At 49.2% G+C, this 137,819-nt stretch overlaps 7 protein-coding genes, 1 long non-coding RNA gene and 1 other non-coding gene across 20 annotated transcripts; 6 read left to right on the top strand and 3 right to left on the bottom strand.

Annotated features, from left to right (window-relative positions):
- Positions 1–35,909: 35,909 nt before the first annotated feature.
- On the top strand, positions 35,910–41,319 carry RPL11 (ribosomal protein L11). 3 transcript variants are annotated; one of them, XM_036448505.2, is made up of 6 exons: positions 35,913–36,058; positions 36,806–36,956; positions 37,771–37,877; positions 39,564–39,695; positions 40,686–40,796; positions 41,241–41,319. In XM_036448505.2, exons 1-6 carry the CDS (start codon positions 36,053–36,055, stop codon positions 41,268–41,270), a joined length of 537 nt encoding a protein of 178 aa, XP_036304398.1. In that variant the 5' UTR covers positions 35,913–36,052; the 3' UTR covers positions 41,271–41,319. The 3 variants fall into 3 exon arrangements, with proteins under 3 accessions (XP_036304400.1, XP_036304398.1, XP_036304399.1); XM_036448506.2 differs by having other exon boundaries at positions 36,007–36,058; positions 36,809–36,956; XM_036448507.2 differs by lacking the exon at positions 41,241–41,319 and having other exon boundaries at positions 35,910–36,058; positions 40,558–40,766.
- An 18,184-nt stretch (positions 41,320–59,503) lies between these two features.
- ELOA (elongin A) lies at positions 59,504–76,803 on the top strand. Of its 3 annotated transcripts, XR_004989703.2 has the most exons (12): positions 59,504–59,695; positions 65,918–65,974; positions 66,727–66,833; positions 67,498–68,674; positions 69,027–69,141; positions 69,850–70,002; positions 70,108–70,205; positions 70,995–71,175; positions 71,462–71,573; positions 73,135–73,313; positions 74,564–74,863; positions 75,686–76,803. XR_004989703.2 is itself a non-coding variant. In XM_036448503.2 (11 exons), the coding sequence occupies exons 1-11, from the start codon at positions 59,621–59,623 to the stop codon at positions 74,623–74,625; spliced, it is 2,316 nt and encodes a 771-aa protein (XP_036304396.1). In that variant the 5' UTR covers positions 59,504–59,620; the 3' UTR covers positions 74,626–74,953. The 3 variants fall into 3 exon arrangements, 2 of the variants coding, with proteins under 2 accessions (XP_036304396.1, XP_036304395.1); XM_036448503.2 differs by lacking the exon at positions 75,686–76,803 and having other exon boundaries at positions 74,564–74,953; XM_036448502.2 differs by lacking the exons at positions 65,918–65,974; positions 75,686–76,803 and having other exon boundaries at positions 59,509–59,695; positions 74,564–74,953.
- Positions 62,445–62,577, top strand: LOC118725190. The gene has a single exon (XR_004989916.1). It is a non-coding gene; the product is annotated as a small nucleolar RNA U109 (small nucleolar RNA).
- Positions 76,804–84,103: 7,300 nt separating the features above from the next.
- Positions 84,104–90,416, top strand: PITHD1 (PITH domain containing 1). The gene is made up of 6 exons (XM_036448504.2): positions 84,104–84,411; positions 85,045–85,088; positions 85,449–85,526; positions 87,684–87,788; positions 88,772–88,880; positions 89,477–90,416. Exons 1-6 carry the CDS (start codon positions 84,214–84,216, stop codon positions 89,576–89,578), a joined length of 636 nt encoding a protein of 211 aa, XP_036304397.1. The 5' UTR covers positions 84,104–84,213; the 3' UTR covers positions 89,579–90,416.
- A 2,661-nt stretch (positions 90,417–93,077) lies between these two features.
- Positions 93,078–97,417, top strand: LYPLA2 (lysophospholipase 2). Of its 2 annotated transcripts, XM_036445451.2 has the most exons (10): positions 93,079–93,235; positions 94,563–94,665; positions 94,920–94,951; positions 95,084–95,149; positions 95,643–95,690; positions 95,770–95,840; positions 95,972–96,045; positions 96,119–96,220; positions 96,322–96,495; positions 96,587–97,417. In XM_036445451.2, exons 2-10 carry the CDS (start codon positions 94,588–94,590, stop codon positions 96,635–96,637), a joined length of 696 nt encoding a protein of 231 aa, XP_036301344.1. In that variant the 5' UTR covers positions 93,079–93,235; positions 94,563–94,587; the 3' UTR covers positions 96,638–97,417. The 2 variants fall into 2 exon arrangements, with proteins under 2 accessions (XP_036301346.1, XP_036301344.1); XM_036445453.2 differs by lacking the exon at positions 94,920–94,951 and having other exon boundaries at positions 93,078–93,235.
- A 310-nt stretch (positions 97,418–97,727) lies between these two features.
- Positions 97,728–101,501, bottom strand: GALE (UDP-galactose-4-epimerase). Of its 3 annotated transcripts, none has more exons than XM_036445444.2 (11): positions 101,395–101,501; positions 100,053–100,182; positions 99,806–99,921; positions 99,597–99,710; positions 99,174–99,350; positions 98,808–98,921; positions 98,645–98,711; positions 98,463–98,548; positions 98,278–98,355; positions 97,945–98,059; positions 97,728–97,804 (listed from the first exon to the last, which is right to left on the bottom strand). In XM_036445444.2, the coding sequence occupies exons 2-11, from the start codon at positions 100,171–100,173 to the stop codon at positions 97,746–97,748; spliced, it is 1,047 nt and encodes a 348-aa protein (XP_036301337.1). In that variant the 5' UTR covers positions 100,174–100,182; positions 101,395–101,501; the 3' UTR covers positions 97,728–97,745. The 3 variants fall into 3 exon arrangements, with proteins under 3 accessions (XP_036301337.1, XP_036301338.1, XP_036301339.1); XM_036445445.2 differs by having other exon boundaries at positions 100,053–100,178; positions 101,389–101,494; XM_036445446.2 differs by lacking the exon at positions 101,395–101,501 and adding an exon at positions 101,108–101,321 and having other exon boundaries at positions 100,053–100,178.
- A 143-nt stretch (positions 101,502–101,644) lies between these two features.
- On the top strand, positions 101,645–103,073 carry LOC123652750. Its single transcript, XR_006742238.1, has 2 exons — positions 101,645–102,072; positions 102,527–103,073. It is a non-coding gene; the product is annotated as an uncharacterized LOC123652750 (long non-coding RNA).
- On the bottom strand, positions 102,859–117,469 carry HMGCL (3-hydroxy-3-methylglutaryl-CoA lyase). 4 transcript variants are annotated; one of them, XM_036445448.2, is made up of 9 exons: positions 117,346–117,469; positions 115,369–115,452; positions 113,720–113,827; positions 112,989–113,084; positions 111,124–111,272; positions 107,804–107,867; positions 106,284–106,472; positions 104,923–105,048; positions 102,859–103,474 (listed from the first exon to the last, which is right to left on the bottom strand). In XM_036445448.2, the coding sequence occupies exons 1-9, from the start codon at positions 117,406–117,408 to the stop codon at positions 103,373–103,375; spliced, it is 981 nt and encodes a 326-aa protein (XP_036301341.1). In that variant the 5' UTR covers positions 117,409–117,469; the 3' UTR covers positions 102,859–103,372. The 4 variants fall into 4 exon arrangements, with proteins under 4 accessions (XP_036301341.1, XP_045440984.1, XP_045440985.1 ...); XM_045585028.1 differs by having other exon boundaries at positions 117,268–117,420; XM_045585029.1 differs by lacking the exon at positions 117,346–117,469 and adding an exon at positions 117,230–117,301.
- A 3,392-nt stretch (positions 117,470–120,861) lies between these two features.
- FUCA1 (alpha-L-fucosidase 1) lies at positions 120,862–136,466 on the bottom strand. Of its 2 annotated transcripts, XM_036445880.2 has the most exons (8): positions 136,029–136,465; positions 131,616–131,750; positions 129,061–129,198; positions 126,302–126,407; positions 124,642–124,842; positions 123,055–123,242; positions 121,913–122,012; positions 120,862–121,624 (listed from the first exon to the last, which is right to left on the bottom strand). In XM_036445880.2, exons 1-8 carry the CDS (start codon positions 136,412–136,414, stop codon positions 121,484–121,486), a joined length of 1,395 nt encoding a protein of 464 aa, XP_036301773.1. In that variant the 5' UTR covers positions 136,415–136,465; the 3' UTR covers positions 120,862–121,483. The 2 variants fall into 2 exon arrangements, with proteins under 2 accessions (XP_036301773.1, XP_036301774.1); XM_036445881.2 differs by lacking the exon at positions 131,616–131,750 and having other exon boundaries at positions 136,029–136,466.
- Positions 136,467–137,819: the final 1,353 nt, after the last annotated feature.

Below are 137,819 nucleotides of genomic sequence, written 5' to 3'. Positions count from 1 at the left end.
ACATTTCACTTCTGTCCACGGAGGCCCATGCTCATCACCACTTTAATGGCGGCCACCTCTCCAGGACACACATGTCCGTGTCACTCCCCTGCTCAGACTTTGTCCAGAGCAGCCTGGCGCCTGGGCTCTGACTGCTCCCAGGCCACCCGCTCAGCACCTGCCCGCCCCACCCAGCGCCAACACACCCTCTCTGTTCCGGCCTTTCCTCTGGTTGCTCACGCCACATCCTGCCCCTGACACCTGCTCCCTCTTCCCTTTCCTCGGTGGAGCAGTTAAGAGCAGGCTGCCTGGTTTCCTAGCATCTAGCAGTGAGACCTGGGGCAAGGTCTGACCTCAATGCCTCAACCGCCTCCACTAAGACGAGAACACTAGCAGTCGCTACTCTCAGAGTGGAAAGATGTGAAAGCCTGCCCGGCCGGTGTTGCTCAGGGGTTAGGTGTCGACCTACGAACCAGGAGGGTCATGGTCGGATTCTCGGTCAGGGCACGTGTCCGGCTTGCTGGCCGGGTCCACAGGGTGGGGCATTCAGGAGGCAGCCGATCCATGACTCCCTCTCCATCATGGATGTTTCTATCTCTCTCTCCTTCTCCCTTCCTCTCTGAAATCAATAAAAATATTTCTTTAAGAAGATGCGAATGGCATGAAAGGGCAAAGCTTGTGGTGAGCACACAGCAGAGTGGCTACTGTCACCTGCCTGGTGCTTGGCGTGCTGCCCTGGGGAGAGCCTCCCGGTCTCCTGTCCGTCTCTGCATGTCTGTTTAAGCAGACTGTGCGCCTCTGCGGGCAGGGGGGAGGCCGCCCAGCATCCCTGCATTTGGGCACACGGCCGGTGCCCAGTGCATGCTTATTGGATGGCAGGGGCCACGGTGGGCTGGGGGGCAGAGCCTGGGGACGGCTTCCGTAGGACGCTCTGCCCATCCTCCTGGAAGTGAAAGTCTCACCGCCGGTTCTGAGAGCAGAAGAAAGAAAGTGAGAGCCAGAGAGAAAAGGCACAGCCTGAAACCCTGCTCCAGCACCCTTGACCTTGCCCCCCAAACCCCAGCACATCCTGCCCCCCCATGGTACCCCTCCACAGGCTGTCACCCACGCACCCCTAGCCCGTCCCCGGCCGGCAGCTTCCTCTGACACACATTTTCCATCGCCGGGCGGGGCAGAGCAGGGTACAGGTGAAAACAATCGCCGAGGTCTCCTTCCCAGGCTCCTTCCCCCAACTCCCCCCCCCAAACTCCCCCCCCATGTGACTCCTGTCCCTGCGGAGTCTCTCGGCCCACAGCTCCTGACCTCAGTGGCACAGAATCCGTAAGGCGCTACGGGGAGGTGAATGTCCCCTGGTGTCTCAGGTCGGGCGCAGGGTGGGAAGTCAGGCTGCTGCCTCTGCTGCATGAGAGCTGTGTGACTCGGAGCAAGTCCCTTCCCCTCTCTGAGCCTCTTTGCCCATCTGTAAGAAGCAGCAGTGATTGAGTCCCCTGGGTTGTTGTGGGCATTAAATGGGACAGCGGAGAGAGCGTGAATGAGTCCTATCAACCCGATTCTCTGCGGGGACAGGGCAGCAGCCCGCTGGCAGCAGAGAAGGTCCCTTCTCCAGGCCCGGCCCCGGGCCAGGCTTTGAGGAGTTGCAAGAGCTTAGACTCCCATGTTGCTGAGTGTGTGTGTGTGTGTGCGTGATGGGAGGGGTTGGGGGGTTGGGCCCTAGACTGTACTGGAAAGAACACCAGAAGGCACTGGGGTCAGGGATCTGGGCTGGGGACCCCTCACCCTCTACGTGACGTTGGCATGTCCTTTCTCCTCTCTAGATTTCTGTTTCCCCAACAATAAGGGAACGGACTCAGATGCTCCAAGTCTGCGAGCTCCGACATCCCAGACGCTGCTGTGCCAACAGAAGGCAAGGCCCGGTAAGGCTGCTGCAAACTTCTGAGTTGGCACCGTTTTAAGCCCCCCCCCCCCCCCGAGAACCTGGGCGGGGGACGGGGGGTGTGAAATCCTGGCTCGAGGCCAGTCCTTCATTTCCTCCCACCGGCTTCTGCTGGTCCTCCTGTGGCGCTGCCCAGCCCGCATCACTGCCCATCGCACCAGCCAGGCTTCCTCCTTCCGGCTTCACCGGCCCCTGTTCCTCTTTCAAAACCAGCTCAGGTGCTCCCTCCCCGAGCGGCCTCCCCTGGCACTCCGGGCGCAGCTGGGCGTCTGCTCCCTGGAGCTCCCGGCGCCTCCCAGGACCTCCATCCCCCCACCCCCTCCCTGCTCAGGCTGCGTGACCGGCGCCCTCCAGGTTTGGGGGAAGATCTGACTCTTCCTCGTTGTTGCCCAGGATTAGGTGCAGAGTTGGTGGGAGCAGAGGGGTGGGTGAGAGGATGTGGAGAAAGTGAGTCCATGGCTGAAGAAGGAGCAAAGGAGAGAGGGGTGCATGGATGGATATGCCATGGACGGTCGGATGGATGATTCTGTGAGTGGATGGGTACGTGATGAGTAGTAAATAGGTCAGGAATACTCGGCTACTGATCATTATTTTCAGCATCACACAACCTCCCTGGAGTCAGGCTCTGGTTTCTCCTCCGAAGCATGGATGTGGGTCTGAGAATTCTCTCCTATGACTCTCTCCACATGAGAGCAGGGGGTTGGGGGGTAGAAGGATGTAAGCTCCCATCAGAATATCTTAACTTTGTGCTCCCATTTTAATTTCCAAGCATCAGGGTGAGCGATGGCAACTAACTCACTGTGACCTCTACGAACTCCGCCAGGCAGGTTGGGGGAGGAGGGTACTTTGGGATAAAGCAGTGCGTGGGCTAGGAAGCAATTGCCGACTGTGGCCTTGGCACAGATGCCAAGCTGGCTTCTCAGTGTGCCTAGGCTGGTTGCCACCCTCCCCCTCCCCATCAGGACTGTGTCTTCCGCCATCAACAAGCTCCAGCCTACCAGCCAGCCAGCCTCAGTCTCTTCTGCCACCATGCCCCCACGCCATGTGGATGGGGTAAGATCCCATTTTGGAGGGTTGTGAGCCTCCCCAAGTCTGTCCCGTAGAATCAGCTGAGGTAGAGCCATAACTGGTTTGGCTCAGTGGATAGAGCGTCGGGCTGTGGACTGAAGGGTCCCAGGTTCGATTCCAGTCAAGGGCATGTACCTTGGTTTCAGGCACACCCCAGTGTGGGGTATGCAGGAGGCAGCTGATCGATATTTCTTTCTCATCAATGTTTTTAACTCTCTAACCCTCTCATTTCCTCTCTGTAAAAAAAAAATCAAAATACATCTTTAAAAAAAAATCAGCCGAAACCGGTTTGGCTCAATGGATAGAGCGTCGGCTTGGGGACTGAAGGGACCGGGGTTCGATTCCGGTCAAGGGCATGTACCTTGGTTGCGGGCACATCCCCAGTGGGGGGTGTGCAAGAGGCAGCTGATTGATGACTCTCTCTCATTGATGTTTTTAGCTCTCTATCTCTCTCCCTTCCTCTCTGTACAAAAACAATAAAATATATATTTTTTTAAAAATCAGCTGAAGCAGAAACATGACAGGATTGGGGGTGAGAAGGCCTCAGTTGAAGTTCTGACTCCTCAGCCCTGTTTAGCTGCTTCTCTCTGGGGAGGGAGGGTCTGCTTGAGGCAGGGCAGGGCAGGGCAGCAGGAAGAGACAGGCTCTGGAGCTCAGAGATGCGGGTTCAAATTCCGCCCCACCCAGAGCCATCGCAGCCTCGGACCAGGGCCTTAACTCCTCAGAGTCTCTGCTTCCTCGTCTGTAAAAGGGGAGAAACGGCACCAACAAGCTCCCAGGGCTGGTGTGAGGGTCCCAGGAGATGCTCGCTCAGCCCCTAACCCATAGGTGGCTCCTGAGCCCTGAAACGCAGCCGGGCTGACCTGAGATGGCCTTAAGGATGAAACATACACCAGGATGAGAAGACTTAGAAAAATACATAACAACTCTCAAGAACGTTTATATCCGTTTTAGTTGATAATATGATACGTTGGTAACATTTTTGGGATGCTGATCCACAGTCCTTCTGTGCAGCCTGCCCAGCTCTCCTGCGTGTGACGGTGCCTCGTCGGCCTTGCCACAGGCTTCGCACACATCTCTGCCACGGCTCTGGCAAGCGCGCTGGTTGTCCCTTTAGGTCAGCGTTTCCCAAACGTGTACTCCTTCTATAATTTTCGTAACGCTGAGTACCCCTCGTACTCATGAGAACGTAGAATTAGGCGCAGCTAAGCACGGTGCAGTGCATATCCCCACCAAACTCCGGTGCAACACGTACCCCCACCAAACTCTTCCCGTACCCCTGGGGGGACGCGTACCACACTTTGGGAAACATTGCTGTAGGTGTTTCTCTCCCCAACTAGCCCGTGAGCTCCTTGAAGTCAGGGACTCTGCTTTGGTCATCTCTGCTCCCCACTCCCTGGCACCCAGCAGACACTCAGCAGAAGGCACTCGGTGGGTAAATCCCTGCCTGTAAAAGCAGTGTGATCTCTATGATTCCACCACACCTGAGGCCCCGGGGAGGACAGCAGAACACAATACGGCCGGGGCTCTGGCAGGAAACAGATGGTACGCTCGAGTTGAGTGATGTGAAGAGAGTTTCAGCAAGAGATTATTAACAAAGACACGGGCAGGATTTAGAGAAACCGGGAAGGAGGGTGCCGGCGAGGGGAGCTGTCACCACGCTAAGCGTGAAAGGTGAGGAGGGAGAGGTTACCCGGATCCAGGCCCAGAGTTCTATGCGTGGTTCTATGCAAGAGCTGCAGCTTTGGGTGAAGGATACAGCCAACCTGGGACAACCCTGTAGGAATGAGCTTGGGAAATGAGCACCCAGGCCCCATTCTCCACCTGCCCTCGGTGCTCCTGGCCCCCGGCCCCACCCATCCAGGAGCCAAAGGGCAAAGGAGACCATTGATCCCATTCAGAAAGGTCGCCTACCAGGGCACAGAACAGGATGCAGAAGGGCAGATGGGGAGTTCGGGAGGGGCAAACAGAGACATAAATCATCACTAGAGAAGACACCCTCCCCCTAGGATCTTTGAGGGGCCCTAGACATCCTGATAAAGTACAAGAAATGGTCACAGATAACTAAGCTGTTTTCCGGCTTCATGGAGTATAAGCAACTTGCCCAAGATCACACGACAGGAAATGGCACAGCCAGGCCTGGAACATATAGGTCAGCCCCAAAACTCAGGTTCCGGCCGCCTCTTGGAGGCTGCACGCCAGGTACTATGCTAAGCCCTTTATCTGCATGATCTCTAATCCAACAGAACTCTGCACACGTGTATCCTTTTCCTATCTCAGAGAGGTCAAGTGATTTCTCCGGAACCACACAGCTCCTGGGAGGTGGGGCTGGGGGGAGGGAGGCAGAGTGGGAGAGTCTGCCATTCAATGGGGCAGGTATCTGGCAGAGTGCACAGTGGCCGCCTCAGGGATTTTTTTTTAGCCCCAATGGGTGGAGTCACCTCTCACCAGGTGCCTCCTGGAGTCCCTACCCAGCTGCAACCACGAGTTAGATTTTCTGGGCAGGGCAGGGCCCTCAGCATCCTCTAGGCTGGCGCTCGCCTGTGACTCTCAAACTAATAATAATTACAGCAGTGGCAGGCATGGCTTCCTGAGCATCTGGTATAGTGATTCGCGTTGTCACTAAGTCTGACCACAGCTCTCCCGTAGGGCTGTACAGGACCTCTGGGCAGCATGAGGAGCTGCTCACTCTGCAGATCAAGAACCAAGGCTGAGTTCTGGCTGATTTGGCTCAGTGGACAGACTGAAGAGTCCTGGGTTTGAGTCCGGTCAAGGGCACATACCTTCGTTGCAAGTTCCTCTGCCCTGCATGCAGGAGGCAACCAGTTGATGTGTCTCTCTCACATCGATGTTTCTCTCTGGCTCCTTCTCCCTCTCCCCTCCACTCTCTCTAAAAGATCAATGGAGAAATATCCTCAGGTGAGGGTCAACAAAACAAACAACAAACAAACAAAGAACCGAGGCTGAGAAGGGTCTCAGCAAATCAGCCCCTGCACAGCCAGGCCTGCCCCGGGGCAGGGTAGGCGGCTAGGGCACTGCCTCTGGACCCAGACAGGCTGGCTTCGCCCTGGCTCCAACCAGACTTGTTCACCTTGGGCAAGTCACTTTTCTGTCTTAGCTTCCTCACTGCAAAACCAGGGTGGCTGTACTATCTACTTGCTTTGGTTGTGGTAAGGATAAAACGAGTTATACATAAAGCGCTAGGACAGAACAAGGGTAATTCAACCTCCGAGTCCTCTGAGCCTTCCGACCACAGCCATGAAGTCTCTAACAACTGTTCCTGCGTGATCCCAGCTTTCCTAGTAACTGGCCAGAGAGCTGCCCTCCCCCCCTCCCCACTCCCGGCCTCCCCTCCCCTCTGCCCCCCCATCACCACTTCACAGACAAGGAGAAAAGGAGGTCCAGAGAGCAGTAAGGACCTGGCCAGGTCCCCACACCTGAGAGGCAGCGCCAGGACGGACCCTGCCAAGTCGAAGCTGCTAATTCCCTCTCTCCCAGCCACAGGAAGCGGCAGCTCGTTGGGATTATTGGTATTGTTGTCCAAAACAATACTGGAGACAGTCACAATACCACAATCACGAAGGGGGCTTATTTCCATGGGCTCCGATCCTCCGGCTGCCCACGGGGCGGGGGCTGGGCTTTGAGAAGAGGCTCCTCGAGGCAGGAGGAACAAACAAGCAGTGAAAACCTCGCAGCTGGGCCCCAGGTGCCGGGAGAGAGAGTGGGGCAGGAAGCGGGCAGGCCATTTCTTTCTTTCCTCTTCTTTCTTATTTGTTTGAGAAGCAACTTTACTTTCTAAATCGGTCATTGTCACCCGTTGGCCCCCGCCCCACCTGGGCCAGGGCCTCTGATGACAGGGGTGCAAGAGGAAGCGCCGGGGAGCAGAGGGACGCGGATTCTAGGTGTGGCAGGTCCCTAGGCCCAGCTGGACATGGCGGAGGGGGGGGGGGGTGTCTCTTCCTTGGCAGGGGCCTCATGAGCCACGTTCAGGTGACCAGGGCCCGAGTCCCCCGGGTTTAGGGGCCAGGGGCTTAAGTGGGGGCAGAGCTATGTGACTTCCAAGCTCTGTGACCTCATCTCTCTGAGCCTCTGTTTTCTCACCTGTAAAATGGAACGGGTGGTGGTGAAGATTAAACATAAATAAATAACACAATGAACGTAAGGCATGTAGCACACTTACAACCCTTGGCATCTATACTAGCTGGAGATTGACTTAAGAAGCCAGCATTTATCGGGCACTTACAATATGCCAGGCACTTTGAAAGCATTCTACACGAATGCATGCATCTGATCAGTACGATAGCCCCCTCCCCTCTCCCCTCTCCCCTTTCTCTTCTCCTCTATTCCCTCTACCCTCTCCCACAGATGAGAAATCTGAGGCCAGTGCATTGCTCACACAAGGGTGGGTCCGGGTTCTGCACGACGCCAGCAGAGCTTATACAATATTGGGAGGCCCCTTTAAGAAAAATAATATAAAGTTATAAATACAAACTGAGCTGCACAGCCATGCAAGGAGGAACCCAAGGCTTTAACCTTCACACTCTCTCTCTAAGCTCACAATCACCTTCCTAGCAAGTGGCAGAGCCCAAGTGGCCAGCTACAGCGTCCACAGGGTTATAAAAGCAGAACTGTCGGGCAGTGAGGCAGTCCCTGCAAAATGCCATACGGGGTGCCCGTCAGGGGCCACCCTTCCACTGTGCTTGCCATGTGCCACACTCTTCTGATTGAAGGCCCCCCCAACAGCCCAAGAGCCCTATCACCGTTCACATTTCACCCACGAGGAAACTGAAGCTCAGAGAGGAGCCGTGACTTACCTGAGGACACAGAGCTAAGACTCGACAGAGCAGGATTCAAACCCTGGACTTCAGCAGCTAAACGTTTCACCACTACCCTAACGGGACCTGCCTCATCACCAGGGCTCAGTGTCTCTGGCCATCGCCCCTCACCTCCCTGGGCAGGTCCATCATCTCTGACCTGACAGCAGCGTGGGCTGTGGGACTAGGCACCCTGGCTCTGGAGTCAGAGATGCCTGCGTGCTAATCCTCTCCCTGCTGCTTCCTTGTTGTAGTCCCCAAGGCAGACATCTCACATCTCCAAGCCTCTGCTTTCTCATCTGTAAAACAGGATTGTATCATGTACAGGGTGACCCTGATGTCTGGATGCCTTGCTTATTATTTTACATGTTTTGCAATGAGTGTGCCATCAATAAGCCCTTGGTTATGTATGTACACGTGTCTCTGTTGCCAGACCTCGCGGCTGCCCTGGATAGCACCTCACAGGGAGAGTCGGAGGGCCAGAGGAAAAGAAAGGCGAAGTGCCTGGTCCACACTAACTGTTCGGGCCCGTGAGGCTGCTATCCTGGAGGTGCAGTGAGAGGTCACGGGTGAGACGTAGACTTGGGAATGGAGGAAAAGCCCAGGCCCACGCGTCAGATGGAGGTCTACCGCCAGCTTGCAGGGTGGCCTTGAACTAGTCACTCACCTTTTCTGGGCTCCATTTCTCTATTTGCAAGTTGCATGCAGTCTCGAAGGTCCTTGGGATATTGAATTTTTGTGTAAGAGCACAGGAGTGTCTTCTGGGACCCTACGGGCTGCTCCCTGGAGGCTCTCCCCTCCTCTCAGGGTGCTCTCTGAGGCTGCCGCCCTGGAGACAGGGAGGAGAATTGCAGGGAACTCTCACCTCTCCTCTGCTCCAGCAGCGCCAGAGGGCCTGAGCTAATCTCAGCTTCTTAGTCTGTAAAATGGGATGGAGATAACAGACTTCCTTATCCCGTAGAACAGATAAGGACACAGATTCCCGGATTCCCGGAGGCCAGGACTCGCTGGAGGTGGTGGAAGTTATAGCTCCCATCTTGTCCTTATCCTGCTGTTCCTGTCACAGCCTCCCACTGGCTTCCCCGGTTTGGAAACCCTGGCTCCTTCTCCCCTTCCTTCCCAGAGGGCTGGGTCAATTATCCTCTTCTCTCCGCCTGGCATCCTGTTTCTCCTCTCTTCTCCACCTGGCAAGCTCATCCCGTGGAGCCAGGTCCCTAGGCCAGCCCTGGGGCCCCCAGTTACAGGTGTGGTGACTCTGAGTAGGCCACCTGTCCTCTCGGGACCCCCATTCCTTCATCCATGTAACATGTGGAAATGCGCAGCACACCAGCCCTTGCCCCACGATGGGCGTGCACAGATGTCAGCTTTTTGTGTCTTCATCAGTTCTCACCTCAAACGTTGCCTTCCCAGTGGGTTGCCCTGTTACCTCCACAGAGACCAAGTGTGTGTGGGCTCCCACAGCCCAGCCCCCATGGCATGTATTGCTTGTGTTGTAACTATCTGCCATCTTCTCTGTATCCCACACCTTGCAAACTCTTGTGTTCTCATCTTCACATCGGTTGTGGAGACTGGTATACAGCAGGCGCTCAAAGATTGTTCAATGAATGAATGAATGAATGAATTGCTGCTCTAGTAGTGAATTGGTTAGCTCTACTTCCTGCCCTATCAGGCATCAGGATTCTGGATGCTATTACTAGGACCACCGCTACTATTTCTTCCACCAGCACTGTAAGTAGCTCCCATTTATTGAGCATTTACTATGTGCCACGGGCACTGGAGTAGGCATTTCTTGGTTACATCATATTCACATCTCTGTCATCCTCTGGGGTGGTTGTTCTGTTAGGATCCTCGCTTCACAGAGAAGGAAACAGGCCCTTCTGGGGTAAGTGGGAGAATCTGTACTGGCCCAGCCCGGGCTCATTGCCTCTCTCCCCCAGGGAGGGGGGTGGCTGGACCCAGAGCAGCAGAAGCCTGTCACTGCTTCCAGAATTCCCCTCCGCCAATTCTCTCCTTGGAGAACTTCTCTCCTCCTCTGAAGACCTGGCTCCTCCCAGAACCTCCCTCAGCCTCCTCAGCCTCCTTCCCCAGCCCTTCACTGCTGCTGTTCCCAGGGTTCTGCCCTCACGTCTCCTAAGGAATCACATGAGTGATGGATTTCATGTTGTCTGTCTGACGTATCCTTCTATCCGCTTCCATTGCTTGTCTGCGGTGGGGTGTGCATCAGAAGGCCCCGCCCCTGGGGAAGGGCAAGTGGACCGATCACAGCGCCCCGTTCTCCCTGCCATAATGACCTGGTTAGGCCTGGGCATGTGGACAGAGGCGGGGTCATTCAGGGCCCGCCCAGAGACTGGGATGGAGCCCATGCGGACCCGGCTTTCTCCTCCTGAAGTGTGAGCTGATGGTGTGTAAATATGTGAGCACCTTTGCTGGGACTGAGAGGGCCTGCCTGCCGTGGGAGAGAGGGAGGCCCATTCTTCAAGCAAAGCAGAAGCAAACAGAACTGACTGAGGGGGGCTGTGGGGAGATAGCCCAGGACAATACTGGGGACCCGGATCCAGCAATGCCTGAAGTTGACTCACCCTTGAAACCAAGATAAAGGAGCCACTCGATTCTTATTTGCTCTTTCCCTTTTTATTTTTCATTTCCAGCCAGTTTGAATTGGAGTTTTTGTCATTACAACCAAAGATTCCCAACTCACACAATGTCCCCTCTCTCTGGCTTCTCCCTGGATACTGTTGGGTCTTATCTACAGGATCCTCTGAAATGCAGTGGCTAAATCTAGTTCCATCCCTTTAGGACACATGTGTCAAACACAAGGCCCGCGGGCCAAATCCGTCCCGCCAGGCCTTGCAATGTGGCCCGCACCGCGCTGTCATCACTGCACTCCGCTGCGTTTCCATCACAATGACAGTTTATGACTGTTCAGTAAACCATTCAGCCCGAGATTTAGGCTGGATTTTAGATTTTGGCCCCTTCTCTGATTGAGTTCGACACCCCTACTTTAGTACAAAGAGGCCCCGGAAAGAAATCCTAATTACAGTCCTTTGCATGCACTTAAAGATTACAAATGTTTCTGGTTTTTTCCCTCATGTGGTCTTTACGGTCTCCCGCGGTGGATTGTCAGGGGACGAGTTATCAACCCCATTTTACAGAAGGAAAAGCAAAGGACTTTAGAGGCAATCACACCTCCCTGAACAAACCCCCCCCCCCCTGGGCAAGCCCCCAACTCCCAGCCCCTCAGGCTTTTCTGACCCAAGCCTTCCCGGAGCTCCCCATTTCCCGGATGGAGGGATGGAGTGGAGAGCCAAGGAAGAGCAGAGAACCCCGGGAAGTGCGAGAAGGCGGGCTTCTGACGGCCCAAGTGCGGACCCCAGGGAAGCCACTGCTCTGAGTGGACGTGTCCTACTAAGAGCTCACATTCCTGTCTTACAAAGGCACCCCTGAGACACAAGCAGCTGAGACCGGCTCTCTCAGCAGGTTCCCCCTGGCCCTTGGAATTGGTAAGCCCTTGAGAGCCACCCCCCCACCCCCACCCCTCCATCACCAGCCTGACTCCCTCCCATTCTGCACTGAGGCTTGGGAATCATTGGCGGAGCCAGGACATGGGCACTAGGTCATCTGGGGAAGCAAGCTGGGAGCCAGGGGGCTCGGCTTGGGTGGGAAGAGGGGCCTCGGCAGGGCCACGAGTGGGCGTCTGCGCGCAACCAGCCCCCACCCCCCGCCCATTCCGCGGGCGGGCGGAGCCCTGCTCCCTGCAGGGAGCCGCCAGGTGCGCTGGGCCGGCAGCCCCGGTGCGCCCTCGGAGCGTGGGCGAGGGACCCAGACAGGCGGAGCCCCACGCCCATCCTCGCCCCACCCGCCCTCCCTCCCGTGGCTGGTGGCAGGTGAGTGGGTGTCGAGGAACCGCCATGCAGCGGAGAAAACAGGACGCCGCAGAAATCAGATTACTCACCTGCAGCTGCGAGCACCCAGGGCTAATAAAAGCTGAGCTTCCTGTTGTGACTTTATTGCTACCCTCTGCCTCCCGGCCCCGGGCGCTCCCAGCTGCAGCCAGCGCCCCAACTGATCGCCAGAAGCCAGGGGCTTTGGGGGCCCAGGACCTGAGAGTCCACCGGGAGTGCAGCACAGCACCGGTGGGAGCTGCCCCGGGGCGGCCCTCCATCACCTGCATGGGGATCCCTCACCTAGGGTGCTGGCTGCCACACTAGGTCCCCAGGCACTGCCAGGCACTGCCGGGCACCCGCTGCATCCGAATCTGCAGGCTGGGTCCTGACTGCCACCTGCAGCTGGAGATGGAGCCCATCCCCAGTAAGGCCATGTAAGTCCCTGACCTCAGGGCCTCAGCTTGCCCACCTGTTCAGTGGGGGTGAATATTTCTTGGGACTTAAACGAGGCTCAGAGGATATAACACATTTAGCACGGTTCTCGCCGGGTGCTCCTGGAGTTCACAGACCAAACCAGGAACAGATATGGACAAATAGGACACGTAAGACCTAGGAGGTAGGCAGAGTGGATGGGGCCTCGGGGGACCGCGGAGGGGCCACGAATTACTCTGGGGACATGGAGACAAGCCCTTCACCAGGCAGCTTCACGGAAGCCCAGTGCCCAGCACGCCCGGAAAATGGCCCCACCCAGAGCACAGGCCACCGGCGAAGGCCAGGATGGAGGTGCTCTGCCTCTGTGGGGCGGGCCACACCCTCCTGCGCCAAGCTGCCCCCTCCCTCCGCCTCAGGGAGACCTCATATTCCTATCTCCTCTCCCCCGCCCCCAATAGATCCTTTTCGGCCACCCCAGCCCCTTGTCCTCCTGCCCCTGGCCACAGGCCTTGTGGTCTGCTGCACACCCTCCTGGGCAACCTCAGCCGCTCCCAGCTCCGGTCTGCAAACTGAGCTTTGCCCTGAGCTCCCGCTGTGCAAACGGAGCACCTCCTAGACACCCACTTATTAACCCGCAAGCACCCCAGCTCAGCTCGCCCAGCTCGGAGCCCATCAGCTCGCCCAGCTCGGAGCCTAGCTTCCCTAGATCGCTCCTCCAACTGCATCTCCTTCTGGGTTCCCTGTCTCTGGGCATCACACCCAGATGTTGTCCCAGGTGGTTCTGCTCCTTTGCCCCCACATTCAGCCTCCCATGCCAATCCATTTTATCTCTGGGATCTGTCCCCTTCTCTCCAGTCCTCCTGTCCCTGTGGACTCCAGATCCCTAATTGAGGACTGCATGATCTCTCACCTAGATTATTATTATTTTTAATTTTTTTTTTTTATTGATTTCAGAAAAGAAGGGAGAGACAGAGAAACATCAGTGATGGGAGAGAATCATTGATCAGCTGCCTCCTACACACCTCCTACTGGGAATCCAGCCTGCAATCCGGGCATGTGTCCTTCACCGGAATCAAACCCAGTACCTTTCAGTCCTCAGGCCGACACTCTACCCACTGAGCCAAACCAGCTAGGGTTCACCTAGGTTATTATAATGCCTTCCTGGCTCTAGCCACGTTAGCCAGGTCTCTTTCTGAGACACCAGTCCTATCCCTATCTTGCTCCAAACCTTCATTGACCGTGGAGCCTTCAGTTTACAATCCGAACTTCGGCATCCAGTCCTCCTCCATGCAAACTCCCCTGGGCAGAGTGACACCCGCTCCCCACCCTGCCTCCTCAGCACGGAGCACCAGCAGGGACAGTCACTGAGCTCATGCTAAGGGCTCCATATCATGGCAAGCCAGTGTCTGTTCAGCTTTATCTCAGCCTCGTGGCTTTCCCGTTTCTGATAGACAGATGAGAAAACGGAGGAAGAGGGAGGTAGGGTAACTCTCCCAAGGTCACACAGCTAGCAAGTAGCAGAATTGGGATTCGAACCCAGGTCTCCCTAGCTCCAAAGCTGGTGCTCTTCACTGCTCTGACCTTGAGCCACCTCCTCCCAACTGGATAGTGTTCTCAATTCTCGTATCTTCTCCGTCATATGGTGGGTGCTTGCTGAATGAAGAATCAACTCTACTCACACTCCCATTTGACTCTTACAACAACCCTGGGAACTACAGAAGTTTTATTTTGTATTATGTAATATATATATTTTTAATATATGTTTATTGATTTCCGAGAGGAAGAGAGAGGGAGGGGGAGGAGATAGAAACATCAATGATGAGAGAGAATCATTGATTTACTGCCTCCTGCACTCCCCCTACTGGAGATCAAGCCGGCAAACCCCGGCATGTGCCCTTGACTGAGATCAAACCTGGGACCCTTCATTCCACAGGCCAATGCTCTATCCACTGAGCCAAACAGGCGAGCAATTATTATGTAATATTTGGTGAATACAAAAAATGTAGGATGAATGTCTTGTTTATGAAATAAACATCCATCAACCCACTGCCCAGCTTAGGAGCCTGAACTCCACCAGCCCTGTTGGAACCCCTGTGTGCCTTCTACTTCTGTTCCTTGCCTCACTCCAGAGGCCACACAATCCTGAATTTGTGGTCCCCACTGTATCGCTTTGGAAAAAAATACTGTCACCACGTGGGAATGAATCCTATACAACATATTGTTTTGTTTGCTTTGAGACCTTCACATAAATAGTATAATGCATATGCATTCCTCACTGGTCTGACTTTTTTTTTTTTAAGTATTGCTATGTTTTTTAATACATACACAATTTTGCTTTTTAACTGTCACTCATTTTTTTCAGCTGTCTAGTATTCCATTGTCTAAATAGACCGCTACTTTCTCCTTTCTCCGGTCAGTGGGGATGAAGGTGTTTCCTAGTGTTTTGCCATGATCATTCTCCTACTATGTCTCTCAGTGCACATACTTACACACACACTCACACACACACACACACGACTTTCTCTAAGCTAATCAAAATAAGACAGTGTCTGATATTAATTTTTTCTCCCAAAGTTGCGCTAGGTCTTATTTTCAGGGAATGTCTTATTTTCGGGGAAACACGGTATACACCTATTGTGGGCCATCAAGTCTGCTCGCGTTTAGCTTCACAAGTGCGGCCGATTGCTTTCCTACCTGCTTGTACCCCTGCACGCTCTCCCCTTCCTCTGCCACCGTGTGCAAGAGTTCCGGTTGCTCCACATCCTCACCAGCATTCAGTGTGATCAGACTTCTCCCTCAGTCTTCATTTGCATTCCCCTAATGAGTTGGAGCATCTTTTCATTTGTTTATTTTGCATTCTGGTTTCTTTTTCAGTGAATTTCCTGTTCAAGACTTTTGCCCACTTTTTTTTTTTTTTTTTTTTTTTTTAAGGTTTTTAATTATTTCTTATTGCTTTGTAAGTATTCTCAGGGAAGTTTTTGGTTTCTTAATAGAGTGAGCATCTGAGAGCCAGGTTCACAGGAGACAAAGCTGGGTCCCAAACCCACATCTATCTGATTCTAGGATCCTTTACACCAACCCCTTTGCCTCTCATTCATTCATTCACCCATTCCTCAAATGTATTGGAAAGGGAGTAGAGAATTACGGTTAAGGCCTGGCCAGCGTGACTCCGTGGTTGAGCATTGACCTATGGGCCAGGAGTTCACGGTTCGATCCCCAGTCAGGGCACATGCCCAGGTTGTGGGCTCGATCCCCAGTGTGGGTTGTGCAGAAGGCAGCCAATTGATGATTCTCTCTCATCATTTATGTTTCTATTTCTCTCTCCTTATCCCTTCCTCTTTAAAATTAATAAAAATATATATTAAAAGCGAGTGTAGACTCTGACCCTCACCAGTCTGGCTCAGTGGATAGTGTTGGCCTGCGGACCGAAGGGTCCCCGGTTTGATTCCGGTCAAGGGCACGTACCTTGGTTGCAGGCTCCTTCCTGACCCAAGCCCTGGTCAGGGTGCATGCAAGAGGCAACCTATCGATATGTTTCTCTCACATCAGTGTTTCTCTCTCGCTCCCTCTCTCTCCCACTCTCCCTAAAAGTCAATGAAAAAACTTCCCCGGGTGAGGATTAACAACAACAACAACAACAACAACAAAAGAGTGTAGACCCTGGAGCTCCTCCCGCCCCCCACCTGGATTTTAAGCTCTTCTCACTCACCAGCTAAAACTGTGGGTAAATTTCTAGCAAATTGTACGTTAGTTTCCTTACCTCTCCTACAGCTTAACGTGTACAGAGTGAATGAATTAATTCATAGAAAAGCAAGTAGGACTTTATCCAACACAGTCAGCGCTGAACAAATAGTTCATTATACCAGCAGGGGACTTGTTCTGGGGACCTGGGGGTGAAAAGACAGACAAGGACGTTGCCCTCAGGGAGCTCACTGTCCAGTGGAAGAAGTGGACACAAAACAAGTAAATAAATAAATAAAATAATGTGGCTCGCGATCAGGGCAAGGAAGAAAACCAAATGGTGTACCAAAACTGGTTTGGCTCAGTGGATAGAGCGTCAGCCTTTGGACTGAAAGGTCCCTGGTTCGATTCCGGTCAGGGGCACATACCTTGGTTGTGGGCACATCCCCAGTAGGGAGTGTGCAGGAGGCAGCTGATCGATGTTTCTCTCTCATCGATGTTTCTAACTCTCCCTTCCTCTCTGTAAAAAATCAATAATATATTTAAAAAAGAAAACCAAATGGTGACATGACAGACTGACCAGGCGCTGACTCAGTTGGTGGTCATGGGGGAAAGCCCTCTGAAGGCGGTGACATTTAGGCTGAGGTGTGGAGGCTGAGAAAGAGCCACTCAGGCAAAGAGCAGGGGAGAGTAGCCCACTGGAGTAAAGGACATGTGCAAAGGCCCTGGGGCAGGAAGGGCGGGGTGAATCCAAGAGACACCTATCCTATCCCTGTGCAAGGAGAGCAGCCTGGCTGGAGCCAAGTGAGCAAGGAGGCGAGAGGCAGGAGGGGATGGTGCGGGAGCCACCGGGTGAAGAGTCTGAGGTTGCAGCTGAGGGCAGTGAGTGAGAGGGTTTGGACCGTAGAGTGCTGTGGTCTGGGTTATGTTTTTAAAAGGTCACTTCAACTGCCCTGAGAGGCCCAACTATCTATGAATTCATTTAAATACTTCTCATCACTACTAGTATTTTTAGTCAGTACCCCTTCTGTGCAAAGCAAAACTTCCCTTTATGGATCTTAAATGTACTGCTTTTGAGTTTCAAGGGGCGCCCCTTCCCGCCTCAGACCTGAGGGTTATCAGCCCCATGGGAGGTCTCTGGTCAGTGTTTTTTTTTTTAATATAATTTTATTGATTTTTCACAGAGAGGAAGGGAGAGGGACAGAGAGCTAGAAACATCGATGAGAGAGAAACGTCGACCAGCCGCCTCCTGCACACCCCCCACAGGGCGTGTGCTCACATCTGGTCAGTGTTTTTACCAAGGGCGAGAGGAGGGTCTCCCAGGATGCACCTTACCTGCTCTGTGATGTTTTGCCACCTGTAAAGTTAAAATGACCAGAATAACCTTGACCGTTTTTGGCTCAGTGGACAGAGCGTCAGCCTGCGGACTAAAGGGTCCCGAGTTTGATTCCGGTCAAGGGCATGTACCTTGGTTGCGGGCACATCCCCGGTGGGGAGTGTGCAGGAGGCAGCTGATCGATGTTTCTCTCTCATTGATGTTTCTTTTTTTTTCTTCATTTTTTTTTTATTAAGGTATTATATGTGTACATATCTTACCATTGGCCACCCCTCTCCCCACTCCCATATCACTGATGTTTCTAACTTTCCCTCTCCCTTCCTCTCTGTAAAAAATCAATAAAAAATATTTACAAAATAAAAATTAAAAAAATAAAATGACCAGAGTAGCCACCTCAGAGAGCCTGTGAGGATAAAAGGAGATGAAGCTTGACAACAGGGAGTGACCGCACAGGCTCGCTGCCATTGTGATGGTGATGGTGGTGATGATGGTGATGATGGTAATGACGATGATGATGGGATGATGATGGTGGGGAGGACAGGCTTGTGCTGTGTGATCTTGGGTGAGTCACTGGACCTCTCCAGCCTGAGCTGAGAAATAAAGACGTAAAGTAAGCCTGTAAAATAAGGCTGTTGGGCCCGATGACCCGTGGGACTGCCCAGCTCTGATATCCTGGGATTCTCTGATTTAGACTCTCTCTTCCTCCTTCCCACCTATCCAGGTCACTCGCTTTCCTGAAATGTTGTTGGTCCCGGACTACACAAGAGGAGACACGGAGGAGCAAGGTAGAGGCCTGAGCTTCCGGCTGTGACGTTTACAGCGGGGTCCTCGTCCGAGTGCATTGAACTAACACACGTGAGCACAGGAGGAGAGAAGAGAGCGCTGTGCATGAGTCACTGCTGCAGTCACACTCCCACCAGTCCCGTGAGCTCTCCACCTTAATGGGGACGTGATATCATGTGACCTACCACAGCCCCACCCCCCCCAACACACTGGTCCCAGCAGAGTGTGGGCTCTTTCCATGCCCAGCGTGACTCAGGGATTCCAAGGTTTTTACACTGCATGCCTCTAAATACAATACAGCTATCGTAACAACACCAGGGAGAGGACCTGCCGTAGTCACGGCCAGCTGATGGGTAACCCCGCTTCCTGCTTCAGTGGGAAAACAGAAGCAAAGGGAGGAAACTGCCCCGAATTCCCACTTCACCCCACTCACCTGCCACATCTGTGCCGGGTTCTCTGCCTCCTCCCCCTGGTTTACTGCCAAGACCACGCCCTGCCTTTGGCGCTGCCCTGGGTCCCCTGGCTACTCCAGGCCATCATCCAGCGTCCCCTTTCCGTCCGCAGCACTGGGCTTCCTCCCCTCTGGTCCATTCCCGTTGGCGCAGTCATGTGCAGCTCATCCCGTCTTAAACATACCACACACCATGTGGTCAAGGACACTTTTCTTTGCTTCCCTTACGCCAAAACTTGCCCAAGAGCTTTCCTGATAATCTTTTTTTTTTAAATTAATATGTTTGTATTGATTTCTGAGAGGAAAGGAGGAGAGAGAGAGAGAGAGAGAGAGAAAGAGAGAGAGAGAGAGAGAGAGAGAGAGAGAGAGAGAGAGAGAGAGAGAGAGAGAGAGAGAAACATCAATGATGAGAGTCACTGATCGGCTGCCTCCTGTATGCCCCCCGCTGGGGATGGAGCCTGCAACCAGGACATGTGCCCTGACCTGGAATCAACCATGACCTCCTGGTTCATCAGTCGATGCTCAACCACTGAGCCACAATGGCCTGGATGAACTCTTAATTTTTACCTCTAATCCTGATAGTCTCTTGGTTTTCCCATCTGGACAGATGGCAAATCTATCCTTTCTGTTGCTCACACCACTACTCAGATCGTCCTTGACTTCTCTCTCTTACCTCCATATCTGACCCAGCACAAATACCACCAGCCCTGCCTTCTAAAGATGCCCCTAAAGATGCCTCGCCACCTCCATGGCCTACCGTGTGTCTGGGGCCATCAGTTCTTGCCTAGATTTGTGTAACAGCCTCCCCACAGAGCACCCTGCTTCCGCCCTTGCCCTGCCCTCCGTGTTCTAGTCTCCATCTCATAGCCAGTGAGGCCTTTTAGTAACACGAGTCAAATGACTTTATTTCCTTTTTTTTCAAACCCTTCAGTGTCAAGTAAGATGAATTTCCACTTCACTCTCTGGGTCACGCCCCTCTCTGGTATCCGGCTGTAAGATGGAGCAACCACACATTCAACATACGTGTATTGAGTATCTCATGTGCCAGCTGTTGTGCTAGGCTCTGAAAATCCAAAAGGAGCAATCAAAATAAGGTCATCTCTGGAGAGAAAGGCAGAGATGGAAGCATGTCATGGAAACACACAATTGCTCGGAGCCTAAACACTTTGGTGAGGATGTGGGAACTGGAGCATCGCCTGCACGTTCGTCATAACCATTGTGGAAGGCGTGTCCTCCTGACCCCGAATCGCCCTCCAGTCTAAGGAGTTTGTCTCCAAAGGCAACGGGACACAGGGACGTTCACTGAACTTTTATTTTCATTACTAGAGGCCCGGTGCATGAAATCGTGCGCAGGTAAGGTCCCTAGGCCTAGCCTGCGATCAGGGCCATTTTCTGCCTGCTCACCAGTCCCAGTCCCACCCCACCACCGCCACCCACCCAGTTCCCCTTGCCACTCCCAAGTTCCACCCCACTGCTACCCATCCCAGTTCCCCTTTCACTATCTGGCAATCGGAGCGTGCGGGCTGGGGTGAGGGGGAGACCAAGAGATGGTCAATGCACCTCATAGTGACTGGACAAGCGGTCATTCTGGTCGTTACGCCATTATGATTGCTGGGCTTTTATTATATAGGATAGTGAAAAGTTGGAAACATTAATGCCCAACCTGAGGGGGTTGGCTATGAAAATTATCATAGCTCCAAACAATGGATACTAAGTGGTCATTGAACATGTCGCTGTGGAAAAACATTTACTGAAACGTGAGAAGGTATTTGTGATGTATTATTAAAAAAAAAAAAAAAAAAAAAAAGCTTTGCCAAAACCAGTTTGGCTCAGTGGATAGAGTGCCTGCCAGCCTGCGGACCAAAAGGTCCCGGGTTCAATTCCGGTCAAGGGCATGTACCTTGGTTGCGGGCACATCCCCAGTGGGAGGTGTGCAGGAGGCAGCTGATCGATGTGTTTCTCTCTCATCGATATTTCTAGCTCTCTATCTCTCTCCCTTCTTCTCTGTAAAAAACGTCAATAAAATGTATTTTAAAAATAAAAATAAAATAAAATAAATAAAAATAAAAGTTTTTAAATTGCCAAACATGTAAAGCATGACGCCGTTCTTATATTTACATATCTGTATGTGTTTAGATCCAGGAAGATGTTCAGGAAGAGGACGCCAACATGTTTAAAATGTGGTGGTTTCAATTGTTTACTCAAGGTGGTGGGTGTATAGTGTTTATTGTGCTAGTCTTTAACCTTCCCTGTGTTTGGGAAAAATACCTTACAATTAAAACGTTGAAAGGAAATGTGGTTATTTTGGGGTAGAGTGATTGGAGGACTTTTTCTTCTTTACATCATGTATTTTCTTTCATTTTCTCCACTGAGCATCTACTGCTTTGACAAAAATAATGAAGTAGATTTCAAAATAAAATACAACTCTTGTCACACAAAATGTTTAAATAAATACTTTTTTTTATTTATTTAATTCTCACCCAAGGATATTTTCCCATTGATTTTGAAAGTGAAAAATAGAGGGAGAGACAGAGAGAAACATTGATGTGAGAGAAACACATGGATACGTTGCCTCCTGTACACGCCCCCTTGACCGGAATCAAACCTGGGACCCTTTGGTTCACAGATCGATGCTCTATCCACTGATCCAAACCGGTTAGGGCTAAGTACATTTTTACACTTGATCTTAGCCAAAAGGCTGAGAAGCGATGCTAAGTACATTTTTAATAAGTACCCAGATAGTTTTGCGTGTGTGTGTGTGTGTGTGTATGTGTGTGTGTGTGTGTGTGTGTTTTTAAAGGGAAGAAAACACAAATACCTATGAGGAGAGAATTGGATACATTAATTGTGGTAGTCATACAAATGCTGGGCTACTGTTTTGTTTATATATATATATATATATATATATATATATATATATATATATTTTTTTTTTTTTTTTTTTTAAAGAGAGAGGGATAGAGAGTTAGAAACATCGATGAGAGAGAATCATCGATCAGCTGCCTCTTGCCCACCCCCCACTGGGGATGTGCCCGCAACCAAGGTACATGCCCTTAACAGGAATTGAACCCAGGACCTTTCAGTCCGCAGACCGACGCTCTATCCACTGAGCCAAACCGGTTTCGGCTGGGCTACTGTTTTAAAAAAATAAGTGTTATAGAAAAGATGTGTATAGTCCCTTGACAAGTGAAAAAAACAGGCGGTAAAAACAGTTTGCACAGGAGTAAGCCATGTTTGAAAAAAGGAAAAGAAAGAAAACAATAATAGATAAAGCCCGCCCATAGAGAACACTAAAAATATCCATGCCAACATGTTAGCAGTGTTTTTCTCTGGGAAATGGAAGCGCAGGTGTCTTTCCCCTTCCTTTTGCTTGCTTGTGTCATAAACCAGTGTGTCCCACTCAACTCTCTGCCCGAGGGAAACTCTCGCCTCACTGTCCAGTCCGATGGCCACCAGCCACGTGTGGCTGCCGAGCACTTCACTTCTGTTTAAATGTGTTTATTGACTTTTTCAGAGAGAGAGGAAGAGGGATAGAGAGATAGAAACATCACTGACCGGCTGCCCCCTGCACGCCCCCACTGAGGACTGGGCCCACACCCCAGGCATGTGTCCCGCCCGGGGATCTGCCCAGTGACCTCTTGGTTCATGGGTCAACGCTCAACCCCTGAGCCATGCCACCCGGGAGCTACTGAGCACGTTAGAGGTGGCTAGTGAGACTGAGGAACTGACTTTTATATCCCATCTAATTTTAATTAATTTTACTTTTAAAAGCCACGTGCAGGCCCAGCCGGCATGACCGATGCACCAGGAGGTCATGGTTTGATTCCTGGTCAGGGCACATGTCCGGGTTATGGACTGGATCCCCAGGGTGGGGGGTGCAGGAGGCAACCGATCAGTAATTCTCTATCATCATGGATGGTTCTATCTCTCTCTCCCTCTCCCTTCCTCTCTGAAATCAATAAAAAAAAAAAGTATATTTTAAATAAAATTAAAAAAAATAAAATAAAAAGCCACATGCAGTAAGTGGCAACTGCTTGGGGAGCACAATTCTAAGTTGTTTATAAAGAATACACATTGCCCTGACTGGTTTGGCTCAGTGGATAGAGAATCAGCCTGCAGATTGAAGGGTCCCGGGTTCGATTTCGGTCAAGGGCATGTACTTTGGTTGCGGGCACATCCCCAGTAGAGAGTGTGCAGGAGGCAGCTGGTCGATGTTTCTCTCTCATCGATGTTTCTAACTCTCTATTCCTCTCCCTTCCTCTCTATAAAAAATCAATAAAATATATATTAAAAAAAAAAAAAAAAAGAATACAGATTGGCCCTGACCAGTTTGGCTCAGTGGATAGAGTGTTGGCCTAGGGACTGAAAGGTCCCAGGTTTGGTTCCGGTCAAGGGCACGTGCCTTGGTTGTGGGCACATCTCCAGTAGGGGGTGTGCAAGAGGCAGCTGATGGATCTCGTCGATGTTTCTCACTCTCTATCCCTCTCCCTTCCTCCCTGTAGAAGATCAATAAAATAAACTTTAAAATAAAATAGAAAAAATTGTCTTCTTTTTCTATTTGTCTGTTCCATGCTGCAGTGAGCAGCGCTCCTGTGGGGTCTCAGGTGCAGCCGGTGAGGGTGAGGGCTTTGCAAACTGTCAAGTGCTGGAGAGCATTTATGGCCTTGCTCCCTGGCATATGTCATCAGTTTGGCTCCAGTAAATTCTTACAAAACAACTACACAAAACTATAAAGCGCTGTGCTCAGGGGGTGCTGCTGGGTGCACTGTTCCTCCTCTTTCCCTGGCTCTTTTCCTCCTCCATCCTGGGCTCTGAGAGAGAGCCCTGACTAGACAGAGCATCTCTGGGCGTTTCTGGAAGAAGGGGGTGGCCTGGGGCCTTCCTTCCCCGTGCATTCCCTCAGCAGCCCCGGGGGCCTCCCCTGACAGGGCTGCACCGGCCACCAGGTACCTGGGGCGACACCGTGCGCCCTGCCGGGCGGCGCTCAGGGTCAGGCCGGGAGGCGTGGAGGGGGAGTCACAGCTCGGACGGAGGAGGCCCGCGTCTGAGCTCCAGCTCACGCTCCCTGGGCGTGCCATTCGTCTTCCCAGCCCTCCTGCTTCTCTCCCGCAAAAGGGAGAAAACAGCGACACGGCCTGCCCATCCCACAGGGCTGATCAGGGCTGGGAAAGTCTGCAGAGATGTTCGCGGTCCAAGGACACGCTCTTCTGGGAGAGTAACAGGAGTGACAGCCAGTTCCGATGCCCACCGCAGGCATTAGCTCTGTATATCATAACACACCATCGTTTCTTTAAAAAAAAAATAAAAAAAAAAAAATATATATATATATATATATATATATATACATATTTTATTAATTTTTTACAGGGAGGAAGGGAGAGGGATAGAGAGTTAGAAACATCGATCAGCTGCCTCCTGCACTCTCTCTACCGGGGATCTGCCCTCAACCAAGGCACATGCCCTTAACCAGAATCGAACCCAGGACCCTTCACTCCGCAGGCCGATGCTCTATCCACTGAGCCAAACCGGTCATGGCCACACCACTGTTTCTTGAAGCATCCTTAAAATATCAACCTTAGAAGGACCCGAGAAAGTTTTCTTTCATCCGTGTGGCATTTGTGGGTCCCCTAGCCTGTTCCCGGCCACAGTGAGGTAGGGGGTACAGACATGGGTCATGGCCCTTCCCTTGGGGGCCTGAGACGGGAGCAGAGGGGACACGGGAGAAAGCAGCCAGACCATGACGTCATGCAGCCATTGCACTGACGTCAGCCAGGCCTCCGGGGGGAGACAGCCTCACGCTCAGGGCGCTTTCACAGGCAGCAGGTGAAGCAGGCCTTCATCAGATGGCCCCTCAGACATACAGCACCGACTAGAAGGAGAATCAGGAGTGGGAGCATGGGGTGCTGGGATAGCTTCTCCCGGGGACCTTGATTTTGTGGTGACGGGAGGGTCAGAGAAAGATCGGGAGGAGGCCAAGACCGGTTTGGCCCAATGGATAGAGCGTTGGCTTGGGGGCTGAAGGGTCCCGGGTTCGATTCCGGTCAAGGGCATGTACCTTGGTTGCGGGCACATCCCCAGTTGGGGGTGTGCAAGAGGCAGTTGACCGATGACTCTTTCTCATTGATGTTTCTAACTCTCTCTCTCTCCCTTTCTCTCTGTACAAAATCAATAAAATATATTTTGAAAAAAAGAAAAAAAAGAAAGATCGGGAGGAGTTTAATAAGAGGCAGAGGGGTGGGGAAAGAGAGTCCAGGAGGGAGGGACGGGATGTGCCAAGGCCCTGAGGTGGGAGTGGGGAGAGCACGCCTGAGGCCCGTGTGGCTGAGGCCCGGTGGGTGGAGGGGATGGGTCTCCCCTGTGGATGGGAGGGGGCTGGCGGACCATGCTGGGAGCCATGAAGGGCTGAGAGGAGGGGCGGTCAGAGTGGGGGTTCATTCTGGGAAGGGCACTGAAGGGGCAGGGTGGGAGCAGGTTGACTAGGTGACTGATGGGTGGCCATGGGGATGAGGGAGAGGGGCGGAGCTGAGAGCTACAGGGGAGATATGTGACTAGTGTTGGATTTGCCCTGGGGGAGGTGGCAAGACGGGTGCCTGTGTGCCCAGCTCTGTGAAGGAGGAGGGTCTGACTCCAGCTGACTGGAGGGCCTGGGCAGGGCCTTCCGATGGAGCAAATCTCCCCTGGGCTGTGACATGGGTTGCAGCGCCCCCTGGTGGACAGAAAGGAGGAAGACAGTCTCTATAGTTGAACCCGGAGGAGCAAAACTGTGTGCTTGGGGAGCCCGCCCTGAAACTAACGTTCCTGAAGTCCTGGCCACGAGCCACATCTATTCCAAGTGTTTTACTTCGTCATCTCATGTGACCCCACAACAGCCCAAGGAGGCGGGCGCTGTCATCACTCCCCTGCTAGGCTCTGCCCTGACCGGTTTGGCTCCGTGGATAGAGTGTCGGCCTGCGGACTGAAGGATCCCAGGTTGGGTCAAGGGCATGTACCTTGGTTGTGGGCACATCTCCAGTACGGGGTGTGCAGGAGGCAGCTGATTGATGTCTCTCTCTCATCGATGTTTCTATCTCTTTTTCCCTCTCCTTTCCTCTCTGTGAAAAATCAATAAAATATATATTTTTAAAAAGAAAAAGAAATTGAGGTTCAACAGGGTGCAGTGTGGGGATAGGAACCACAGCCAGGCTGCCAGACTGCCCGTCAGCCATGGTGTCATACGGCTCCTGAGGTTTGGATGCCTGGAGCCGGGAAGAGTTGGGGAGGGGAGAGGGACGAGGCCAGGCCGGAGAGATGGGATGGGACCATGTCCGCAGAGCTGCCGTGTCAGGATGGGGACCCAGCCTTCATTACAGCAGAATGGGCAGCACTTTCTTAGGGGGAGGAGGGTAAGACCGGATGTGCTTGTTTGCGAAGCCACTCTGGGACCAGATGGAGGGAGAAAGCCAGGGTGGGGAGACTGAGGCAGGGCAGGGGGGAGGGCAGAAAAGAGGCCGCTGCCACCGCAGAGGGCAGGAGTGTGGGGCCGGAGCAGAGGGCTCCAGGCAGGGTCAGACCCCAGGCAGACAGTTCTAAGATAGAGTCGTCGGTGGCTAGCAGGCAGGAAGTGAGGGGCGAGCAATCACACTTGGGTAAGGGGATGATGCTCTTTATTTCATCCATGCGTAGATCATATTTTTATTGAGCATCTACTGAATGCCATGTCCTGGACGAAGCGCTGAGGACACAGGGAAGGAAGATAGCGTTGCTAGCCTGAAGAAGCCCAGGAGGAGGTGGGACTTACTGGGAGAGAAAGGAGGGGAGAGAAGGATGCATTTGGCTGGGGGTGTGTTGAGTCAGAGGGCCAGGGGATAGCCAGGTGACAGTGTCCAAAGGGTATTGGATAAAGGGCCTGGACTCTGGAGAGAGGTCAAATGAAAGATACAGGATTTTAAAAAATCAAGTTTTGAGCACAATTTGGCAGGCTTATAGAAAAGCATTGAAAAGTACACTCACAATGAGTACGTTTTTATAACGTATAGATGATATCTCATTAAGGCTTAAAATGCAATTAGGGGGAAAAACACCAACAGGTCCCAAGTTTTCTAGGAAAGCATGAAACAAGGAGGAGACGAATATTCCAGACGAGGAGAGAGGGCAGGGGTGAAAGCTGGTGACAGGAGTGGACGTGGCTCAGTTCGGGCAGCTGGGAGGGGTCGGAAGGAGGTGTAGCCTCACTCTCTGGCCAGCTGTACCAGTCGCTGACCCCCTGCAGGGGGTGCAGGGAGCTTTGTATCCCAGATCACATCCAGCCTGCCTGACTCCGGAAGGGGAGACGTCAACCTCGTGGGACAGACGGGAAAACTGACGTTCAGAGAGATTAAGCAAGTTACCTAGTCACATTGCCTTTTCAAAGAGATAGAATCGGTCCAGCTGGGTCGAGTGACTCCAAACTTTGGGCTCCTAAGGAACATGCCATGAGTTCTGCCACATGTAACATACGTCCCCATCCAAGCACAGGCAGGCGGCGGCGGGTTGGGGGACCTGGGTGTAAGGAGACCTGGGGTTGAGATACTGGCGTCACCATAGCGCCATCTGCTGGCCAAGAGTGGAAAGACGCTCACTTCCCAGCTTGGTACATAGAATTCTCTTTTTCTGCCTCTTTCCTGGAGCCTGAATCCTCCCAACAGCCCTGGGAGGCTAGTAGGCAGGGAGTGTTGTCTGGCCTCAATTTACCAATGAGGAGACAAGGCTCAGAGAGGAGGAGATTTCTCCAAGACGATTCAGAGAAGCAGAGGAGGAATGTTTGAAATGTTTGCCACACCCCACCTGACCCCAATGTGGACTCAGCCCCCCTAACGGCCCCCCACGGGCATTTTAGGGGCATCTAGGCCCTCCCTTTCTGATTCACAGGTGGGGGACCAGCTGTCGGTAGTGTCCTGAGCTCCCCAAGTGAGCCTGCCTGGCTTTTGTCTGCAGAGGACCTGCACGGGGTCACGCTGGGTTTGGGCTGGGCAGGAGCCCCTCCCCCCTGGGGGATCCCAGCCAGGCGGCCTTTCTCTTTGAGGGATGGCTGCCCTTTCTCCTTCTCCAGCTCCTCGGGGATCTGTGTCTAGGGTTCAGGAAGGAGAGAGGGTTTGAGGAGGAGAAAGGAGGTCCAGGTGGAAGGGGGGCAGTTCCCGGAGGAGGAGAGGCAGGGCCCCAGCAGGAGGCAGAGGTGTGGGGTCAGAGCAAGGCCAAGGCGGGTGTGAATGACAATGCCCGCTGAGCTCCCACTGGTGAGGGGCAGGTGCTTTGTGGCGACATCACCCTTCACCCTCTCAGCCACCCCCAGAGGTGGGGAGGCTTGTGACCCTCCCTCACGGTGGAGGAGCAGCATCAGAGTTCGAGTGATGGGCCCAAGGCCAAGGGTATGAAGCTGGGCTCCGAACCCAGGAAGTGTGACCCCCAGGAGGAAGGGACTGGTGGAAAGTGGAAAGAAAGGGGCACAGGACATTGGAGCAGACAGAGGGAGGGGGAGCAGAGGGGCCTGGGTCTGGGGTGTGTGCACTGTGTATGTGCGGCAGGGAGGGGGTCTGAGTCTTGATCACGGCCGGGGGGGCAGGAGTTGTCTGACTGTAGCTGAGTGAGCTGGGTGGGTAGGGGCTGGGTGGTGGCAGGACCTCACAGCCAAGGGCTCTCCAACCCTCCCACCTCCCAGGCACCTGTGAACCACTGGAGTGCAGACACCGTCTATGGCGTCCTCAGCACCCGGGTGCCGGCGGCTGACTCACAGGCACCTTCAGCTGGAAGCAGGTCCTGGACACAGGGTGGCGGGCCCCCTCCCTGCTCAGCCCCCGGTGCCCTTGGCACTGCTCAGGCCTCAGCTGCCTCCTGCCTGGCCCGGACTCCCGTGGGTACGCGCCCACCTCCGGGAGCACAGCCCCAGCGACCTGTGCTCAACAGAGGGCCGAGAGCCAAACCCCAGCTCCCAGCTCTCACTTCAAAACAACTTTCTGTTGTTGTTGTTCTTAAAACTGGCGTTAAAGATACGCAGTATGGCGGTACAACTACGGAACTATTTCTCCTCTGGTTGACAAATAGCAGCTGCCCCAAACCCTGTGAATGCCCCAGCCCACTCAGAGACCCTCCCGCCACTGTAATTCTAGAAAGGAGACCATGTAGTTCTATTTCCTGTGTTTCTTTTTTTTAATATATTTTTTATTGATTTTTTACAGAGAGGAAGGGAGAGGGATAGAGAATCAGAAACATCGATGAGAGAGAAACAACGACCAGCTGCCTCCTGCACACCTCCCACTGGGGATGTACCAGCAACCAAGGTACATGCCCTTGACCGGAATCGAACCTGGGACCCTTCAGTCCTCAGACCGACACTCTATCCACTGAGCCAAACCGGTTTCTGCTCTATTTCCTTTGACCAATACCTGGAACTGAGTTGCTGAGTCAGAAGGAGACCCACGTAAAGGCTTTGGATTCCAGAATGCCCTGCGGGGGAAGTTTATTGAAAGTCCCACCAACAAAATATTCGAGTGCGTTGTTTTCCCACATCTTCCCCAGCCGTGGTCCTCACAGTTCTGTGTTGAAACCCTGGATGGCAAAGAAGTATGTGTTGTTTTCATTTGCGTGTCTTTGATTCAGAGACATGTTGAACGTCCTTTTTTTGTTTGTTGGCTCGTTTGTGTATCAGCAGGGCCTCTCCTTATTGATTTGAAAGAAGTCTTTGTACGTGAAGATGATGGAGCGGCAAAGTGGACTCTCGATTCCAGACCCGATTTTCCTCTTCTTCTCGTCCCCCCTCTGACCTCCCCCGTGGATCCCGGAGGAGAGGAACAATGTTTACTGAACCCAGGAAGGCTTTCAGAGGAGAAACCCCGAGAAGATGGAGAACACTGGCTGGCGTGGCTCAGTGGTTGAGCTTCGACCTGTGAACCAGGAGGTCACCGTTCCATTCCGGGTCAGGGCACATGCCTGGGTGGTGGGCTCCATTCCCAGTAGGGGGCGTGCAGGAGGCAGCCAATCCCTGCCTCAGCTGAGGGAAGGCCCAGTGTCCTATTGTAGCCAGAACAACTGAGTCACGCCTTGTGACAAGGTGTGATCTTTCTGGCTTGCTACACTCTCTGGGCCAAGTGGGTCCCCACCCAGGGAATCTCCTCGCTTGAGCTGCGCTGGCACAGGTAAGACCAGGCCCTGCCACCTCTCCAGCCCCGGTTCACGTGGTCTCTGCTGCTCACCGGCGGGGTGCCCTGGCACAAGGCCCTCCACTTCCCTGTGCCTCAGTTCCCTCACCTCTGACATGGGAAGTCATTCCAGCCGCCCCCCCGCCATTGTTGTGAAGATCAGATGAGGTCACTCATGTGTATAACACACTGGGCACAGTGCCTGGCACCAAGTAGGTGCTCAAGAAACATGTCAAATTAATAACCGGTGGCTGTTTTCTTTCCGTTTGTTCTTGTTGTGGTGTGTGTGTGTGTGTGTGTGTGTGTGTGTCCTTGTTTAGTTTTTTTAACTGAAAAACAGATTTTTTTAAAAAAATATTTTTTTTATTGATTTCAGAAAGGAAGGGAGAGGGAGAGAGATAGAAACATCGGTGATGAGAATCATTGATGGGCTGCCTCCTGCACGCCTCCTACTGGGGATCAAGCACCAAACTTGGGCATGTGCCTTTGACCAGAATTGAACCCAGGACCCTTCAGTCCACAGGCCGGTGCTCTATCCACTGGGTCACACCAGCCAGGGCTGGAAGTGTTTGACTTTCAGGAACAATAATAAATCAGATCTCCACACTTCAACCTGTGTGCCTTAGGAACCTCTGGTGACAAGGAACACAGTGAATAGAAGAGAAGGAAATGGGGTGAATTCGTTACAAAGACTCACAGACTCCAACGGCTTGGACTGGGGTTCTTCCCGCTGCTTCTTCCTGGAGGCTTGTGTGTCCCCCTCTCTCTTCCTCTCCCCCTCCTTCTCTCTCCCTCCCTCCTTCTGGACTGGCTTTCTCCACCTGGTGGCCACCACCCACTCCGCCTTCTCCCAGCTCAGTCTCAGCCGCCTGCAGAGACTCACCATCACGGACCCCAAATCCCCAAACCAGGTTCCTGTTGGAGAGAGTGTGAGCTGCTGGGTCTAATAAGATGTTGACCCTTGGATGTGAGGGCGATCTGGCTGCGACATCTGTCACCCCATTGATCGCCAGGGTTGATTCGGCTGATCTGGCTGGCTAGGCGTGTGTCCCCCTCCTCCCTCACCGATCCATGTGCGTCCCTCCCGAAGCTGCGCGCTCGGTCGAAGAGGACGACTTTCCCCCAAGAGGAGAGGACCGGTCTTCGGTCAAGGGTATACGAGTAGCTGCACTCTCCTGCTAGAACCTCCAAACAAGCTCTCAAGATGTTGACCCTTAAATGTACAGTAAGCCCTAGCCGGCTCGGCTCAGCAAGTCACCGCTCGCTGGAGGGCCAATGAGCTCATCCAAGCTCCTCTCGTAGGCAGGGGAAACGGAAGGAGTTGAGAAGTTTGAGTTTTCTGAGAAGTGGGGGTAGAGGTGACCGAAATGGAATCCAGAGCTCACGGAATTGAACCCAGATGGTCAGAGTGTGGCCTTACCTTGTCTAATCGCTGCCCACATTTTATAAAGGAGAAACACAGTCCTGGGGTCCGGGGTTTGTCAGGGACAGAGCTGGACCCAGAACTTGGGCCTCCTGGCACCACAGCTCAGCCTCAAGGTGTCAGAAGGCCAGGCCCGACTCCTCCGAGAGCTGCGTTGTCCCCGAGAACTTCCTGTTGATGGCGATGTCCTAATCCGCCCTCTTCAGTGTGGTGGTTACCAGCCACGTGGGGCTCCACCTGAAATGTAGCTATTGTGGGTGAGGAACTGAATTTTAAATTTTACTTACTTTAACTAGCTCTGGCCACTTTGGCTCAGTGGATAGTGCCCACCTGCAGACTGAGGGGTCCTGGGTTTGATTCCAGTCAAGGGCATGAACGTTGGCTGTAGGCTCTCAGCCCTGGTCGGGGCGCATGCAGGAGGCAACCAATCGATGTGTGTCTCTCACAGCGATGTTTCTCTCTGTCTTTCCCTTTCTTCCACTCTTTCTAAAATCAATGGAAAAATATCCTCCGGTGAGGATTAAAAAAAAAAAAATTTAAGTAGCCACATGCGGTTAGTAGCTACTGTATTAGACAGGGCAGCTCTAGAGCTGGAAACCGTTGGTTTTCTTGGAAAAGGAGTAGAACCTGGCTGGTGTGGCTCAGTGGTTGAGCATTGACCTATGAACCAAGAGATCAAGGTTCAATTCGCAGTCAGGGCACATGCTCAGGTTGCGGGCTTGATCCCTAGTGGGGGGTGTGCAGGAGGCAGCTGCTCAATTATTCTCTTTCATCATTGGTTTTTCTATCTCTCCCTCTCCTTTCCTCTCTGAAATCAATAAAAAAAATACATATACTAGTGTATATAAATTTAAAATATATTTTTCTAGTGTTTTAAAAATATATTTTTATTGATTTCAGAGAGAAAGGGAGAGGGAGAGAGAGATAGAAACATCAATGATGAGAGAATGAGAGAGAATCACTGATCGGCTGCCTCCTGCACACCCTCCACTGGCATGTACCATTGACCGGAATTGAATCTGGGACCCTTCAGTCCACAGGCCAATGCTCTATCCACTGAACCAAACCAGCTAGAGCTATTTTTCTAGTTTAACTGCGAATCAAGGCCACAATCCAGGCATGTGCCAAGACCAGGAATCAAACCATGATCTCCTGATTCATAGGTTGATGCTCAACCACTGAGCCACTCTGGCTAGGCAATAAAACAAAAAAATGTATATTTTTAAAAGCTGCCATAAGCCTCTTGGTAAATAAACCTTTGCATGTGTTCCCAATACTTTAATTAGAATAAGGTCCTAATGAAACAAAGGATAGACATTGTTTTTGGAATCTTTGGACACATACTGCCCAATTGCCCTTGAGAAAGGTCAAAGCTGCCATTGGCCGAGTTCCTTTGGCGGTTGGACATCCTCACGCTGGCACTGTCCTTGGTGCTGAGGGTTCTGCCGAGGCAGGTGCGGCTCTGCTCAGGGCACTCCGTCTTGCTGGGGGTCGGCAGGATGTAACAGAGTGGACAGCGGCAGATGCCAAGAGAATGCTAACGAGGGGTGAAGGCATGGCATGAGAGCAACTTTCTATCAGGTGGCTCAGGGACCTCTCCTATCACGACATGAACACAGAAACCCGGAACGCTGGTGCCCAGCTCCCCAGCCCTGAGTAGCATCACCCATTTCAGTCAGTGAGGTAGAGGGCCTGAGGGTGATGTCCTTTGGAGAGTGTATTAAGCACCCACTATGTTCTGGATGCTGGAAAGAAAACAAAGCATCAGGTCAGCGGACTAGATAGCGTTAGGGTTTAGACTCAGCTCTCAAGAAATGCCAAGTTCCTCAAACGAATAGAAGAACTCGTCCTCGCTGAGGAGGCTGGGGTTCAAATGGGGAATTGGCCTCATCATCAACCTCTGGCTTGGGCCTTGGGAAACCTACTTCTGACCCTCAATTATCCCCTCTGAAAAAGAGGAAATAGCCCTAACCGGTTTGGCTCAGTGGATAGAGCATCGGCCTGCAGACTGAAGAGTCCCGGGTTCGATTCTGGTCAAGGGCATGTACCTTGGTGGTGGGCATATCCCCAGTAGGGGGCATGCAGGAGGCAACTGATCAATGTTTCTCTCTCATTGATGTTTCTCTCTATCCCTCTCCCTTCCTCTCTGTGGAAAATCAATAAAATATATTTTTAAAAAGAGAAAATACTCTCATTTATTCTTACAAGTTTGAATTATTTATATAAAAATGCTTACTAAATTTTTCCAAGGCCTATCTCCCCACCTGCCCCCACTTTGGAGAGTTGAGTATTAGTAGAAAGGGTAGCTTTCTTCTTTGGGCCACCAGTTTTTGAGACCAGGAGTGTTGTGTGTGGTTTCTGCGCTGCACAGCCTCTTCTGGAGCCCTCTCCCCGGCCACCAAGGCCTTCCCCGCCCCCTCCCAGCCCTTCCCCCAGGGCAGCCACCGCCCCTGCCTCCTCAGAGGGCCTCACCCAGGACTGAGGGACGGACCCACCGCTGTGGGTTTGCTGTGTGTGGCCCAGGACACCCCTCCCAGTCCTGCCTTTGACTTCTAGTTCTGAGGAAGAGGCCGTGTTTCCCTTGGCACCCATGGGAGACGGAGGTCCAAAGCCGAGAGGTTTGCTGGAAAGGAGACATCCATCGGGATTCTGATGGTCTGCCCGCCCCCAGGCCCCGGTGCTGGCTAGTCCTGCTGCTCTGATGGTCAGGCCACCCTCTTGGCCCTGAACTTCCAGCACCTTGGTTCTTCCTGTACCTCTTCTGGCCTGCGTTTCCGGTGGATGGATGTGCCATCTGTCAGGGTGAAGATGATGTCTCTGATGGGCTTTGGCTGGGGCTTTCAGAGGGATAAATACAATGTCTGCTTTAAAAGCATGCATATTGCCCTGGCTGGTTTGGCTCAGTGGATAGAGCGACCACCTGAGGACTGTGAGTTGGTACCTGCTGGCTGTGGTAAATGAGCTATTGATTAGCTATTCTCATCAACAGTGTGGGTCCTGGGACAAGAGAGAGCTATTGGGGGAAGTTCAGTGGAGAAAGTTGCGGGGGGTGGAGGAGGGGAGGAGAATAAGATTGAACTTTGGAGGATGAACTCCTTTTTTATCTTCCTAGGGAAAATATTTCCCTCATTATTTTATTTATTTATTTATTTATTTATTTATTTATTATTATTTTTTATTGCCCTAGCCAGTGTGGCTCAGTGGATAGAGCATCAGCCTGCGTACTGAAGGGTCCCTGGTTTAATTCCGGTCAAGGGCATGTACCTTGGTTGCAGTCACATCCCCAGTAGGGGGTGTGCAAAAGGCAGCTGATCAATGTTTCTAACTCTCTCTCCCTCTCTCTTCCTCTCTGTAAAAAAATCAATTAAGTATATTTTTTAAAAAAGAATATATATATATATATATATATATATATATATATATATGTTTTATTGATTTCAGAGAGGGAGACAGAGAGAGAGAAAGAGAGATAGAAAACACCAATGATGAGAGAATCATTAATCAGCTGCCTCCTGCAGGCCCCCTACTGGGACTGAGCCCATAACCCAGCACCTGGGACCCTTCAGTCTGCAGGCCAACACTCTGTCCACTGAGCCAAACTAGCCAGAGCCAAATTATTTTCTTAACTTCACTCTGACAATTTGAGAGTCAGAGAAGTTGCATCAATTCCTATGTATACTTCACTTAGATTCCCTAAATCTTAATTGGACCACATCTGCTTTATCCTTTTCCCTCTAAGTACAATATGTTTTTCAGAACCATTTGAGAGTAAGCCACAGTTATGATGCTGCTTTACCCCAAACTGAATGTGTAATTCTTAAACCCAAGGGTATTTTCCTATGGAACCAAGGTTAAGGGATCAGAACGAGGGCTTTGCCAGTAAATTAGCATGGGTGCATTGCGAAGTCTACAGACGTCGTTCAGATTTTGTCAGTTATCCCCGAAACATTCTTCACAGCAAAAGAAAACCCAGGATCATGTGTTTGCGTTCAGCTGCCTCTTTATTCCAAGGTTTGAAGCAGCCCCTCCTTCGGCTCTGCCCTCTCCCGGAGGTCTGGCTGAGGCCCCAGCTCTGGGTGAGCCAGCGGCTGCTTGAGGGAGGAGGCTTGAAGGGAGGCCTTTTCCCTCCTCCATCTGACCAGCTTCCCAGAGTGCCCTTTTGTCCCAACGGATGGATCAGAGAGAGCCTAGGGGGCCTATATCTCCCCTCCAGCGATGAGAGAAGGGAATTATGGCAGCACAAGGAAGCGGCTCGGCTCCTTTCCCACCAAAGTCCTCAAAGTTCTTCTTTCCCCATCCGTTCCTGGTCAGCTCCTGCCTGGGATATGGATCCTGGCAACCTCTTGGGTCCTGCTGCCAAAGATTTAGTATAAGTCGGGGTCTTACAGTCAGGTTTGGAGACCTCCTCTATCAGAGACTGATTTATAAGCAGTCTTGGTGTTTGCAGGTGACCCTCCCTTAATTGTATATCGTGTATAACATTTTTTGGGGGGTTGCTTGGATACAGGAGGGTTATAGTAATAACAAGACTAGTAACCACTTATTGTGGACTTAATACGCTCTCTACACAGTTATCTCATTTAATGTTCACAATATCATGTACCCATTTTAAAGATAAGGAAAACTGAGGTTGAAGGAGGTCTAATTAGTAGCCTGTCCAAGGGCATATAGCTATTAGCTAGCCAAGACAGGACTACATCTGCCTGTCTTCACAGCTCAGGACTCAAGCCACTCTGTTCTAACTGTATAAATGTCCTTTGTTGTAGAATAAATTATTTGCTTCATAATGTGTGTAATTGATTTAATGTAGTTCTGGCTGTTTCATCACGCAAGACACCCCCCACCCCCCCCCACCCCCCCCCCAGGCCCTGAGACTGGGCCGGGGGAAGAGGAGGGCCCGGAAGCTCCAGTAAAAACCAGTCTGGAAGCTTTCAAAACGGGAAACTCGTGGTCCTCCAGCGTTGCCTGCAGTTGCCAGCAGTGCCCACTAGGGGGAAGCCGACGCCACGCAGCGCCTCTCTCTCTCCCTCTTCTCTCTGGTTAGCGTGGGAAAGAGCCCGCCTCCTGTCCCATAAGGCCCTGCTCCGGAAACTTCACTCTCTCTTCCTGTCTCTCATCATGGCGGTGAGTAACCGGGGCCCGGGGTAGCTTCCCTTCATCCGCCTCCATCCGCGGCCGGCCGAGCCCCCGAGGGCTGCCTCGTCCGCAGCCCGAGGAGGACGGAGTCGTCGCTACTCGGCCGCCCCGCAACTTCGGAGCCCTGCGGCCCGAGAGCGCAGAGCCGGCCCCGGCGCCTCCCTCACGTCCTCCTCGGAGCGAGCCGGGGCAGCCGGCCGGAGGCTCCGAAGCACGGGCCCTGGGCGGCAGCGAGAGCGAGCGGCTCGAACGAAGGGGGCCGCACCGGCTTCCGACCCCGAGGACCTGGGGCTTGGCCGGTGCTGGGAACCCCGGCCGGGACCTCCGCACCGGGAGGGCCGGCCTTTTGCTGCAGCCCTGGCGCTGCTTCCGAGTGGGATGCGGGACGCGGCACCAGCACGTGCTTCCCGTTTCCTTAACAGCTAAATCCTGTATTTTCTTTGCCCTTGTTGGCCTTATAATGGGGCGCTCCCCGTCACCCTTCATGTTGGGCCCCTGGGGGAGGTTCACCCTCCGTGTCTATAACCTTGGTCCTCGGGGCCTGCCCGGCGTTTCTCTCCCCTCTGCCGCGCGGGCGGAAGGAACAGGGCCCCGAGCTGCCTCCCGGACGGGCACGGGACGTTTGCTCAGGGCCCGGGGCTTCCGGCAGGAGGGGGGCTGAGCGGAGGGAAACGTGCAAAGTGGAGGGAGAGCGCTGGCGGCTGCGGGCGGTGACCCTGCGCCCCCTGTTCACAGCAGGACCAAGGGGAGAAGGAGAACCCCATGCGGGAACTGCGCATCCGCAAGCTCTGCCTCAACATCTGCGTGGGGGAGAGCGGGGACAGGCTGACGCGGGCGGCCAAGGTGCTGGAGCAGCTCACGGGCCAGACCCCGGTCTTCTCCAAAGGTGAGTGGCGGCGCGGAGGGGGCTGGAGGCCGGTCAGCCGGGGCGTGTAACTCCCGTTTTGAAAGGGACAGATGACATCCCTTAAAAGCATTGGCTTTGGGGCCTGACTTCCGCCTAACCCAAGGAGTGTCTCCCTTTTAGGGCTGGTTGTGGCGTTTGGACTACAAGGTTTTCATGGGAGCAGAGATGAGGACTTGCCCAAGCGAAGATTTTTTTTTTTTTTTCTTCCAAGAAAGGGATGGGGCAGAGGGGAAACGCTGGGGAGGCAGTAAATGGTATTAGGCCTGATTAGCAGGTAGGGTTATGTAGGCGACGTTGAGAACAGGGTCAAGTTGTGTTGCTTTAAGATAGTGGAATATGGCAAGTCCTCGGGTTCAAATCCCACCTCTTATTGCCAGCTGTGATCTTAGACACGTTAGTCTCTCAGAACCTCATCTGTAAAATGGGGATGACTGTCCATTAAGGTTTTAGCAAACATTAGCTATCGTTGTCCTCATGTTTCATTTTTTGTAGAACACAGTGGTCACCTTCCTTTCTAGGGGCCTATTCTGGTTGTGGACTTGCCTTCCTGAGACCTTGACATTACCACTGAGCTCTTAATGGCTTAAGGGTGGCTGAGAGACTTGGAGTTGGAAAAGTCTGTGTTACACATGAAACCAATGAAAAGATGGAGGCGACACTGTTAGAAGACCACCCCTCGGAGTGTGGCCTGATCCTTAGTGTCTCTTTGGAGTGAGGGAGGTGGTGATCTGGGGGAAAGGCAGTGGGAGTGTGACCGCACCTGACTGACTCCCTGGTACTCCCCGGCCTGCAGCCAGGTACACCGTCAGATCCTTTGGCATCAGGAGAAATGAGAAGATTGCTGTCCACTGCACAGTCCGCGGGGCCAAGGCAGAAGAAATCTTGGAGAAAGGTCTAAAGGTGAGGTCCATCTGGTCATGGGGTGATGCTAATGGGCACCAGTTTAACACGTTCCTTTTTTTAAAAGTATAATTAGCATAACTTTGCATTAATTTCATGTGTACAGTATGCTATTCGTTGAAATTATCACAGTAAATCTGACTACCACCCGTCACTGTACAAAATTAAAAAATAATTTTTTCTTGTGATGAGAACTTTTAAGATTTACTGTTAGCAACTTTCAAATGTGCAAGGTATTATTAATCATGCTGTATATTACATCCCCATGACTTATAACTGGAAGTTTGTCCCTCTAGACTAGGGGTGTCGAACTCAATCAGAGAAGGGGCCAAAATCTAAAATCCAGCCTAAATCGCGGGCCGAATGGTTTACTGAACAGTCATAAACTGTCATTGTGATGGAAACGCAGCGGAGTGCAGTGATGACAGCGCAGTGCAGGCCACATTGCAAGGCCTGGCGGGACGGATTTGGCCCGCGGGCCTTGTGTTTGACACATGTGGTCTAGACCCGCGCGTGCGCGCGCGCGCGCACGCACACACACACACAGCAACCACCAATCTTTTTTTGTGTTTGTTTTTTTGTGTTGTGTTTTTTGTTGTGGTGGTGGTTGTTGTTTTTTAATATTTCTATTGATTTTTACAGAGAGGAAGGGAGAGAGATAGAGAGCTAGAAACGTCGATGAGAGAGAAACATCGACCAGCTGCCTCTTGCACACCCCCTACAGGGGATGTGCCCGCAACCAACGTACATGCCCCTGACCAGAATCGAACCCGGGACCTTTCAGTCCACTGAGCCAAACTGGTTTCGGCTTGTGTTTTTTTGTTTTTTAATCTAGGAGTTTTGTTTTTTAGATTCCACCTGTAAGTGAAATGATGGTGTTTCTCTGTCTAATTTATTTCATTTAGCCTAATACTCTCAAGGTCCTTGGCATTATTTCAGATGGCAAGATTTCTTTTTTTTTTTATGGCTGAGTAGTATTCCAGTGTGTGTGTGTCACATATTTATCCATTCATCCCCTACTGAACACTTAAGTTTTCATATCTTGACTATTGTAGATAATGCTATAGTGAACATAGGGTTGCATGTGTCTTAATTTTTTGGAAAACCATAGTGATTTCCATAGTGGCTGCACATTCCCACCATCAGAGCACAAAAGTTTCCTTTTCTCCATATCCTGACAACACATATCTTTTATAATAGCCATTCTGCCTGGTGTGAGATGTTATTCCATTGTGGTTTTGATCTGCTTTTCCCTGAAGGGAGGGAGGGAGGGTGGGGGGTGGGGGAATCTTATTTGTTGCTCCACCTGTTCAGGCACTCATTAATTCTTGTATGTGTTCTGACTGGGGATCGAACCTGCAACCTTGTGTAAGGGGTCGACACTATAACCAACTGAGCTGTCCAGCCAGGGTCATCTGTATGTCTGAACTTCTAAAGGATTCGTCCTGCATTTGGCAGAGTTAAACTACAAACTACACTCTGATGTTTCCCTGGGTTTTTCCCTGCCCTTGGGAGGAGGGAACGTTCTGTGAAATCCATAGTAGGGGTGTGATTTGTGAAGTGGAGAAACCAGATTTTGTTTCTGGTCAGATTGTATTTCTGGGGTGCTGAGTGATACAAGCGAAGTTCATTATTTGGGGGGAATTTGGGTTGACAAGGAGTGTGATTGCTACGTTATCTCCGCAGGTGCGAGAATACGAATTACGGAAAAACAACTTCTCAGATACTGGAAACTTTGGTTTTGGGATCCAGGAACACATCGACCTGGGGATCAAGTATGACCCGAGCATTGGTATCTACGGCCTGGACTTCTATGTGGTATGGATATTTGTCTTTTCCGCTTCTCTGGGAGGACGTGCAATCGCTGCTCCTTCATCTCTGTGTGCTGTTTATGTTCAGGTGTTGGGTTGGAACTTTGAGTGTTGTCTGCCTTTGTATTCTTTCCCTTTGGAAGGTGTGCCTCATCTGTGCCGTGTTTAGGGATGCAGCACGGACCTAGACTGACAAGGTCATTGCTAGTGTGAAGCTTAAAGTCTAGGATCTAGCAGCCACCAATATGGCTGTAGAATGGAGCAAGAAACAACGTCATCCAGCCACTGGATTGAAAATATGAGAGCGAGCGTTGGGCACCTCATTGGCATTTGGGTTGGCTGCACTGAGGCTGCTCTTTCCCGCTCCTTCCCCTAAGCCCCTGCGGGAGGGTGGCTCCCATCCAGAGCGCAGGTTTGGTGATGTGGCTGGTTTGTGTCATGGGATTCCAATGTAGGAATGACCATTTGTGTTACTGTTATGCTTTGGTCCAACATCAAACTAAATAGCAAAAACCAGAAGTCCTGACTAGTGTGGAGCCTGAATGATGGCAGCACCCTGTCAGATTTGGATATCCAAACAGTAATGAGAATCCGGTGCTCGTTGGGAATCAGGGAACAGCAATCCTAAATTAGGACTTTGCATTGAAGTGGAAGGAGAGAAATAAAACTATTTCTTTGTAACTTCTCAGAATTTTAAATATAATACATATGTAGTAAGATTGTCCTTAATATTACTTTTAAAAATTGGGAAGCAGTGGTGGAGAATCCTTGGCTGCCACTGGAAGGGAGGGGGAGGTAGGGAAGAGGGCAGGTGCAGCCAAGTTCACCCTCCAAACCAAACCTATAGTGTGTGGTGGTGTGTTGTCCAGGGTGCTGGTATCTGTTCCAGAATTACTGGGCCACCAGATGACTTGAAGATCGATCTTCAATGTGTGAGTCTTGTCTGTCCGCTGTGACTCTGAGCTGGCTAGGTGACTGTTGGTTATTCCTGGGACAGGTGCTGGGTAGGCCAGGTTTCAGCATCGCAGACAAGAAACGCAGGACAGGCTGCATTGGGGCCAAACACAGAATCAGCAAAGAGGAGGCCATGCGCTGGTTCCAGCAGAAGGTAAAGCTGACTTATCTCAGGTGACATGGTGGAATGTGGTGAATGGAGTTGGGATTTGGGGGTGTAAAATCAGCCACCAATTGGCTGGCAGCTTCTTTGAAGATATAATATTTGAGCAGCTTGGCAAGTGGGGGCTTCCAGGGTTAATGGTGTAAAAGAATGCCTAGAATCAGGCCTTTCTGATTCTCCACCCCCATCAATGCTGACAGCTCGGAGGGTGGGAAAACGGCTCTCCGAAGAGCACCTTTTTCTTGGGATATAGTGCAGTTGAGCACAGTGTAGCAGTTGTTAAAACTGGCCGGTTTCCTGTTTAGTTCAAAGTGGGTATGGGATTCGGAGCAAAATTCATGTATTAGATTTGACTCCTCAATGAAACAATAGCCATTGCTGCGATCTTTGCTATTGCCTCCTGTTCTGAAAAAAAAAAAATCTCTTCTCTTTCAGTATGATGGCATCATCCTTCCTGGCAAATAAATTCCCGTTTCTATGCAAAAGGCCAATAAAATGTTTTCAGTGAAATGTACGTTACTGTGTGTGTTCTGTGAAAGGAGCCTGGCCATATTCAAGTCCCTGGACCTCAAGCCATTAAAGCTTCGATGGGAATAGCTGGTAACGACCCTGTCCTGAGTGGATGCCAGTGCTTCTGGCAGGTCTAAGCCCAAGCTTTACAGCATCGCCTGTGCTCGCCACACCCTGGGTGACAGGCTGTGGTGCAGCAGTCCCAGGAGACTGGGTTTAGAGGGGAAGGTGATTGGGGCTGGGGTTAGAGCCTTGATTAAAGGTAGGATGCAGTGTTTCCATGTTCCGGGAGGCTCCCCCTCACTCAGTGATTCTGTTCTTTAGGGGTTTCACTGACGATGATGCCTGGTGAAGGGATTACAGGCTTCGGTGTGATGCTTGGGGTTAAATTTTGGTTTAACTGTTCAGACACTGTTTTCCTTTAAAATGAGAGTCTATAAGGTTGTTAAGAGGCAATATAAGGAGGGAGGAGGGTAGCCTTTGAAGCAAGTTTTCTGGATTGATTCCCACCATCTTCTAGGAGTGTTAACTTTAAACACGTTAATCCCTGCCTTGGTTTTCTCATCTGTGTCATGGAGGCAATAGTAACGTCCCTCAGAGGCTAAATGAATTAGTAGTTGTAGAATGTCTAGACTGGGCCGAAACCGGTTTGGCTCAGCGGTAGAGCATCGGTCTGTGGACTGAAAGGTCCCAGGTTCGATTCCCGTCAGGGGCATGTACATTGGTTGTGGGCACATCCCCAGTAGGGGGTGTGCAAGAGGCAGCTGGTCGATGTTTCTCTCTCGACGTTTCTAGCTCTCTATCTCTCTCCCTTGCTCTCTGTAAGAAAAATCAATAAAATACGTTAAAAAAAAAAAAAAAAGAATGTCTAGGCTGGTACCAGGTATATGGTGCTCAAAAGGGATAGGTGTTAATGGATGAGAAATGTTTCTCATAATCAGTTTGCTCCCCCTTTAGTGTGAAAGGGGAATTTTCTTAACTGTATATTTCCAGGTCACTGAAGCAGTGACATTCAAAAGCCACCATTTCTAACCTACTCTCTTGTGACTAACAAGTTCAGTTGTCCTTGGACCATCTTTTCATTGCTGTTCATGGTGCTGTAATGTTAGCTGTCTTCACAGATACATTAAAACCCACAGATTAGCCGAGACCGGTTTGGCTCAGTGGATAGAGCGTCGGCTTGGGGACTGAAAGGTCCCGGGTTCGATTCGGTCAATGGCATGTACCTTGGTTGCGGGGCATGTCCCCAGTGGGGTGTGTGCAAGAGGCAGCTGATAGATGACTCTCTCTCATCGATGTTTCTAACTCTTATCTCTCTCCCTCCCTGTAAAAATCAATAAAATATATTTAAAAAAAATAAAACCCACAGATTAGTTGGTGAGCCTAGTTTTTTTTTTTTGAAAATGTGACTTATCTTGTCTTCCTGATAAAGTCTTCTTACCCAATAAGACCAAATCCAGTTGGCTACAGGGAAGAATCATGAAATATGTTGCCATATACATTTTATTTCACTTAAAATATAAATATTAACTGCTTCTCAATCTTTTACTGTAGGGCCAGGGCTGCTATCTTGTAAACAGAATGAGAACTTGTGCAGGGGTCTTGATTCTTGTAATTCAGCTTTATTTTTTATAGGGAGCCTCATTCATTTTAGCTTCTATAATTATAGTAACAATTGAAATGAATGTTTTCTTTAAAAATATATTTTATTGATTTTTCTTACAGAGAGGAAGGGAGAGAGAGAGAGAGCTATTGTAGAAACGTCCATGAGAGAGAAACATCGACCAGCTGCCTCTTGCACACCCCCTACCGGGGATATGCCCGCAACCAATGCACATGCCCCTGACCGGAATCGAACCTGGGACCCTTCAGTCTACAGACCGACGCTCCACCGCTGAGCCAAACCGGTTTCGGCTGAAATGAATATTTTTTAGAACAAATTCTTGGTGAATAGCTACAGTGTTGGGTGCTAACTGCTATGGGAAGTTGCATGTTGTACAGATGAGATGGAGGAGAGCATTTGCCAGTTTTATCTAAAAGCACATCAGAAATATGGACAGTGACAATCCCTCTACTGCTGTCCTTGTGCATGTTAGTGATAGTGCTTTGCTCTATCTGTATGTTTTTATATTTGTATTACTACTTAATTTTAACAGTATAAGCCTGCCTACCCTTCATTAGGTCCTGCTGTATTCTCAGTTGAATTAATTTCTGTTTTAAAATTAAACTTCCTGGGCTCCTGGCACATTGAAAAAATAACTCTTGGGAGTTCAGAGATCTAGCTGGGTTCCAGTGCTAGCTCTAGCTATATTTTAAGTGAGTCATGAAACATCTTGGGGACTGGAGCGAGTTGGGGTACTTCCCTATCCAGTTCAGAGCAGATAGTATCAGGAAGGCTTACCCTCTGTTCTGGTTAGAAGCTTGGTTCCAAAAAGATGTAACACTGGGCTCTGCAGCATTGATATTTGGGTTGAGCTGCTAGAAGTTGGATGGGATCACATGGGAATTGTTGAAACTCTTGGGCCCTGCCTCAGACCTCTACTGTATTAGGACTTAAAGAAAATTGTGGGAGCATGCATATGTTGTTTTGAACTGTTAGGTAGAAAATAACATAATAACTTTATGCCAGGTTACTATTTTAATTTTATTTATAGATTTTCTAGCAAGGGGAAAGGAGAAACATCTGTTTTTTGTTTCACTTATTTATGCATTCATTGTTAAATTATTGTATATGCCCTGACCAAGGATTGAACCTGCAACTTTGGCGTATTGGGATGACACTAACCAACTGAACTACCCGGCCAGGTGCCAAATAACTTGAATGAAAAGTCACACATTTGTCGATGTTTCTCTCTCATCAGTGTTTCTAGCTTCCTATCCCTCTCTCTTCCTCTCTGTAAAAAAATCAATAAAATACATTTAAAAAAACAAAAGTCAAATGATAGGACTAAGGACAATAGGTTCTCTCCCCTATTGGAAACACTGGTTGGCAAACATGGCTAATTTATCTTCTAGGGTTTTTTTTGTGTTTTTTTTTAACATAATTGAGGAAACTTGCTATAATTTTAACTTGCCTTTTTTCCTTTTAATTATGTAAGGGTATAGTGGCTTCATAATATGCCACTTAGACGTGTAGGACATAGAGCCTTATCTATGTGACCAGCACTGAAGGTCAGGAATGTCCGTTCCATAGAACTGCCCCAGTAGAGGTGTGTGTGTGTGTAAAACATTTAAAAAAAATATTTTTATTGATTTCATAGAGGGAGATGAGAGAATCATTGGCTACTTCTTGCATGCTACCCTTTGGAGACCTGAACCCCCAACCCGAGCATGTGCCCTTGACCTTTCAGTCTGCAGGCTGATGCTCTATCCATGGAACCAACCCAGCTAGGGCTTTTTATCCTGTTGACCTGGTCCTCTGTCCAGTATCTGTAAAATCCTTGCATAATGTCTTCAAACTGTAAGATGGTGTGGTATATTGTAGTTGAATGCTAAACTGGAAAAATCAGAGTTCTCACTTCTCTGCTTCCTCTATTAGAATTGTGACAAGGAAGTTAACAAAGCAAATTGCAGCTTTCCGGGTTCTTCGGAGCAGGCTGGACTTTTGGATTTTGTGTATAACCATTTTTCCTGCAGTTTTACCACCTGCTAATCCCAATCTGTCAAGCTTCACACATGCTGAGGTGCTTTAGCGACTGGTGTGTAAAGACCACAACGAGAAGGCTGCCAGAGGTCTGAGTCCTGAAGGGTGAAGGCCCAGGCTTCCTAGGTGAATGGTGAGGTTGGGGCCCAGAAAACAAATAGTTTAAGCTGCCAGCCTCTAGGGACCTGACTGGTGCCTGGGGGTACAAAACCACTTTCAGAGCAGCTTGTTATGGAAACCTCAGTTTGTGGTTGTCAAAGGGGAATCCAACCTGAGGCACCCGGGGGCACCAGGAGGACTTGAACTTGACTATGTTCAAGATGTAGGTACAGGAAGCTTGAGACACAAATACAGATGGATTGTTTTCACAGGTCTGAACAAGAAGGAGTGTGATTGTACTGATTGAGAAAATTAATTTGCTTTTAAAATGTGTATATTTGTCACTTGCTTTTATTTGCTCTGCTATAAATGTCCCTTACCTAGTCTGAAAGTTGCTTGAAAGGCAAAGGCATTCAACAATTAAGGCAGAAATGATGTTCAAGACTCCCTCAGTGAACCTGGTGAACATAATGCTTTGACAAGTTAAACCTTTTAACATCTTGTTGATAGTCTGGAAGTGTGTATTTGTGTTTTTGTTTTTTTTGTTTTTTTGCTTTCAAAGATTGGTTCTGGTTAAACATATGGTATATCATAGTGGATCAGATCACAGCATTTGAAATTTAGACTTCTCAAATTCCTTATAGGTCCCTGGCAGGTAGGATTGGCTCCCTATGAAGACTCCCACTGGCTGCCATCTGGCCCTTCTTCCAACCTTGATTTTAGGAAATAGTTGCACAGTGGTGGTTCCTCCCAGGGACAAGTATGCTCTCCTGGGTGTTGTTTGGAAGCCTTCCCTGGCATATAGCTTTTATGGCTATGACGCGTTAAAATGGTGGCTCCAAAAGGCATAGAGAAGGAAATGGATTGCCCAAAGTCATCGTAGTGGTGGTGGAGCCAGTCTTCAAACCGAGCTTGTCAGGTTATAGAACTTCCAGACCTGCTGTCTTTTTTAGGTTTGTAGCTCTTAAGTAATGAGACTGAACCACACATCTGTTCCTTGAAATATACTTCCAGCAGCTTTTCCCTGACATCAAGTTGACCGATGTACAAAATGCTGTTTTATCGTTTTAACTGATACTCCTCCAGTCCCGAAGGAGGACCGGCAGTCATAGAAATGGAGTTGGTCTTACCTTGTGAATATTGAGTCTACACGCCTGTTCTGGGATGTGACTGTCCCTCTTCAGGAGATGACACCGGCTGGGGGGGGGTGAAAGAGACACTATTGCCACCTACTCTGACAACCCCATGCCTTCCCTCTTTTGCATCACCACTTCCAAACCCCCATTTCCTTTTGAGAGCTTTTTTTAATAAAACAGAAAACATGAAAAAATAAGTTTATAGGGACAAACACCCAGGTGGCCCCCAAATTATAATTAAAGACAGTACCTCAAAGTGGGAGGTGTGTGCATTTTTAAAAGTTATTTTTTTATTGATTTCAGAGAGCGGGGGTGGGGGGAAAATATCAATGATGAGAGTGAATCATTGATTGGCTGCTCCTGCCTGGCATGCCCCCTACTGGGGATTGAGCCCACAAGGTGGCCATTTGACCTTGACTGGAATTGAACCCTGGACCCTTCAGTCTGAAGGCTGAGCCTCTGTCCACTGAGCCAAACCAGTTAGGGCAGACTGCTTTTTATAATTGATGTTCTGTAATCGCAGTCACAAGGCTGCCTCTGTATGCTTCCAGTGGCTGACCCCCAAGACCAGCTTGTTTTTCAGATTGGGCATAGACAGCAATACTGCCATTTACTACCTGTGTCCCAGGACTTGTGTAAAATAGGTCACAAGAATTAATGGTAGTATATATGTAAATTATTTGGCACATAGTAGGACCTCAAGAGAGATTATCCTGGATTATCTGGGTGTGCCCAACATAATCACAAGTATCCTTATAAGTGAAAGAAGAACTAGAGTTGTGACTCAGAAGCAGAGGTTGGAGTGACATGGTTACTGGCTTTGAAGCCGGAGGAAGGGGGCCAGGAGCAAAGGAACATGGGTGGCCCTGAAGCTGGAAAAGACAAATCATTTCCTTCAAAAAGGAGTACAGCCTCGTGACACCTGCATTTATAGCCCACTGAGACCCATTCTGGACTGGACTTCAGAAATAAGTGTGATACAAATCCAAAGTCGTATTCCCACAAACATCTGTTCCTTTGCCGCCCCGGGGCGTGTGCACAGCAGTGTTCTCAGGAGGGACCAGGGGAGAGGCTCTGCTCTGGAAGAGAGGCTGGGCCGTTTGAGCAATAAATGAGGGGTTAGGACTTACGGAGCGGTGAGTGGTCTAGGGATTAGGCTGTGGGCATCTGGGGGGAAAGGGCATTCTGCTTTCCACGAGTGGGAAGAAAAGGGTTGGTCAGAGGCTAGTTTTCCTTATACCACCCTGTATCCAAGAACTCCGAATTCTGAATTCATTGCGGCCTTCCAAGTTGTTATGAAGGTACGTTTGTCAAAGTAGGAGAATAGGATAGAAACTATATTTAATGGTTTATTTTAATTTATAACATTTTCACCCAGTCCCACAACTGCCCTCTCCTCTGGCAGCTATCTGTATCCATGAGTCTGTTTCTGTTTTGTTTGTTCATTTATATTTTTCTTTTAATTTTTAGATATTTAGACATATGGGACCTCCCTTTGCCTTCCTCCCACCAGCCCTGGAAATGTTAGGGGTAAGCTTAATCCAGAGTCACCATACCACAAGTGAGTTCCCAACTTAAAACATGGATCATCTGTTTCCACCACACAAGGCCACGTCTTCAGAGAAGGAAGACAACACTCCCCTTTATCCATCTGCCTCCCTGGTGGTTACAGTATGAGTTTTTGAACCGATTCTCCTCTAACTGGTTAAAAATCTGGTCATACCTTGCTCTTCTATCTGCATGTATATAAAAGCCTAAGCAACAGTTCAACTGGTAGTTATGTCGTGCACTGACCACCAGGAGGCAGGTGTTCACACAGGCATGGAAACATGGAACAGACTGATGACTCTCAGAAGGGAAGGAGCCAGGGGGAGGGCAGGAAGAGATTAACAAAGACCTTTATGCGTACCAGAGGCCCGTGCACGGTTCATGCATTGGTGGGCCTGGCCTGCGGGGATGGTGCCGGATCCGGGCACCCGGCCGCCAGCATCCCGAGGGGCCCCATATTGGGAGAGGTCCCTCAGCCTGAGGTCCCACCAGTACTCATTCGTGCACTGTGCCTCTAGTACTAAGTATTGCCCTGTGTGAGTACTTCTTATTCAGACCCTCCTCTGTTGCACTCAAGTTCACCCCAGTTGATTGTGTATTTCTAAATCTCAAAATCCACTTGCTTCTCCACTTCCTTAGCTGAGGCTCTCCTTCTCTCACCTGGGTCACTAAAACCACCCTTCCACCCCCCCTGCACCCAGCCCCACTCATTCAGAGTGCTTCTAGCATGCAAAGTGATTTTGGGTAAAACCCTCCCATGGACTCCTATGGCCTGCAGCCTGGCTACAAATTAGAATCAGCTAGAAAAAGAAGAAAAAGAAAAAAAGCTGGGGAGTTTTTAAACAAGGCCTCCACGGGCACACAGAAATGGCTTAATCACTCTTCCTACCCTCAAGAGCTCACAATATGCTCTAGGTAGAGTGGTGGGAATGAGGATAATCTGGGCAGATCTGGGGTTGGGTTAAGTAGAGACTTTTCAGAGGAAGTGGTTCTCAAGCTGAGTCTTAACTAGGTCAGGAGGCTGAGGACTAGAATTTTGGGCTGATAGAGTGGCATATTTATAGGCCCTGGTGTTACAGCAGTGAAAGTTTGGGGAATCCCAGATTGGTCAGAAGAGGCAGAAATGAGACTTAAAGTACTATGACCCTACTATCGCATACACTTCATGGGGGGCCTAAATGTTATTTATTCTTCACTTAGCCTCCATGCCAGCAGGTGTCTGGTACATAGCAGGTGCTCAGTAAATATTTGCTGGAAGATTTAATGATATTGAGTTCCTGAATACCATACAGAGGAACCCGCACTCTATATCCTGGAGACCAGTGGTTCACAACCCTGGCTGCACGTTAGAATCACTGAGGGAACTTTAAAAACTAGGAATCTGGGCCACACCCCAAACCAGTTTCTTCTGAACCTCAGGCTGTGGGGACTTGGGTGCATTGGGATCATCTTTAAAAACTCCCTGATTCTAATTTGTAGCCAGGGCTGCAGGCCACAGGAGAACATGGCAGGGTTTTACCCAAAGTCAGATTTGCATGCTAGAGGTGCTCTGAACTGGCAGCTCCGGGGGAAAGGAGTGGGGCTGGCTGCAGGGGGGGGAGGGGTGTGTGTGTGTGTTAGTGATCCAGGTGAGAGAAGGAGCGCCTCAGCTAAGGAAGTGGAAAAGCAAGTGGACTTTGAGAGATTTAAGAAGATACCATCTGAAATAATTAACTTAAAAAAATAAAGTGTACAGATTTAGGTGAATGAAGATGTTTGATCCATCAGTTTTTTAATAAAACAAGGACAAGCTGGAGACAAGCTAAATGTTTTTCAGGAAATAAGTTAAATAAATTATAGTATGTCATAGACGGGAGTGCCGTGCTCATAGGGAAAGTGCTCATGGTGTGTTGTTAACCGGGGTGGGAGACTGCAGGGTGGTATGTGGTATCCCACTTTGGTGTTAAAGGCGAACAAACTGTTTGACTTGAAAGAATGGCGCTGAATTGTGAACTGGTGACACAGAATTGTTGAGGCCAGGAGTTGAGGCCATGATCTGCAGAAGCTCCAAAGGCCTGCCAATGTTGCACTGAGATTGAGGCTCGACAATGAACTGCGGGGTTCAAATCCCAGTTCTGGTCTTACTAGCTGTGTGACCTTTGACAAGCCATTAACTTCTGTGCCTTCATTTTTTTATAAGTATAATGGAAATAATTGCTATCGCATACGTTGAAGTGAGAAATTTAGTTCATGTACAACACCAGTGCTTAAGCATATGAATGTGCTTAATATTAGCTAAATCTGCCGAAACCGGTTTGGCTCAGTGGATAGAGCGTCGGCCTGTAGACTGAAAGGTCCCAAGTTCGATTCCGGTCAAGGGCATGTACCGTGGTTGCGGGCATATCCCGATGGGGAGTGTGCAGGAGGCAGCTGGTCGATGATTCTCTCTCATCGATGTTTCTGGCACTCTGTCCCTCTCTCTTCCTCTTTGTAAAAAATCAATAAAATATTTATTTTTAAAAATATTAGCTAAATCCAAGATTCGTGAGTTGCATTCCAACCTTGCCACTCATGGGTCTCCTACAAGGTTGTAAGGATTGGAATAGTAGTATGTAAATATCTTGCTGAAGAAATTGTGTCTGGCTGTAGTTCCTGGCCTCATTGAAGAGTTGGTAACACCAGTCTCTGGATTTTATCCCTGAGAGTAGATCCCATTAATCTCCAGTTGGGGAAGGGAGGCACCGGGGGAGCACACTGCAGTGCTCCCAGGCCTACAGAGAGAATGGAAGTCCCAGCACAGAGGGTGGCCAGTGGTGCAGACATGGTAAAAGGCTGGGTTCAGCTGCCACGTGTTGCCCCATGGAGACTGGGTCAAGAGCTTCCAAGGGAAGTTGTGAAATCGCTTGATTTTTAACTTTTGGCAATTAGCTCAATTTTGTAAACACAGTGAGGGCAAACAAAATGTGGCAGCCGGCCATCTGTAGTCCATGAGCGGCCAGTGTGCTGTTTCTGCTCTAGCCTTTCTATGCTTGGATGAGCAAAATATTTACTGAGTGCCTGTTGCACCTGCCTGTACTCCTTCTGGGCTTGGTCAGGTTTATTGTTTGGCAATCTTGGGCCTGCTGGCCCAGTATTCCTATCAGGTACTAATTCAGCCGGATGGGTTTGAAATGCTATTTAATTGTGGTTTTACTTTTCACTTACCTGATTACTACTGAGGTTGAATGTCTTTTTATTTTTTTAAATATATATTTAATTGATTTTGTACAGAGAAGAAGGGAGAGATATAGAGAGTTAGAAACATCGATGAGAGAGAACCATTGATCAGCTGCCTCTTGCACACCCCTTACTGGGGATGTGCCCGCAACCAAGGTACATGCCCTTGACCGGAATCGAACCCGGGACCCTTCAGTCCCCAAGCCGACGCTCTATCCATTGAGCCAAACCAGTTTTGGCTGAATGTCTTCATGTATCTATAGAAGCTTCCTCTTCCTTAGTAAAATTTTTGTTCCAGGTCATCCTCTAATTGCTGATAGATTTAGGACTTTCCTAATGGAATTTATCTTTTGAATAATATCACACACCACTAGACTTCTCGCCTGCACATCTTAGGAGGCCCAGGAACAAGCACAGTGCCTGGCACAGAGTAGGGGCTTGATAAATATTTTGAATCAAGTGCTGTTTCAAGAGCAGGGTATTTACTTAGCAGTTCTTGGCACGAGTATTATTGGTTTAGCTATGAACTTATTTAACAAGCTCAACTCCCCTACTTTGATGAGAAAACAGACTAAGAAAGATTTGTCTGTGTCTTGCTCCATTGAAACCAGGAAGTAAAAAGAGGAACTGGCTGGCTGCAAGGGAACAGTGATTCTTTGAGGTGATTGGGGGGCATCTACTGAAAGGGGAGTTGGAGCTTGTGAGAGGGCCAGATTGGAATTCTGATAGCAACTACACAGATCATCCTAGCAGGAGGCTGACGAGGATAAGGCTGAGCTGTGAGTGCCCTCTTGCTAGTTTGTGCATCTCATACTAACACTGGCATTGAATGTGCCCCCTTTTCCATGACGGAGGGTCATCCCTCCTGCAGTAGGCAGTCACAAAAGGAAGCGTCTCTGTGGTGAAGCGGGAAGAGCAGTTTTTACAGCCAGAGACCTGGGGTCCAGTCCCAGTGGTTCCCGTTACCTCAGCAAATCTGGGCTTCTTTTTCTGTAAAGTGGGGGCAGTAATACCCACCTCCTTAGGCTCTCCTTGAAATGAGAAAATAGTTAAAGCGCCTACTTCTGCTAACAGAACTGAGCATCCCATTTTATTTTTGTTGTTGCTACCATAACTAGCCTGCCTTCATACTGGGTCAGAGGAGCCTCTTATCTTGTGGGGAGGATCTGTCTGCCTGCTGCAGGCAGTTGTGCTCCCAGGAGTGTCTTCCTGTGGGTTTGCTGATCAAGCCAGGTCCTTATCAGTGATGACAGTTCCTCTGATTCTTGGTTACACAGCAACTTCTCTAGAGAGTAAGTTCCTTGAGGGAGGTCACGGTGCTTACACATGGCGGTTCTGTGCAGCTGAAGGTCACGCTGGTTTGCACACAGTGGTGTGGCTGGTTTTGCATCTGTGTTCAGATAGAGTACCTGTTTTTTGTCTTCAAAATAGAAGACTATACCATCTTCACAACTTACTGAAGTATTTGTGGATGTGTTTATCTGTTTCGGGGTGCCTTGAACAGGATTGGGGGAGGGGGTACACTGAGCATTGCCTTTTCCATCAGCTCATTTTCATCTACCTTGCACTCAAGCCATGCTTCCATGTTCTCCGGTACTGCAGACTCAGACCTCCACTCCTTTATACTCCTGCTGCCTCACCTGGAGTGTCTCTCCACTCCCTTCTCACTGGAAAATTATAATTCCTTCCTAGATCTAGGACACATGATCATTTTCTGAAGCCGCCTCTGAAGTAAGCCTTCCTTCTTTGTAGATCTTCATTCTCTCACTCACTTGGCTAGCTAAGCTTGAGGGTTCTACTCTGCCAGGCAGAGGCTACTGACATTTTTTTTTTTTTAAATGGTCCTGCCTTGCTCGGTGTGGCTCAACTGGCTGAGCATATCAGTGGATAGAGCGTTGGCCTGCAGACTGAAGGGTCCCGGGTTCGATTCTGGTTAAGGGCATGTACCTTGGTTGCGTGCACATCCCCAGTGGGGGGTGTGCAGGAGGAAGCTGATTGATGTTTCTCTCTCATCAATGTTTCTAGCTCTATCTCTCTCCCTTCCTCTCTGTTAAAAATCACTAAAATATATTTTTTTAAATTAATCTCAACTAAAAATATTTTCCCATTGATTTTTAGGGAGAATGGAAGAGAGAGAGGATAAGACAGAGAGAAGCACTGATGTGAGAGAATGCGCCCTAACCAGGACCCGGGTAAGGGAGGAGCCTGCAACCAAGGTATGTGCCCTTAACCGGAATCGAACCCAGGGACCCTTTGGTCCATCACAGGCCGATGCTCTATCCACTGAGCCAAACCAGCTAGGGCAGGTTCTTCATTTTTGGCTTGTCATTTACATTTGAGCTAGTAGCTCAGTCTCTCTGAGCCTTGGCTTCTTATTCTTAAAAGGCCCCACAAGATGTTGGGAGGTGGAGAGATGACATAGAAGGTGGCAAAGAGCTGAGCATTCTAGAAGGCACTGGGCAAGTGGCTGTTCTCACTCCCCTGTGGTACTTTCTTTCTTTTTTTTCCTTTTTTTTTTTTTAATTTATTTTATTTTATTGATTTTTTACAGAGAGGGAGAGAGAGAGAGAGAGAGAGAGCCAGAAACGTTGATGAGAGAAAAACATCGAACAGCTGCCTCCTGCACACCCCCCACCAGGGATGTGCCTGCAACCAACGTACATGCCCTTGACCGGAATCGAACCCCGGACCTTTCAGTCCGCAGACCGATGCTCTACCGCTGAGCCAAACCAGTTTTGGCCCCTGTGGTACTTTCTTACTCTCTTAATCTTCTCTACTTAACCCAATGGTGTTTAATCTTTTTTTCCCCCAATGAGAGGAGGGAGATGTGGATACCCAAACTTGGATGGTTCAGAGACCTCTTTAGGAATGAAAACCCAAGACTCAGAGAAGTTGAGCTACTAACTCAAATGTGGTAAATGAGTGTCGACCCATGAAAACCTAATCCAGGATGAATCTTCCCCTCCTCCTCTTAACCTGTCTAGTCCCATCAGCTCCCAGCTAGCTGCCTTTAGTTTCCTACTTCATTCCAAAGGACACTCAGCAAGACCCTAACTACATGCTAGGTTTCTGGAGCTGAGAGCATGCTATCACTGAAGTTTCCTAAGCATCAATTTCCTTCTCTATAAAATGGACAGTGATGCCCTAACCCAGTGGTTCTCAGCCTGTGGGTGAATGTAAATATCAGTGTTTTCCGATGGTCTTAGGCGACCCTGCTAGTGGTTTCCATTGGAAAACACAGATATTTACAATACGATACATAACAGTAACAAAATTACAGTTATGAAGTAGCAACGAAAATAATTCTATGGTTGAGGGTCACCACAACATGAGGAACTGTATTAAAGGGTCGAGGTATTAGAAAGGTTGAGAACCACTGCCCTAACCGGTTTGGCTCAGTGAATAGAGTGTCAACCTTCAGACTGAAGGATCCCAGGTTCGATTCCGGTCAAGGGCATGTACCTTGGTTGCCGGCACATACGCAGTAGGGGGTGTACAAGAGGTAGCTCATCGATGTTTCTAACTCTATCTCTCTCCCTTCCTCTCTGTAAAAAAATCAATAAAATATATTTAAAAAAATAAAACGGACAGTGAGGATTAAAATAATATAATTGGTTGATAGCACTTTGCTATCAACACACATAATCTCATTTAATCCGCACAATAATGCTGTGAGATAGATCTTTCATTCAACTCAGGCAATATTTGTTGAGCGCCTACTACCCTGTGTCCCCGAAAATAAGACAGTGTCTTATATTAATTTTTTCTCCCAAAGTTGCACTAGATCTTATTTTCAGGGGATATCTTATCTTTCCATGCGCTAGGTCTTATTTTCGGAGGATTTCTTATTTTCGGGGAAACACTGGTATGTTGTAGGCAGTTTTAGCCGCAGTGATGCCTCATGGAGCTTACATAATAAAAAGAGAAGTTTAAAAATATGAGCACTAAATAAGGTCATTTCAAACTGTGATAAATGTTATAATAAAAATAAAACAGCCTTGGCTGGGTAGTTCAGTTGGTTGGAGTGTCATCACAATACACCAAGGTTGTGATTCAATCCCTGGTGGACACATACAAGAATTAACCAGTCCTGGCCTGTTTGGCTCAATGGATAGCGCGTTGGCCTGCTGACTGAAGGGCCCCGGGTTCAATTCTGGTCAAGGGCATATGCCTGGGTTGCGGGCTCAATCCACACTAGGGAGGGGGGCCATGCAAGAGGCAACCAATCTATGATTCATCATCCCTTCTTGCTCTTCCTCTCCATTCTCTCTGAAATCAATAAAGATGTTAAAAAAAAAAAAAAATCAACCAGTGAGTGCATAAATATGTGGTACAACAAATGGATGTTTCTCCCTCTCAAAAATAAAAAATAAAAAAGCTAAGGAAAATCATTTAGATCAGCGATTTTCAAACCTTTTCATCTCCTGGCAGGCATAAATTCATTACTAAAATTCTGCAATGTCCGGCTAGTGTTGCTCAGTGGTTGAGCATTGACCCATGTCCCAGGAGGTTGCAGGTTCAATTCCAGGTCAGTGCATACGCCTGGGTTGAAGGCTCATTCTCCAACAGGGGGTGTGCAGGAGGCAACGGATGGATATTGATGTTTCTCATTCTTGTTTCTCCCTCTTCCTTCCTATGTCTCTAATAATAAAAACTTTTTTTAAAAAAATTATGTGGCACACCAAAAATACATTTTTTGCTGATCTGACAAAAAAAAAGGTGTAATTTTGATTCATTCACACTGGATGGCTATTGTCATGATTTTATTTGACAAAAGGAAAAGAGGTCAGTGTCCCTGACTAAATAGTCACGTATTGCGTGTTTAAAAAGTCTTGCTTGCAGCATACCAGCATGCCACTGCTGATTTAGGTTATTACCTGGATACAGATTACATAAATACACGATATAGAGGTATTAAAGTATTTACTCATTACTCTCTGATTTTTATGGTAGCATTTTTCCTGGGCTGCTTTTCTATGGGCATTGTACAATAGAATGCTGCTTTTTAGATAAAGGACCTCAGAATTTCTAGGCCTTTTAGATATTCTTAAATTGTTAGTGGGGATTTCATCCAACTTGGAGGCAGTCTGAAAGATGTGGATTTTGAGCCTCAGACCCCATTCCCTGGAGCTGGCAGTCTCCACTTGTAGAACTATTTTTAAGGAAGGCAAACCCAGCCTGTAAAACCCAGAAAGATGCCATCCCTGAGTAAATAACCAACTGAACATGTTTGAAGGATGTGAAAGATGAATATAGAATTCAGAAAATGAGCCCATTGAGAACAGTGGCTACAGCTGTGCAGAACACACTGCTCAGATGGAGTTTCATAGTCTCCACAGCAGAACACAAGATTCCCTTTACCAAGGCCATGAATCTTCCCTAATAACTGCTGCTTAAACACACACCCAGAGCACCTACTGAATGCCGGTAAAATAGTATGACATGAATAAGCGGCACAAGAAATCTGTCAAGGAGGAGGAAACAATGTCGGTGAATTGAACGACCTGGAGCCACGGTTAGCGCAGGTAGAATTGAGCGTTGGAGTTCAGGTTGTTACTGATGCCCCAACCCTGTGTCCTGTGCACCCATCATCCAACCAACCAATCTCACATGCAGCTACTTGGTAAGATGGAGGAGTGGCAGAGCCAGGCCAGGAGAGGCCCACGGGGAAGCCCTCCACACCAGTATTCCTCACTCAACACGCTGTCCAGCCCACAGAATCTCAATCATGCCGTGAAAGCTGAGGGCTTCCTTTCTATTAAGGACAAGATGGTTGGTGGCTTTTTCTCACTTATCTCAGTTTTTTAAATGAGATTTACATAGCTAGGGTGAACTGCTAGCAGGGTCGCCTACGACCATTGGAAAACACATATTTACATTACGATACATAACAGTAGCAAAATTACAGTTATGAAGTAGCAACGAAAATAATTCTATGGTTGGGGGTCACCGCAACATGAGGAACTGTATTAAAGGGTCGAGGTATTAGAAAGGTTGAGAACCACTGGCCTAACCGGTTTGGCTCAGTGAATAGAGTGGATAGCCAAATGGTTTTCCCTGCCAGCCAAATGGATTGCTCTTCTCAAAAATTAAAATAAGCAGCCCATATTTGTTGCAAACACTCAGAAGTGTGTACAGCGGAAGGTAAGAGCTTCCTGCCCGTCTTTACTCTCTAGCGTAGCCGCAGACATGCCTTCCCAGCTGAATGAGATCTGTCTTAATTCCTCCCACGGGGGGCCCTCTATAGTGCTGGCAAAAGAGCTGGGGAGTTCTCAGGTTTTCAGTCAATACTCTGGGCTAGCCTTAAATGTACTAATAATTAGTTAAGTTTTCAACAAACCTTCACAGAATGTCACCTGTGTGCTAGGTGGTGTTGATCCAAGATGGACAAAACATCCTCTGACCTAGGGGCTGGACAACCTTGTGTAAACTGAGGATTATAGTGGTAATCCCCTAATGAACACATTCAAAGGACCATTTTTAAGAAGTGGTTAAAGTTGTCTTTTTAATCAGAAAGACGCACATAATAAACTGACCAGAGAAGTCGGAGTTCTTGGCAGTTAAGCCAAACTCAGGCCGACATGGATGCAGTGGAAGGGCAGAGTGAATGCTCTCCAGAAGCCCTAGCAGCGTGAATTGTTTCTTTTCATTCTAGTTGGTGAGACCTCCCTGGCCATGTGCAAATGTTCCACAACATCCCAGTATATGCCAGGTCAGTCAGTCAGCAATTCTGCTTCAAGAATTTGCTTGTTTTCCATTGCATAAATGCTACATTCTCAACATGGGAGGAATTTAAAATGTAAAAGTATTTGCTGTGTAAAGGAGGGAGACTCTATGGCAGGGACTAGACCTGCTCCCCTCACACCCAGTTTGATGCCTTTTCCATCACATCCCGTGACTGAGTTCAGCACCAAGCGAGTGGTCATTAATCTTGTATGGATTTATCCAAGACTGATGATCCCAACTGGATTGTGCCAGCAGCAGAGATTTAATGTTGGACAGGCCCGTCGCTGCATTTGATAAGCAAACAGCCCAGTGACAAGACAGAAAAACAGGAAATGTATCTACACATTGAAAAGGGCCAATTTCAGAGGGAGAGGCACTTAGCAGAGGGTGGAGCACAGGAGGGAGGGCTCCTCAGCATAGTGAGTGTGTGAAAGTGCCTTTGAAGAAACATGCCAAGTTTCCTTTTCCAGATTAAGGAACTAGAAGACTCTGCCCCCCCCCCCCCCCCCCCCCCACACACACACTGAGAGGACAGGTACATTGCCAAGTTACTCCTGGGGATCTAACCTTGTCTAAGCAAATAAGTGTGATCATTGCTGGTATTTTTTCAGTTGAATTTATTGGGGTGACATTGGTTAACAAAACCCTACAGTTTTCAAGCCTGCAACTCAAACATCGGCACACTGCACTGTGTGCCCCAAGTAGTCTCTTTCTGTCCCATTTATTTCCCCTTTGCCCTCTTCCACATTCCCCTACCCCGCAATGTTGGTATTTTAAATGTTTTCAACTGTTTAGTTCTTTTTATTTTTAAAATATTTTTATTGATTTCAGAGAGGCAGGGAAAGGGAGATAGAAATATCAATGATGAGAGAGAATCATTGATTGGCTGCTTCCTATATACCCCCCACTGGGGATCAAGCCCACAACCCCGGCATGTGCCCTTGAGTGGAATAGAACTTGGGACCCTTCAGTCTGCAGGCTGATGCACAGTCTACTGAGCCAAACCAGCCAGGGCATTTAGTTCTTTTTAGTATTAATAATAGTAACAATAAAATTTAGTATTAGGATAAGATGGTGTCTTGGGTTGGTCTGATTCAGGCCCTACTGCTTCAGAGGAAACAACCCCATTCATTTATTCGTTCTTCCTTCGTTCCATTCATTCATTCGTTCATTCATTCATTCATTCATTCATTCATTCATTCATTCATTCATTATTTGGTGCCTATGGTACCAGACAGGATTTGGGAGGAAATGGAGACACAGGCTATTAAGCTGCTTAATTTTTCACAAATCCCTTTTTCTCTGGGCCTCCATTGCTCACCTATTCAGAGATGTGTGTTCACAGTGGACTATTTAGATTCAAATTCCGGCTTCACCCCATGAAAATTAATTTGGTCTCCGTGAGCCTCCATGTCCTCATTGGAAGAGTGGGGATGATATAACAAAAGTTTCAGCGTGCTGCAATGAAGGTGAAATTAAGGTAGGACCCAAGCTAGGGTGGTCGCAATCTTAATCCCTGCTGAATCCCTGAGCGGCGGACCCGCTCGGGAACCACCGACAGGTGTTAATCAGGGCGTGGCTCAGCCCCCCACCCGGATTAGGTTAGGATTTATGAAGCCCGAGTCTGGGCTGTGGCCTCGTTCCGCCTTAGCGAGGCAGAGACACGCCTGCCGGGCCTGGGCTCGCACACCGCGGGCTGGAGCGCGATGCCCGGAGCGGCCGGCCCCGGCAGCCCGGGTCTCGGGGCGCGCGGCCGCGGGGCGCGCACGGGGGCCGGGCCCGCGGGGCCTGGGGGCGGGGCCTGCGGCCGCCCGGCTCCCCGCGCCTCCCCGCCCCGCCGAGGCCCGGAAGGGGCAGTAGCGCTTCCGTCTCCGCCGGGGAGGCACGGAGGGCGGAGCTGCGGCCCGAGGACGCGACGCGAGCCCAGTTCCGGCGAGGAGGCCGCGCCAGTGACAGCGATGGCGGCGGAGTCGGCGCTCCAAGTTGTGGAGAAGCTGCAGGCGCGGCTGGCCGCGAACCCGGACCCGAAGAAGGTGAGCGAGCGGGCGGCGCGCAGCGGGCGGGCGTTGGGCGGACGCGGCCCCGTAACGGTCGTGGGCCGAGCGCGGCCCCCCAGGTCAGCCGGGGCCGCGGGGCTCGGACCCGGAGCCAGGCCGCGTAGCGCTCGCAGCCGGAGTCGGGAAGTTCCGGCCTTGGCCGCTGCCCACGCGGAGAACCCGCACGTCAGGCGGCGGGGCCGGGGGCCGGGCCTCCTGCCTCCCGGCCGGGCGGCGGCGGCGGCGGGCGGACTCCGCGTGTCCGCGGCTCCCGAGCCGCCCGGTCCCGGGCCAGCTGTTCCCGTCGGGGCGCCGCCGGGTCCACTGCCGCCCCGTGCCCCGCGCCGGTCCCAGGCTCTGGGGTTGGGAGCGGGGGGTCTGCCGGTGCGCGGTGGGTCCGGGCTGGTGTGCGGTCCTGCGGCTCCCAGAGACGCTTTGGTACTGAACTTGGACCTTCTCACTTTGCGAGTAAATCCCTTAAAAAACGGGGCAAAGTAAACCCCACGTCTCCGCTGTGAACGGAGCCTAAAAACTTCGGTTGTGATTGGAAGAAGAAAGAGGTTAGAAGTTGCGGGTAGGTTTCCTTCTGGCCTCACTTCATAGAAAGGCGAGAGCTAACGTTTCTCGTTTTGCAGTGAGAGGTGGGCAACCATTTTTAATTGTAGTCAGCTAGTTCTTTATTTTTTAAGCTTTTCTTAACTTAAATGCATTCTTCTCCCTCTCCGACTTCGTTATCCATCTTATCCGTGTCTGGGAGTGGAGGATGTTAGAATTTTTTAAAATTTAGGTCCACGGATGGAAACACCCCGGTTTGACATTCTGCCAGCATTCTGGCCAGAGTGCGGTTTCCAGGAGCGGGGCTCAGCCCCGGAGCGCCTCAGGAGGCAGTGGTCCAGGAGGTGGAGATGAAGGGGCGATAGATTCTGGTTCTAAACCATTTGCCAGCGAGGACCGGGACCGTCTTTGCTCAGCCTTCCTCACCTGCTGCTTCCTAAGACTGAACCGAAAGGCCGCAGTGCCGGGTTCTGGGAAGAGCCCCGCAGATATTAGTCACCACCCTTCAGTTTCTTTGAAGGCCCCTTTCTCTTCGCCTTGTTCCCGGCTTGTCAGAGGGGAGGGTTTTGGCCTCCATGTGTAAAGGCTGCATACAGCATCTCACCCTCAGGCCACTTTTTAATTCTTTAATTCATACCTAGCTCAAAGATCTGCTTATTTAGGAAGCCATTTTAGTTTTAAATCTGTGAAACTGTAAATGCTTATAATTGCGTTATTTTCTATTGTGGCTTCAATACTTAGTGGCCAGACATATTTACAAGTTTCTTTTTATAGTTACCCTTTTTGGACGTCTGATAAATGTTCAGTGTTTTTTAGTACCAGTTTGTTTTCCCAAACTCTGTAGATTTGGGACTGATCTTTAAAACCTTAAAGCAATATTATGTAAATCCATCTCCCAACCCTAATTTTGGTCTTTCTATCAGGTTAAAAATATGCACCATGTAGTATCTGTAGTCATTCTCCCACTAGAATTTAAGTTTTGAAGTAGCTTTTCTAGGAAATGTGAATCAAGTTTCACATTAGGAAATGGTTTGACTTCTCATCCTATTTGAACTATTAGAGATTATTGCCAGTATTTGGCTTTCTCTTCCCAGTTAGGAAATCACCCTGAACTTCTGGCTTTGTGTTCTGACGTGAACCTTAAGGAGATGAGAAAGCCCTGGCCAGTTTGGCCCGGTGTTGTCGTATGCAACCGAAGGCGGCACATAACCCAAGTTGCTCTTTGATCCCTAGTTGGGGCGTATGTGGGAGGCAACCTGTGGATATGAGGTTGTTTCTCTCACATCAATGTTTCTCTTTCTGTCTCCTCCCATTCTTCCCTTCTCCTCCTCCATCTCTCTAAGATAAATTTTTAAAAATTAAAAATAAAAGATGAGAGCCGAAACCAGTTTGGCTCAGTGGATAGAGCGTCAGCCTGAGGACTGAAAGGTCCCGGGTTCGATTCTGGTCAAGGGCATGTACATTGGTTGCAGGCACATAACCAGTAGAGAGAGTGCAAGAGGCAGCTGATAGATGATTCTCTCTCATTGATGTTTCTAACTATCCTTCTCTCTTCACTCCGTAAAAAAACAATAAAATATATTTTTAAAAAAATAAAAGATAAGAAAATGTTGGGAGATCATTTTTGCAAAGGGCACGTTAGCTAGCATTCAGCAATGAGCTAACTGTAGGGTAAAACTGCAAGCTGGCACAATGGCCTTTTCCTCAACCTTCTGTTAACCCAACAAGCTCCCACAGGTTGATCTTGAAATTGCAAGATGAGCTGAAACTGGTTTGGCTCAGTGGATAGAGCGTCGGTCTGCGGGCTGAAAGGTCCCAGGTTCGATTCTGGTCAAGGGCATGTACATTGGTTGCGGGCACATCCCCGATGGGGAGTGTGCAGAAGGCAGCTGATTGATGTTTCTCTCTCTTCGATATTTCTAGTTCTCTATTCCTCTCCCTTCCTCTCTATAAAAAATCAATAATATATATATTTATATATATATTTTTTTAAAATTGCAAGATGATTATATAGCCGTAACGAATTCGCAACTAAATCCTGACTTCAAAACCATTATTATGCTGAAACCGGTTTGGCTCAGCGGTAGAGCGTCGGTCTGCGGACTGAAAGGTCCCAGGTTTGATTCTGGCCAAGGGCATGTACATTGGTTTCGGGCACCTCCCCCGTAGGAGGTGTGCTAGAGGCAGCTGGTTGCATGTGGAAATATGGCTGCTCCTCCTTCCTTTGGGAGCAGGAATGCCTCCATAACATGCTACATGAAAGGAGTTCTCAGGCTGCCAGCCTTACAGGAGAGGTTGAGTAGTAGTATATTTCTCCTACATCAAAAAAAAAAAAAAAAAAAAAAAAAAAAAAAAGAGGCAGCTGGTAGATGTTTCTCTGTCATCGATGTTTCTAGCTCTCTATCTCTCTCCCTTCCTCTCTGTAAGAAAATCAATAAAATATATATTTTTTAAAAACCATTATTACCCAAAGGGCGGATTCCATGCATATGTTCCTGGATTTTCTGGTATTAATATTGGTGTTTAACTGTATTTTCACTTTTTAAAAAAGTTTTTGTTTTTTTAAATATATTTTCATTGATTTCAGAGAGGAAGAGAGAGATAGAAACATCAATGATGAGAGAGAATCATTGATCGGCTACCTCCTGCATGCCCCCCACTGGGGATCAACCCCAACGTGTGCCCTTGACTGGAATTCTCTCAGGAATTCTCTCAGGAACCTGGGATCCTTCAGTCTGCAGGCCAACACTCTATCCACTGAGCAAACCAGCCAGGGCTATTTTCACTTTTGAGGCCATCTATGGTCAAGGTTTACTTGGTGCAAAGGTGTCAGGCAGAGAACAGGATCACTTAATTCCTACTATTTTATGGAACATAATTTTTATGGCTGGTAAAGTTACCTGTTCATTGTTTCATTTTGAACGTGAGACTACCCAGAACACAGTCTGATGGTCAGTGGAGACTTAAGGAGTCAACTTTATGAACCTTTGGGTTTGAAGGGAGTGTGCAGAGGACAACTGAAATTCCTAAGCATGGATTGTGCAAATGTTTGACATTTCTCAGTTCTCAGTGATCTGTTATCAGTTCTTGCAAACTCTACAATGGCCTGTTGGCTTAATAACAAGTTTCCATCTATCCGAGGATGCCCGAGTGCTTTTACCTTGTTAGTGCTTTGTGTGTGTTTTTTCTTGAACCTCATTGGCAGTAGAGGGCTCTGCAGTTCCTTTTCTCTTACTATGGAGCTAAATCATTTTTAAAATCTCCAGGACTTTAGCTTTGTCTGCTTTTAAGTCGCCCTTACCAGCCCAAAGGAAATCAGATAGCATTCACTCCCTCCCGTTAGTGCTGGGCTTGGGATGGAACACACCCTCAGTGACTTCTGACCCATCCTGACGCTGCTCTCAGAGGTCCTGAGGCTCCTTTGTTCCAGGTGCCCTTCCGCTGTGGACTCTGGACTGTCTGACAGAGTGATCCTGTAGGAGGAGCTTTTTGCTTCGGGGTAGCTAAGCTCTGCTTTCTAAGGACAGTGTTGTTTTGGATGTTCCTCCTGGCTTTTGGCACATGCTGTGGTAGGTGTTCTCGATTACTAGCTCATTAGGTAAGTCTCCACATCTACAAAAGGAGAAGAATAGCACCCACTTTATAGAGGTGGTTAATGAAGATGGAGTAAATGAGTTGACAGATGTAAGAATTTAACACAATCTTCTAGACACAGTAGATGGTATATAAGTGCCTCCCTGGGGTGGTATTAGGGGAGACAGCCTATTTCTAACCTTTTCAATGCTTCTAAGTTTCCTTTAAGGAAAGGAATTGTCATTCATCTTTGTACTCAAAGCTTTGATGGCAAGAAATGCACATAAACTTTCTCCTAAGTTGGATGTTGGTGGTGATCAGATTTGAAGTGGAGTATAATTTTCACTCAACTATGAAGGTGAAACTCCCTATCTACCACTTGCTTCTCATTTGTTTCTCATCACAGTGTTATTACTTGTGATCCAGTTGCTCTGCCTACTGACCATGTTCAGTAGTTACTGAGGTAGAGTGACTAGAGAAACATACTTGCTGCTCCACCTATAGCATTGTGACATACTTACCGAGTCCTCGACTGCACGTGGAAAAAGAAGAGATTGTCTTCTCTACTATGTAAATGTAAAGGTAGTCACGGTCTACTTTAAACTACTTGTACTTTGCAGTTTCTTTTTTTAAAAAAAAATTTTATTGATTTTTTACAGAGAGGAAGAGAGAGGGATAGGGAGTTAGAAACATCGATTGAGAGAGAAACAGATCAGCTGCCTCCTGCACACCCTCTACTGCCTCCTATATAAATTTTAAAAATGATTTAGCTCCATTAGTGAGAGAAAAGGAACTTCAGAGCCCTCTTTTGCCAATGAGGTTCAAGAAAAAACACACACAAAGCACTAACAAGGTAAAAGCACTCGGGCATCCTTGGATAGATGGAAACTTGTTATTAAGCCAACCAGGGTACATGCCCTTGACCGGAATTGAACCTGGGACCCTTCAGTCCGCAGGCCGAACTCTATTCACTGAGACAAACCGGTTTTGGCTGCAGCTTCTTGAATGGTAGTATGTTTACATGTACATATATTTTTTCTAGAGAAGGACATGACTAGTCATGACTTTTGGTGGAAATAGAACAAGTAGAACTTTGGATTGGCTGGGGACTATCTGGTTGAGGTCAAAGGTAGGCATTTAAAGTTCTGTTGGAGCCCTAGCTGGTTTTGCTCAGTGGTCTAGCGTCAGCCCTTGGACTGGAGGAGGGTCACAGGTTCGATTCTAGTCAAGGATATGTACCTCGGTTGCAGCCCCCAGTTGATGTATGTCTCTCACATTGATGTTCCTCTCTGTCTCTACCCCTCTCTCTAAAAATTAATGGAAAAAATATCCTTGGGTGAGGATTAACAAAAAAATAAACATGTTTCTTGAATGAAATTATTAATTATAAACACTTATTGAGCTTTTATAGGATTCCATGCATGGTTGTTTGAGTGGAAACAGGACTCAGTTCCTATTTTGTAGGTGGAGTGAATGGGATTCAGAGAGGTTACTGACTTGTACAAGATCGCCTGGCAAAGAGGTGACAGGGCCAAACTGAAGCCTGTCTCTGACTCCGGAACTGTCTTAGCAGCAGTGCCGGCCTGATTCTGACCTAGTTTTAGGGACTACGGGAAGGAAATGTGACCAAACCCAGATCACTTTTCTAGTATACGCATACATTGTGTGTTTACCATTAATGGCAAAGCTCTGATTCTGGCAACTTGAAATTGGTCTTGCCTTCCCATTGTTTCCAAAAAACAGTTCTGTTACACACTGCTGACTGCCCGGAAACTCATACCCTTTCCCTGCGGAGACTTCTGCTCCTTTTTCTTCTCCTCTGTGCCAGGTCCATGGGTAATTTCCCTAAAATCAGTACCTGTGTTAGAAATTCTCTCAAAAGCGGCAAAGTGATAGTTGATAACTTTTCTTAGAGTTGGTTTAATTCTCTTTAAGTCTCATTTCCTGTTGGTGTAGCAAGTGCTTAAAAGCCGGGAACCTAAGTCACAGACCTGCGGGAATCTCGCCCTACTTGCGTCCTAGGGCAAGTAACTTACCTTATTTGTTCCAGTGAATGTTTATAGGAATTAATGTTTATTTTATTCTCTGCAGCTCTTAAAATATTTGAGGAAACTCTCCGCCTTGCCTATTACAGTAGATATTCTTGTGGTAAGAATTGTATATCTTTTAATCTTATATAAAACTATATCCTCTTTGTACAGTAAGACGAAGAGCATGGGCTTTGGAAGTGAAGAGAAGGAAACATAAGATCATGTATTGTATGATCCCATTTATATGAAATGTCCAGAATAGGCAGGTCAGAGGCAGTAAGGAGGTTAGTGGTTGCTAGGGGTTGGGGGCGATTGGGAGCAGCAGGGTTTCTTTCTAGGGTGACAAATGTTCTGGAAGTAGTGGTGGTGGTTGCAAAGTATTGTAAATATTCTGTAAACCACTGAACTATACACGTTAAAAAGGTTAAAATGGTGGATTTTGTTACAAAAATATTTTTCTAAAAACTGAAAGAATATTGGCTTTGTCATCAACTAGTCCTGAGTTCAAATCTAAGTTCTGTTCCTGTAGCTGTTCTGTGTAACAGTGGGCAGATTCCTGTCTCACAGAGTTGTTACTGGAGGATTGATTGGGATACTGTATGCAAAGCTGCTAGCTCAGTATCTGGCAGCTGCCAGAATCACTGGTTATTGTAGAAGTGTTTTAATTCAGTATCTCCTCTTCTGACCTGGTATGCTTTGTTTGCTACTGTGTGTCAGAGGTTTGGGGTTAGAAACAAACTAATTTGTACTGAGGCTTGCAAGGTACATTTTAGGAAGGAAGTAACTGGTTTGTTGAAAAGCAAGAGTCTGATTTCTTTGAAAATGGTGAGCCTGTTTCCACAACTCTAACAATTCCTGTGCAATGTGCAGGAGACCGGCGTTGGGAAGACAGTAAATAGCTTACGGAAACACGAGCACGTGGGAAGCTTTGCCAGGGACCTGGTGGCCCAGTGGAAGAAGCTGGTTCCTGTGGAGCGGTAAGAACATCACCTGGTCTGTCAGATTCTGGTTAATCTGGCATTGGGTGTCGTTATTATTCCTCTCTGCCTTCTTATTTAAAGTATTTTGTCTCAAATATTAAAATAATCCATGATTATAGTATTAAAAAGTACTTAAAAATAGAAATAGGGATCAAAATTTCTTAAGTCTACGACCCAAAGATAAGTATTATTAAAAGTTTGATGTTTCTAATGTTTTCTTAAAAGGCTTTTTATGTAGTTGTGAACAAGCTATATATAACATCCCCTATTTGATTCCCAAGTTTTGAGTGTGTGTGTTTGTTAATCCTCACAGAAAGATTTTTTTTCCATTGCTTTTTAAATATTTTTTTAGAGTGGGGGGGTGGGGGAGACATCAGTGCAAGAAAGATCAATTGGTTGCCTCCCACATGAGCCCTGTCTAGGGCCAGGGATCGAACCTGCAACCCAGGGACATGCCCTTGAATAAGAATTGAACCCAAGACTCTTCAGTGCATGGGCTGAGCATGCTGCCAAGGGCATGAGTCCCCAATTTTAAAACTTAGACTATTTCTAACTCTTGCCTTCTCTGTAGCTCTTTGTGAGTTCAGGGTCCATGACTGTGTCCTGAACAAGGATAACGCTGAGATTTTTAACTGCTTTATCTGTGTATCCTTCTGTTTAGAAACACTGAGCCTGATGAACAGGACTGTGAGAAGAATGATTCCCGAAAGCGCCCCAGGGACGCCCTTCAGAAGGAGGAGGAAGAGGAGGTAGAGGCAGACTATCAAGAAAACTGGAAAGCCTCCAGTAGCCAACAATACAGTCCTGATCACAGACAGAAAAAACACAGGAAACTCTCGGAGTTCGAAAGACCTCTCAAAGTGGCTCACAGTCAGGAGCGAAAGAGGGGCCACAGGGCTTCCCCAGTTTACTCTTCAGACCATGAATCTTCCGATTATGGCCACGTTCAGTCCCCTCCATCGTCCGGCAGTCCTCCTCAGATGTCCGCGGACCATTACAGATCCCCAGACGAGGATCACGAGCCCTTTGTTCCCCAACAGAAGCCTGGAAAGGGCCACAGCAGTGCCTTTCAGGACAGACTCGGGGCCAGCCAGGAAAGACACCTGGGCGAGCCCAGGGGGAAAGGGGTTGTGAGTCAGAACAAGGAGCACAAATCTCCCCATAAAGAGAAACGTCCCGTGGGTGCCAGGGGAGAGGAGAAGTCGCCTTTGAGCAGAGAAAAATCCCACAAGGCCATCTCCAAAGAGGAAACCCGCAGGCCCCTCTCGGGGGATGGCACAAAGGAGAAAGCGCCCTCTAGTGGTATCAAGAAAGAGAAGGACCGAGAGGGCAGCTCCAAGAAGTTTCTATCCCCCTTGGAGACTGCTTCAGACAACCACCGCAAAAAGCCAAAGCACAAAGACGCAGAGAAAACCAAGTCAGACAAAAACAAGCAGAGTCTAGACAGCTTGGACAGAGGAAAGGGGGCCGGAGACCTGCCGCCCAAGGCAAAAGAGAAGGTTTCTAACAACCTCAAGACTCACGAAGGGAAAGGGAAAACTCCTTCGGACAGGAAGTCAGGGGGCTCCCTCCCTCGAGTTGAGGAGACAGATGTGGATGATGAATTTGAGCAGCCCACCATGTCTTTTGAGTCTTACCTCAGCTATGACCAGCCCCGGAAGAAAAAGAAAAAGGTTGTGAAAGCCTCAACTGCGACTGCTGGGGAAAAAGCACTAAAAAAAAAAGATTCGAAAAGCACTAGTAAAAGCGTGGACGCAGTTCCGAAATCACCTAAGGTGAACGAAAACAAGTCAGAGAGGCACCAGGCGGCTGGAGCCGAAGCAGCCAAGCCGAGAAAGGTAACCTTCCGCCCCTCAGTGGCTCCCCTTCAGAGCGCCTGGCTCTGCGGAGCTCCTCGGACCCACCCGCTGCTGCTGGCTGGGCTGGCTTTTGTGTGGCTGGTAGAATTTCAGTTTGAAGTAATTTCCTCCAGGCCTCTCCCTGCCAGGGGGTGGAGAATACCCAAGACACGTGCTTGCTGAGGTGCCCTGGGTGCTGGGCTCGTCTGTATGTGTTTCCTGACCTGTGTGGTCAGACATGCCTGTGGCCCCTCCCGCCTGGGTCTGCCTGGCCCACTCTGTTGGGATGGACTGAGGAAGGGAAGCTGTGCCTGTAGAACAGGGCATCCGGTCACTGGCCTCTCCTCCGCAGGTCCCCACCGATGTCCTGCCAGTGTTGCCAGACCTCCCATTGCCTGTGATACAGGCCAATTACCGGCCACTTCCTTCCCTCGATTTGATAGCCTCCTTCCAACCAAAGCGAAAAGGTAATTTTCTGTATCTGTTTGTTTTTTAATGGAAGATTTTAAAAATCATGATGTGTCATCAGATTTTGGTGAGTTTCTTAATTAGACAGGCTCTGGAGTTTGATGACTTGGGTTTGAATCCATCTCTGCCTTCTACAATTTACATGAACTTGGGTGGTAACTTAATTTCCTTGGGCTTCAGTTTCATATTCTATAGGTGAGAATAACAACGGTTTGTTCTTAGGGCTGTTAAGTGGATTAAAAGCACTTAGCTAACATGTCTCTTTTTTTAAAAATTGATTGCAGAGAGGAAGAGAAAGGGAGATAGAAACATCAGGGAGAATCATTGATCAACTGCCTATGCACGCCCCCTACTGGGGATTGAGCCTGAAATCCGGGCATGTGTCCTTGACCGGAATCGAACCTGGGACCCTTCAGTCCACAGGCCGACACTCTGTCCACTAAGCCAAATTGCTAGTTTAAAAATCTTTTTTAAAAATGTGGGAAGTCTATGTGCTGACATGGAATGATTTCTAAAATGTGGTAAATAAAAAAAACGATAGTAGTGAGTATGTTATTGGTTAATATTTGCTTATTCTCTGGAGGGACACAAGGAACTGGTAACATTGGTTACTGCTGAGAAAGGGAACTGGGAGGCTGAGGAATGGGGTGGGAAGGAGATAGCTTAGAGCTTTTTGTAACTTATGTTCTGTTTTCCTCGCATTACAGCACACTCTTCCCAGGAAGAGGATGAAGCCGGATTCACTGGACGGAGAATGAATTCTAAGATGCAGGTGTACTCTGGTTCCAAGTGTGCCTATCTCCCCAAAATGATGACCTTGCACCAGCAGTGCATCCGGGTACTTAAAAACAACATTGATTGTAAGTCACATGCTTCTCTCTAGCTCTCAAGCACGTTGTGCCGCTAGGGCCATATCACTGGTGGCTTGGCTATTACTCAGCGCTTTCACCTCTGATTGTCTGCAGCAATCTTTGAAGTGGGAGGCGTTCCGTATTCTCTTCTTGAACCTGTTCTGGAGAGGTGTACGCCTGATCAGCTGTATCGCATAGAGGAATATAATCATGTGAGTATCCTGTTTGGGTGAGAAAAGGGCAGTTTTCTGGCTCATGTCTCTAGAAATAGCATTACCTCTGAATCGGCTGGAGGGTAGGCTACAGGTTGGATCACTGTTCTGGGCCTGTTTGTTTTGCCGATGGGCCTTTGAACAAAATTATTTTCAGCATCTGTCTCTGGCATCTTAAGTGGGCCTCTTGGGTAGAATCTTAGGTGGGATTCAAAGGGAGCAGAAAAGCACTTCCCACACCTCCTTTGAGCTTAGCTGCTCACAGAGGCACAGGGAGAGTTCTGGGATCCAGGCCGGGGACAGAGCTTTGTGCTGACACTCAGGTGTCTGGTGAGTTTTTTAAAGAGCACAGGGGCTGGGTGTGGCCTAGGCACATTGAGATCGATCCAGAAATCCTTTCCCTTTCCTAATGCTGGGACACACTTATCTGATTGTATCCGGACACATTCTCCTCAGATGGCCCCTCGCCATTTCAGTTCAGTGTAGTACTTGGGAAATGCCTGGATTTGACTTCACTCTGGCTTGACCTTTCACTGATGTTTCTAAAGGAAAGTAATGATCTTAGACTAATTTTGTGTTGTCTTATCTCCTAACTCTCCAAAAGCAGCTAGTATAATGTATCACATTTAACTTTAAGTTTGTGATTTGATTTGTTTTTTTTCTAGAGCCATGGTATTTTAATATTTCTATATAGACAAAAAAAATCATTAGGAAACCTAGGTAATTAAGGATGAAAAAGAGATACATAAGAGTGCTTGCATATAAATGATGTCCTGGTTCTGGTTTTAGGTATTAATTGAAGAAACAGATAAATTATGGAAAGTTCATTGTCACCGAGACTTCAAGGAAGAAAGGCCCGAAGAGTATGAGTCATGGCGGGAGATGTACTTGAGGCTTCAGGATGCCCGAGAGCAGCGGCTACAACTATTGACAAAGAATATCCGATCTGCACATGCCAATAAGCCCAAAGGTGGGCGGGGCAGAATAGTGAGCCCTGTGCTCTGGGCCACAGCAGGGTCTTGTAGGCCCCGCTGATGTAGGGCCTCTGGCCCCTAAATCTCTGGTATTTGCACAAGTGGGGCAGAGGTGGGGTTTTTCTACCACTGCTTACGCTACCCTACAAAGCGGTTTTCAGGGTTGGTGAACCCTCAGCCTTGGGAGCACTTAAGCTTTTATCTGGCAATAGTGTACACATTGAAATAACAGTAGCATCTCTGTTCCAGAAGGCAGGTGTTTATTTCCGTATTTCTCCACAGGCCGACAGGCAAAGATGGCCTTTGTCCACTCTGTAGCCAAACCACCTCGTGATGTTCGAAGGAGGCAGGAAAAGTTTGGAACAGGAGGAGCCGCTGTGCCAGAGAAAATCAGGTACCATCTCTGCTGCTCTGGCTTCTGAAAGCTCAGAGAAGAGGGTCCACGAGTTTTTGCTCACCCCGAGAAGGCAGCCCAGGGCAAGAAGCCATTCGTTTTGGGGGGAAAGCATGGGAATGCAGAGTGGGTTCTGGAGCCCCAGCTTCCTCGACTGCAGTGCAGGTTGGACAATTATTGCTGACTCTCAGAGAGGTCAAGGTTAAGTAGAGAACAGGGCCTGACTTCTGGAAACATTCACTTATGCTTTCCTTTTCCCTATTTAAGCAAAAGTGGAGTTTACTGTATGACTAATTTATTTAATACTAGTGGCCCGGTGTGTGGATTCCTGCACATTGAAAGGAAATTAATTAGAAGGTGACCAGCAGGGTGGGCCTGGGCAAGACAGCCAAATATGCCCTGTAGCCAATCTTCTACGGTCCCTCCCTGGCCGTCCATGACACTGGTCACGGTCACTGGTCACCACAGCTCAGCAGTAAACTATATTTGGGGCCAACAGTGCCCCAGCAACAACAACACATTGCCGAAGGTGGAATCGCACGGCCTGATGAGGAATCGGGCGCCCTTCTTTCTGGTTCTGGGGTGCATCACCCGAGAACCACTGCTGCCAAATCACTACAGCTCGGCAGCTCCTGCATTGAGTGTTTGCCCCCTGATGGTCAGCGTACATCATGGCTACTGATCAGATGGTCAAATGGTCAGCTGGTGGCTTAGACTTTTATATATATAAATTTTAAAGAAGAAGGGAGAGGGAGAGAGAGAAACATCAATGAGCCCTGACCAGTTTGGCTCAGTGGATAGACTGTCGGCCTACAGACTCAAGAGTCCCAGGATCGATTCCAGTCAGGGGCATGTACCTTGGTTGTGGGCACATCTCTGGTAGGGGGTGTGCAAGAGGCAGCTGATTGATGTTTCTCTCTCATTGATGTTTCTAACTATCTCCCTTCCTCTCTGACTGGGAATTGAGCCATGACCTCCTGGTTTATAGGTCGATGCTCAACCACTGAGCAACACTGGCCTGGATGAACTCTTAATTTTTACCTGATCATCTCTTGGTTTTCCCATCTGGGCAGATAGCAACTCCATCCTTCCTGTTGCTCACACCACTACTCAGGTCGTCCTTGACTTTTCTTACCCCCATATCTGATCCAGCACAAATACCACCAGCTTTGCCTTCTAAAGATGCCCCTAATCTGACCCTCGCCACCTCCATGGCCTAAACAGTGAAAAGTTAGTTGAGGCTATCATTCCTTTTGAAGGGCTCACCGTCACCTCAGAGCCACTTCCAGAAAACCTGGGGGTAATATAAATACAATCTGTGGCAATATTTGTTAATTAAACTGTCTTACAGTTCACAAAGAAGCTAAATAACAACAGAAGTATAATTGACCTTAAAATGCTCAGTGAGACTGAGGCTTCACATGAGTTCTGAAGTGTTCTCAGGTGGGAGGCGCTGTCAAAGCCACGGAACGGAGTCTCCTCAGAAAGGCGCCGGCTTCCGGGCTGGTGCTGCGGGTGGACCGCTCATCTCATCGCTAACCAGCTTTGTTCTGTGTTGCAGGATTAAGCCAGCCCCGTACCCCATAGGAAGTAGCCAAGCTCCGTCCAACAGCGGCAGCAGCAACAGCTTTCCTGCCAGCCCCGAAGAGCCCGCCTATGATGGCCCCAGCACCAGCAGTGCCCACTTGGCGCCTGTGGTCAGCACTGTTTCCTACGACCCTAGGAAGCCGACTGTGAAGAGTGAGTGACTGGGGTTTCTGCTCAGATATTTCAAAACTAGTGTTTGAACCCTTTAATGTCGTTACCTGCATCATTTTGTATGGTGGAGGTAGCGTCCGTCTGATGCCTTGCACATACCTGGTCTAAATGTCAGTACACCCTCCCCCTACCCCCCCCCCCCCCCCCCGTTCGTTCATAATGCATGTGTATCTTTCAAACAATGATCATAATGAATGTTCATTTTCACAATCTGCCCTTTTTTTAAATTTAAATGTAAAACGTTCTCCAGGCAATAACAGGGTTCATAACCATTATTGACAACAACATTATAGTTCAACTTATGAAGTTTTTACAACCTTAAAACCCCAGCTTCCAAGTATTTATTTATTTTTATTGTTTAAAGTATTACAAAGAGTTTACATATGTCTCCTTTCTTTTCCCCCATTGACCTTCTCCTGGCCCCAAGTATTTATTTTTTATATCTAGTTGTGTCTGTTCATATTTTATTAATTTGATTACCATAGATCAGTGGTCTGCAAACTCATTAGTCAACAGAGTCAAGTATCAACAGTATAACAATTGAAATTTCTTTTGAGAGCCAAATTTTTAAAACTTATTAACTTCTTCTAACGACACTTCTTCAAAATAGACTCTCTCAGGAAGAGCCACACTCAAGGGGCCAAATTGCCGAATGTGGCTCTCGAGCCGCAGTTTGCCGACCACGACCATAGATGATGCCCAGTATTCTAAGGAGGTGTTCCCAACTTAAAAGCATTATTCTGTCTTCACCTCAGAGCCCATGAGAGAGTAGGAATCCTGGCTTAAGGTTTGGCTGAACGCAGGTTAACTAGTCCTTACGCAGTATTTGCCTTTTAGCTTGTGGTAGGCAGGCCTGTTGCTACACTGGGCAGACGGGTGGGAAGGGAATGTTTTTTGCTGGCTTGGGTGTTATGAGACAGTTAAATTATGGCCTTCAGAGTCTGGATTGAATTCCAGTTCTGCCACTTATTGGGGCAGGTTGGCCAGTGTCTGAGTCTTGGTGAGTTTGTTAGAATTAGAAAGTTATTGTTCCAGGCCTGGCAGGTGCTCAGCAGGTGGTAGCTCTGTGCTGCTGCTTCTGTTGTGATGTTAGCCAACAGCTACTGCTTGCATCCATTTTCCTGGAGGCGCAGGACCAAGAGTGGCAAGACTTTGGCTGATTGTTAACTTCTGGTGTTGTATGTCTAAACTGCCACGGATCTGAAACAGGGGCCTTATTTCTCTTTCCACAGAAATTGCCCCCATGATGGCTAAGACAATTAAAGCTTTCAAGAACAGATTCTCCCGACGATAAACTGAGGACTTGCCTTGGAGAAGGAATTTGGGGGTGAGGAAGACAAGGACAGTGGGGTTGGGGAATGGAACTTCCAAAGGAGACCCAAGTCGTCTGCTTTGTGGCAGCTTTGGTCTCCGAGTCCTGCACAGTCCGCAGGTGTCGCATCTGTGAGCCTGTGCGGCCACTGCCTCCCGCCTGAGAACACTTCAGAACTCTGAAGAAGATGTGAAGCCTCAGTCTCACTGAGCATTTTAAGGTCAATTATACTTCTGTTGTTGTTTAGCTTCTTTGTAAACTATAAGATAGTTTTAATTAATAAATATTGCCCCAGATTGTATTTATATTACCCCCAGGTTTTCTTTTTTTGTTTTTTTGTCCTCTACTACATACTTAGCCTTTATGTTTAGGTCCTTTATTAAAGTTAAACAAAGGCTAATGGAAGCCATTCTCCTATCCCAGTCCAGCTCTCCTGAGTGGACGCTGGTACAGAGGGCGGACTGGGCGTCCCCAGAGCCTGTGTGGCGCCCACTACACACAGGTGAGCAGCGGGCCTGGGCTGCCGGTCCTAGCGGGGCCTCCGCAAGCAGACAGGAGCATCCCGTCAGACCCCTCCCCTCAGACCCTGCTCAGTGTTGCTTTGAGTTCCTCTGCAGGTACAACTCTTTATTATTCATTAAATAGTATTTATTAAGGGAGGTTATTTGTAAAGGTCTAGGGTCTTTCCCCCCATCCTTTTTTGCAGTTCCCAATTATTTTATTTTTATTTTTGAGGCTCACTTGAGGACACAGACCCTCGGGAGACCAATTTGCACAGAATCCCAGCATTTTTACAATTTCCAGTGTCTGATTCAAAACTAGGTTTTTTTCCCCTTCCCTGTTTTTCCTTCTCCCATTGGCATGGGAGAGAAACACAAATACATGGCAGGGCTTTTGGTAGGGTCCCCCACCCCCCAAATACAGCATCAGAATTTTAAAAGCCAGCACTTTAATCTCCGTCTCTATGAATTACTACTAGAAGTGAATGGTTTTAAAAGCTGTAATGCTATGTTGGGAATTTTGTTTTTGCTTTCTTTAAAAGGTAAGATCATGTGATTGAAAGAGCACAACAATTTGCTATGTTTTGTAGAGAACTTTGCAGCTGAAGCTCTCTACTTTTCGAGTGTGTGAGCCAGAATTTGGAGGGAAGGACCAACGTAGCAAAAGTGTCCAAGCTGTAGCCTTGGGGTGGGCGAGACCGCAGGGCATGAGTGTGGTTTGGGAAAGGAGGGCCGCGCTTCTGAGTTTACTAAGGAGCAAGATCAGTGCTCTGCTGTACAGGCGCCTGTGGCGATGTGACCTAAGTATCGCTCTCTTTTAATTTGCTGTTTTTTAACTGGGTGAAACATTATTTCTCTTAATGGATTTTATTTCTCTTGATTGACTGTATTACCATTCCATCCCTATCCCCAAATCTTAGGAATGTTAGGAAGCCTCTTACCTAAAACCAAATGAACATCTGGGTCAGGTGCCTAGAACGGCTTCCTCAAGGTGTCCACCTTCAAGCTGTCTCTTAGCTGTGTGTCCACGTCTGTCATTGAGACCAGTCTTTCACATTTCAGATTCAGTTGTGTATGATTTTATTTTCTTTATTAGGAGTCTTTAGACAGGGAAGGAAAACCCACATTTTCATCCCGACATCACTTCCATAAAGATTTTTAATCACCCCTGTGTGCATAGAGCCAGGTCTTTCCTCCTCCCCTTCCACGCATGTCTGCACCGGGGCTGTGACTTGGTGAGACCAGGAAGGAAGGAAGAGGAGAAGCCCAATTTCTAAATGACCTCCTCGCCTGGGTGCTGGGCATGGCTGCAGAGCAGACATAGGATGACGTCCAACTTTTGGTCTCATTTGTGAAAACGTGTGCAATTTTTTCCCCTGTGCTACACTACATACAAATCAGCAAATTACAAATTAACCCTTTGCGATCGTTGATATAATGAGCAGTTTCTTTAGGGCTTTCTCTTTCTTTCCGGGAAGCGGGAGGGGAAGGAGCAAGTTGTCATCTTGCTCTTCATTTGTATTTTGGTCCCAAAATGTAAATATAATTTTCTATGTTACTTTTTTGTGGTAACTACCAAGATGAATATTTTAATTAGATAAGTTATATGAAATGAAAGAAAAATTCCATGTCTAAATAAAAAACAAACAAAAAATCCCAATCATTGTTGGTCTTTCTCCCTTATTGTGTCAAAGAATGGAAGTTGGTCGCAAAAGGTCTGGTTCCTGGGCTGGATAAGGGGGGATTGGGTTTTTGTCTGCAGCATAGCAGGCTGGGAAAGGGGGGAGAGCCCTGTAAACAAAGGGAGGGACTCAGGTAAAAAGGAACGAGTGGGGACCAGGCACTGTCCTTTGTTATACCGGAGCCCTGGATTAAGCTATTAATCCCATCATAGTTGAAGCTGAGGTTCAGACCATGAAACAGCACAGCCAAAAGCTGCATAGCTAGGAAGTAGCAACAGAAAGGATTTTAAATTCAGATTCTCTGACTGCAAAGAATGCCCCTCCACCTTTTAGTCATTTCTTCTGGGTGTGAAAGACAGCGGTAGGTCTCCTCAGTCCTACACGGCTTCCTAATGAGAACGTAATGAACACTGAAGCGGACAGGTCATGCCAACAAGGAATTAATGAGAACCTATCGTGGCTGAGCTGCTGGAGTTCCAGCAGTTGCTAATGGAGCCAAGGGCTTGGTTTCAGCCCCTGCATGCATCCAGTGAATTGGATCTTACCTTAAACCTGCATCTCACAACAACACAGTTTTACTACCCCTTCTCTCCTAACGAAGGCATTTTGGGTGTATATATAGTCTAGACTTATTTTCTCCAATTCTTGATTGGATCTAATTCTCACTGTTAGAAATTACTATGCATTGAAGTTAATTGTGGAACATGGTAACTGATGGATGACTTTATCCAGAGTTTGTAAGTTAGCCCTTAGTCCCTTATTAATTCAACATTTGCTGAGCCTGGACCTGTATTAGACCCTGGGCTACAGATTAACACAAGTCTGGCACTCAGGTAAGAGTAACTGGCCCTGATGGTTCTGCACTTACTATGTGCCAAGCAGCACCCTGTCTTGTACACATTGTCTCCGTTTTCACAATGATCCCACAGGGTAGGAAGGTGGTCATGGCCCCATTTTAAAAATGAGAAAAGTGAAGCTCGGAGAAATCAGAACTTGCTCAGGGTCACACAATCAGTGAGCAGTGATGCTGTGTGACTCCCAAGCACACATTCTCAGTCACATTTAACTATCTCATAATCAACACACATACCCAACGGAAGGCTTCTGCAGCAAAGCTGACTGCAATGCACAAGATGCCTGGGCCAAGGCCCCAATCGTTTCTAAGAATGATTTCTCTGCTGCACGTAACGGATGCCCAGAAGAATCCTTGGTGTCTGGCTAATTACCTTGACAAATGCCCCTGTCACAGGGCTTCTCCACCAGCATTCCACATCCACTTGTGTCTCTCCCTGGTTATTGGCTAAATGGTGACATAGTTTGTCTTCACAGGTCCACAGATTTCTCTTTCTGTGATGCCTACTGTCTTATTTTTAAAAACTTTAAGGAATATGAGGCAAGTTCAGGTCATCAAGATCATATATAGCTAGCGATACCTGTGTTTCTCAAACAGAGTTTCCGGTTGGCCCCTAAGCTATGCCCAGAAGTGACGTCCATCATTTCTAGCCTATATCACTGGCTGCACCTAAATTCAAGGGGACAGGAAAGGACAGTTCATCCATGGGCCTGGACACAGAATGGATTTGCTAAGAGCACCAAAGACTCCAAGGGCAATCACAGTGCCCTGGATAATCCACAAGGCCACCCAGTCTAGAATCCCACAATTCCTAGAGGTGTGCCTTGAGCAAGTCACTAACCTCTCTGTGGATCAGCCCTGTAGAGCTATCATGCAATGACCTAATGAGTTAAGAAAAACATGTAAAGTGCTTAGAAAAGTACCTGGCATATAAAAAGAGCTCAGGACATGCTAGCCAGGATGCTGGTGATGAATTAGGTGAAGTAGCCAACAGGGAATGAGCATTTATTAAAGGATTGTTGTAACAAGTTCTGAGGGGGGACAAACTTGTGCAAGGTAACCCAAAATACAACATGGCGGTTAAGAACCTGAGCTCCAGAATCTCAACTTGGCATACAGTAAGTACTCAATATATCTTTAAAATTTGTTTTTATTGATTTCAGGGAGAGGGAGAGAAAGAAACGTCTATGATGAGAGAGAATCACTGATCAGCTGCCTCCTACACACCACTTACTGTGGGGATCAAGCCTGAAACCCAGGCACGTGCCCTGATTGGGAATCCTGTAACAGTGACCTGATTCATGGGCCAATGCTCAACCACTGAGCCACACTGGGCCTCAAATTAATTAATATTTGGAGAAGGCTCACTGTGGTAAGAACACAGACTCTGGAGGCCTACTGCCTGTGTTCAAATCCTAGTTCCACTATTAACCAGCTGTGTGACCTCTTGCAAGTTACTTAGCTGTCATGGGCCCTAGTTTTCTCATCTATAAATTGGAGATAATAGGACACTTGTAGTTGTAAAGATTAAAAAATACACGTATAAATAAGGCCCTTTGGACAGTGCTTGACATTAGTACCATTTGCATACTAGCTATTATTATTATATTCTTCAGTTTGCCTCAACAGTGTTTTAGCCTCATTGAGATAAGTGATATGGGAAAATAGATACAAATTCAGTTTTTTGGTGTGTTTTTTTTTAATAATTTATTTTTTTGTTAATCCTTACCCCAAGGATATTTTTCCCATTGGTTTTTAGGGAGAGTAGGAGAGAGAGGGAAAGAGAAATATCAATGTGAGAGAAACACAGTGATTGGTTGCCTCCTGCATGAGCCCCGACCAGGGCCTGAGCCTGGGAGAAGCCTGCAACCAAGGTACGTGCCCTTGACCAGAGTTGAACCTGGGACCCTTTAGTCCACAGGCCAATGCTCTATCCACTGAGCCAAAGTGGCTAGGGCCAAATTCAGTTCTTAAAAAAAAAAAATTAAATTTATTTTAGGGAGAGAAACATTGATTAGCTGCCTCTTGCAAGTGCCCACCCCAACAAGCTGAGCCACACATGCCAAGGCCAAATTCAGTTCTTGAATAAGAAAATGTTTGCAGATGGAGCCTGGAAGTAGGAGAAAGAAAAAAACTCTTCCCACCTGCCCCAGACTAGCCTCAGAAGTCAGTGAGACTCCCATTTGTCTTCAGACAAATAGAGGAGTGCCAACCAAGCAGCAGGCTGAACAACAGGCTAAGGCTGATTCCCAAATCAGCTAAGGGCAGTTTTTTCCAAATTCAGCCTTCTAAGCAATTGCCGTTTTCCATCCAACCAGACGAGGGCGCTGAGTTGAAAGGATTGCTAGGCAATAGCAATAGACAACTATTTAACCTTTTCCCATCAACCCAAACATTTTTTCAGGCATTATCTCATACTACCCTCCTGATAAAACCCTTCAAAGTAGGTACTTTTACTTCCATTTATGTACCTCAAATCTGAAGCTTAGAGAAGCTAAGCAACTTGCCCAGCAGGCCATTCCTAATATTGTGGGACTGGGTAGAGGAAGCATACTTAAAAGGTTATAAATGGAGCTAACAAAATGTGAAATAAAATACTGCCTATTTTGCTGCCTTGACAATGAGCTGGAAGGTCACATTCACATTTCTGAGTCTCATGGAACTCTGTACTAGAAGACAGTGGTGAATGGGGGAGAGCAGGACCCTTGCCCCGCCCCCTTCTCGCCATATTCCTAAATATTTCCCTGCAAGGGGCCTTGTGCACATGAAAGCAGATGTCCTAAGCTGTATGCCCACATTCTGTACTAAGAGTTTCTAAACTGGAAAGGTCCATTAGGTATCCGGCACAAAATGACAGAAAAGCCACAACATCATTTCGTGTCAGAATAGTAGGTTACCAAGAGATCTTAAAGGCTTCTAGAAAGAAACTGAGGGAAACCCAGACAAGGAATCAGAATAACATCCTACTTCTCAAAGCTAGAAGAAAACAGAAATCTCTTCAAAATTTGTAGAGAATTGAATCCTCAGTCAAATTACCAAATAAATATGAGAAGAAGGAAGGTATTTTTAGGAGTCAGTCAACATGTCTGGTGGAGTGGTAGCCACCGCTAAGGTGGCCTCCAGTGATTCTTCCTCCTGGTGTTCACATCCTCTGTGGTTCCCTCACACCTTGAGTATGGCTGACCTGGGACCATGGGATATTGCAGAATTGCCAGTAAGGCTAGGTCACAGAAGACCTTGTGGCCTCCACCTTGCTCTCCCTCGTGTCCTTTGCTCTGCTGAAAGCCAGCCACCATGTCCTGAGGACATTCCAAGGAGAGGTTCATCTAAGGAACTGAGGCCTCTTACCAAGAGCCTGCTCCAACTTGCCAGCCAGCCATGTGGGCGCACCATCCTGGAAGTGGATCTTCCAGCCCCAAACTCTCAGAAGACTTCAGGCTCATGAGAGAGCAGGACCAGAACCACCCAACTAAGCCAGAAATTGTGAAATAGATGTTTTTTTTGTGTATGTGTGTTTTTTAAAGTTTCTTTTTAAAAAAATATATTTTATTGATTTTTTACAGAGAGGAAGGGAGAGAGATAGCTAGAAACGTCGATGAAAGAGAAACATCAACCAGCTGCCTCTTGCACACTCCCTACCGGGGATGTGCCCGCAACCAAGGTGCCCTTGACTGGAATCGAACCTGGGACCTTTCAGTCTGCAGACCGACGCTCTATCCACTGAACCAAACCGGTTTCGGCTGAAATAGATGTTTTAAATTTGGGAGTAATTTGTCACACACCAAAAGATAACTCAGGCACCGCCAACATGGCTCAGTGGTTGAGCATCAACCTATGAACCAGGGCACATGCCCGGTTTGTGGGCTCGATCCCCAGTGTGGACATGCAAGAAGTAGCCGATCAATGATTCTTTTTCAACATTGATGTTTTTATCTCCCTCTCCCTTTCCCTCTCCTTCCCTCTCTAAAAGTCAATATATATATAATTTATTTTATTTTTTAAGAGAACTCAGGTATACTGGGGTGGGCGAAGAAGTCACAGTGTTTTGCAGTTCTTCCACTCAAAGGGTGAAGTCTATCCACCCTTCAATTTGGATTTTGCCAGTGAAACTTGTTTTGGCTGAAGGGACATTAGCAAAAATTATAGAAGCTGAGAGTTAAAAAATGCTTGTGCAATTGGAGCTTCCCTCTCTTGCTCCTGGAACTCTGCAACTGCTGCCATAAGCTCAGGTAGCCTGCTGGAGGCATGTGGCCCATCACCTCAGGTGACAGCCGGTATCAACTGGATCTGTGAGTGAGGCCATTCCAAACTACCTAGCCCAAGCCACCTGGCTCAGAAAAGAACTTCCCAGGCAATCTACAGAATCGTGAGAAATAAGAAATGCTTGTTGTTTAAAGCTTTTAAGTTTTGGGGTGATTTGTTACACAGCATAAACTAACTGATACAATATATCTACTTCCTGCAAATCTTTTGTTTCAGGAAACTATAGGATGTGCTCAAAGCATGGTAGTTCCTTAACTTATCTGGTTTGGGACAAGTTAATTCACCTGTTTCAGCCTCCATTTTCCTCATCTTCAAATTGCAGATAACAGTGGGTAACACTACCTATCTCTTACGAGTTCATGTGACAGATGATTGAGATGAACTACATAATGTGCTCAGCACAATGCCTGGCCCATCATGCTCAATAAATCAGTAAAGGACGGCAAATGACAAAGAAGCCAAAAGGGAGAAGTCCTGCTGAAACAGGTTTGGCTCAGTGGATAGAGCGTCGGCATGTGGACTGTAAGATCCCAGGTTCGATTCCGGGCAAGGGCATGTACCTTAGTTGTGGGCACATCCCCAGTTGGGGGTGTACAAGAGGCAGCTGATCGATGATTCTCTCTCATCGATGTTTCTAACTCTCTCTCCCTCTCTCTTCTTCTCTGTAAAAAAAAAATTAATAAAATATATTAAAAAAAGGGGGGGGGAAGGGGAGATGTCCTCAGTAAGGCATGTTAGTCCTGCAGGGGGACACAATATTTCCAAAGAAAGGCTACTGAGTGTACCATTCAATTAAACATTTCCTAAGCTGCTACCACATGCCAACCCCCTTGCCTGACACTGTGATGTGAAAGCAGGGATAATTCATGATATTGAGCTATGCTGAACCAGGGCCAAGTTTGCCTATTTCACAAGGAATTGAACTAGGACATCAAAATATTTCTGAATGAAACTCCAACATTTTGATATTTTGGTTTGTGTTTCACCAACCTCATCTTGTCTGTATGCTCCAGATCCAGAAGGGAAGAGCAGGGGAAACCCAGCATATCCCGTACCTCTCTCTGCATCCTGCCTCCCCCCACCTCCCCTGCTTTCTCTCCCCCCAAGGCATAAGAACACATTCTATCCTGAAACCAAAACCATTTCAACTCGAAACAGCGGCTGTCAATTATGCTGACGTCAGTCCACAACATGAAAAACATCTTATGCTGCGCCTGGCTGCACAGACCCAAAACGGAAACAAAGTTCCATGAACTGGGACTTAGAATGTGTGATACGTCCTGACTTTCTTATTCTATTCTATTTTACTTTTGGAATAATGGTCCTATTCCTCCACCCTCTAAATGGGCTGAATCCAGCCCTTTGGAACACCCCCCCCCCAAAAAAAAAACCACAAAAAAACAAAAAAACAAAAAACTGCTCTGAATTATCACATGGGGAGGGAACTTCAGGGTCCAGCTCCAGTCCCGGCCCTGCCCTGCCCTGCACAGGGAGGGGGCAGAGCGAGACCCTGAGCCCAAGGCCCCACAGCTGGCAGGTGGCAGTGCCTGGATGTGAATGAAGACTCGGCTCAGCTATGGAATTCTTACCATGTGTCAGCCACCGCGCCGAGTGCGTTGTGTCGTTTAATACTCACTGCGATCCTGTGAAGCAGAAACTGTCATCCCCACTTCACAGAGGAGGAAGCCAAGCCTCGGGATGGGGAAGACGGCCTGTTCAGAGCAGCAGACTCAGGCCTTGCCTTCGGGTCCGGCCCTCCATCGGGCCCGCGCTCTCGCCCGCGGGGCCCACTGCGGAGAAAGTGACGTCTCAGCGCCCGGCGTGCACCTGGGGGCGGCGATAGCGTCGTCCCCCGGCTCTCCGGGGCCTCATCGCCGCGCACGCTCCCCTCCGCCAGCTCCCGACGCGGCGGCGGTAAAAGCACAGCCTCCAGCCTAAGCGGGAGGAGGACTCGGAACGCCGACTTCACGTCCCTGCCCTTCGGTGTCACGTCTGGGAAACCGGGCTAGCCATAGCGTTTGTCTCTATGATTTAAAAAAAAAAAAAAAAAGGCCACAGGAATTCCCAGGCACCTGGAAGCGCGGGCCGGACGTCAATCCTCCCCGAGCCCGCCCCCCGCTCCCTGGACGCATGCGCCGCGCAGGGGCGCCTTTTACGACGCGGCGGCGGCGGCGGCGCGCTTGGCGGCCGCCGGTGCGGAGGGGACGCGGCGCGGACGCCGGCGGCGCCGGGGCTGAGGGAGACGCGCGGGCGGGCGGGCTGCGGCGTCGCCATGTCGCACGGCCACAGCCACGGCGGGGGCGGCTGCCGCTGCGCCGCGGAGCGCGAGGAGCCGCCGGAGCAGCGCGGCCTGGCCTACGGCCTGTACCTGCGCATCGACCTGGAGCGGCTGCAGTGCCTCAACGAGAGCCGCGAGGGCAGCGGCCGCGGCGTCTTCAAGCCGTGGGAGGAGCGGAGCGACCGCTCCAAGGTGGGCCCCCGCGGCCGGGGGCGGCGGGGCGGGGCCGCGCTGTCCGCCTCGTTCCCGGAGTTGGGAACGGCGACAGCCCGGTTGCGAGGCGCTTTCCCGTGCCCATCTTTTGCTAGCCCTTGGGGAGCCCAGCAGGACCGAGCCTCCCCATTTTGCAGATAGAGAAACTGAGGCCCAGACAGGGAAAGGGGCGCAGCCAGCGTTCTGTTCCTGGGCTTCGGTGGGTAGAAAGGGAGGGTGGCCATGAGGTTTGTTTTTTCCCCCCTACCGTTGGACCACTAGTTCCAGTGGCTGCCTGATTATATCCCCTGGAGACCAGCCCAGGGAGGTGAAGCTTGTTACCCCATTCTAGAGCTTTTCCCATTGAAAGTCGTGGGCCGCATTGGCTCAGATCTTTGCGCACAATTTCGGGGGCAAGTAGGCCCTGGCAGTTCATTCATGGGCTCCGCATTAAGAGCCCTTTGATTGGCTGGGCTGTGGCTGTCAGCTTTTTAATATTAAGCGCTGGAAAACCAAAGGGAGGGTAACTAGTTTGCATTTGCACTCTGGTTGTAGAACAGGGTCAGATACCTGCGATTGTAGGCGCTCAGCAAATATTTGTTGCTTTCTCCTCCCTCCTCCCGTCCCCTCCAGTTTGTGGAAAGTGATGCGGACGAAGAGCTTCTGTTTAATATTCCGTAAGTATCTCCTTGGTGCTCGCCTCAGGCCAAACGCCCAGTTGCCTTATCAGGACTCATTCATTGGTTTTATCGAGAACCATCTGTGTCTAGCAGTGGGGTAAATGGCCGTTGGTGGGTTTGAGGAGGAAAAGCGGCATAGGTATCTTGGTGCAGACGAAGCAGATGTATTCGTTGAAAGATAACTGGAAAGTCACGGTAAATGTCTTGGAGCTGCGCAGTGCCAGAGGCAGACAGGATCTCAGGGATGACCTGTACAGGTTGATTCTTGCACTGAAGTCCAGAAAGGGGAAGGGTCTTGCCTGGTGGCAGCCGAGACTCAAACCCAGGTTGACAGCCATCTCTTTTGCGTTCCGGCAGATTTACAGGCAACGTCAAGCTCAAAGGCATCATTATAATGGGAGAGGATGATGACTCACACCCCTCGGAGATGAGACTGTAAGTGTTAAGGGCTCATGTCCCCAAGAAGCTGCTCTCTCTCTTTTCTCTGGTATTTATTCCAGAATACTGTAATTCTTTCTTTTTACGGGCTAAAATATCCCCTCCCTCCTTGAAGTAATGTTAGTCGCGTTCTACATCAGAATATACTTATCTCTTCCTGAATTAACGACTTTTTAAGTTAAGCATCTTTAAGACCAACAGCTTGTCTCTTCTTTTCCTAAGTGCTTCCGTGGCACCACTTACTCAGGGAGATCCTATTAAACGCCAATTGTTGATGACTTAGCAGTTTTCTTAATGACCCAGCTGCAGGTCTCAAATGATTCTACTCTTGCAGTTAGCTTCAAAATTTCCCCTTGCTCTTTCACACAGTTGTATGTAATCTTTCCGTGTGTTTTGCTGACATGGAATCACTCCATTTGAGTCTGTGTGGCCTTTAGTTAGTAAAATTTTATATACCTCTTGGAACACTGGATCTGTTGCCATCAGAGCTGGCAATCCCCCGGTTTTGTTTTGTGTGTGTGTGTGTGTGTGTGTGTCCCTTTTCTTTAAATATGTTTTTATTGATTTTTAGAGAGAGAAATGTCAATGTGAGAACATAACATTGAGCGAGACCACACACATCCCAACGGGATTGAACCCAGGTGGAATCAATCCGACTGGGAATCCAACTGGCTTCCTTTCAGTTCACAAGACAACACTCAAGCAACTGAGCTATCCCGGCCAGGGCTAGTGCTCCCTTTTTAACAACTTGCCTAAAAGAAGAGAAAATTGCTTTTCGAGTATTGAAGAAACAAATACCAGAAGAATTTTACAAAAATTTCTTCTGACCCAGCCGGTGTGGGTCAGTTGAACATTGACCCGTGAATCACAGGTCAGGGCACTTGCCTGGGTTGCATGCTCGATCCCCAGTAGGGGGCAGCAGGAGGCAGATTATTGATGTTCATCTCTCTGCCTCCTTTCCTCTAAAAATCAATAAAAACATTTTTAAAGGGAAATGTATTATTTATTTATTTATTTATTTATTTATTTTAAATATATTTTATTGATTTTGTACAGAGAGGAAGGGAGAGAGATAGAGAGTTAGAAACATCATTGAGAGAGAGTCATCGATCAGCTGCCTCTTGCACACCTCCCACTGGGGATATGCCCGCAACCAAGGTACATGCCCTTGACCGGAATCGAACCCGGGTCCCTTCAGTCCCCAAGCCGACGCTCTATCCATTGAGCCAAACTGGTTTCGGCGGGAAATGTATTTTTTAAATAAAATTGATCAATATAAAACATACTTAAGAAATTAACACTATTTTTTAATGTTAGGAACATGAATTTGAAAGAAACTTCACATATTTAATCATTTTAGGAAAACAGTATGTTTGAGTTAATGCTATGGATAGGATTGAGAAGACTAGACATTCATATACTATGGTTAGGAGTGGGCTCTGGAATAAACTGCTTTGGTTCAAATTCTGTTTGTATCACTTGCTAGCTGCATGACTTTGGTACTTGTCGTCTCTAAACTTCAATTTTCTCATATGTTAAATGGCAGTAGTGATAGTATAAGTCTCATAAGATTGTGGAGAGAATTAAATGGTATAAAACATGTAGAGCTTAGAGTGAGTCATTCATCAATTGTGTGCCTCATGCACCCTGACCAGGAATTGAACCTGCAACCTAGGTGTGTGCCAGGTTGGTATGTGGGACAATGCTCCAATCAACTGAGTCCTGTTAGTGAAATTTGGACACAAAAAATGCTTGAGCAGTGGGTTGCCTGATCTTACCTCTTAACTGTTCAATATGTTTCTGCCAACATGTTTCTGCCAAAGTATTTCCCCTCATGAGTAAGCTGTTTTATTGGAACATCCTCGGCATGGTCTGAATGCGCTGAGTCACTTATTTTCTCCATGCTTTGGCTGCATGTGACCTAGTTTGAGCCATCTCTTTGTGGATGCTTCTCATGTGATCCTAACCCACTCAAAGATGCCATTGGCGTACGTTGCAGTTTTCAGCTCTTGTCGGATTAAGGTATTTGTGAAAAAATGCCATTTCCAAAATTTGATCTCTTTTTGGTAGAACTGAAGGCAGTTGTCGGTAGTAAGTTTTGAAAAACTAAAAAATCTGGTGATTCACATTTCTTTATTTCCTTTCCTTTCTCAGGTATAAGAACATTCCACAGATGTCCTTTGATGACACGGACAGGGAGCCAGATCAGACCTTTAGTTTGAACCGGGATCTTACAGGAGAATTAGAATATGCTACAAAGTAAGCACTGGGCCCATCTTCCATTCTCTGTGGCTTCTTTTCTTTTTGAATTTTAAGCTTTATTTATTTTTAAAATTGAACTTATTAGAGCGACCTTGGTTAATGAAATTATACAGGTTTCAGATGTTCTGTGGCTTCTGAGGCGCTCCCTCATTTACAATGAGCACATGTGCATTAGTGTTTGCTGGGCTTGCAATTTAGTTTTGGCCCGTCTCCTGCTCGCTTAACATCAGAAACAGGTTAAAACAGTGGAGGAGATTTGATCCTTGGCTTGGTCGATTTTTGGCAGAGATTCGATGCAAGCCACGGATTTGTTAACTTGTAAGCAATTGGCAGATCTGAATGAGCTCCTAGATTGGCCTTAGGAAAGATGATTTCAGAATTCCTCTGAGCACAGTTGGCTTATAACAGGTCAAGTTACATGTGACCATCTTATTTCCTAAGGGGAGGTTAGCATTGAACTCGCGTTATCATCTCTGGTTGGTCATACAGCATTTTTTTTTTCTTTTTTTAAAATTTATTGATTTTTTTACAGAGAGCAAGGGAGAGGGATAGAGAGTTGAAACATCGATGAGAAACATTGATCAGCTGCCTCCTGCACACCTCCTACTGGAGATGTGCCCACAACCAAGGTACATGCCCTTGACCGGAATCGAACCTGCAGTTCTGTAGGCCGACACTCTATCCATTGAGCCAAACTGGTCAGGGCAGCATTTCTTAATCCTGCCCTTTGAGGACAGGGGCAGTGTTGGTTCACTTTTCTATCCCTATTGCCTTAGGATCTGGCAAATACGAGATAAATGTTCACTGAATTAATTGCTTGTCCAAAGGAGAAGAATGAGACATAAGACCCCAAGAATGTTCTGTGACATTTGCCTAGGTTTTACCACAAGTTAGAGCTGGAATTGTTGTTTTTAACATTGAGGTGAGATGCTAATTGAACTCTAACCTATGTCTTCTCTCCCCACTCCTTCATCCTTTAGAATATCTCGTTTTTCAAGTGTCTATCATCTCTCAATTCATATTTCAAAAAACTTTGGGGCAGATACCACAAAGGTCTTGTATATTGGCCTGAGAGGAGAATGGACTGAGGTAAGATGGGACAGGAAACGTAGCCCTCTTCAATATGTGTACACACGTGTACATATCTTCATGATGTGGTAGGGAGAGCTTTAAGGAAAAAGAGCAAATTGAGACATTGATTGCTCTCAGTCTGTTTATAATTTTTCTTGGTTTCATCACTTAAACTGCCTTTGTCATTTGAGAGGCTACATAGATAGATATTTTTAAGAGGGTTGAAGTAATACTATTGATATCAATTTCATTTTTCAGTTTAAAATTGTTTCAAATTTTTTTTTTTGTTCAACATTTTTAGTATATTATGTGCTAAAGAAAGCATTCATTCAACATTTCTGAGAGTCTTTCTTGTTCCAGGCAGCAGAGATAAAATGATAAACAAGATAGAGAAGGTCCTTTTTCTCAGGGTGCCTCCAGTATAGTGGGGGAATGAATCTTCTTAGTTATGGGGTGAATTATTGATAATGATCTTTGCATCCTTCTCAAGATAAAAAGTGTCAGAACGGGGAAGAGATTAGATGATGGCTTCTAGAAATGGACCTGAATAAGGACTACTGCACTGTGTCATCTGGGAAGTAGCCAGCTGACCTAGCATCTCAATTTTCTTGCAGTTTCGCCGACATGAGGTAACCATCTGCAATTATGAAGCATCGGCCAACCCAGCAGACCACAAGGTCCATCAGGTTACCCCACAGACACACTTCATTTCCTAGGGGCTGGCCAAGGCTCCACAGAGGCTCTGTGTCAGTGAAGATGTATGACAGCCTTTTGGGAAGGTCAGAGAGATGGGGCTCCAGAGGGAGTTGACTGCCACAGCCTCTGCCAAGCTTTGTCGTTGGGGCTTACTGCAGAAACCTGGCCTGCGGGCGACACCACACCACCGGGAGGGTTGTGTGGGCGCCAGGGGACAATCATGGTTCTCTAGGGCCCTGTAGGAATTGGGTCTTGGTTTGGCCAGTATCTGGCAGTCATGGATAATGCCTGCCTTTCCAGTCAGTGTGGCCATGGGATTTCAAGTGTCTTACTTTGTGGCAGGATTTTTGTGTGACTTTTTTTTTTTTTTCCTTCAATGACAACTATTCCTGGGTTGCAGTAAACTTTCTGAAGCCTCAGCATTGTGTTCGTATTAGCCATCAGGAAGGTCTCCAATTAGAAATACTTGTCCCTGCTTGCTCCTTCTCCTTGTCATCATTTAGCATTCTTGTCAAGTTGCTCAGCTTGAAGTTGTCTGTCATGCACTAGTGTGCCATGGTTATAGCTGGATGAGCAGGACTCTCCTGATGATGCTTAATTAATAGCTTGAGGAGAAGGTCGTCTTTCCTGCTGCCTAGGTAAGCAGTCTGGGAAGAGCATGGGCATCTCATTTCTATGTTTGTGGGTACCTGGCCCAGGTAAGATTGGGCCTTAGGTAAGGTTCCCTCGGGACATCCTCAGTGTCTATTAGCTTCTAGCTAGTGTTGTAAGGCAAGTGCCAGAATTTGGAGATCTCAGTTCTTGTCATGGCTTTTTATTCACTGTGACTAAGCTTCCTAATAAATCCTTGCCAAACTTCTTGATTGTGTCTTTTGAGTTTTTGTAGTACTGATGAAACTTTTATTTTACTGGGAACTGTATATAACTTTAAAATTTGTTGTTTTGGACCAAGTAGATAAAAATGCTACAGTTATATCAAGACTAGATCAGCTTTTCCAGGAAAGGTCGAGCTAATTTTGTACAGTAGACTAAAAACATTCCTGTACCACCGACCCATTAAACATTTTGTAAAGAAGATGAGATTAACCTTTATTCCATTTCTCATGAAAGAAAATTGTGTAAATGAGGGAGAACAGCTTCTGGAGTTCAGAAGAAATGAGGGCAAGGAAAGTAAGGTGGACCCAAGACTTTGGACTTAACATTTGAAACTGAAGAGAGAATTGCCATTGGAGAGAATTGAAGTTATCTACAAAGAGGATTTCAAATGTTCAGTATTCTCTCACTTACAGAAAGTAGAGAGAACTGTATATAACTGAAATTTGTTGTTTTGGACCAAGTAGATAAAAATGCTACAGTGATATCAATACAGTTGCTCATGGGAATTAGTATTGAACCTGATCCATTCCTCTAGGACAGGGTTAGAGAACCTTTTTTTCTGCCAGGGGCTATGTGGGTATTGCAATCATTCATGGGCCATACAAAGTTATCAACTTAAAAATTAGCCTCTGTATTTGGTCAAACAACTCGCCCCTAATGCCTTTGCAGGGCCAGATTTCTCAGGCCTTATACAGCCTGCAGGCCAGACATTCCCCACCCTTGCTCTTGGGTTTTGGCCCACACTATTAGGATATACCCACTGTTTACCCAGGCTATCCTATGTAAAGCCTGCCACCAATAAACTTTGTCGAGCCTCAACATTTCTAAAATACCGCCTGAAACCAACCAGGAGCAAATGCAATTATTTATGAACTAAGGGTCCTACTCCTCAGTTGTATCGTTTTGAAGATAAAAGACTGCTTTAATTTGGAGTAGGGGTGTCGAACTCAATCAGAGAAGGGGCCAAAATCTAAAATCCAGCCTAAATCGCGGGCCGAATGGTTTACTGAACAGTCATAAACTGTCATTGTGATGGAAACGCAGCGGAGTGCAGTGATGACAGCCCGGTGCCGGCCACATTGCAAGGCCTGGCGGGACGGATTTGGCCCTCGGGCCTTGTGTTTGACACATGTGGAGTAGGGAGAAACAACATGAGAAGTCTTAGGACAAGATAGCCCTTCATTAATCCACTAATTAAAGCACAATCACAGCCATAACCGGTTTGGCTCAGTGGATAGAGCGTTGGCCTACAGACTGAAGGGTCCCAGGTTCGATTCCGGTCAAGGGCATGTACCTTGGTTGCGGGCACATCCCCAGTGGGGAATGTACAGGAGGCAGCTGATCAATGTTTCTCTCCCATCGATGTTTCTAACTCTATCCCTCACCCTTCCTCTCTGTGAAAAATCAATAAAATATATTTTAAAATAAATACAAAAATATAGTACAATCACAGCCTCTGAATTTGAGATTTCTCTCGGAAGAATTTGATCAAAGAGCCACAGTGTGTCAGGTGATGAGTGTGGAAGGAATTGTTCCTTCTTTCATAACATCCGGTCGGGATTCCATTGAGAGTGGGAGTAGCTGTGTAGTCTTCATCCACTCATCCCCTTTCTGGTCCTGGGTCCTTGGCTTGCTGTGGTCCTCTGGACCTGAAGCTTGTCTGCTCCGGGGAATCCTGGTATTTTAGGTTGTCTCTGTGACCTGTTGAGCACTTAGACCAAACTGCCTCTTACCCTGGGAGAAAATGCTTGGCTGAGCTTCCAAGTTTACTGGTGTGTATGTGTGTTTCAGTTCAAAGAAAAAATAGTGTAGGTATTGCTGAAAGGAGTCCTAAGCTGCTGAGGGCTGAGCACCACTCATTGTTTACAGATGGCCACATGTTCTCTCAGGGACATCCTTCAACTCAGCTTTTCCGTGGACCCTGACCCCCATTTCCACGTCACCAGTGCAGCAAGGAGCAAAGGGTGACTCATTGGTACCCAAAGGAAGCCCTTTTTGTCGTTAATAATGAGCTCAGTGATGGTGGTATTTTGTGCTAAGACAACCCTGCCGAGGCCTGTCCAGCTGTCCTGCTGTGACCTGTGTCCTTTTCCCAGGGTCCTTTTAAGAGCCATTAGGCCTCACACTGATTTTATGATGTATTAAGCGTTTCTCATTTGAGCCTACCAGCAAAGCTGTGAAGTTGGCAGGGTGGTGATTATCACCATTTTACAGCCCAGAAAGCAGCACAGAGTATCATCCTGAGTTTGCTGCTTGCTTCCGCTCCCTGGGCCTCAGTTTCCTCGTTTTAAAAATAAGACTGGAGGACTAGAAGGTCTTTTAAGGATTCCACCCACGATCCTGGGCTGGGGCAGGAAAGCTTGCGGTGGACAGCCCAGACCAGCCTGAAGGGTGGACCGCGGGCGCGGCCGGCGCGGGGCGGCGGGGAAACTTCCTGCTCCGGTGCGGAGCGCCTCTCCTTCCGGACAGCTTCCCTCCGGGGGGCGCCTGGGCGGCGGCGGCAGCCAAGGGGTGCCCGGACACACAGTCTGAATTCTCCAGGTGACGGCGGGCTGAGCTGGGCTGAGCTGCGGGGAGTGGCCCCGGGCACCTAGCAGGGCGGCTCCTGTCTGGGGATGACGCCCCGCCGCCCACTTCCGGGTTCCGTACCCCTGGCCAGGCTACTTCCGGTACCGCGATGGCCGGGTTCCCGGGACGCCAACGGAAGTTCCGGCGGGGGCGGTGGAGGGGGAAGAGTGTGTGTGTGAGCCGGAGCAGGAGGAGGACCGCCCGAGAGGTCTCCTAGCCCCCAGGGAGTGAAGGTACCGGTCCGGGCCAGCGGGCGGAGGAAGGGCGCTGGGCGGGGGCGGCGGGGAGCGGGCCCTGGGGTCCGGGGAGAGGGGAGGCGGCCGGGCTGTGAGATGGGGGCGGGGAGTGCGGCGCGGAGAGGCGCTGGCCAGGCTGGGGACTTGGAGGATGACGAGCGGTGAGAAGTGGCGTCCGCGTGTGACCAGAGGGACTTTTAAGGTCGGAAGTGAGAGATCCCATTGTAAGGCGGGGGCTCCCCACGGTCCGAGGTAAAGCGGCCCTTTGTGGGCAGGAGCGGGTCCCGGGTCGGGGCAGAAATTGTCCCTGGAGGGCGGGGGCCACCCTCGTTCAGAACGGAAGTTCTCACTGCGGGGAGTGGGAACCCCTGGGACGGGGTGGAAGTTTTTAGAGGAGGGAGGGAGGGAGGGAGACCCCAGGCCGGGGTGGGGTGGGGGGTGGGGCTCCGACCTGAGACGGGAGGACTCCGGGGTGAGAGGTGGGAGGGAACCCCAGTTTAGGGTGAAAGGTGTGTGCAGAGGGCACCGAGTGGAGGGAAGGGCAGGCACTTGGGGGCAGGTGGCAGAAGCTTCTGGGGAGTCGGGAGGATGCTCAGGGCGATGAGGAGCCAGCCTGGCATTCTTGTGTGTGTCTGGCGGTCTCAGAGCGCTGGGGGTCAAGCCGGGGGACCCTTTTGGGGTCGGTGGGCAGCAGCGTCAGGTTGCCCTGTTCAGGGGAGCGTGGAGCACCAGTTAGAGGCGGGTGGTGGGCCGGAGTCTGTGTGCCTTGGGGGGCAGGGCAGCCCCCCAGGGGCTCTGGAAATGGCCAAGCCAGAAACTGCTGTGAAGGCTAGGGGGGAGGGAGGTTGGAGAGAATATGGGGGGTCCTGGGGAATAGGGGCTGGAAGCTTATTTCCCTGGCTTCCCCCCCCCCCCTCGGAGGGCAAGGAGTTGGGGAGGAAGGGCCTCGGGCGCTAGAGGAGGGGACGATTGGAGAGCCCTAAGAAGGCTGAGGACTGTTAGTGGGGAAAGGCTGCAGGGGAAATCCCTGCTCCCACAGCCCCCAAGCCCAGCCTTTGCCCATCCCTAGCAAGCTCAGGCTGTGAGGTGGCCAGAACCAGGGGCACTAGAGGGGGCACCTCCGCTTCTCATCCTTAGAACAGAGGCAAACGTCCTACCTGCTCCAACCCAGGACGTCCCCGCCGTTCTCAGTGCTCAGGACAGAACCGTGGGTGCCGTGTGGGGCCGATGGCCTGAGAGGGCCCCGGGTTTGAGGCTCTGCCCTGTGCCAGGAGTCTGTCCGCTGCCTGAGCTTGCTCTTGACGGCCCCCCTGAATTTGCACAGGCCCCAGCCTGGAGCCCTGCAGTGTATGTGTGGTAACACCATGTCTGTGCCCCTGCTCACCGATGCTGCCACCGTGTCTGGAGCTGAGCGGGAAACGGCTGCGGTAAGGGGCCTCCCGCACCCACGGCGGCTCCCGGGCCCTGGGGAACTGGCTGGAGGGGGCGTGGGAAAAATGGAGGTGGTGGTGATGAGAAGGGAGAAGTTTGCAGGTGGGGGGCTGGGTAATAACCTGTTTGGCTGCTCCCTCGGCTCCCCCAGGGGGGAGGGGGAGGAGTGGCCAGAAGTTGGACAGTAAGGAATGGTAGCATGATGACCACTACCCTCTGCCCCATCTGTCCACCTCTGATCCTTTTCCAGGTTATTTTCTTACATGGACTTGGAGACACAGGGTGAGTGAGCCGGGGAGTGGGAGTGCCCAGGGGAGATGGGGACGGTCCAGCTGGCAGGGCCAGAGAGGCCTGTGCGCCTTCCCTTTCTCCATCTCCCATCAGGGCCTTTTCTTCCCTCCCTCCCTCCCACAGGCACAGTTGGGCTGACGCCCTCTCCACCATCCGGCTCCCTCACGTCAAGTACATCTGTCCCCATGCGTGAGTGTCACTCTAGCCAGGGAGGGGCTGAGGGGGGAGTCAGCTGGGGGGGTGATTCTGTGGTCCTAGGTCTGTCCTCTCCCGCCCGCGGCATCCTGGGGCCTGGGCGGGAAGTGCCATTTTCAGCCTTCACTCCTGTGGAGCCCCCAGGACTGGAGTCCAGCCCCAGCCCTCAGCCCAAGGCCTCCCAGACCTGAGATCTCCTAGACCCAGGACCCCCTGTTCCCCTTCCCCAAGTACTCACCCGCTGGGCTGGAATCCCGGCAAGCTGAGTGCTGGCTCCGCTTCTCCATCTCTATCTCTATTGCTGATGCTTTAACCACAGCTTCCAGCCCCACGTGGTGGCAGGTTGCCTGGCAACACCTTAAACACAGGCCCTGCCTGCTGGGAGGGGCCCCAGGGGCTGCTCTGCCCTCTCCTGGGATCACTGCCATGGCTCTCTCATCCCTCTCATTCCTCCGAGGCATGACGGCCCTTCTCGTGTTTTCCCCAGGCCTCGGATCCCCGTGACACTCAACATGAAGATGGTGATGCCCTCCTGGTGAGTGTGGGGACGGGGCAGGGGAGCTGTAGGGGGCTGGCTGGGGTCTTCCTTAGCTCCAATGCCTCTGCCTTCCCAGGTTTGACCTGATGGGGCTGAGTCCAGATGCCCCTGAGGACGAGGCTGGCATCAAGAAGGCGGCAGAGAACAGTAAGGCCCCAGCCCCTCAGCATGCTCGCTCTCCCCACCCCGCCTCCAGGAAGCGCTGGGCAGTGCCCGTCTGGGTCTTTTCCTGGGGGCCCCGCCAGCAGCTTTCCTCACCAGTCCTGCCCCTCCCCCAGTAAAGGCCTTGATTGAGCACGAGATGAAGAACGGGATCCCTGCCAATCGGATCGTCCTGGGAGGCTTTTCACAGGTGAGGGGCGAGGGGGTGGTGGGCAGTGGGTAGGCGAGTTGTGCCCTCGTGACTAACTCTGTCCTTCCTTCAGGGCGGGGCCCTGTCCCTGTACACGGCCCTCACCTGCCCTCACCCTCTGGCTGGCATTGTGGCGTTGAGCTGTTGGCTGCCTCTGCACCGGGCCTTCCCCCAGGTGAGTGTCTCCATGACCCCCCTCCTGCCCTTCGCATCTCCTGGCGGCATGGGAATTGTGCTGAAGCACTGGTTTTGCCCCGAGTCCTGTCTGGCCCACAGGCAGCCAATGGCAATGCCAAGGACCTGGCCATCCTTCAGTGCCATGGGGAGCTGGACCCCATGGTTCCCGTACGGTTTGGGGCCCTGACAGCTGAGAAGCTCCGGACCGTTGTCACACCCGCCAGGGTCCAGTTCAAGACTTACCCGGGTGTCATGCACGGCTCCTGTCCTCAGGTCAGTGGTAAAGGGCCGCTTCCGGCTCCTACCCCTCTCCTTCCTCCCTCCCTCCCTCCGGAGCCTCTGACAGTCCCCCTCACTCCCCCAGGAGATGGCGGCCGTGAAGGAGTTCCTGGAGAAGCTGTTGCCTCCTGTCTAACCAGAGTGGCTGGCCCCCAGCTCACAGGGGACCCAGCACGTGTGGCACCATCTTGGATCTGAGCCGGTCGAGCCCCGGTCCCCACCCTCCCTGACCCATCCTCTTCCCCCGGGCCTCTGAGGCAGGCGGCCCCGGGCTGGCCAGGCCTTCCTTCCTGGCTTCAGCCACCCGGCTCCGGCTTCGGCAGCAGGGGTTGGGCTGTCTCTCCCATTCCCTGGAGGCGGGCCCCGGCAGCAGTATTGGAGGGGCTTAGGCAGCGGGAGAAGGGCCCGGCCGCTGACCCACTCACTCAGGACCTCTCACTAGCCCCGCTTTGGGCCCCCTCCCGTGACCTCAGGGTTTGGCCCAAGGGGCCCTCCCAGGCCCCATCTACCCCCTCCCAACCGATTTTGCCCAGATAATCGTGCGTCTCTCCTGCCTCCACTCCAGCTGCTTCTCAATCATGAATGTGTCCATGCCCCCAAGCCCCTTGCTGCCGTGGGCTACGGCCGGGCAGAAATGTCAGTGAGGGGCAGAGTCCGTGGAGGGGCCTTTCCTCAGCCCGTTCTGGTTTGGGGGCTGGGCCCTGCCTCCCCGTTACCTTCCCCCCCCCGCAGGCCTGGAGCCTGCGGGCTGGACTGAGGCTCCCGGGCTCCCCCAGCTGTGTCACCCCGTGTGGTCCCCACTCTAGGCCAGGGGAGGTAGGGAGAAGTGTCCGTCTTCTGTCTCCATGTGGTTTCAGGTGTTTTTCTCGTTGTGTCCTGGATTCCGATAAAATTAAAGAAATCGCTTCAACTCTCAGGCCCGTCTCATTCTAGTCAGGTGGTAGGGAGAGACCGGTGTGAGAAAAGGCTCCAGTGTAAGAAAACTTTATTTTAAATACTTTGGAGGTGCCTTCTCGGAGGGTGTTAGTCCCAGGCCTGCCTCCCCCGCTCGCTCTTGGTGATCCTGCTGGGTTCCCAGCCCCCGGGGGAGAGGAGATCAAAGACCACTGACTCCTCATCCCTGGAGCCTGGCCTCAGGCTGTGGGCTGGCCGGGCCTGAGGTAGGAGGCGCTCAGGCCCCTGGGCCTGCCAGATGCTGGAGAGCAGCAGTTGTGTCTTCCTTTCCTGTCCGCGGCAGGAGGGTCTCAGGCCTGTGTGCCGAAGCCGGAAGGATTCTGCTTCTGCCAGCGCCACAGGTCTTCACCTGGGAGGGGCGAGGTGTGCGGTCAGGGCCACATTGGGATGCAGGGGCCCACCACCTCGGGTAGCCCAGGGTAGGCATCCCCAGGCCCAGCCAGCCCCTCCTCGCCCGAGCTCACTCCCACAGGGCGGGCTGGCACTCACACATCCTGTCTAGCCCTAGGGCTGCTGACCAGCCCAGCTCCTGCAGGGCCAGGCTGGGGTTGGCGTAACAGGCAGCCACGTCACCTTCCCGCCGTGCCACCACCTTGTACGGGATCTGCAAGAGGGGACAGCTGTAGCGTGGCTGAGCTAGCCCTGGCCTCACCCAGCCAGCTGCTGACCTCAAGAAATGGAGGTGCGGGTGCAGGGCAGGATCTGGAAGGCACAGAGCGCTAAAGCAGGTGAGTAGATGGCAGTGCCCCTCGGGTAGGCTAGTGGGAGGGGCCAGGCCTATCGCTGAGAGTCAGGCGGGACGGGGCAGGGCAGGCGGTCTACCTTCCTCCCGGAGGCCTTCTCCATGGCCTGGACCATCTGCAGCACCGAGTAGCCTGTGCCGGTCCCCAGGTTGTAGATCTGCCAGGAGAGGCTAGGTATGTGGAGGGGGCGGGACTAGCCACCGCTCTTGTCCCCATTTGCCCAGCACTCCGCCTCTCCCCCTCCCTCACGTCCTTTCTCCCTACCCGGCAGCCACAGCGCTCCTTCAGTTTCTTCAGGGCCGCGATGTGGCCCTTGGCCAGGTCCACCACGTGGATATAGTCCCGGACGCCTGCAGGGGGGGGGGAGGTGGCGGGAGGGTTCAGTACGGTCCACCCCACTTCCGTCTCCCTCTGGGCTCCCACTCCTGAGCCCTGTCCTGGCTCACCTGTGCCGTCCTCCGTGTCATAGTCGTTGCCAAAGACATTCAGTGCCTCCCGGCGCCCAATGGCCACCTGGGGGGAGGTCAGGTCAGCTCTTCTCTCAACACCAGCTGCACCCCTCCACTCTAGGGGCTGCGGAAATGCTCCCCCCTCCCCCCACTCCCTTACCTGGGAGACGTAGGGCATGAGGTTGTTGGGGACGCCCTGGGGATCTTCGCCAATGCAGCCCGAGGCGTGGGCGCCCGTGGGGTTGAAGTATCGCAGCAGCACCGCATTCCAGGTCTGCGGACAGGTCAGATGAGGGGTGAGGGGACAGGCTGTGTCCCAGCTCAGTGCAGAGGCCTTTGCCTCTGAGGTCCCTGAGCCATTCTCTGTCCCTGGGAAGGAGCAGGGGGATCGGCCCTCCCAGGTGCTGTGACCCTGCGCAGTCACCGCCGCTTCCCGAGCTGTAGCGTCCTCCTGGGCGGGCGGTGCTTAGAATCCCATCTGTAGGCTCATGGGGGCAGGAGGATCAAGGTCAAGGGGACCCCTCACCTTGTCTGCCTGGCACAGGTCCCGGATCATTTCCTCGATGAAGAACTTGGACTTGCCGTAGGGGTTAGTACAGCCACCCGTGGGGTGGGCCTCGTCCAGGGGCAGGTACTGGGGGTTCCCATACACGGTCGCCGAGCTGCTGAACACCAGGTTCTTCACCCCGTGCGCGCTCATAATCTGGCCGTGGGGGGCGGGCGGGGGGGAGGAGGGATCAGTTATTCCCAGCCCCGTACTCCTTCACAGGTGGGTGGGGCTGAGGTATGGGCACTCCCGTGTACAGATGGGAGTCTGAGGCGGAGAGGTAAAGAAAGACGTGTGTCCAGGATGGTACAGGTCTGGGCCCTGCCTGACTCTACCCCCCTTACCCACTGCTTGGCACTGCCCACCAGGCCCTCCCCGGTCTGTCCTTGCCCCATGTCTCACCTCCAAAAGCTGGATGGTTCCTGTCAAGTTAACTCGGTAATAATCCAGAGGCTTCTGCACTGACTCGCCCACGGCCTTGAGCCCCGCAAAGTGGATGACGGCCGTGAAGCTGTGCTGCGGGGACAAGCAGGGTCAGGGCTGCTTCGAAAGGCCTGGCTCTCAGCAGTGCCCCTGCCTAACTCCCAAGCCCCTCTCTCTCTCCCCCACACCTTTTTGAAGAGACGCTCCAGGGCTGCCCGGTCCAAGATGTCCATCTCCTCAAACTCCAGAGAGCGGCCTGTCAGCTCCTGAACCCGCCGCAGGCTCTCAGGCGTGGACCCGCCTCCTGGCCGGGCACACAGAGGCCATCAGAATCAGAGATGGGTCCTGGGGACTAGCCACACACACACCCGTTGGAGGCAGTACCCAGGGTTCCTTCCGTCCCCTCCGGAAGCCCAGCCCCCACCCCACACTTGCCGCGGATGGCATTATGGAAGTTGTCGATGACCACGGGTGAGTAGCCCGCCTCCAGCAGCTCCAGCACCGTGTGGCTGCCGATGTAGCCAGCCCCGCCGGTTACCAGCACCTTTTCTGCCATTGCACCTGGAGCAGAACACAGAACACTCAGCTCCTTCCAAATGGAGTCTGGCCTCGGAGGGAGGCAGCAGTGCGTCCTAGTTAACAGGGTGGCTCTGGTGTCAGCCTGGTCCAAGTCTGGTACCATCGTGTTCTGGCCTTAGGCCTTGGAGATCACTTGTGTGTAATCTGGCTCCTGGGCCTCCCTGTACACAGCCCCCCTGACTCAATCCCTCAGGGGTCAGCTGGGAGGGAGCAGGGTGGGGTCCTCTGCCAGGCAGGCTGAGTGAGCCCAGCTCGGGCTGCAGCACTGCTGTCCTGGCATTGGCCCCACCCCACCCCAGGCCGGCCGGGGCCAGCCGGATCACTGGGTTTGGAGCTAAGGGTCCCGCCCAACTCTAGTCCTCACTGAGCTGGCCGGTGTAGACGTGGCCTTGGCATCCACTCCACTGCAAGGTGTGCACCCCGCCCTGAACAAACTCGGCACAGAGCGGATGGAGGGAGAAGGAAGCTCCAGACACTGAGTCCTTTCATTGGGGAGGCCTGGCCCGCAGCCGCCGCCTCTGGCCAGGCTGCCTCCAGTGCCTCCTGGGCTATCCAGCCCTGCCCAAGTTGGCTGAGCGACCTCGCTGAACCTAGCACACTTTTGCATTATTTCCCTGAATTCTCCCAGCGTCCCGATGAGGCGATGTTCTCACTGGCACTTTACAGACAGGGATAGTAAAGTCAGGGAGGTGAAGTAATTTGCCTGCGGTGACACAGTTTGTGGTAGCTGAGCTAGAATCCGGATCTCCAGCTCCCAAGCATTTGGCCTTTTACCCCACTGCTTCCCGCTGGACTCTGCTCCGGATGCCGAATCCTCCCCCACCCCCACTCCACCGAGGTCCGTGGGAAAGGGGGTCGCGGAGGGTACCCTGGGAGGCAGGCAGGAAGGTGGATGAAACGGTCAACCCGCCCGGCCGGCGGGGAGACCCAACTCAGCTACCGCGTCCTTGGTTTCCCCGGTCTGCATCAGGGATGGGAGGGGGCGCTGGGTCTCCGGCAGGAATGGGGTCCCGGCCAGGAGTCCCCAGGCTGGGAATGAATGACCCCTGGCCACCCAGCCACGGCAGCGGGAGCGGGGCGCCACGGGGCGAGCCCTGGCGTTACAGCCCGGCCCCCGGAACTCTCCCTCGCTCCCCGCGGACCACCGGCCCCTCGCGAGCCCGCCCACCCGGACCCACACCCCCTCCCAAACCTGTTGGACCGCGCGTCCCGCGCTGCCTCCAGCGGTGCCGCCTCCCGCACCTCGGCCCCTTTAAGGGCCAACAGCCCGCCTAGCCCCGCCCCCTCCACTCCTCAGCGAACGTGTCGATCGGAAACCGAACTACGGGGCGCCGGTAGGACCAAGGAGCTGCGGTACAAGGCGCCTGCGCGCGCTCCCGCGGAGGCCGGCAGTGGGCGGCCCGGCCCGCGCGGGAGCGGCTGGTGGAGGGGTGAAGAGGGGGAGGGGGGGGAGGGGCGGGGCGGCCGGACTCGGACCCGAGCGCTCGTCTCCACCCCCGCCTGGAAGCGGCGAGGGCTGCGCGCCGGGAGAGGCTTGTCGGGGGCGCCTGGCGGATGGACCGCGGCGGGAGCCACAGGCCGGAGCGGGGCCGACCAGCTACCTCCTGGCTCCCGGCAGGTGCTCCGACCCTTTTGTATCTGCCAAGCCGTTTTTTAGTTGTGTGAAGACAGCTGCGTGGAACGAAGGGAGAAGGAGATGGTGCCGTAGCCCAGAGGCTCAGGTGCTGGGAATCTAGTTGGAAAACCCACTCACCTGGAGGGACCTCTGCCGCTAGTTCAGCCTTCATACAAACTAGTCCCCCAGCTGCTGGGGACGGCTGGTCTGCACCTGCCTCCCACAGCCGGTTAAAAGTGGTTGTTTCTGTTTAAGATAAAGGTAGGGCTCGGCGTTTATTCCTATCCTGCCTGGGGGAGCAGCAGGTCAGCCACGGAAATCTGCTTTGCCCCCCACCATACACCTGCTGCTTGTTCTGGGCTGTAAACATTGCACAGCTCTGCTGCCTGGAGGCAGGATGCCTTGGGACAGAGGGAGGTAGAGTAGGTCACTGAACAGTGGGTTGGAGTTTAGAGGGAGGTGGGGGTTCAAGCTCTGGCCAAGCATGCCCAGGCGTTGCACCTGTGCCGAGTTGCTGAAATAACCTTTGTAACCTTTGGGTTGTCATTGTAAATGTCCTAACTCCCTCTTGTGGATTCTGAGTATAAATTTGCTGTAACACCTAAGGTCTGCACTGCAGTGCGGCCTTTACCACAGTAGAATGCATCAACTGTAGTCACTGGCCAGTTTAATAAAGGCTCATAAATGTTAAAAAAAAAAAAAAAAAAAAAAAAAGGTAGGGCTCGGGAATGAGGTGTATAAAGGCATGACATGCTGAGTGATGAAATCCGAGCAAAGAAATAAATGCACAAGTGTGTCCCAAAACCTGGAACGCTCTGGGCTTACTTACCAAGGACGGCTGGCCGCAGAGCCTGAGTACAAGGAACTAAGGTACCCAGACCTGCTCCAGCCCAGACACCGAGGAGCATCTGGCCACCGCTGCCTGGGGGAGCTTGTGCCATAGCCCTGGTCTGAGCCAAGAGCAAGCCCAAACCACTGATTTCCAGTCACTGCTTCTGAGGCTCAGGTGGAGAAACGGAGAAAAATCCAAAGATTAGCCTGCATTTTCCTCTCCGAGTTCGAATAAAGATGTTTTGTTCCTCTGCTCTCATATATACACACATCTGCAGAGTACTGGAATGGTTCCATGTCATTAAACCTTTAATTACATAGCTGTTTTCAAAAATCATATTCAGAGTGATTTTGTCAGGTGCTAAGTTGGCAGGTGGCCAATGCAGAAGCTCAGCCCTCAGCCCTCCAGCAAATGCCCTCTGCCGGCTCAGGGAAAAAGTCCATGCCTTTTGCCCTACAAAGTCAGAGCAATGGCACCAAGGCCACGGCAGGGTTCTGCTGTGTAGCCACTTGGCAGATGTCACCCAGAGGTAAGACATGAGGATCAACACAAGCCAGGGAATTGGGTTCCCAAGTGTCCTCAACTCCTGGGTCCATCGTGAAGGGAAGCCTCTGGCCCCCTGAGGTGCCTGTTCCCGATCACGTCATCCCCATTTCCGTGTGTCCATCAGTGAGTCATTAGACGTGCCCCTCTTCCCACAGTCCCTAGAGCTTCAGGTGGGCAAGGGGCTCACAGCTTACAAGTGGCCTGAGCCACTTTGGAGCTGGTTTTTCTGTTCAGGGCTTGACAGATAAAGTTTCCAGCTTCCAGGAGCTTCTGGAAGTTCACACCCTTTGAGAAACAAGTTGGAAGATGCAGTAAGTCATGACATGCCCTCAACACCCAGGGAAACATCAGATTGGACAGATCACTGTGACACTAAAAAAGTAAAGGTGGCCAAAACCGGTTTGGCTCAGTGGTAGAGCATTGGTCTGTGGACTGAAAGGTCCCAGGTTCGATTCCGGTCAAGGGCATGTACATTGGTTGCGGGCACATCCCCAGTAGGGGGTGTGCAAGAGGCAGCTGGTCTATATTTCTCTCTCATCGACGTTTCTAGCTCTCTCTCCCTTCCTCTCTGTAAAAAATCAATAAAATATATTTTAAAATAAATAAATAAATAAGTAAAGGTGGCCCTGGCCAGTGTAGCTTGGTTGGATGGAGCATCCTTTCATCAAAAGGTGGTGGGTTTCATTCCCGGTCAGGGTGCATACCCAGGTTGCAGGTTCCATCCCTGGTTGGGGTACGTGTGGGAGGCCAACCAATCAATGTTTCTCACATTGGTGTCTCTCTCTTTCTCTCTCGATCTTCCTCCCTAAAATAAAAATGTTTTTAATGAAAAAGTGAAGGTGCAGACAGACAGGTTCTTGTTCCTCTGATGATGGACACCAGCTAGCTGCCTGAGGTCATGTCCTTCTGGCATCGGGCCCCCCTATGACTCTCCCTGTTGAGGATGCCTCAACCTGTCATGCCACCACCAGAAAAGGAATCTCTGTCGTCAGTATTCCGTCTGCAGGGCCTACCACAGGACCTGGCCCACTGTGGTCAAAAAGTACATATTGAAGCAATGAACTGTGAGGCAGAGTAAAAACACCTCCTGAAGGGGCCACTCCAGAAAACCTGTTCATGGCAATAGCTCCTATTTACTCATGTGTACTGTGTGCTCAGTTCTGGGCTAAGCATTCTAGGTTTTCTTAGTTAATCTTCATAACGGCCCTTCAGGATAGGTGCTATTATCATGCCCATTTCTTAGGCCCGGAGAGGTGAAGTAATGGTCACACAGCCTGTGAGTGGCAGGACAAGGTTTTAAACCCGGGTCCGTCTGATTCAAAGCACGGCTGCTGAGCTTCCAACCCACACTGGCTACCCTTACTGACCCTGACAGAGCCCTGGGGGCAGGCAGGAGGTGGGGGGAGAGCTGGCTAATTCTACAGAGAACAAAACAAAGGTCTAGAGACAGTGACTCAGTTCAGGTCACACACCTGACCTCTTTGGGGGGCTCTTTCCTTATACCCGGTGCCTCTTAAACTGAACTGTCAAACTGACACTGAGAGCCTGGCCTTCTCCGGGCCTGGATCACCCACACTCTGCTATCTCAAAAGTATAGAATAGTCCCCTGGCTCCCTTCCCTTCTTACCTGCTCTCCTTCCCTCCACTGACCCCTCAAAAACCGTAACTAAACACGCCCATCAGCTCTGTCCTCTGGCTGGTCAGGGCTGTGGCCACAGGGGAGACGAGCTTACCGTGTGAATGCCCAAGCCCTCCAGCATGTAGACCAGGTCCTCGGTGGCCAAGTTCCCCGACGCCCCCTGTGCATAGGGACAGCCTCCCAGTCCGGCCACAGAGGAGTCCACGACACTCACTCCCATCTGGGAACAAGAGGGTGGTGGCACAGGGCTGTCACCGTGGGGGCCAAAGCCGACAAAGCTGGTCCCTATAAACCTCCCACCGCTGCTGCCTGCACTTCCATCGCGGGCTCTTCGTCCCTTCGGCTTATGATTCTGGTGAGGAGGAAATCCCACTGGAAGGGCGTGTTTCTCTCTCTAGCTCCGGGCCGGTGAGTCTTTTTGGTGTACACTGTTTCCTCTGCCAGGAACACCCCCACTCAGTTCCTTCAATGGTTTCAAGGTTCTGTCTTACCCTTACGGTCTCAGCCGGCAAGTCACTTCCTCAGAGAGGCCCTTCCTGATCATGACCCTCAGTCACCGCCTCCCGCTGAGGGGATTTCGGATCCCTGTGGTTCACTGTGATTCACTGATGCGCCCTCTCTCCCAAGGCTGCTCTCCAACCCCAGGGCCCAGCCATTCGCCAGGTCAGTCATGTCCTGCTCTCTTAGACGGCTGTTCCCTTCTCCTCCTTAGGCTTCTAACAGACCTTAACTACCACAACCCTGAGAAAACAGACCCAGGAAGTAGTAGAATCACCTGACATGAGCCTCTCCCAAGGACAACAGGGTGGAGTGAGATGAACGCTATTGGTGGTCAGACACCGAGAACGTTCCTTCTAATGGGCGGCCAGGCCATGGGCTCCTCACAGAGGACCAGCTCACAAGAAGAAGCCTCACGGGAAACCCAATCTGAAGTTTCGGTCTGATCTCGGGAAAGCAGCCTTAAGGCTCTCCCTCTGACCTGGGCCTACCTCTCCACTGCCTGGCTCCTCGCCTGCTGCTCCCACAGAGGCTGGCACACTCAAACCCACATGCCATCCAGGACCGGGCACAGCAGTCCTCCCCGGACCTTCCCTCAGTCTTAGAAGGCAGTGCTGCCAAGCCACCTCTGCTCCCCTGTTCAGCTGCTGGTCCTTCAAGCCTCACTTAGGCCTCTTCCGGCAAATCCTCCCAGCTGGGGCAGGGACCCTCCTCAGCCTGTGCTTCCTTCGAGCATTCGTCATAACGCAGTAGGATTATCCCCCAACTCTCCCTCTGTCCCCCTCACACACAGACTAAGAACTTCTGGCTCAGGGTCACATGTCTGTGTCCATCATGGTGAGCCCAGGGCCTGTCAGGCAGGTAGGCTTGCTGAAAGCACAGGTGAACACAGCTGTCCTGCCGCCACGTCCTTTGAGAAGGGACACATGCCTTTCTCCTGGGACATGCCTGGATTACCTGCAGGGCCATCAGGGTGTTGGCCAGGGCCTGGCCATAGGTGTCATGACAATGGACAGCCAGGGCGGCCACGGGCACCTCCTGCATGACGGCGGACAGCATGTCCTTCATGATGCCAGGGGTGCCCACGCCAATGGTGTCCCCCAGGGAGATCTCATAGCAGCCCATTGAGTACATCTTCTTGCTGACCTGGGAAGACAAACAGTCAGATGGAGGACATCAGATTCCCCAAGCCCAGGGTCCCAGGCTCCGAAACAGGGGTCCTTGGCCTGTCCAGAGCATCTCCTGTCTGAGCACTAAACCAACCAAACGGGTCACAGGCTCCTTACCACTTTGAGGGGAAGGATATTCCTCATTCTTCTCATCAGGACACCGGGATGTCAGGGGCAGGCTCTGGGCTCCGACCCCTGTGCTTTCCCCCACCCGGGTCTCAGACCCCAGTCCTTCCCTTACCCCCTCCATACACGGTGGCAGACCCACCCCTGGAATAAGTAAACTGACCCCCGCCTTGTAGTCCTGTCCTTGGTGGGAAGATCGGTGAAATCACGAGTCAGCGGTGCCAGCTTTGTGTTTAACAGAAGTACATGACTACGTAAATGTTCAGGAGCCCGTTTACAAAGCCCCAAATCACTGCACACCAGAGCAGTGTAAGGCCGGCCCGAGTTGCTGCTTCCCTGCACCGCGCTGTGAGAAGGTGGAGGAAGGATGTGGCGGGGCCCGCACTCGGCAATGGTCCTCGGCGTAAAGGAAGTGGTGAGGAGTGACAGCAGCCGCAGCCCGTAGGGCAGAGGGACAGCAGAAGGAGCGGCTCTGAGTGAGAGACACTGGCTTAAAGTCCCCGTTCTGCTGCTCATGAGCTGTGGGATCTTGGCCAGGGCTTAACTTCCCCGAGCTGCAATTTCTGCTTCGAAGGGCTTGGTGACAACAGGAGGCTGAGCCATGAGCACAGCAGGCACTCTCAATCCCAGGTGCCACTGCTACCAGTCCGCATTTTTGGGTGCCACATGATTTTGGGGAAGAGCAAGCAGGAGGTAAACGAGATGGGGGTGGAGACCTGGTGGCATCACGGGCAGCCTGCATGGCAAGTTAGCCGATCTCAACAGTTATAGCGCGTTTGCAGGGTGGATCTGAGGACTAAATAGTACCATGAGCTCTTGCGTCACTCACACTCAAACTCAGTTTCCACACTGTGTCCTCAGGGCTGACTTGGTTGCTGCTCAGAGGATGTGAAGTGGCCTCTCTGACTCAGACAAGACACCGGAAGGACCCTGGCCGGGATGGGGGGCGGGGGGAGCGCCAGGGCAGGAACCTCTCCAAAAAGGACTATGGTATCACCTCAATAATCGCCTGTCCGCTAACCAGACTGGAAACTCAACTGGAGGAATTTACTCCGAGGGGAGGGCAGGGTGCTAACAAGGAAGTCAGTGACTCGTCAGGAAAGAGTGGCGAGAGGAACCTACGCACTCAGGGGCAGGCAAGGAGGCCAATCCCCCCCACCCAACCCTGACCCTCACACACACCTCAGCTACTTTGGCTGGGGAGATCTTCCCTTCATAGGGACATCCAAGCACACAGGAGACGTACCTGTGGGAAGACAGGGGGACGGTGTCAATGCCCCTGGTTCTTTGGTCAGCAGGGCTGTCTGACACACATTCCCGGTTAGCCCGAAATCAAAAGCCGAACCTGGGCAGGGGGCCCAGTGCCTGGAAAGGCTAAGCCGACGATGGGAGCCAGAACGAAGGTCGTGCTGCTTAGTGCCGGGAGGGGGCAGTGGAGAGCCACCGCAGGGAAGGGAGGGACTAACAGGCCTGTAGTTCAGGAAGCGGGGGTGGCATAGGTTCTGGAGAGGCAGCCTGAGACCAGCTGGGAGGAGGAGCTGGGGAGGGCACTATGAGCAGGGCCGTGGGAGGTGGGTAAAGCAGAGCATGGGCCAGAGTAGCTGAGGCCCATCTGCACAGGAGGGGACCGGGGACCCGTGAAACCAAAGGCAGGGGTAAGAGCTGGGCTGGCTGCTCCTGTGAGCTGCCAGACAATTCATTCACTCATTTATTCAACTGATATTTACCGAGGTGCCCACTATTTACCCAGCATAGGGTAGCTCAGTGAGCAAGACGGACAAGGACCCCACCCTCACAGTGCTTATTTCAAATCCAGGAGAGAGCTGATTAAAGGACAATCAAATGAGTCAACGAGATAATCTCAGAAAGTGAGCGCTAACGAAGGAAAGGACAGGGAATGCGCCAGGAACAAATATATCAACAGTGGCTGGGTGACTCGAGAAGACCTCTGTGAAGACAGGACGCTGAGCTGGGAGACGGGGACGGCCACATTCCCAGCAGAGCAGGTGTGTTTAAGACACAGAATAGCCGAAACCTGTTTGGCTCAATGGATGGAGCGTCGGCCTGAGGACTGAAAGGTCCCAGGTTCGATTCCGGTCAAGGGCATGTATCTTGGTTGCGGGCACATCCCCAGTAGGGGCGTGCAAGAGACAGCTGATCGATGATTCTCTCTCATCCATGTTTCTAACTCTCTATCCCTCTCTCTTCCTCTCTGTAAAAAAATCAATAAAATATATTAAAAAAAAAAGATTTTCCTCTTTAAAAAAAAAAAAGATGCAGAACAAAGGAAGGAACAGCTGAGGCATGGAGAGCAAGAGGCAAAGAAGTAGTAATGGAGAGCTGGATCCTATGAACTAAGAGCAAGAGGCAAAGAAGTAGTAATGGAGAACTGGGTCCTATGAAGTTTAGGTCTTGGATGGAGGTGGTCTTGGATGGAGGCGGCTCCTGTTCCCTCCCACACCACTGGGCCTGGGGCTCCACTAAAACCTTTTATATATATATATTTTATTGATAGAGAGAGAGAGTATCGATCAGCTGCCTCTTGCACACCCCCTACTGGGGATATGCCCACAACCAAAGTACATGCCCTTGACCGGAATCGAACCCGGGACCTTTCAGTCTCCAAGCCGACGCTCTATCCATTGAGCCAAACCGGTTTCGGCTCCGCTAAAACCTTTTAGAGTCTAGAAAACTATGCTGCATATTCAGAGGCATAACAAGTATTTCCTAGTTAAATAACTTCAGCCTCAAAGATCTCAGTATATTTTTCTTTTCTGTTTTTTAAAATTCTCACCAGAGGATACATTTTTTTTTTTTTACTGATTTTGGGGAAGAGAGAGAAAAAACATTGATGTGAAAGAGAAACATTGATCAGTTGCCTCCCCTACACAACTGGTCTGGGATTGAACTCACAACCTGGGTATATGGCCTGACCGGAATCGAACCCACAATCTTTCGGTGTATGGGACAACACTTCAACCAACTGAGCCAGTGGGCCAGGGCTCAGTATATTTTTCCATTTAAATTCTCCCCCTTACTTTCCAATTGTTGCTGAGCAGGGGCAAGTTAAGAGAGATACTGAGAAAAGAGGACAGGCTTGGGTACAGGCAGACCTGACAAGCCCCTGCTTCCCCATCCATCCATCTGCCCATTGGTTCCTGAGCACCTACTGTGTGCTGGGCCTTGAGCTGGGAGAGGGGGCACACCTGGATGGACAGAAATGTGTGTTCAGTCTAGTGGGGTGGGAGGCAGGAAGTGATTTAGCAAGTGGCCAGGTGCTATGTTAGAGGATGTCTAAGGAACTATGGGAGCCCCGAGGAGCACCAACTCCTTGGAGAAACTGGCATCCATGAGAGGACCCGAAGGGTGGACAGAAGTTAGTCCTGACAATTAGAATACAGGAGGAAAGGGGTGCTGGGTCTATGGAAAGTGTGTGTAAAGGCTCAGAGGCAAGGAACAGGCTAGATGAGGCTATGAACAAGGAGGTTGCATGGAGAGCAGCGGCTGACTCACTCACACAGGGTCTTGTGAGCCGAGTGGAAAGGTCTGGAGTTGTGCCAAAACCGGTTTGGCTCAGTGGATAGAGCGCTGGCCTGCGGACCGATTCCGGTCAAGGGCATGTACCTTGGTTGCGAGCACATCCCCAGTGGAGGGGTGCAAGAGGCAGCTGGTCGATGTTTCTCTCTCATCGACGTTTCTAACTCTCTATCCCTCTCAATTCCTCTCTGTGTAAAATCAATAAAATATATTTTTTTTTTAAAAAAAGGAAAGTCTGGAGTTGGGAATCGCTGTAAGGTGTCTAACCAGGAAGTGATGTGGTCAGATGTGCATTTTTAAAAAAAATCGAGGCTGTATTTTTATTGATTTTTTAGAGGGGGAAAGATGGGGAAAAGGCCGGGGGGAGGGAGATGTGAGACACACTGATCAGTTGCCTCCCATATTCACCCAACTGGCAATCGAACCCAGTGCATAGGCCATGCTCCAGCCACCTGAGCCACCCGGTCAGGGCCAGATGTACACTCTGAAAGCACTCTGGCTGCGATGTGGACAGCTGTGTGACCTCCCAGCAGGCTCTCCATCCTTCTGAGCCTGTCTCATCACCTGTAAGTGGGGCCAGTCCCCTCCCTGCTGGCCTGTTGTGAAGTTATGTGTGACGATTCCTGGCACTGCTGCTGTTGAAGATGTGTCCTGGAGACTTAGGAGGCATAGGGGATTCTTCAGAAACGTGGGAAGAGTTGGCGGTGTAGCCAGGAGAAAACTGACCTCCACAAGATGTGTCTAGTGTCCTGAACTACTAGGCTTCCTCTGGTGAACTGACCCAAAGACCAGGTTTGGAGAAAGGGCTCGCTAGGATTTCTGCTTGGGGAGGGATGTCAGGGTGTGGAGCGTGGGCTGTCTGCCCACAGGAGGAGTTGGTGTGGGGGAGGTGACTGGGGTCAGAGGCTGGTACTGGCCAGCATGGCCCTGAGGAAGGACAGGCCGCACCGATGGGTCTGACTCACCCCCGCACAGGGATGCCGGCTGCCTGCGCTGCCTTCAAGATCTGGTCAAACCGCTGCAAACTTTCATCTATGGAGCAGTTGATGTTCTTCTTGGTGAAAAGCTCGGAGGCAGCTCCGAAGATGCTCACTTCCTTGGCTCCAGCAGCCACCTGCCAACAGCCAGGGGAATACCTGTGAGCATTTTCCTCTTCAAGGAACCCAGAGTGACAAAACCCTTGTCTTACTGTGAACTGGATGATATATGAATCTGATGGATAGAATTTTGTCTCCCCAAGAAAGGTATATTGAAGTCCTAAACCTCAGCACCTCGACATGTGTTCTTATTTGGAAACAGGGTCATTGCAGAAATAATTTATTAAGATGAGGCCATATTGGTTCCTCTCTAATGACTGGTGTCCTTATAAGACAGGGGCCATGTGAATACAGAGAGACAGGAGGGGAAGGCCAGTGAAGGTGGAGGCAGAGATTGGAGCGATGCACCTACAAGCCAAGGATGTCAATGATTGCTGGCGGTCACCAGAAACTAGAAGAGAGCATGGGACAGATTCATCCCAGAGCCCTCAGAAGAAACCAACCCTGACATCTTGATTTCAGACTTCTAGCCAACGGAACTGTGAGAGGATACATTTTTGTGGTTTTCAGCCACCAAGATTTTGGTATTTTGTTATGGCAAGTCTAGAGAATTAATACAGTGAATTATCCTATATAATAAAAGCCTAATATGCTAAATGTCCAGTCATCCATTCAACTATTATCAAAGCGTAATATGCTAATAATATGCTAAGGCCACTCAATCGCTTGCTATGATGTGCACTGACCACCAGGGGGCAGATGCTCTGACCAGTAGGTTAATTTGCTGCTGGGGTCTGAATGAGCAAAAAGGGCTAGACATGCCCTGGAGCCCTCCTGTGGTCGCTCTCCAGCTGGCCAGCCTCCCACATTGCTCCTTGACCCCAATCGTGCATCCATGGGTCCTTCCCCCAACCAAGTGCATGAATTTTGTGCACTAGAGGCCTTATTGTGATACTAAGGAAACCTTGATCTTCCCTCAGAGACCAACACTGCCCCTGCCATCACCACTCTGGAAGTCAGTCAACTTGGAATCCATATCTCCAATGATGTTCTCATCTAAAGTTATAAGAAAGATTCTAGCAACTATGGGTCTCAAAAGAACTGATGGCCCAGAAAGAAGCTCACTACAGACTGATGCATATGCCTTTCCGCATAACGATTATTGCTTGTCTCATTTTTTATTCTTATATTTCCAGTTGGACATGATCTCACTCATCTAGGGGAAATGGTGAACCGCATAGACTGATGAACAAGAACAGACCCAGAGATAAGGAGCCATGGGTCAGACTGTTGGACCTCAAAGGGAGGATGGGGATAAAAGGGAGAGATCAAAAAGGACTTATGTGAACATATATGAGCCTAACCAGTGGTCAAGGACAATAAGAGGGGGAGGACATATATGTGATATCTTAATAAATAAAGAAATTAATTAAAAAAATAAATAAAAAAGCAGTAAAAAAAAAAAGATTCCAGCAACTACTGTTGAAGCTCTGTAGAGTGCTTGCTTACTTTTCTCAAAAGAGAAAATGGGTAAGAGCAACAAAACCCATTGATTAAGCACTTATCTTCACAATGTTACCCTATCATGAAGCCTATTTTGTAGGCGGAACCTGAGGCCTGTCAATACCAGAGACTAGGAATAGCCAGGCCAGGACTGCGTCGGTCTGTCTGACTGTGGTCATCCCCACTGGAGACAGCCCTCAGACAGATGGCCCAGGACAGGGACTGAGGCCCAGGGACAGGCAGGACCAGCGCCATCAATCTCATTTCAGGGCCCCCACCAACAAGCTTACCGCTGCCTGATAGCCTTTGAAATTTGGGGTCAGGACAGGGTAGTTAATGCCAGGAAACTTCTGGATGCCCTTCAAGACTTCGATGTGGTCAGCCATCTGGAGCCAAAGGAGACACAGCAGAGTCATCACCACGGGCAGGCAGAGAGCTCAGGTACACAAAACAGTTTTATCACAAGATTTGTGTTCTCAGGCCCTTGAGAAGGAGTCCTTCCACAGAGCTGCGTCTCCCCACGGTTTTTATTGTTTGTGTGACTGCTGATGGGCCAGGAGGCCCCGGGGTGTGGGCAATAGCCCCAATGCCTCCATGTGACCGGTACTGTCAGCTTTACATAGCCGTGACCGCAGTAACAACGCTGCCAGGCACTACTGAGAACACACTCCAAGCTGGGCGCTGGGCTCAGCTCCTCTGTCTTATCACACTCAGCCAGGACAGAATCTTTCTTCCCCACTGACTGTCTCTGTGAAGCAGGCAGAATCCACAGGCCAGGCCAAGGAATTCTAGATGTCCAGGGCCAGGCGAGGTCACCGTCATCCTGTAGGCCTTAGCAAGGTCACCAAGCATTTCGGGGGCAGAGTCCAGACTGAATCCAAGCCTCCTGCCTCCCAGGTTACAGGCCCCTGAAAGCCAGAGACCAGGAAACCTATGTTCCTGACTTCCACGTCCTCTTCCAGGGCAAATGCAAACCTTTCCATCCTTCACGTCTGGACAACTCTCACTGAGGCGGGCTCACCTGAGGAACCCACTTGGGGGACACAAAGCTGGTGGCTTCTATCACGGGGAGTCCCGCTTCAGAAAGCATGTCTATCATCCTGATTTTCACTGGAGTAGGGACGATATTCTGTAATGGGAAGACAAACACCAGAAGAGACAGCTCAGCGGAGGTGGGAGGCAAAGGGCCTCAGCAAGCAGTGCCTGTTAGTTCAAAGTTTCTGCTTCAGCAAACACTTGCCTATCTCAACTTGTAAATACTAATATGAATTCAATGGAATCCTCACCAATAGATAGGGTACAGGGCATCTTCAAATTCTACAGATAGCATTCTGCAGTGGAGACAGCTTATCATCCGAAAGGGAGTTAATACTTACCTGGAAACCATATTTTTCTGCCATACAGGCTTTTTCTTAACTAAAAGTTTGTTAATTTATTGCCCCATCATAAACAAACTGAGAGCAATGAACCCTGGCCGGAAAGGGCAGAGATGACTAACCTTCTGGTTCTTAGGAGACGGGGCCCCCAAAATACTACATCCTCTTTTTCCATCTCCCAAGTGGCACAGGATCTCATCCTCACAAGGTCAGCCTACTGTTTCTCTCCCTCCCCACCATGTCTATTTGCTAAGCAGCTTCTATAGATCCTTCTTTCCAAACCTAATACCACTGTCCCGTTACCCCAGGTATAGGATGGCCTGGTCTCACTCCACCAGTTCACCCCACAGGAATCATCCTAGAACACTTTCCACTGCCTCACTCTACCACTGTAAAGCCTTCCGTGGCTCCCTAGTACCTACAGGACCAGGTAAAAAATCCCAAGGATTTCAAGTCCCTCCTTACCCTCCGCCACGATTTCTCTTGCACTGCTTTGATGTAATCTATTCCACAGATAATTTTGCTTCATATTCCAGGGATTGTGCTAGGTGCTAGGCGGTGCTGCAATGAGCAGACAGACATGACTCTGCCCTCATGGGACTTATAGTTTTTGTTTCTAACACGTGCTCAACATTAAAATTAGGCTGACCATACTTAAAAAAAAAAAAGCTTTCTTAATGCAAAAATAGTTAATACATGATTGTTTCAAAAACACATGCCAAAAAAAAAAAAGAAGAAAACCACTCTAAACAGCTCCTAGATATGTAACTTTCTACATACTAGCCATACATGGTTATATAAATTTAAATTTAAATGACATGAAAATAAAAATTCATGCTAGTCACATTTCAAGTGCTCATTAGCCACATGTGTTTGTCTAGTGGCTACCACATGGGGGAGCTCAAGTCTGGAACATTTCTATCTACAGGAAAGTCTACTGGACAGCACTACTCCAATTTTCTTCAGGTGGTGAGGAACATCCCCAAGGTTAAATCTTTGCATGTGGCCTTCATGACTTCCTCTGGATAAATCACACCATATCCCCACCTCAGCACTCATCATCCACCCCACCCCCCTGGGCCTTGAAATGGACCTGGGCCTATCATACCTGTTGCACCATCATAGACTGTTTAGCAGTCACAGGAGCTGCCTGTTCTCCCCACCAAGCTCTAGGTTGGGTAGAGTGATCATGTCTTTCATGGATAGCTCTGTCAGTCCATCCTTTCTGCACCTACCCTGCCACACAAACTCTCAATGCTCAAAAACAACTTTTGCGGTTGATTTCCCACTTTACCTTTTCATTCTGTAGTCCATCTCGGGGACCAACTTCCACAATTTTCACCCGCTTTGGGAACGTACTCAGAGATGAGGTGCTGGCCTGTGGTTTAAAAGAATAAGCAAAAAGTAAAATAGGAACAGACTGTCACAATTCCCCAGGGGGTGTACACACTCACACACGAGGAAGAGGTGATGTGACCACTCCCGCAGTTGGAAAGAAATGAAAGCACTTTGATTTTTCCCATGGGGACTTATGGGGCTTGCTGTGCAATATTAGAGTGGTGTTTTACCATACTTTTTTTTGGGTACATTTTTTTTGGGGGGGATGTGGGAACCCTTAACACGACCCTCGTGATTCAGGGCCCACTCAGGGTCCGGTTTCTGGAGGAGGCCACACACTAAAATGAAGAGACTAGAAAAGAGTTAATTTGGGACAAATGGGGGGCCAGGCGGGAGTCAACCTGTAGTGGGAAGACTCTCTAGGCTCTGGCCTCGCTACCCCTTTTATTGAGGCTGCTATGGGATACACCCATTACCCTTTAGCAGCTTTGGGAAACATCCATAGCTCTGAGGCAAGTAATAAGCAGATTATCATATCAGTAAGGATTTACATGATTACAAGATGGGGAAGTTGCCTCAGTTACTATTGTCTCAATTAGATAGGGTATGGTTGGCTCTGACCTTTCAGAGCTTCAAGGTTGACCAGCCTCTTTCTATTAGTGAGACAATGATTGGTTTCTGGCAGGGGGAACTCATTACTTATTTATTTAAAAATATAGCTGAAACCAGTTTGGCTCAGTGGATAATGTTAGCCTGTGGACGGAAGGGTCCCCGGTTCGATTCCTGTCAAGGGCATGTACCCAGAGGAGGGTGTGCAGGAGGCAGCTGACCGATGTTTCTAACTTTCTATCCCTCTCCCTTCCTCTATGTGGAAAAAAAAAAATCGATAAAATGTATTTAAAAAATATTTTAACTGGCTTTTAGAAAGAGACAGACAGATATCTTTTTGCTCCAACTCATTATGCATTGGTTGATTCCTGAATGTGCTAGGACTCACCTAGATGCCTCTAATCAACTGAGCCAGCCTTCCAGGGCTTGGAACTCATCTATAATAATAAAAGCGTAGTATGCTAATTAGACCAGCCGGCCTTGGCCTTCCGGACAACCTTCCGGACTAATCCAGGGCAGCAAGGAAAGCACAGTCTGGCTTCCAGAGGCAGCAGAGGGAGAAAGGCTTACTTTTGCACGAATTTCATAAAATTTTGTGCATCGGGCCTCTAGTTATTGTAATACTGGAACAGATGTAAACCCCTAACTTACACTCCTCTTCATTCCTTTCTCCCTGTGTGACTGTGGATGTTGCATAACGAAACCAAATAAACACATGAAGTGTGGGGCAAATCTGAAGGAATGGATCCACCTTTGCAAATACTGGGACCAGAAGCAACATTTCTCACTATTTAACTCACCTTTGGTCTGTTCTAGAATTAAGAGCAGAAGGAATATTTCACTTAGACACAGGAATAACCAAGAGCACGGCTCCCCGTGCAGGCCCACCCCCAACTTCCTGCGGTCCGGACATTCCCCACTGCCCCGCACTGCCCAACAGGTGAGCCCCTGGGCGCCGGGCGGGACCACCTTGCTTCTCCCGGCCGGAAGCGGAAGCGGAAGCGGAGGGCTACTGGTGACTCTTCACTGAGCAAGAGCTGGAGAGTCCGCAGAGCAATTACCGGGAGAAAGGTACAAGGGTCCGGGGAAGAGCCCTGAATAGGGAATTAGGACAGCAGGCAAGTCGCCCCCACCTCTGGGCCTCAGTTTCCCTCAGGACCCGCCAGGGATGGGGAGTACACAGAGAGTCTTCAAACTTCAAGGTCCACCTGACTGGCCTGCGGGGCTCTCCGGCCTCACTTCTCACAACAGCCGACACGAGCCACGTCCCCGCCCCGAGCGTCACGGTGCAGCGCGGCCGCCCGCCCCCGGGCGGGGCACTTACAGCCCTGACGGCCGCCAAGCCCACCAGCCTCTGCCGCATCGACCCCCTCATGGTCGCCATCATGTCTCAGCTGACCCTGCGGAGGCCCACGTGACCACCCACCTCCAGGTGGGCGTGGTCCGGCGGTGACGCTAACGCCCGCCCTGACCCTGACCCCGCCCCCCGCCCCTGGCCCCGCCCTCAGCCCCTTCGCCTTCATTCCTCCCGGCGGCTCTTCCTGACCCCATCCAGGGTGTTTCTTTGCCAGTTGAAGTGAGACCCTAGGTCTGTAAAGATGAACAAAAATTAGCCAAAGTTTCTGTCTTCATAGGCTTATTAGAGTCTGGAAGGTGTGGCAAGACATATCAGTAATGTCGATGAAAGAATGGGCAGTCTATACAAAACTCTTATTGTTTATTTGAGCCAAATTTTGAGGACATGCCAGGAAGCAAAATCTCAATGGATTAAGTAAATGCTCTGAATAATGGCAGTTTTTTAACTTTATCCATTAGAATCAAAGAAGGAACCGTAAGGAGGGTTCTATGAAATCTATTGGTGGTAGACTAAGAAGGCACAAGAAACAAAACAAGATGAAACTAACAAAAAGAAGGCAGAAGAAAGCAGGAGGAAATCCCTAGGACTGGATTAAAAGCCAAACGGAGACACTTTCTTTACATTGGTGGGTGCAGGATAGTTAATAACATGCAGGGTACACAGAGATGGTATGTGGTCTCCTGCTCTGTAGTCTTGTGCTTTGGTGCCAGAAGTTATGCCACTGACATTTCAAAGTTACATTATACTAGACCTACAGAGACAATAAATATATAGGCTCAACGTACAAACTGACCTTGGTCAAGTAAGCTATAGGCCTGTGATGCGACCAACCACCATGACCCACGTTAGAAATTTTTATGTTCAGACCATCCTGTATGGTTACTTGCAGTCACCAGTTTGTAAGGCCTGCCATGCACCTCCTCCCTCCCTGAGGTGTCAGGTTGTGGCCCTTTTTTTATTATATGATACTGGTATAATTACTACCTTTCTCAATAAGATGAAGCTTTGCTATTTGCCACACACTGAGTTCTTTGCATGTATTAACTTATTTGTCACTATCTTAGATGCTGGTAGTTGACTCTAGAGCAGGGGTTCTCAACCTTCCTAATGCCTCGAGCCTTTAGTATAGCTCCTCATGTTGTGGTGACCCCCAACCTTTAAAATTATTTTTGTTGCTATATCATAACTGTAATTTTGCTACTGTTATGAATCGTAATGTAAATAGCTGATATGCAGGATGTCTTAGGCGACCCCTGTAAAAAGGATACAAGAAAAGTTTTCCAGCCCTAGCTGGTTTGGCTCAGTGGATAGAGTGTTCCATTCCGGTCAAGGTCACATGCCCAGGTTGCGGGCTCAATCTCCTGTATGATGTGTGCAGGAGGCAGCCAATCAAGGATTCTCTCTCATCATTGATGTTTCTCTCTCTCTCCCCCCCTCCCTTTCCTTTCTGAAATCAATAAAAATATATTTAAAAAAAATAAGCTTTCCAGACAGAGAGCATAGCATATGCAAAGACATTGAATGCTTAGAGTGGTGTTCTCCAACATACATGTTGTGGTCATAATATCAACGTAGTGGATACCAACTTAAAAAAAAAAAAAGTTGTGCATTGTATATGTACTAAGTACTGCTTTGCAAAACTTTTGTTTGTTATTACATATGCCAAATAGGTTGCAATGTAAAATAAATTTCAAACCAGCTAGGGTAGAAATTACATTTTTTGTTCTGCATTAAAGAGGCGTGACTGGTCCTTTTGAAACACAGAAACATAAAGCTATAAGAAGTCCGTAAAGAAACTGAGGAAAAGAGACACTTCTGATCCTCATAGCCAATTGGCTTGGAGATCAACGCTTCCCAGTGATACCAACAACAAGCAAGGCTTAACAACAAGACTGCCCACCCATCCCACAAAGGGCTACACCAAGACTGCCCACCTCAGGTAACTGGGAGGCTGACTCACTGAACCATATAGGACACCTTAGCACACAAAGCCACTCTGCCAACTCAGGAAAGCTGTGAAAATGCCAAGACAAGGAATTAGATCACAAACAAAAGAAATGGAGGAAAAGAAGAGACTGGATATAGAGTTCAAAACCACCCTTATAAGGTTTTTTAAGAATTTCCTAGAAAAGGTCGATAAGACCTATGAGGAGATGAAAAGGGATCAACAAGAACTAATAAGGGATCAACAAGAACTAATAAGGCACATGTGTCAAACACAAGGCCTGCAGGCCAAATCCGTCCCGCCAGGCCTTGCAATGTGGCCCGCACCGCGCTGTCATCACTGCACTCCGCTGCGTTTCCATCACAATGACAGTTTATGACTGTTCAGTAAACCATTCGGCCCGCGATTTAGGCTGGATTTTAGATTTTGGCCCCTTCTCTGATTGAGTTCAACACCCCTATAATAAGGGATTAACAAAAAATAAAGAATACATTGTCTGAAATAAAAAATATTATACAGAGACCTAAAAACAAAATGAAAGATCGTATGAATCAAGTCAAAGATTTGGAACATAAAGAGCCAGAAGATACTCCTCCACAGAAGCAAGAAGTCAAGAGAATCCAGAAAGTTGAAGAGGATTTAAGAAACATCTGGGATAACTTCAAGCGAACCAACATCAGAATTATGGGGGTCCCAGAAGATGAGAGAGAGCAAGATATCGAAAACATACTGAAAGAAATAGTGACAGAAAACTTCCCCCACCTGGTGAAAGAATTAGACTTACAAGTCCAGGAAGCGCACAGAATTCCAAACAAAAGGAATCCAAAGAAGACCACACCAAGACACATCATAATTAAAATTCCAAGAGCAAAAGACAAAGAGAGAATATTAAAAGCAGCAAGAACAAAGCAGGTAGTTACCTATAAAGGAGCAACCATACGATTGTCAGCTGATTTCTCAACAGAAACCATGCAGGCCAGACGAGAATGGCAAGAAATATTCAAGTTAATGAATAACAAGAACCTACAGCCAAAAATAATCTACCCAGCAAATCTATCACTCAGAATCAAAGGCCAGATAAAGAGCTTCACTAATAAAAAAAAGCTAAAGGAGTTCATCACAGCCAAACCAGAATTATATGAATTGCTGAAGGGGGTTCTTTTAGAAGAGAAAGTAAATAAAGATAAAAATTATGAACAACAAATATGTAACTATCAACACGTGAATCTAAAAACCAAGGGAATTAAAAAAAAATCTTATGAACATATTAACTGGTGAATATAATAGAATCAGAGGTATAGAAGGGGAGTGGACTGACGATTCTTGGGGAAAGGGAGAGAGGGGGGTATAGGAAGAGACTGAACATAAACTGTGCACCTATGGATGAGGACAATGGGGGGTGGGGAAAGGGCAGAGGGTGGGGTGGGAACCTGGTGGAGGGGGAAAAATGAGGAACTTTTGTAATAATATGAACAATAAAGATTAAACAGAAGAAAAAAAAAGAAACTGAGGAAAGAAAACGATAACGAGTTTTTTGGTAGAAATCATTTGACATTAAAATTTATTTATTTGATTGTATTTTAAAAAGCAGCACAGAATCATGTCCATTTTCTTCATAGTATCACCGCACAGACTGAATTTCAGAGCCTTGGCTGGCTTTGGAAACTTCCGGAGAGCCATTGGTCTGGCTTGCCTTTTTTTTTTTTTTTTTTCCCCGCTCCAGGCTCTCCCGCTCTCTCAGGGGGTGTGATGGCAGTTGGTGCTAAATAAATGGCATGTGGTTGAGCTTGCCAAACCCTTTATGCCTTCTCCCATAGCCAACAAGGTGAATTGGCCTATTCTTTACCTGAAGTCATTAAGCAAGCTGGTTATCAAACAGAGAATGGAGGGAAGATTCCACTGTAGACAATGTCCAACGTTAGGGAAGCATGAACTCGGAGAGCTTTAACGGTTTATTCCTTCTGCTGATGAGAGAGATGCCAGCAAGGTGGCTTAGGTCTTTGATCCACTGACAGAGTAGTGCACTCAGTTCCTTTGATTAAAATATGTAGGAAAAGCCATCTCTGGGTAGAGAAGGGTAGGTTATTTCGATGATGGAATGTAAGAAGAAAGTCAAAACTGAGCAGCCGGCAGTGCTGCTTTCCTCTTGAACTCCAATGATCAGTCCACTCCCATCATCTTTATGGTCCAAGCATACTCAATTGGAAGAGCAGAGGGTGGTATCTGGGGCAGATAAATGAGGAGACCTCCAGGTGGATTTGTGGACCACTTCAGATCTTTTTGGACTCCTAGCATCGTTACCTGAAGAAAGCCAAAGGCAATGGGAAAAACATTAATGCATTAATGAGTACAGAATACCACCTGAACATGGTGGAAAACAACCAAGCTGGGCCCGGGAAGGGAAGATCGTCCAAAACAGCGATCGCCAACCTGCAGACCAATGGTCTGCGGACCACCAATTGGCAACCATTGGTCTAAAAGGGGAATAAATATGGGAGAAACCTTGGAAAGGAAGGAGGAAGTAGAGAAGACCTGCCAATTCCTTTAAAAAAAGTTACATCTCTGAAAGGACTAACTGAGGCCCCTTACCTTTGTAGCAGAGGTAGTTTTAGGGGATTTAAGGCTTAAGACTCCATTTTCTGGCCAGTTCAGGAAAATGGCATAAACAGATGATTCTTTTGAGGTATACCTGAGAAAAAAGAAACATCATTATCAAAGATACCTGGCTTGTTACCCTGACACCTAAGGTTATTACACATAACCTTGTATATTCCCCTTCTGATGACCTACTAATCCCAAGGTCTGCGGGAAGAAAGCAGCCTCTTTCTGGTGATATCTTCTATTTTCACTCTCTATTGGATTACAAGTTTTCTTGAAAAATTTTAAACTCTTATACCAGTTATTTTACACCGAGGCCGTCTGCCTTATCACTCAAATATTTTTTCAACTCTACATCCAAGTGAAAACACAGAAGGATATAACAAGGGCAAGATGTGCAATGAAGACAAATTTGTAATTCTGAGATGTCATATTCAGAGAAGAGGATGAAAAATCACTAAGCGGAAGCTCATGTGAACAGGGATAGCCACGTTTCCCCGATCCAAGGACCTCCGCTTTATGGGTAACCCTAGCAGATTTATGAACACACCGTATATGCCTGGCCTCTGCTGGGAACTTTACATATATTATCTCGTTTAATCCTCACAGTAGCTCTAGGAAGAACCATCGCCCCATTTTGCAGTTGATCAAATAACTAGATCCACAATCCCAAGCAGGAATCATGGCTTCCGCATTTACTAGGTCTCTGATTTTAGGCAAGTTATATTACTGCTCTGGGCCCTCTTTCTCACTTGTAATATGGAGAGAATAACAGTGTCTATCTGGTGGGCTTGTTGAGGGGATTAAATGGGTGGAAGGAATTTAGAATGGAGCCTTACACATTGTGGTTGCTACACAACTTTAGTTAGTACTATTTTTAATTAGACCAGGTAAAGTTGCAAGTAAACAGATTAATGTTTTTTGATGTTTTTTGCACTAAACCTATCCCCACCCCAACTAGTCAGATACCCTGGTGGCTTAAGCCATAAACTGGGGTACAAATGAATAGCAAAAGAACAGCTTGTTGGTTTCAAGACAACGTCCAGTGCGGCTTCTAACCTTGTAGACCGGGGAGATGCCAGGTCAGGATGGGTCCAGTCCCGCTCCCACACACAACAGAAGACAGGACTCACCATACAGATTCGTTCTTTTCCAGTTGTACTCGCCACGGTTTAGAGGCATAGATAGCCTCCCCATTGATGCTCAGCCACTTCCCAACAGCAAGCAGCCTTTCTTGGAAGATGGGAACAATCAGTCCATCTTTAGTTGGCCCGATGTTGAGAAGATAGTTTCCTCCCAAACTTACTGTCTGAACCAGTTCCTGGAAAGAGTGGAAACAATGAAATCCTACGTATGAATTCCAAGCCTGGCACAATGCCTAAAACACATGGATATTAAGAGAAGAAAAAGAATCTAGGGCACCTTCTCTCCCTGCTTTGTGAGTGTCCTTTACCCTTTTGAAAATACTATATGTTTTTGTCACTATAAAAGCAAGACAGGATTCTCTAAGAAAACGGAAAAATCCTGCTGCAAGATGGAGGAATACATTAACTTGAACTCCAGGAGTGAACACGGGCACTGCCCTGGAAGGCTGCCTTAATGGGTGCCACAGACAGTGGGAAGGGTCCTGAGTCGGAAGCACAGAGGACGAGCAGGAGCAGAGAACAAAGCACATGGCCATGAAGGGATCACATGGAGCCAGACAGGATATGGAGGTCAGAGGTTTTGAGGGGGTGCTGTGGAGACTTTGGGGAGATTGAAGAGATCTGAAGAATTTCAGGACACTCTGTATGTGCGTGATGGGCTATATAAATGCACATGCTATAAAGAGATACAATAGTCCCGCCTTTTCCACTCCTTTGTGTTCCACGGTTTCAGTTACATATGGTCAACTGCAGTCTGGAAATATTAAATGGGAAAACTCCAGAAATAAACAATTCATAAGGTTTAAGTTGCACTCCGTTCTGAGCACCTCACTCCATCTCATCCAGTAAGCATTGAGTCATGTCACATCGTCACAAGAAGAGTACAATGCAGTCAGATATTTGGGAAACCAAATTCTTTGGAGATAACTTTCATTACAGGGTATTGCTCTATTTTATCATTAGTTGTTGTTAGTCTCTTACTGTGATTAATTTATAAATTAAACTTTATCATAGGTATGTATAGTATAGGAAAAACAGGGTTCAGTGCTATCCTGGGTTTCAAGCATCCACATATAATAAACATTTTAATGGTTATGGACGATCCCCAAGTCTACTTAACTATCCCGTTATGGTTGTAAGAAATTGAAACAACCATATGTCCAAATGAAGATAACTCTGGGAAGAACATGTCTGTACATAAAACTCTCTTCTGTAATTACAATGTTTCCCTCAGGGTAGACTGCTCTGAGTATGTCCAATAACCCAAAGGGCCCATCCACCTGCACGTTCATCCATAGTGCTGCCACCGCCCTCAGTTAGAAGGCTGGCTTGAGATGGCAGTTAAGAATACCTAACTCATGCCCCCCTGGCGTGGCTTAGTGGTTGAGAGTCAACCTGTGAACCAGGAGGTCATGGTTCAATTTCTGGTCAGGACACATGCCTGGGTTGTAGGCTCGATCCCCAGTAGAGGGTATGCAGAAGACAGCTGATAAGATTCTCTCCCATCACTGATGTTTCTATCCCTCTCTCCCTTCTTCTCTAAAAAAGAAAAGAGCTAACTCATAGGTGTCTTACCGAAATGATTTCCGATTCGCTTGCCACCTCGGAGATGGACATGGTGCGACGGTAGCCCCAGGACTGCTTGTCTATGGAGGTGCACATCTCCCACTTGTGTTTTGGCAAGCTTGACGGCTGAAATTTATCTTCACAGTTGTAGTATCCGCCATGGTGACAGGAGCAGTTAAAACCCCATCGGTCATTTACCACTACCTCATCCTAAAGGAGGAAAGAGCACTGGGTCATCAAGTGTGAGCCCCTCATCTTCCTTACATAATGCAGCACAATAAATTAAGAATCTATTTGGAAGCCAAGAACAAACTTAGCCTAGAGCAGTCGTTCTCAACTGGGGCCATATAACCCCTAGAGACAATTTTGGTTGTCACAACTGAGGTGGTACTACTGCCATCTAGAGGCCAAGATGGTGTTGGCGGCCAGGGATGATGGTAAACTTTTTACAACATAAAGGACAGCCTCATGGCAACAGAGAAATATTCAGCTCTAAAAGCCAATAGTGCAGAGGCTGAGAAGTTGGAAGAGCTGTTTTTAAAGATCATCTTGTAAACCAGGCGTCCTCAAACTTTTTAAAGTGGGGGCCAGATCACGGTCCCTCAGAGAGCTGGAGGGCCGGACTATATGAACTACTAATTCCTACTGTAACACCTCGGCTGCGCTCACTGCCCAAAAAACCTGGCGGGCCGGATCAGACTCCTCTGCATGTGGCCCGCGGGCCGTAGTTTGAAGACGCCTGTAAGGTAAACCATTTATGTGTTTCTCTCACATTAATCTCGGTCTGTCTTTCCCTCTCTCTTCCACTGTCTCTAAAAATCAATGGAAAAATATCCTCAAGGGAAGATTAAAAAAAAAAAAAAAAAGAATTAAAGAAGAAAAATAAAGTTCAAGAGGCCAGGCCCGGAGCAGCCAGGCCCTGAAAAGCTCGCTTCTCGCCTGCCCCTGCCCCACGGCTGCCTCTCAGACATGGCTGGAAACTTTTGTGGGAACTTGAGGGTCTGCTGAATCAAATGATGAAGGCTTAGATCTGGATGTGTTGCGTTAGTATAGGGCTGGGGTGTTGATCTGTGAGTGCCTTGGGTGGGGCCTGGATGAGGCTGATTGACCTATTTGGAAATGTCTTTTGTGTGAAATGTATCATTGGGCATGTGGTGGTATTATTGATATGAGAAAATGCTAAATAACTGATTTACTGTCTGAAAAGGGATTTACTATCGGGGAAAGGGAGGGAGGAAGAGACTGAACATAAACTGCACCTATAAATGAGGACAATGGGGGATGGGGAGGGGTGGAGGGTGGGGTGGGAACCTGGTGGAGGGGGGAAGAAATGGGGAACCTTTGTAACAATATGAACAATAAAGATTGATTTTAAAAAATAAAAAATAAAGTTCATATTTCAAGGAAGGGGAAAAAGAATTAAAGGAGAAATCCTTTTTTAAAAAAAAATATTTTTTTATTGATTTCAGAGAGGAAGGAAGAGGGAAAGTGAGACAGAAACATCAATGATGAGAGAGAATCATCGATTGGCTGCTTTAACAGAGAAACTTTTAACATCCATTACATCCCTGGGTCCCTAGCACCTCCATGGAGATGTTGTTATTACTCCAGATCCTCTCCTTATACCGTCTTGTATCACAACAGATAAATAAGTCCTATAATCACTTACCTTAACTGGGCTGTCACTGTAGAGCCAGGAAAGAAAACCTGTGGAGTTCCAGTAAGCATCAGGACTTTCCCAGTCTCCATCAGACCAAATCAGGTCAGGCTTATACCTGAAAGACATGCAGTGAGGACAAAGTTTATTACCTGAATCCATTCACAAAAGTCTTACCAATCATTTTTGAAACACATACTTATAAATCTTCTTTCACCTTTTTTTCTTTAAATCCTCACCCAGGGATATATTTTTATTGATGAGAGAGAGAGAGAGAGAGAGAGAGAGAGAGAGAGAGAGAGAGAGAGAGAGAGAGAGAGAAAGAAACACTGGTTGGTTTGTCTTTCAGATACATCCCAATTGGGGATCAAATCCACAATCTGGGTGTGTGCCCTGATTGGGAATTGAACCTGTAACTTTTTGGTATACAGGACGACGCTCCAATCAACTGAGTCACACCTGCCAGGGCTCATCAATTTTGAAAGTGCCATAAAATTATCATAGTGCAGAGAATGTGGAAAACTAAAGAGACAAAAACAACCACACAAAATGCCTCTGCTAGCATAACCATGTTTAATACACAGCATTTGGGAATATTTCCCCTTAAATCTTTCTTTTTTTAATGTATTTTTAATAAGTAGAGCTGTAATCAGTATTATATAATCTGGTCTCCTTTCAGCAACTAATTCCAACTAAAAGAATGGTGCTTCAGAACTACAGGATTCTGAAGCACCATTCCTTCCTTGCTCCCTCCCTCCCTCCCACTCTCCTTCCCTCCTTCCTTCCTTCCATTCACTCTAAAAATCAACAGGAAAAATACTCTCAGGTGAGGAATAACAACATCAAGAACAAGATATATTAAGAGCCTGAACTATTCTGCCCAATCCATTTTTTTGACAACTACCATAACGGATTTATAGAACCCCCCTGGCCACAGCTGCCCCTTTCACAAGTCATTACTCTGAGCCTTCGGAGGTGTGAGTGTGCGTATATACCTATAAGATAAGCATCATTATCCCACCTTAGCGAGCAGGAATCTGACACTCAGCAGGGCAATGTGTTGTTTGTTTTTTTTACAGAGAGGAAGGGAGAGGGATAGAGAGTCAGAAACATCGATTGGAGAGAAACATGGATCAGCTGCCTCTGGCACACCTCCTACCGGGGATGTGCCCGCAACCAAGGTACATGCCCTTGACCGGAATTGAACCTGGGACCCTTCAGTCCGCAGGCTGACGCTCTATCCACCGAGCAAAACTGGTCTGGGCAGGGCAATTTGTTTTAGGTGAAAATGCTTGTAAGCAAACAAGAACTGAACTCAAATGTAAATCTGCCTGCTGCCAACTTCTATACTGTACTCCATAGTTAGGACAGCAAATAGACTCCAGGAAAGAGACTGCCTGTGTAAGAGGCAAAATATAGCAGAATCTGCATTTCACTGTGTACGAGAAACTGTACTAGGCGCTTTATGTTCATTACCTCATTAGTTTTTACAATGATCCTATGGTGCATATTATCCCCATTTCTCAGATAAATAAACAGATCTAGAAAATTAAGAAGCTTGAAGGAACTGGATTTCAGGTCCAGTTCTGACTCTAAGCCTCTGCTGGTCTCTTACGACTGTACCATTTCCTCAGAGAAGTCATCTTGCCCTAGCCGGTTTGGTTTGGTGGATAGAGCCCTGCGGACTGAGAGGTCCTGGGTTTGATTTGGTCAAGGGCACATGCCCAGGTTGCAGGCTTGATCCCCAGTAGGACATGCAGGAGGCAGCCAATCAACCATTCTCTCTCATCACTGCTGCTTCTATGTCTCTCCCTCTCCCATCCTCTCTGAAATCAATACAAATATATTTTTAAAAAGAAAAAGAAAAAAAAAGAGAAAAGTCATCTGGATGCAAGGAGGGTCTGAGTCCTCACCCCTTAAATCCCCCTAAAATGAGTGTCCAGGCAGAGATAGCTGCCTTAAAAAAATGTATTTCTTTATTGATTTCAGAGAGCAAGGGAGAAGGAGAGATAGAAACATCAACGATGAGAGAAAATCATTGATCGGCTGCCTCCTGCACACCCCCTACCGGGGACTGAGCCCACAACCCAGGCATGTGCTGTTGGCCAGAATTGAACCTGGGACCCCTCAGTCCTCAGGCTGATGCTCTATCCACTGAGCCAAGTTGGCTAGGGCAGCGATAGCTGCCTCTTAAGTAATAAAGTGTGAGAAGGGAAAACTAGGAATGAAGCAAGATAAAGACAAATCCCAAAGTGAAAGTGGTCATTTGAAAAATAACAATAACATTTATCTGTTCAGCATGGTGAGATACTGTTCACATATTACTCTGAGCGCCGTAAGAAGGCATCCTTAGCCTCACTTTATGGTGAGAAGCTGAGGCTCAGAAGGGTGATCGGGTTAAGGCTCTGTAAGTAGGGGGAACCAGGATTCAAGGCAAATCTGCCAGATGCCGAGTCCCCGGCAGGTCTAGGGCCCATTAGACCCTGTTGCCTCTCCAAGGTCAGACAAAGAAAATGGCACGCAAAGAGGGAACTCAGTTCTGACTCCCTACCATCTGGGACTGTGTGGTTCAGTTTGTAAGGGTAATATGACCACATCACGGGAGTTCTGAAGAGTAGGAGGAAAAATACACTTTGTCTCAATACAACCACCACTTTTGTTATTCTGATGTCCTCTAGATTTTTTTCCTATTCCACCTTTTCTCCTTTCCCCCCAACTTCTCTGATTTCATTGAGAAAAGTAATAAGGCCCCACACATTTCTGTGTTTTACCTGTTCACAAGTTCATATAGCTCTGGCATTGTTTTCCCATAGACAAAATACTGTGTTTTGAAGCCATTTTTCTTATCAAGTAGGTAGAGTGGATGGAACCATTCGAAGAGTGAGTGATACAGTCCATATCGTATGTTCCTTAAACAGAAAAACAGGCCAACAACTGTCATTAAGCAAAGAAAAAATAGTTTATTTAAAAACAATCAGTGGCAGCATTTTTATATCCTGAGGGCATGGGGGGAGGGATCCAAAACCATTAACTTAAAAATGATCTCTTATCATTCACAACCAATTACAATGATTGGGTTTACTATGTTTTTGATAGTACACATAACTACTTTTTATACATATATATCTTTTATCAAATGTCATTTAAACCTGCTTTTAATTTTAAAAAATATATTTTTATTGATTTTAGAAAGGGAGAGGAAGAGACAGAAACTTCAATGATGAGAGAGAATCATTGATCGGCTGCCTCCCGCACTCCCCCTACTGGGGATCCAGCCCTTGACAGGAATCAAACCCAGGACCCTTCAATCTGGAGGCCGATGCTCTATCCACTGAGCCAAACCAGCCAGGGCATCTTTTAACTTTTAAGTCAATTATCTCAATAATAACATATAGTCCATTTAAAGAAATGTTTTATCTGTCAATCATAAGACTACGTTTTAAAGAAATGTTGGAAATCTAGTGTCTGATGGACGGCAGGGACTCTCATCTTTGTGTCCCCTTTCATTGTCAACACAGATCTTTGCCGGCATTCAGGGAAGGTTTTGGGGTAAATGACAGGTCAAGAGGGAACTGAAAAGGGCAGTTAAAGCAGCAAAAAGTTAAGGAGCCCCTGGGTTGATTCTAACTAATGGGGGAGTGGGGATGGGGAGAGATTGAACAAAGAACTTACATGTATGTATGCATAATTCATGGACACAGACAATAGTGTGGTGAAGGCCTGGTGGGGGAGGGGGGGAGGGGACTGGGGAAGGTGGGTCAATGGTTTATTATTTTATTTTTCTAAGATTGAATAATAGTTTTTATTGATTTCAGAGAGAAGAAGGGAAAGGGAGAGATAGGAACATCAATGCTGAGAGAGAATTATAGATTGGCTGCTTCCTGCATGCCCCCTATTGGGGATTGAGCCTGCAACCTGGGCATGTGCCCTGACTTGGAATGGAACTGTGACCTCCTGGCTCATGGATTGATGCTCAACCACTGAGCAACACCAGCTAGACTTGGCTAATTGGTTTTAATATACCCAAAGGGAAACACGGTTAACCTGACCTATTTTCTTTTCTTTTCTTTTTTTAATATATATTTTATTGATAGGTATTTTACAGAGAGGAAGAGAGAGAAATAGAGAATTAGAAACATCGATGAGAGAGAATCATCGATCAGCTGCCTCTTGCACACCCCCTACTGGGGATGTGCCTGCAACCAAGGTACATGCCCTTGACCGGAATCAAACCTGGGACCTTTCAGTCCGCAGGCATACGCTCTATCCACTGAGCCAAACCGGTTTTGGCTAAAGTGACCTATTTTCATATACAAGAAAATTGTTTTGAGTTAAGACTGGTGAGTGTTATCGAAACACTATGATGCCAGTAAGCAGGAAGGTACATTGTAATGGCACAGATAAGACAGAGGAACTGAAGTGGTTTCATCTGACTCAGGAACTAAACAGATTCAAAGAAGATAAGTATTCTGATCAACACCTCAGAGTTATCAGAGGGACACTGAATCTTGAACAGGTGACAAGCATCAGCACTCTTTCTTAAGGGGCCAGGTAGTATTTTAGGCTTTGCAGGCCTGTGGTCTCTATCCTAACTCAGGGCACATAAATGGGCATAGCTATGTTCCAATCAAACTTCCTTGGCACAAACAGGCAGCTGGCCCACCCCTTAAATAACATATCAAGTTTGCCAGATCACAACAGAGCATGGCCCAAATACCACTTTCCTCCTTACAGGCAAACGTACCCAGAACTGTGGGGTCCAAAACCAGAACATCTGAGTTCAAATCCCACTTCTGCCACTTCCTAGCTCTTTGATCTTAGGAAGCTACTTCTTTAAAAAAAATATTTATTTATTTATTTTTGTAAGTTCTTTGGTCAATCTCTCCCCACCCCCATTCTCCCATTAGTCAGAATCAACCCAGTGGCTCCTTAACTTTTTGCTGCTTTAACTGCCTTTTTCAGTTCCCTCTTGATCTGTCCTTTACCCCAAACCTTCCCTGAATGCCGGCAAAGATCTGTGTTGACAATGAAGGGGACACTGCCATCAGACACTGGAAAAGGACCTGGGTTGGAAGGCTCTCCAGAAAGAATCCTTCTCAGAGTACAAATGGGCCATTGTGGTCTTTGCGAGGTATCCTTCACCCAACAGGACAGAGCCATGAATTTATGTCACCTTTGGCCACATAAAAACAGACAAGCATCAAACACTGCCAATTCAGGCACTGGCTAAATGCAAACTTAGAAAACACAAGCGTATTGAAGGTATGGTACACTGAACGACTGTTAGGTCAAGAGCAATGATGGATTAACTGCAGTACACACACACCTCTTCCGGATGGCTGTTCCCAACTCACCAACCAAGTCATGATGGGGCCCCACATCCTGAGAATTCCAGTTCCATGACACCGGGCTTGGCCAGTTAGTGAAGCCTTCATGATGCTTTGTTGTCAGGACCACATACCTGTGGACATCAAAACCGTATGAGCAAAGACAGTGGGCGGCGGTCCACGAGCATGACCTTACCAGCATGACTGCGGCTTTGGGAATGGTAGGGAGAACTGGCTGTTTGAATGTGGAGCGAAGATATGGTGACCACCAACTGTAAATGTGTCTCAAGACCAAAAACCAAAGCGGGCAACTCCACAGAATATGACGTTATTATTACAGGGTAACTTAGTAACAGGGATGGAGGGTCGGGTTGGACAGACAATCCTGGTAGTTCTGTGCAGCTCAGTCTCCACTGCTTTAACAATTATTGCAGTGAATGCTTTATAATACAGCTGAACTACTGATGATTGACAAGACACAGGGCCTAAAAATGCCTTATGAGCCAAGAACCCTACCTCCTAGTGGTCTTATGGAAAATTGCTTAGAATTGACAGCCACACCTAACTTAATATAGGTCTCTCCTGCGGTACCATCCTGGCCACTTACTGACAAGCATCTTTGATTATACTGAATAGGCTTACAGAACAGTAGTCATCTACACTAATAAAAGAGAAACATGCAAATTGACCGTACCTCTGCTACATCCACCAGCCACACCCACAGCCAATCAGAAGTGAGTATGCAAATTAACCCAACTACGATGGCTGCAGCCACAGAGCGAGCAGGAGGCTTGGGTTTCCCAGGCAATAGAAGCAGCCAAGCTTCCTGCCCACTCTGGCTAGCCCTGGCCTCCACTCAAGGCTACAAAGTTTCAATTATTGAAGAAAAATAAATCCCAGGTACCAGGGCCTACACTTGGGTCACCAGGGGGTGTGACCGGCCTGCAAACCACCTGGGCGAGGGGGTGATTAGCCCCTCACCCAGGCCGCCCTATGCCTCAAGGGAACCCCATCCGGATCTGGGACACCTTTCGGGGCAAACCAGCTGGCCCCCACCTGTGCACCAGGCCTCTATCCTATCTAATAAAATAATAATATGCAAATTGACTGTCATTCTAACACACAAGATAGTTGCCCCCATGTGGTCCAAGATGGCTGCCCCCATGTGGACACAAGATGGCCACCACAAGATGGCCAGCAGGGGAGGGCAGTTAGGGGTGACCAGGCCTACAGGGGAGGATAGTTATGGGCAATCAGGCTGGCAGGGGAGAAGTAAGGGGGTGATTAGGCTGGCAGGCAGAAGCAGTTACAGGCAATCAGGAAGGCAGGCAGGTGAGCAGTTGGGAGCCAGCAGTCCTGGATTATGAAAGGAGTCCCAGATTGGAGAGGGTGCAGTCTGGGCTGAGGGACATCTCCCCCCCGCCCACACACACACAAATTTCATACATCGGGCCTCTAGTCTATATATATAAAAACCTAAGTGACAACTACGTATTTTCCGGCGTATAAGACGACCCCCTAATTTTACAGTTAAAACATAGGTTTAGGCCTATATTCGCTGTATAAGACTACCCCCCACTTCCGAAGCAACACCAGTTCTTTTTTTAATAGACCGCCTCTCTGACTCTGGCCAATCTGAGCAGGCTTTTTTTCGTTTCAAAAGTCATCTTATACGCCGGAAAATACGGAAGATGACCAGCTGATTGTTATGCACACTGGCCATCAGGGGACAGACACTCAACACAGGAGCTGCCCCCTGGTGGTCAGTGCACTCCCACAGCTAATCTCCCCCAGCCGTTGGCCCCGATCTACCCCAATCGGGACTGGGCAAGATGGCCGGGAGGGACCCCAACCTTTGCACAAATTCATGCACCGAGCCTCTAATTAACTATAAGGCAGTGAATGCTGGCCAGGAACAGTTAGCTTGGTCAAAGTTAAAAGCTTAAGTAGAGAGAATGGAGGGCTTACAAAGATGGAGTCTGTTTATTCACATCAACATTAGACACTCGCCTACAGGAAACATACGTGTGAGTTGCTGCGGCCACAGCTCCCAGGGGTATTGCTCCAGGAATGGAAGCAAACTTGAGGAAACCACAATCCTTAGTCTCCTGCCAAAGAGGAGGTCCCAGAGGGAAAAGATGTGCACCTCAGCTCTCATTCTTCCACCCTTCTAGAAATTAATGATTAGCTTTTCTTAACCTTTGCTCTACAGAAGGAAGAAAGCTCTAATAGAAATAACAGATGACAGAAAAGTAAGCTATTTGTTTTACCAAACCCACATGAACTGCCCCTCATTTATAGAGGTGACAGAAGTCCAAAAGAGCTGGGGAGAAAAGACAAGTGTTGAAATAACCACCAAATCACTCAACCTTTCATGGCGGAAAAAAACGAGATAATTTAACCACTGGCTGGTGTGGGGAGCTTCAAGACTTTAAGGATCAGATCATATTTCAGGCTTTGAGGGCAATAATCCTTGTAAAATGTAAAAATCAGCCCAAGCCAGTTTGGCTCAGTGGATAGAGCATCGGCATGCGGACTGAAGGATCCCAAGTTCGATTCCGGCCAAGGGCACATGCCTGGGTTGTGGGCTCAATCCCCAGTAGGGGGCTTACAGGAGGCGGCTGATGGGTGATTCTCTCTTATCATTGATGTTTCTACCGCTCTATCCCTCTCTCTTCCTATCTAAAATCAATAAAAATATGTAATTAAAATAAAATGTAAAAATCCTTCTCATCTCATGCTACTTAAAAAACAGGCAGAGGACCAATCCCTCTGGCAGACCTTGGAGTTGTGAGATTTGGAGTCTAGGACATCAGTTCCCTTCCTCTATATCTGGGCTAGTCCCCTGGTCCATGAAATAGGGGGTCTGGACAAAGCATGTTTCCCAGGTTTTAACTTTTTTCATTTTTTTAAATATATATATTTTAAATTGATTTTTAACAGAGAGAAAGGGAGAGAGATAGAGAGCTAGAAACGTCGATGAGAGAGAAACATCGATCAGCTGCTTCCTGCACACCTCCCACTGGGGATGTATGTGCCTGCAACCAAGGTACATGCCCTTGACTGGAATCGAACCCGGAACCCTTCAGTCCGCAGGCCGACGCTCTATCCACTGAGCCAAACCGGTTTTGGCAATTTTTTTTTTTTCATTTTTAACTTATGGATCTCTATGGCTCCTAGAAGATAGAGAACACCTCCTCTGTTTATTCCAGCCTTATATTCCCATACATTTAATGGCAAACACTAAATGTCAGTTTGATTTATTGTATTAGTAATAAGATACTATTTTTTATTGATTTGAAAGAGAGAGAGAGAAACATCGATTTGTTCATTCATTGGTTGGTTCTTGAATGTGCCCTGACCGGGAATCCAACCCCTCAGCTTGGCATACCAAGACGACGCTCTTACCAAATAAGCTACAAGAAATCTCAAAGTCAGAGAAACTAAAAGCTGGACGCTGGAGACAGCGGCAGAAGCCTGCTCTGAGCCAGGAGCCAGGAAACCTCCTGTCTCCAAGCTCAGTTTCCTCCAACCCGGGTCACGCCCGGCAGTCAAACTAGGGTAGCCACTCCCTGAGGTGACACCTGCCACAGTCCGCCCTAAAGGGTCACTTCTCCTGGACCGCCCGGCCGTCAGCAGCCCCGGGGCCCTGGCCTCTCTCTTCCCCATCCCGGCTAGCTCCACTTTCGGTTCTCTGCACCTTCCTCACGCAAGCTCCGGCAGTTCTCAAGACGATTCAGACATTTCTCGAGCACTTTCATGTGCAAAGCACTGAGAAGAGCAGGTGGATGCGAATCTGCCACTGTTTCCCAAATGCAACGCACACCAGAGCTCCGCTCCCTTTCCCTCTCGGAGATGTTAAAGCTGAAAGGACCCAGCTACAATCCCTTCCCATGGCCCTGGACGGAGGCGGCAGGGAAGTGAAACTGCCTTGGCCAAGTTCACAGTTGAACTGGGACCAGACTCCATACCCACTGGCTTAAAATCCCGGAGTCCCCGATTTTCTTGTCAACCTGGAGTGGACGATGAGATATAACGCAGCTCCCCATCCACTGAGGGCTTTCCCACCCACCACCTGCTCGAAGCTTGTATTTTCTCCTAATTCCCAACAGGACGCACCTTACCCTTATGATAAGGTGAGCAGACGTCCCGCTTTTGGCGGGACAGTCTCGATTTTTAACAATTTGTCGCGGGACGTCTGGTCACCTTGCCTTATGATCAAGCAAGCCACACTCCATTCTGCATCCTTCCGGGGACAAAACACAGGACCTGGGGCATCTTAAATCAGATGGATGGCTGTGTAACCCCCCTCCGCTCAGTCCCCACCAGCCTAACCCCCCGCCCATAGCTCCGACCCCGGCAGGAGGAGCGCCGCCCGCGCCCGCACCCGCACCCGGGCCGCGGCCACTCACTTGGCCCCCGCGGCCTGGAAGAGGTCGGCCCAGGCCTCCGGGTCGAAGAAGCGCGCGGTGAAGAGCGGCCCGAAGTCGGCGTAGCTGAAGCCGGGCGGGAAGTTGTCGCTCATGAAGCGCCGGTACTGCGGCAGCCCCTCGCCCTTCCAGTGCCACCAGAACCACTCGCTGCCCCAGGCCGGCACCGAGAACACGCCCCAGTGCACGAACACCCCGAACTTGGCCTCGTCGAACCAGGCGGGCAGGGGCCGCGAGTCCAGGCTCGGCCAGTCCGGGGTGTAGCGGCGCTGAGCCCCGAGCGCCCACTCGGCCGCGCCGAGGACCAGCAGCAGCCGCAGCGGCAGCAGCGGCGGCGGCCGCCGGGTGCCCACCGCCCGCCACCGCATCTCGGGAGACCTCACTCCGACTGCCCGCCTCCGCCTCCACCATCCCCTCTCACCGCGCAGCCGCGGCGCGAGGCCCCGCCCACTCTGACTAATGATTGGCTCGGTAGGGAAAAGGGGCGGGGTCAGCCCCGGCTGCTAAGCTACCGAGCCTCTTCCGCTCTTAGTCCGCCAGCCCTGGTGCGCCCTCTTGCGCTTAGAAGGAGAAAAGACGCAAGGAGGCGTTGACAGCGCTCGGCGGCTGGTGGTGTCATGAAAACTTCTGAAGGCTGCATGGCGGGGTTCAGTCGTGGGATCAACTGATTCAGTCGTGGGGTTGCAGGAGGCCGGGTGTGCACAGAGAACAGGGTGTGGTGCATTTGGCCGTTGGGAGTCATAGCGGACTTTCTGAGATGTAGCACAGAAGAGCAAGCTGGAGGCGGGAACACCAGATGCAAGGGCATTTTTACCGTCCTGGCAGAAATTAACAAAGTAGACTAATGCTGGTAGAAGCATTGTGAGGAGGGAGAACACTGGATGCTGAAAGGGGAAGAGCAGGTGTGACCATTTTGCCTATCTGATACTTGCTTTGGGAATTCTGGGAGCCTAACCATTCCAAGAAACTAACATCTAATTGGAAAATTAGATGCACATACAAGCACCACAAAGGAAGGTTTTTAGAATAGTAGGGTAAAAAAAATTAAGAGCCCCAAGTCCTACAGCATAGGGAATATAGTAAAAAATATTGTAATAACTATGTATGGTCCCAGGTGGGTACTAGAATTATCAGGTGGAATCACTTCATAGATGATATAACTGTCTAACCACAATACTATACTCCTGAAACTAATATAAAATTATATTGAGTGCCAACGGTAATTAAAAAATAAAATAAAAGGAGTCCCAGGCCCTAGAAGTACCTGTGTGAATGTTGTCTGGCAGGGAGGTCACCAAGTTCTCTATACCTGCACGTGCTGTGCATGCTCAGACAGGAGGAGAGGCCAGCAGGCGTGAGAAGTACAGTGACCCTAAGTGGCACCGCCAGTCCCTCCATTTCAGTGAGAGAACTGCAGCAGGGAGTTTGGGGTTCTCAGACACAATCCCCTTTCCTCCTCTCTCCATTTGAGGGAGGAGAAAACGGAGACCCAGAGAGAGGATAGAAGTTGCTCAAGAGGATGCAGCTAGTTGAGCTCAGAGGGGGGACCAGAACCCAGGTCTCCAGAATTTGTGCCTCTCCGCATGCTGCTTCTCTCTTGCACCCGGAAGGAGACAGCGCCTGTGTAGACAGAACGACGCACTTCCTCATCCTAGGAGTTGTAAGGAAATACAAAGGCAATTGCTGAGTAAACAGCTATTCTAATCTGTGTTTCTTTCTCTGCAAGGTTAGGCTAAAATATTGTCCAAAACAGTAAAGCACGGACACCTTAAA

Source organism: Pipistrellus kuhlii, unplaced genomic scaffold (genome assembly GCF_014108245.1).
Source record: "Pipistrellus kuhlii isolate mPipKuh1 unplaced genomic scaffold, mPipKuh1.p scaffold_m20_p_2, whole genome shotgun sequence".
NCBI lineage: Eukaryota > Metazoa > Chordata > Mammalia > Chiroptera > Vespertilionidae > Pipistrellus > Pipistrellus kuhlii.
Note: the sequence above shows the minus strand (reverse complement) of the source record. Positions and strands in the feature narration are given on the sequence as shown.

What these genes read in the sequence shown, in the direction of transcription:
- RPL11 (XM_036448505.2), top strand. An exon ending in GACCCCGGTCTTCTCCAAAG is followed by an intron (nt 36,957 to 37,770) that starts GTGAGTGGCGGC and finishes CCCGGCCTGCAG; the next exon opens with CCAGGTACACCGTCAGATCC. An exon ending in TGCGCTGGTTCCAGCAGAAG is followed by an intron (nt 40,797 to 41,240) that starts GTAAAGCTGACT and finishes CTTCTCTTTCAG; the next exon opens with TATGATGGCATCATCCTTCC.
- ELOA (XM_036448503.2), top strand. Translation starts at nt 59,621, where the DNA reads ATGGCGGCGGAGTCGGCGCTCCAAGTTGTGGAGAAGCTGCAGGCGCGG. An exon ending in CGAACCCGGACCCGAAGAAG is followed by an intron (nt 59,696 to 65,917) that starts GTGAGCGAGCGG and finishes TATTCTCTGCAG; the next exon opens with CTCTTAAAATATTTGAGGAA. An exon ending in TAGGAAGCCGACTGTGAAGA is followed by an intron (nt 73,314 to 74,563) that starts GTGAGTGACTGG and finishes CTCTTTCCACAG; the next exon opens with AAATTGCCCCCATGATGGCT.
- PITHD1 (XM_036448504.2), top strand. Translation starts at nt 84,214, where the DNA reads ATGTCGCACGGCCACAGCCACGGCGGGGGCGGCTGCCGCTGCGCCGCG. An exon ending in AGCGGAGCGACCGCTCCAAG is followed by an intron (nt 84,412 to 85,044) that starts GTGGGCCCCCGC and finishes CGTCCCCTCCAG; the next exon opens with TTTGTGGAAAGTGATGCGGA. An exon ending in TGAGAGGAGAATGGACTGAG is followed by an intron (nt 88,881 to 89,476) that starts GTAAGATGGGAC and finishes ATTTTCTTGCAG; the next exon opens with TTTCGCCGACATGAGGTAAC.
- LYPLA2 (XM_036445451.2), top strand. Translation starts at nt 94,588, where the DNA reads ATGTGTGGTAACACCATGTCTGTGCCCCTGCTCACCGATGCTGCCACC. An exon ending in CATGGACTTGGAGACACAGG is followed by an intron (nt 94,952 to 95,083) that starts GTGAGTGAGCCG and finishes TCCCTCCCACAG; the next exon opens with GCACAGTTGGGCTGACGCCC. An exon ending in CAAGAAGGCGGCAGAGAACA is followed by an intron (nt 95,841 to 95,971) that starts GTAAGGCCCCAG and finishes CCCCTCCCCCAG; the next exon opens with TAAAGGCCTTGATTGAGCAC.
- GALE (XM_036445444.2), bottom strand. Translation starts at nt 100,173, where the DNA reads ATGGCAGAAAAGGTGCTGGTAACCGGCGGGGCTGGCTACATCGGCAGC. An exon ending in GAACCATCCAGCTTTTGGAG is followed by an intron (nt 99,351 to 99,596) that starts GTGAGACATGGG and finishes CCCCACGGCCAG; the next exon opens with ATTATGAGCGCGCACGGGGT. An exon ending in TCATGCCCTACGTCTCCCAG is followed by an intron (nt 98,712 to 98,807) that starts GTAAGGGAGTGG and finishes ACCTCCCCCCAG; the next exon opens with GTGGCCATTGGGCGCCGGGA.
- HMGCL (XM_045585028.1), bottom strand. Translation starts at nt 117,408, where the DNA reads ATGATGGCGACCATGAGGGGGTCGATGCGGCAGAGGCTGGTGGGCTTG. An exon ending in ATGGACTACAGAATGAAAAG is followed by an intron (nt 113,828 to 115,368) that starts GTAAAGTGGGAA and finishes TTCCCATTACAG; the next exon opens with AATATCGTCCCTACTCCAGT. An exon ending in TCAAAGGCTATCAGGCAGCG is followed by an intron (nt 111,273 to 112,988) that starts GTAAGCTTGTTG and finishes GGCTGTTGGCAG; the next exon opens with GTGGCTGCTGGAGCCAAGGA.
- FUCA1 (XM_036445880.2), bottom strand. Translation starts at nt 136,414, where the DNA reads ATGCGGTGGCGGGCGGTGGGCACCCGGCGGCCGCCGCCGCTGCTGCCG. An exon ending in TTCCAGGCCGCGGGGGCCAA is followed by an intron (nt 131,751 to 136,028) that starts GTGAGTGGCCGC and finishes TGATGTCCACAG; the next exon opens with GTATGTGGTCCTGACAACAA. An exon ending in AAACTACCTCTGCTACAAAG is followed by an intron (nt 121,625 to 121,912) that starts GTAAGGGGCCTC and finishes GGCTTTCTTCAG; the next exon opens with GTAACGATGCTAGGAGTCCA.